Source organism: Myotis yumanensis, unplaced genomic scaffold, assembly GCF_028538775.1.
Source record: "Myotis yumanensis isolate MYYU_CA2020_CCGP unplaced genomic scaffold, mMyoYum1.0.hap1 SCAF_7, whole genome shotgun sequence".
NCBI lineage: Eukaryota > Metazoa > Chordata > Mammalia > Chiroptera > Vespertilionidae > Myotis > Myotis yumanensis.
In genome coordinates this window covers 84,697,157-84,841,335 of record NW_027223758.1, presented here as the reverse complement: position 1 = coordinate 84,841,335, position 144,179 = coordinate 84,697,157, and the positions used below count along the sequence as shown (strand labels likewise).

General features: G+C 44.1%; 3 protein-coding genes across 8 annotated transcripts; 2 read left to right on the top strand and 1 right to left on the bottom strand.

Annotated features, from left to right (window-relative positions):
• Positions 1 to 18,159: 18,159 nt before the first annotated feature.
• Positions 18,160 to 37,012, top strand: MEX3C (mex-3 RNA binding family member C). The gene is made up of 2 exons (XM_070421173.1): positions 18,160 to 18,874; positions 33,998 to 37,012. The coding sequence occupies exons 1-2, from the start codon at positions 18,160 to 18,162 to the stop codon at positions 35,218 to 35,220; spliced, it is 1,938 nt and encodes a 645-aa protein (XP_070277274.1). The 3' UTR covers positions 35,221 to 37,012.
• A 40,231-nt stretch (positions 37,013 to 77,243) lies between these two features.
• On the bottom strand, positions 77,244 to 136,680 carry SMAD4 (SMAD family member 4). Of its 5 annotated transcripts, XM_070421168.1 has the most exons (13): positions 136,286 to 136,680; positions 120,853 to 120,951; positions 108,878 to 109,255; positions 107,423 to 107,597; positions 106,968 to 106,997; positions 104,700 to 104,912; positions 100,505 to 100,624; positions 100,297 to 100,413; positions 98,826 to 98,876; positions 90,326 to 90,509; positions 88,704 to 88,872; positions 85,121 to 85,259; positions 77,244 to 83,638 (listed from the first exon to the last, which is right to left on the bottom strand). In XM_070421168.1, exons 3-13 carry the CDS (start codon positions 109,124 to 109,126, stop codon positions 83,427 to 83,429), a joined length of 1,659 nt encoding a protein of 552 aa, XP_070277269.1. In that variant the 5' UTR covers positions 109,127 to 109,255; positions 120,853 to 120,951; positions 136,286 to 136,680; the 3' UTR covers positions 77,244 to 83,426. The 5 variants fall into 5 exon arrangements, with proteins under 5 accessions (XP_070277269.1, XP_070277267.1, XP_070277268.1 ...); XM_070421166.1 differs by lacking the exon at positions 120,853 to 120,951; XM_070421167.1 differs by lacking the exon at positions 136,286 to 136,680 and having other exon boundaries at positions 120,853 to 121,474.
• Positions 136,633 to 138,183, top strand: LOC139014214 (ubiquitin-fold modifier 1). Of its 2 annotated transcripts, XM_070421171.1 has the most exons (3): positions 136,633 to 136,720; positions 136,816 to 137,013; positions 137,522 to 138,183. In XM_070421171.1, the coding sequence occupies exon 3, from the start codon at positions 137,680 to 137,682 to the stop codon at positions 137,935 to 137,937; it is 258 nt and encodes an 85-aa protein (XP_070277272.1). In that variant the 5' UTR covers positions 136,633 to 136,720; positions 136,816 to 137,013; positions 137,522 to 137,679; the 3' UTR covers positions 137,938 to 138,183. The 2 variants fall into 2 exon arrangements, with proteins under 2 accessions (XP_070277272.1, XP_070277273.1); XM_070421172.1 differs by lacking the exons at positions 136,633 to 136,720; positions 136,816 to 137,013 and adding an exon at positions 137,195 to 137,379.
• The last annotated feature ends 5,996 nt before the right edge of the window (positions 138,184 to 144,179 follow it).

Here is a 144,179-nt window from a genome sequence, read left to right as displayed (position 1 = left end):
CATAATTGTGGGGGGTGAAAAGGTAGACAGGGCATTAAATGACAACCTACAAAACTTGGGCTTTATCTCGTAGGAAATGAAATACTGAAGACTATTGAAGATCAAGTCAATGGAAACAGACCACCTCTCTTCCTAAGTATCAAAGCCATCATAGCTACGGACACACACGCCTGGACCTGGTTTGTGTGTGAAATAATAAGCTTTTTGTTGATCAATGCAGTGTAAAAATGAAAGGTGTAGTGTGTAGAAACTGGAGAGGGTAAAGGGAAACTTAGGCATTGTATTGATAAGGCTAGGTTTGCTATTCAGCTGCTATGTGGAGAACGGATTTAACAAGGATGAAGCTGGAAGAAACCCAGGTAGAAGAAGGCCATTGCAAAACCCCAGGCAAGTGCTCATGAAGGCCTGTCCTAAGGTAATGATGATAAAATGGGGAAGAGGAAATAGGTTTAAGGAATATTTAGGGGAACATCATGAGGACTTGTGGATTATCATTGACTGTCAGGGGTGGTGGGAAGGAAGGAGTCTAGAATAACGCCCAGATTTTTGACCTGAGGGGACAAACTGGTGAGCAAAGTAGGGTTTGCAAAGACTTCATGACTACAGTCTAAAATCATCAGGACTTCCTCTCTGTCCTGCCCCGTCTCTCTTTCCCTCTTCATGCTCTCCTTTTCCACTGGGCTATGCCTGTAGTTAGGGCTCACTCTCTCAGGGCACTCCAGGAGGCAAAGCACATGTCTGCCAGCAGTTCTGGGATCTAAGAAAAAAGAGCTACACCTTCCTTCTGCTACCACTTTGAAAAATTCCAAAAAAGAGGCCCCAAGGAATAAAATAAAATGAATGAGAGATTCTAAGTCCCTTTCATTATAAAAGCATAAAAACCTGAGGCCATCTCCAGTACCTCCAGCGGGCTGGCAATCTAGGCACATAATAGGAGTTCAATAAATATTTGTTAAATCAAAGGATAATTAATGGGCACTTTACATGAGTAAGATCATTTGACATCTAAGATCATTTGAAGCACTTTGGTTGCATACATTTTTGCCCGTTATATAGACTAGAGCAAGGAAGTCCTCCATCCCCACCCCCAACTCATGCTAAAATGTAAGATATTGGCTGAATTTTTTTTTTTTTAGAAGGGCCCATTTCTACAGCCACACTCCACTCCCAATGCCTGGGAGGGCTTCTTCTGGCTATAAGAGTCAATGGTTTGTGCCTCTCATCAAAAATTCCTTCCTACCCACCACCACCACCACCACCAATCACTATCGTCACCATTGAGGTTTTGCCAGCAACTCATCCTCCTCGTTATTCCCCACCACACCCTCAGTTAGGGGAGAAGGCTCAGATCGCAAGCAGGCCACTTTTAAAGGCCACAAAATAAACATCAAACGATCACAGTAAAGGCTGGTTTTTCTTCGTAATTCCATGGAGTGCCTCTGAAGGCAAGGACTGAATGGACACCCTCAACAGTTATAATAATAAACAACAAGGCCAAGCTCAGCTTCCCAATCTTACACAGGGCGTCTCCCATACTGCAGTGCGTGATACTTGCTTGCCTTTCATCTATACCTCAGCATGTTTATTTTGTTTTATTCCATTTTGTTTAACTTTATTTGCTAAGGCTGTGAGTGACATTTATTCAGAGCTACTTTATTATGCGCGATGCTGTAGTAAACACCAAGGGATGTAGAAAAGCAGTCTCGTTTCCCCAGGACAAAGCAATAAGTATTTAATAAATCCAGATCAGACCCCTCCATCACAATCTCTGCAGCCCATTGCCCAGAACCTCGTTCTCATCCCATAGGACCCCACACAGATTCATAAATGGCTATGACCATTCTTTCTCCTACTTCATGGTGGCTTCCAGCCTTTCATCATTTCAAAAGGGATCTTGCTTTCCCTGCTGCTACTGTCGCGCCTCCTGTTATCACCAGGTCGGTGTGGCCTTGGCGATAGCTACACATTTATTTTGTTCCAACTGAGCAGTGGAATCCCACACACACACACACATTGGTGATGTTCTCTATTTTTAGGCCACAAGATAACTCTACCCCTGGCTTCCATTTCATAGAGAACTCTAAATATACAGTTCTTTGTTCCACTTGCTTTTTATCACAACCCTCCTGCCAACGACTCTGGCACAAGTCTATAGAAACTAGCTTAACAGTATAACACCATTAAAATCTCTAGGGCCTGGGCCAACAGACCTTCTGCAGACCTTCAACCCTACCATTCCTGAGCCCCTCTTTCTGCCCAGGCCACTGTCCTTGCACCCAATTCCTGTGCACTCTCTCCCCGCTCGCTCTGTTATTTCCCTCGTGGGTGCTCACTCTATGGGGGCTCCTGGTTTCTCCAATAGCTCAGAAGTCTGGGGCCTGGAGTTGGTGTATTGTGGGCCGAGCCCTTCAAAGGGACCCACACCTTTCTGGATTCTCAGCAAAGAATTTAGACCTGTACCCTGGAGGCTCCCTCCACACAAAGAATGTATGGTTAACTGATTACAACTCAGAGCCATTTTCCTAAGGAAACCATCTTAAAATGAGTAGGTAGGTGCCCCAAAGAACTCACACAAATCCATTTGACTCACCTACCTGACCTGAAGTTCTAAATGTACTCTAGAACCTACCTAACAATCCACCGTGGCTTCTACGGTGTCTATGGGGAAATGAGTTCTGAGTTCCAGCCGTGAGCATACCTCTGCCTCTGCCATCAGCAGGAACAGCCCGCTTGCACCTCTGCGGCCTGCCAACCCCATGGTAGGGAAACGCCCAAGCCTAGGGTTATATATTTAAGAAAGGGGTGCGGGAGGGGGAAGGGTGTGACTCTGGGAGGTGAAACCAGGCTGAAGAGTCAGAGAGGTTGGGGCTGGAAGAGCCCAATTGCCTCTGGGTTTCAGGGCCTTCCAGAGACACCAGCTTCTCCCCTGAGCTTAACCCAGCAGACAGGCTGGTCTACACTATAGCTTTGCTGCTGCCAAGAACAATAGAGTTGAGGGTTGCAGTGAAAGAGGGGGTGGGGATTAAAGAAAAGGTGTTGGTGGGTTTCTATGCGAGGTGAAGTAAGGAGTTAAAAAAAAAAGTTTAAAAAACTAAACCTAGATCAGTACTGTGCTCAGCACTGTGTTTGCTAATGAGGTCAAATCAAATGCAACGCACTCTATCATGGCCTTCGGACAAACACCGCTCACAGAACTCTTTCGTGTTTGTCAGTCCCATTGGACATGGTCCTTCTGTAGACGTGAGAGGATGCTTGACCTTTGACTATGTCCAATCTCTCTCATTTGCATTTTAATTCTTGGCTTGTGCGGAGTCAGAGTAAATTTACTTACAAATAAAAAAATCTAACTGTGACAAAAACAAGTATGAGCCTGTTTTATTTCCTGGGATCTGTTCAGAAAGGTCAAGAAAAAAAAAGTGCTCCCAGGTGGTGGGAGTAGGGAGAAGGTTGAAAATGGTTTATTTTTAATAACCCTTGTTCGGAAGCTCGAAAGTAATGTTTAAATGACAGAAATGTGGCAGTGTTTCTTTGCCTTGCACATTCGATTGGATTTAAATACGGGTTGTTTTCTTTGATCTACATCTTAGATAGGATGATGTCAAATTACTTTCATATGACCATATTTCATAGGTGAAAAGAGAGAAAAGATTACTTAGAAAGTTTACCAGATTCCAGAAAGGAACCAATGGCTATTTTTAAGTGCCAGAATCCTAGTATTTTTAGTAATGAATTAACAGACTAAGTAGTTTCATGATAACTACTTAAATTTGACAATATTTTCTGAGACTATTATGTACTAAACAATGTAGTATGTGGCAATGGGGGTAAACATACAAAAGTACACTGCGTGTGCCATCACTCATGGAGTTTGCAAGTCTGTATTCAATTTACATGTATGAAATAGGGGAGAATTCTGACATGTAACCAACTCCCAAGACAAGTGCTTCTTTTTATCTGAGATTAGTGAAGGGGTGGGAATCAAGGTGAGCTCCAAGAAACGCTTATAGTTTGAAAAGACTGAAAGGTTGCTTTGGATGTTGGAAATTAGCAAGAGCACAAGTAGGTTTAAACTTAGCCCTTTGAAGACACTGAAGAAACCGGCCTGCTCCAAGCTGGGGCGTTGTTTGGGCCAGTTGGGAAGCAATGAAAAGGTCAGGAGAGAACCGATTTGGGGAAGACAATCCTGTCAGTGGTGTGGTGGTTCATAGGAGAAAAATATATCAATGATGAGTTCCCTGCAGTCTCCCAGGAGGGAGGTGGCAGGGTCAGCAGTAGTGTGGTGTCATGAAAATGAAAAGGCATTTCAACAGAAATACAAATATACTGTGCAGCTATTAGACTACATAGGGGATAATTCCTTTTAAATTTTGATCTTGATTCTCTCTCTTGATCCATTCTTTCCTCTCCATCTTTTTTTTTTTAAAATATTTTTATTGATTTCAGAGAGGAAGAGAGAGATAGAAACATCAATGATGAGAGGGAATCATTGATTGGCTGCCTCCAGCATGCCCCCCACTGGGGACCGAGCCTACAACCCAGGCATGTGCCCTTGACCGGAATCAAACCCGGGACCATTCAGTCTGTAGACCGACGCTCCATCCACTGAGCCAAACCAGCTAGGGCTCCTCTCCATCTTTCTTTTTTGTCTTTCTAAAATTTTATTTGGAAATTTTGAAAAATACAAATAATTGTAATAAAGAAGACACAAAAAGGCACCACTCAGGGATGACTTCAGATAACATTTGATGTATTTTTCCCAAACACCATCGATGCATTTAAGAGTGATTATGAAAGAGGATGGATAGGTAGAGTGCAAAGATGAGGCAGCTTGACTTTCCCCCACCACTGCCTTCAAGCTTCATCAGGTCTCCATTCTCGGCCCTTAGCCATGATCCAGGCAGAACCATGGCTTTCCTATCCCATCCAGAGAGTGGACCCACTTCAGGAGCAGTCATTAAAAGTCCAGTTTGATCCAGAGCAAGTCAGTGCTTCTCTCTCCCGTAAGCCCAGGCCTTTCTATAACTTGGGGACTTGGGGAGGAGCAGGTAGCAATGGTCTGGACTTCTATTCTCCCTGCCCCACCCTAATCACTGCAAGGAAAATCCACATACCTTTACCTGAATAGGAAAGTGAGGCCTGTGCCCACTGTTGCCTGCATCTGCCATTCCACTGTGGACCGCTCTAGCATCAGGCACCAAGGTCTAGGCCAGCGGTTCTCAACCTGTGGGTCGCGACCCCTTTGGCGGTCGAACGACCCTTTCACAGGGGTCGCCTAAGATCATCCTGCATATCAGATATTTACATTATGATTCATAACAGTAGCAACATTACAGTTATGAAGTAGCAACGAAAATAATTTTATGGTTGGGTTACAACATGAGGAACTGCATTTATAGGGCCAGAAGGTTGAGAACCACTGGTCTAGGCCAAAAAGCACAGATACCCCTATAAATCCTCTTTACGTAATCCTGTCTGAGAAATGTCTTCAGAGACCGTTCCTGGTGGTAATGGGGATAACTAGGTTCCTTGTCTATTTTTCTTTTTGCCCCACAGTAAATATTGTGGGACAGTGTCTTAAACTCTGCCTTGAAAATGACTGTAAGGATACTTGTTATCAATTATCCTCAGCTTTGGGCTTTGGCCAAAAGTTCAAGGCAATAGAAAAAGTCCCATTTCACATTCTAATGCATATATACATACACACACACACACACACACACACATATAAAATAATAATTGGGACCATATCACCAAGCCAGATAAAAGACATGTCATCAAAGAGAGCAGCTAATCCAAAGGAAAGAGTGGGTTACGCCGCCAGGCGACAAAGCAAAACAAAACAAAACAAAACAAAAAACCAATGTTCATTAGAGGATTTTGCTTCGTACTTTCTTCTACTAATTTGATGCTTTTTTCTTCATCCTGAAATCCGTAAATTTTTCTTCCAGATTTCATTCCCTACATTTGGCTCTGTGTTCACCAAATCCCTCCATCCCTCCCTCCTGAATTCATCACTTCTATAGGCTTGGCCATAGCCCGAGTGGTTAACTCAGGCCCCTGCATCTTTGTGTGTGGTCAAATGAGCTCATTTTCCTGGTTTCCCTCACCCCCAACACACTCATGCTCTCCTTTCTCGATTCATCCTGCACATCATCACAAATTAATATTCCCGAGACACCATACCCATCCCTTTAATGATGTCATTTTCCTCTTCACAAGCCCTTACTGTAGCCTCCGGCACCCACACATTTACTAGAAAGGAGATGACAGCTAATGGGACAAGGAAAATGTTATTTCGTGCAGCCCTCAAAACTCTGCTTGGTTGATATAATCTCTGTTGGATAGAAGGGAAACTGAGGCTTAAAGATATTAAATCACTGGACAACATATTGTTCGTAGGTGGTAGAGCTGGGGTTTGATTTCTGTATGATCTGAGTCGCTGTACACAAGAAGCCAACCTCCCAACAGTAAATAATAGAATCTAAATGGCCTTTTTCGCTTTTCTTCCTCTTATTACCACATATCTAACTTTCACTTTAATCAAACGTATCTGCTCACCTCCAATTCTACCACTACTTCAAGGCCAGCTTCTCTTTTGCCTTGGGGTGTTTCTCACCATTGTACTGCCTTCCCCCTTCTTTTCACCTAGAGTTCGCCTCCCCTACATCTTCACCTCATTTCACTTCCTCCATGAAGTCTTTCCTGATTAACTCACAAAATATTTCCTATCAAAAAACCAAAAATGAGCATCTTATGTTTATTTTTATTGATTTCAGAGAGGCAGGGAGAGGGAGAGAGAGATAGAAACATCAATGATGTGAGAAACATTGATTGGCTGCCTCCTGCATGCCCCCTACTGGGGATTGAGCCAGGCATGTGCCTTTGACAGAAATCAAACCCAGGGCCCTTCAGTCCACAGGCCGACACTCTATCCACTAAGCCAAACCAGCTAGGGCAGGAGACATAATTCTTAAAGAATTTCCCCCTCTTGGCAAAATATGAGTTCAATGTTAAGACTTTCAATTCTTTGAACTTTCCTATTATGATCAGTGATTTTCATGAGTGAAGATAATATCAATTGCAAAATTTGGAGACTGTAGATAAATGCATTGGGAAATTTTCACTAGCATATATATATCTTACCTTCTAATAAACATGCAGAGGGAACTTATTACTATATTCCAACATATAGGAAGTGTTATTGATATGCTTTAATAATTGTTCATAGCATCTAAAGAAACAGGAAATCCATTTTAGAGGGCATTACATTAAACTTTTATCCATTATTGTTCCCTGTCTAGTAGATTTTACAATATTATTTGACATAATAAATAGAAGTTACTAGGAGACAAATGTTTGTGGAGAATGTGGAGAAATCATCTAACGACTGTTTTATTTGGGGAGTTTAGAGCATCTGTTTCAATTGACATTGCTTTGAAAATCGCCTGAAACTTTGGAGATGATAAATGTTTACAATTTGCATCCACACTGTTCCTAACACAATAGCCTGTTAGGTCCCTTGCCATGAATATTAACAGACTGCAGACCATCCACATTATTTATCAAGGGGGAAACAGACATTATTCATGAATTTTAATTGCTCCTGTGGCACCAACAGCCTGAAAATGAAACATAAAATATGTAGCCTGGGGGAAGTTTTGCTGCGCAATGACTTTAGTGCAAACCCGACCACAGGGACCAGTTCCTCTATCACAATCACGCAGGGACCTGAATACAATAATAGTTTCAACCCAGGTCTTCATGGACATTTGGCATAGTTCAAACTGCATTCTATCCGCTGTCAACTCAACAATTCCTACACATGACCCAAAATAAAGAAGTCAGAGATTGGACTGACATGGAAAGTATATTTCACCTTTATCCTTAAGAAGAGTTTTTCCCAATCAACATTCAAATATTCTGCTAAAAACTGGAAGAAGAAATGCTCCCATAATCTTTATACCTAGAGCAAGTAACCCTCCAATATTGCAAAGTGAGCATCAAATTTGCTTCTAAAAGTTCAATTGTTGTAAAATATAACAGTAAGAAAGGTTTTTAATAAAAAATTAATTTTATGAAAAAAAATGTTAAGAGAAAGAATGAAAGTATTAGGAGGTTTGGTTTTTTCCCAGTAGGAGTGAGTCCTTCATATTCCCTCAAGGACCAGTGTCCTGAGGGAGAATATTTAGCAAAGAGATTTACAAATTATGGTCTAAGTAAGAGAAACCAAGCAATAGGGCACCTAAAAATAAATTTTTTATTTTTTTTTACACACATGTATATATATCTTTAATATATTTTGATTGATTTCAGAGAGGAAGGGGAAGGGAGAGAGAGAGATAAGAAATATCAATGATGAGAGAGAATCATTGATCGGATGCCCCACACTGGGGATCGAGCTGGCAACCCAGGCATATGCCCTGACCCGGAATCAAATCATGACCTCCGGGTTCCTAGGTCAACACTCACCCACTGAGCTACACTGGCTGGGGTAGGTCCCTGAAAAATTAAGCTAAGGCTAAGAGGGTTGCAACACTGAAGAAGACTGGCAGTAAGATCTTGAGAAACATCAAATCAGAGAAGAGGCCTTTGGACTGAAGCCACAACAGAGGCCAGAACAAAGATCATGAAACCCTAGCAATATTCACCCCAGACTTGCTCTGCCCACAGCCCTCCTTATTGATGGCATTACCTGGTTGCTCAGGTCGAAACCTTGGAGTCAGTTGGCACTGTCTTCAAAAAATATCCTGACTCTTCGTATCTTGCCAAACACACACACACACACACACACACACACACACACACACACAATATCCAGACGTTACAGCTCCTTATGACCCTGCTCCTATTCGTGCTTCCTACAGTAAAAAAATCTCAATGCCTTTGAAAATATCGCTTCTTTGCTTAAAACCCAGCAATGGGCACTAGCTGGTTTGGCTCAGCGGATAGGGCATCGGCCCCGTCCCCAGGTTCAATTTTGGTTGCAGGCTCAATCCCCGGTGCTGGTCTGGGTGCAGGAGGCAACCAATCGATGTGTCTCCTTCACATTGATGTTTCTCTCTCTCTCTGTCTCTCCTCCTTCCTTCCACTCTCTCTAAACATCAATGGAAAAATATCCTCAGGTGAGGATTAACATAAATAGATAGATAGATAGATAGATAGATAGATAGATAGATAGTCTTGTGGTCTTGCCTTTAAAACAAAACAAAACAACAACAAAAAACAGTAATGAATTTTCATTTCACGCAGAGTAAAACTAAAGTCCTTAAAATGGACTACAAAGCTTTGCAGGAGCAGCTCCCAACTTAGACCTTTGCCCTAGATGTAATGCTCTTTCTGGAACATTCTTCCCCCAAATTTCCACTTGGCTAACTCCTTAACCTCCAATTGTTGCTCAGACATTATCTTCTCAGTTAAGCCTACCCTGACCACCCTATTTAAAACTGTATCATGCCCCAGGCTTCTGCAGTCCATACCCTCACCCACTATCTTTTTTTTAATCTTTATTGCTGAAAGTATTACATATGTTCCCTTTTTTCCCCATTGCCCCCCTCCAGCCCCCCTCCCGCCCCCCCCCCCCCCTCCAGTCCCTTACCACACTGTTGTCTGTGTCCATGGGTTATGCATATCTGAGTACAAGGTCTTTGGTTGATTATCTCCAACCCACCCACCCTCCCCTGCCTTCCCTCCGATATTTTGCACTCTGTTCCACGCTTCCATGTCTCTGGATCCACTCTGTTCATCAGTTTATTGTGTTACTTAGATTCCACATATGAGTGCGATCATGTGATACTTGTTTTTCTCTGACTGACTTACTTCACTTAGCATGATGCTCTCCAGGTCCCTCCATGCTGTCTCAAAGGGTAAGAGATTCTTCTTTCTTACTGCTGCATAGTACTCCATGGTGTAAATGTATCACAGCTTTTTATCCACTCCTCTACTGATGGGCACTTGGGCTGTTTCCAGATCTTCGCTATTGTAAATTGCGCTGCTATGAACACAGGAATGCATACATTCTTTCTGATTAGTGTTTTGGGATTCTTTGGGTGTATTCCTAGAAGTGGGATCACTGGGTCAAATGGCAGTGTCATATTTATCTGAGGAAACTCCATACTGTTTTCCATAATGGCTGTACCAGTCTGCGTTCCCACCAGCAGTGCACAAGGGTTCCCTTTTCTCCACATCCTCGCTAGCACCTGTCATTTGCTGATTTGACCACCCTATTTAAAACTATATCATGCCCCAGGCGTTTTTACTATGTAGCAGTAAAAAAGAAGAATCTCACCGAACCGGTTTGGCTCAGTGGATAGAGCGTCAGCCTGCAGACTGAAGGGTCCCAGGTTCGATTCTGGTCAGGGGCATGTACCTTGGTTGCGGGAACATCCCCAGGGGGGGACGTGCAGGAGGCAGATGATCAATCTCTCTCATCGATGTTTCTAACTCTCTATCCCTCTCCCTTCTTCTCTGTAAAAAATCAATAAAAGATACTTCAAAAAAAAAAAAAGAATCTCATACCCTCCTTATCCTGTCTTGTTTCCTTTTTTTAAATATCACCTCTAACATACTGTATAATTTACTTATATTTGTTTACTTGGTGTGTCCCCTTGATAGAATGAGCAAATACATATGACATGTATCCACCATTACAGTTATATACAGAAGAATTTCACTGCCCTGAAAATCCTCTGTGTTCCACCTATTTATCCCTCCCTCCCCCTTAATCTTAGCACCTGCTGATCATTTTATTGTTTTCTTGCAAACCAGAGACTTTTTAAAAAATATTTTTTATTGATTTCAGAGACGAAGGGAGAGGGAGAGAGAGATTGAAACATCGATGATGAGGGAGAATCATTGATTGGCTGCTGCCTGTATGCCACCACCCCCCCCTCCCCCCCGGGGGATTGAGCCTGCATCCTGGGCATGTGCCCTGACCAGAAATCGAATCGTGACCTCCTGGTTCCTACCTCAATGCTCAACCACTGAGCCATGCCGGCGGGGCGTAAACCAGAGACTTTTAATCAAGCATTTTATGTTAGTTAAGATAGGTTAACTGCTGTGATAAACACAAAAATACATACTTCAACTTGATAATATTTTTTTTCTCTCACATAAAGTCTAAAGCAAGTACTAGTATATCTGATTGGAGGGTACCGCTCCTCCATGTGGTGATTCAGACTCCTTTCGTCTTGTGGCTCTGCCATCTTTAACACGTGGCTTCTATGGTCATCATATGCATCTACGTCACAGGAGGGGAAGGAATGTGGAATGTGTAAGGGGTTTTTAAAGGTCTGGAATTGATGTGCACTTGGTAGAGCTCACAGTCTTATGGCTACTCCTGATTGCAATAGAGGCCAGGAAATGTAGTAGCTGTGTGCTCAGGAAGAAGAGAAAATGGGTTAGTGAACATCTGCCTAGCCAGTCTGTGTCATAGGTCTATGGAGCCCAAAGGGGTGGATGGATAGACTTTAGGGGGTTGATTAAGCATTCAGAAGATCTATTAAAAATGTTGCCTTCATGTGCATTTTTCTGGGGAGAGAGAGAAGGACTAGCCCTAATTGTATTGATTAAGAAAATAGTATGTTGGAAGAAGTCGAATTTAAACTGAGGCTTTAAAATTGGTAAAGATGGGAAGGGTAGGAATTGAGGGTGAAGGCAATGTAGGCAGGAAAACTAACACAAGCAGATGCTCAAAGATGGGAAATTACAATGTGTGTTGGAAAAATGGCCAAAAGCTCAGACAGGCTGGAGAATTGAGTTTATTTGGGAGAATATCTAAGTAGTCAGTCGGTAAGTACATACTGGTCCCTCCTACATGCCAGAGACAATAGCCGGCACTGGCTTTATAAGGATGAAAACAGAGGAAGAGGTACAGATAAACAACAAAGTACAAAGAGTGTTTATAGGGCTCGGCCTGCATGGCTCAATGGTTGAGTGTTGACCTATGAACCGGGAGGTCACAGTTCGATTCCTGGTTGGGGCACATGTCCAGGTCACAGGCTCAATATCCGCAGTGTGGGGCATGCAGGAGGCAGCCAATCAATGATTCTCTCTCACCATTGCTGTTTCTTTCTTTCCCTCTCTCTCTCTCTCTCTCTCGCTCTCCTTTCCTCTCTGAAACCAATAAAAAATATACACATATATTTTTTAAAAGAGTGTTTCTAGGGAAGCAGGCGGAGGAGAGCCATATTCCAAGCCGGGAGGCAGAACAAGAGTATGCAGAATATATGAATGGCTGCTAGAAGGCCTCTATGGCTGAGGCCAAGAGTGCAAGAGGAAGAATGGCATGAAATGAGGCTAAAGAGGTAGACAGGGCCCAGATACAGAAAACCTTACAAGTTTTCTTAAGAAAGTGGGATGTCATCTTAAGGACAACAAAAAGGGTTTTAATCAGGGAAGTGGAAGGAGTAAACTTGAAATAAAACCATTCCAGCTACAGAATGGAAAATAAATTGGAGGAAAGCAAGACTGGATGTAAAAATACTGTTTTGCAACCTATTATAATAGTTCATGGTCTAAATAATAGTGGCCTAGACTATGGTAATGGTGTGAAAGATGCAGAAAGGTAGATTTGAGAGTTGAGAGATAGGATTTGGTCTTTACAGGTTATAGAGGTTAAAGTCAAGAATGTCTACTAGGCTTTTGGTCAAAAGAGCTGAGTAAATAGTGGTGCTAATACTGAGCTGAAAGGAAAATTTTAACTGACATTTCAGTTTGGGAAGCTGACCTTAAATCAAGGTTGAATTTGAATTGCCAGGCGGAGGCATCCATAAAACAGTGGGCCTCAAGGGGAAAGATCAGGAATGACGATATAGATCTGGGATTTGACAAGGTAGCAGAAATCTTGGGAATACTAGTAGATAAGATTTTGAGGTCGAGAGTATGGAGTAAACAGAAAGCAGACCCAAGACAGTCTTGATAAATACACAAAGGGTGATGGAGACGCTGAGTGTGTAAAGGAGAGGGAGGCATGACTGTGGAAGCAGGAAGAAGAGCAGAGGGGAGGCAAAGCAAGGGAGTGCTTCAAAGAGCAGTCAGCAGTGCCGTGGAAAGGGTAAGCTGGTTAAGGGTAAAAAGTGCTCATGGGACTCAGTGACGAGATGAGGGTAATTCCAGTGAAGAGCAGGAGCCCACCAGCACATGGAAGTGTGCAGTTAAGGACAGCAAATGGCTACTGGAGCAGATGATTTGCAGCAGAGAAAAGTGGTGACAGGGTGGATATGTGCTATCAAGGAAGAGCTTGTTAACACAGGAGAGATTTGGGCATGTTTATGTAACAATTGTGAGCACTTGGAAGAATGAGAGCAGAGTGTGGAAAGCCTGGAATTCTAGGTAGAAGACTTTGTTCTTAGGCAACTGGGAGCCATTTCAAGCAGGAGGATGACATGTTAGTTGTCATGCCGTAGGAAGACTTACCTTGGAGCTGGGGACTGCTGATGCCAGGGGGCGGCCTACCCCCAAGGAAACTTGTCCTGCCTTGACATAAAGCAGATGTTTAGTTTGGGGTTCTAGGTGAGGCTGTCAGCCAAATCTTTCACCACACTTTTGTGGCAGCCTTTATGGCTTTGCTTCAAAATTGTTGTCTAATTAGCTCAGTTTCTTACTAGGACAAACATTTGTTAAGCTTCGTTTAGTCTGCAATTGTTCCAACCTTAATATCATCACAATTCGATTTAAAAGGCTAGTTCAGCAGTTAGCTAATAGTTGACAAAATGTAGCCAATTCTGTAGTTTTCTTTTTGTTATTCATCTTTATTGTTGAAAGTATTACAAATGTCCCCATCCCCCTCCCCCCCCCCAATGAACCCCCTCTGGCCCGCCCCCACCCCAGGCTTTCACCACCCCACTGTCTGTGACCATGGGTTGATGCATATATGCATACAAATTCTTTGGTTGATCACCTCCCACCCACCCACCCTCCCCGAACAATTCTGTAGTCTTCTTTTTCTTTTAAGATCCTTTGAGTCTGTAGGCAGACGCTCTAACCACTGAGCCAAACCGGTCAGGACTGTTCTTTTAAGATCCTTAAAGCAACTCTTCTGCCCCAGTATATCAACCTAAGTCATAAACAGCAGCATAGGAATGAGAGAAATCCTATTCAGATGCAAATTAATGTGTTGTGTGGCTGGGGGAGGGTAGAAGGGATGGTCTTGTGTAATGAATTTAAATGAAAGAATCCCTGCCATATATTTAGAGCAAAAGCAAATCTTAAATTTGCTTCATAAACAAGATTTAATACAAGACAGTAAGTACAGACCCAAAGGGAAAGGTGTGTGAGCTTCAATATCTTCTGCCTTGTTCATAAATCACAATATTGATCAAATATAAATTAATGCATGAATGTATACATTTGTATATGGGAACTTATGAAACCTCACTTATTATGTGAGAATGAAGCAGAAAGCAATTTTTATATTATGAACACCCAACCAAAACCATTTAGCATTTTTTAAAAACTTAGCTGAATGGATCTTATCTACATGCATCTATTTTTACATCTCCCCCTCTTAAAGGAAAAATGTATGGTGAACAATCACTCCCACTATAGCTTTTGCTTTGGGTCCTTAGTAGAGAACTTAAGACCAAGGGGGGAGCATTAAATGACAATTCTCATGAAAAGAGATAAAGAAAGGAACTTCTGAGTGTTTCATTTGTAATTCTATTACCCATTTCCTCCCAATGACCAGTACACACCGGGAGGGACCACTGCACCTTTAATTAGACTTTCTCCCTCCATGAGATTTGCTTTGCTAGATCTACCCATCAAATAATGGTGATTATTCACACTGGAATATCAGACAGCAAGAGTGTCTGTATATTCTATAAGTAAATGTCTACACAGGGCAGGGAAAAAGTAGGCTCACAGTTGCATTGTGACATTTTTTTGAGTTAATAAAGCTATTGTAATAATCATCACCTGCATGTCTTTTTCCACACAAACCTCCATAAACCTACTTCTGCCAACCTCAGTACAAGCTATTCGCTGGTATATTGAAAAAGATTAAGCACTTTTCTAAGACGCCATGAAATATTATGTCCTTGGGGCGAAGATATTGCCAAAAAAAGGGTGTAGATGTAGTAAAACCAGTGAAACTGTGCCTAGTCTAATGGGGAAGGTAAGGGGAGAAAATACACTTTTCAGGAGAATTAATAGCACGATTTCTTCTGTAAACCCCAAACTCAACCCCTGAATCAGTGTTCTCAACCCTGACTTAGCTTTCAGAATTTGTGTGGCTTTTTAAAAACATGGGGGGGTGTAGGGTGTTGTAGGGGGTCAATGGGGGAGGGGGGAAAAAGGGGGACATATGTAATACTCTCAACAATAAAGAATTATGAAAAAAACAAAAAACATGTCCAGGTCCCCACTCCACATCTACTAAATCCAAATAATCCACTTCCCTCTCCCTGCGGAGCATTTACCTTTTTGAAAAGCCTTCATCCTGTTGTACAGCCAGGGCTGAAACCACTGCTCCAGAGCCTATTGCTACAGATGAGTTGTTAGAGAAGCAACATACAGGGTTATATGAGGACCTAGAAACCTAGTACCGTGGGGCCTTGACTTACGAGTGTCCCGACTAACGAGTTTTTTGAGATACCAGCTGCGTCTCGGCTGATTTTTTGTTTTGAGTTGACAGAGTAATTTGAGTTAACGAGCTCCTTAACGAGCTTGGTCTCGGAACGAATTAAACTCATAAGTCAAGGCCCCACTCTAATAGGACCGGTTTTAGTGTTAGCTGAAATCCTCTAGGCCAGTGGTCGGCAAACCGCAAACCGCAGCTCGAGAGCCACATGCGACTCTTTGGCCCCTTGAGTGTGGCTCTTTTCCACAAAATACCACATGCGGGCGCGCACGTACAGTGCTATTGAAACTTCATGGCCCATGTGCAGAAGTTGGTTTTCGGAAAGGAGAGAGACGAAACAAGTATACAAGGTGAGTGTGGATGGGAGAGTTGGAAGGGATCAACCTCAGAGAATGCACCTCTATCAGATTGAGGACGTTTTTAGCAAAGGCCAGCTTAGGAGTACCCTAATTAAGTTAATAACAATGTACCTACCCATATAATTTAAGTTTAAAAAATTTGGCTCTCAAAAGAAATTTCAATCGTTGTACTGTTGATATTTGGCTCTGTTGACTAATGAGTTTGCCGACCACTGACCTAGGCCTTGGGAGGAATAAGGTAAATTGTAGGATTAGGACCACGGCCTTAAGGGCACACAAAAACAAGACATAGTTCAGCCTTCCCTCGAACATCCTCGACAATTCAGAAAATGGGTGCTCAATTAAAATTCACTCTTAAGCAACAATTTTTGGGCAGCAAGATACAATCAGTCCAAAGCAGAAAGGGTCCCAAATTACAACTCAAAAATCAGGAGTTGCTAGTAGTTATTCAGTACTTGATGAGACAGCTAGTATGAAGTGAACTGAACAGAAATATGCTGTAAGTGTATGTAAGTGTAAAATACACACAATTTTCAAAGATTTAGCACAAAAAAAACTTTGATAGTAATAATGTCATATTGTTAAAATAATATTCTGAATTGTTGCCCCATTTATTAAAACTGTTCCTTCTTACTGTTTTTAATGATGCCACCAGAAACCTTAAAATTTCACTACGCGACTAGGTTGGTGGCATTACAGCGACAGGACAATGCTAATGATTAACACTAACTTTAGTACCTGATGCTCAAGGGCCGGGGGTGAGTCATAGTCTACAGTGGAGGAAAGTAATGGCTCTAAAAGGCCATTTACAAATAAACCCCTGGCTGCCCGGCTGGGGTGGCTCAGCGGTTTAGCCTCAACCTAAGAACCAGGAGGTCACAGTTTGATTCCCGGTCAGGGCACATGCTGGGGGGGGATGGGATTGCGGGGTCCATCCCCGGTGCGGGGTGTGCAGGAGGCAGCTGATCAATGCCTCTCATCATTGATGTTTCTCTCCCTTCCTCTCTGAAATCAATAAAACCGTGTTGTTGTTGTTTTTGTTGTTTTTTAAAGTATAAATAACCCCCTGGAAAATAGAACCACCGTGTGGGATCACTTGGGCAGTACCCTGGGGAGGGCATCTTGAAGGAGAAAACGATTTCATTTCCTTGAAAAGCCCCAAAGACTATGTAATCCAACGGCTTCACACTGGAGGCCCAGCCAGCCGGGCGCGGGAGGGCCCCGCCCCGAGGGAGCACCCCGGGTCAGCAGGGAAGGCCCAGGGCCACGCGGCTGGGGAAGCCACCCCCGCGGCCCCACAGGAGGACACCTCCCCGGCCTGCCTTGGACTCTCCTGAAGCCCTCGCCCTGCAAGAGGGAGAACTCCTCCTTAACCCGGGGCAACAACGCCCTCCGGCCATATCTCCGGTCCGCCCCAAGGCTGCCCCCCCAGTTCGCAGAAAAAACCGACTCAGGTGGGCAAGAGCGACGCCGCGAAAGGAAGACACCTAGGCGTCCGCTCCCACTGTGCGCGCCTGCGCCAACCCCTACTCCGTCCCCAGCTACAGCCCCGGCCCGCCCCCTCTTCCCCGCCCACCTCGTACGTCACAAAGAGTGACGTGTAACTCGAACAATCACGGTCCCTCTCGTGAGCCAGTAGGAAAAGGAGGGCGGGGTTGGGGGGAGGGGAGAGGACGAACGGCGAAGGCTTAGGGGGCGGGCTCGTCCCGGCCACCCAATCAGAGAGCTCCGGACAGGAGCGGGGCGGGACCCGAGGAGAGGGTGGGTGGGTGGGGGGCTCGGGAAAGAACTTGGAAGGCTGCGGGGAGGCGAGGGCCGACTCCCGGAGATTCCGACGCCCAATCAGAGCGCGCCGGCTTCATTCGGAGAGCGGCGTGGGGCGTCGCCGCCGCCGCCGCGCGCGCCGGGGGCTGGTTCAGGCCATGGAACAAAAGAAAGCCTGAGAGCGAGCCGCTGCCACCTCCGCCAGCCCGCCCCGCCGCCGTCCCCACCCACCCACCCACCTAGTTACCTGCCGCTGCCTCTGCCCCGGCCCCGGCCCCCGCCCCAGCCTCCGTCTCCGGGCGGCCAGGCGCTCCCGAGCCCGGGTCGCCAGCCCTGCCGCCTCCCGGGAGGAAAGGTGTTTGCGCGCTGAGCGGGGCCCGGGCCCTGTCCGCCATGGGGCCCGCCGCCCGCCGCGCCTGACCCGGCCGCCGCCGCCGCCATTGACAGCGCGCCGCCGCGATGCCGAGCGGCAGCTCCGCGGCCCTGGCCCTGGCGGCGGCCCCGGCCCCCCTGCCGCCGCCGCCCCCGCCGCCGCCGCTGCCGCCGCCCGCCAGCGGCCCCGACCTGGAGGGGGACGGGCTCCTGCTGCGGGAGCACCTGGCCGCGCTAGGCCTCGACGACCCCAGCCCCGCGGAGCCCGCCCCGGCGCGGAGGGCCGCGGCGGCTCAGGGCCCGGCCAGGCGGGCGGCGGGGCCGTCTCAGGAGGAGCGGACTCCGCCCGGCCGGCCCGGGGCCCCTGAGACGGCCGAGCTGGAGCTGGAGGAGGACGAGGAGGGGGAGGACGCGGAGCTGGACGGGGACCTGCTGGAGGAGGAGGAGCTGGAGGAGGCGGAGGAGGCGGATCGGCCGTCGCTGCTGCTGCTGTCGCCGCCCGCGGCCGCCGCCTCCCATACCCAGCCGATCCCGGGCGGGTCCCTGGGGTCGGTGCTGCTGCCCGCCGCCGGCTTCGATACCCGGGAGGCGGCCGCGGCGGCGGGGGTGCTGTACGGCGGGGACGATGCCCAGGGCATGATGGCGGCGATGCTGTCCCACGCCTACGGCCCCGGCGGCTGCGGGGCGGCGGCCGGCCTGAACGGGGAGCAGGCGGCCCTGCTGCGGAGGAAGAGCGTCAACACCACCGAGTGCGTCCCGGTGCCCAGCTCCGAGCACGTCGCCGAGATCGTCGGTCGCCAGGGTGAGTGCGGGGAGCGGGGGCTGAGCCGAGCATGGCCCGGGGCGCGGGGGGTAGAGTCCCGAGAAACGGGGTCGGGGCCGAACAGGCGAGCCCGGCGCGTCCGCCCGGTGCCCCGCGAAGGGGTCCGGGAGGAGCCGAGGGTCGGCGGGCGGAGACGGGTCGCCCTTCGGAAGCCCGCGGCGTCCCGCTCGTTTGGCGTGAACAGTCCCCGAGCGGCGCCGAGTTCCCCGAGCCTCCCGCCCGGCGTGTTCCCTGCGCTCGGGCCGTACTCGTGGAACACCGGGCTGGCGAGGCCCCAGCAACCTCGGCGGGTGGTGAAAGGTCGGGTCGATGGTGCCTTGGGTGTCGTGCACGGAAAGCTCCGACCGGCTTGGAAAAGCGCGCAGCTCCCCTTGCAGCAGCGGGTGCAGGGACGGGAAGGGGCAGGCATGGAGGCCTGCGGACAGTCCATGCTGCAGGGAAGGGGGTGTTCGAGCGGTGGGTTTCGCCCCCACCCCGCCACCCCTCCGCCCCTCCGCCCTGCAGAAACTTGGCTTTGGCAGTGCAGCCTCGCTCTCATCTCAGTCCATGGAGTCTATTCCTCCGGTGCGTTTTAAGCCTCGGAGAGGCGCATCGCCTACCGCTCTGCACACTGAAGTGGACACGGGGAAGGAAAACGGACCGGCGAGGCCCTGGAGTTCAGGAACTCGAGGCATCTGTCCCGTTGGGGCACATTCTCTTTCCCACTTGCCAGCGCACCAGCGCGGCGGACTGACTCCTCCCACATTGTGCAGACAAAGGACCGATGTCTCCTGCTCCTGGAGTCGATTTGTGAAGGTGGGGGAAGGGGACGCCCAGTACCTCCGTGTCCGACATGTTCAGGGAAGGGAAGGTCTGGGGCTCTGGTGTAGCTTTTCCCCCCGGGTTCAAGGTTGCCTGCAGCGGCCTTGTGACAGGAAGGGTCTGCCTGGTCGGTGCATGGATCTTGGCTGTTAGGCTGAGAGCATGGTTGGGGTCACATAAGGAGGAGCGATGGCGCTGCTGCCGAAATGATCTCATCCTCCCCAAGTGGTCTGAAGTGCACATACATAGGAGGTCTGTGGAAATGGTGGTTTCAGATAGCAGAGCTGGCTCATGTCTTCCCTCCAGGATGTTAGTCAGAAAACCCATCCGAAATCTGGATGGAGGAGACAGATAGCTTATTTCAGACCCTTGATGATTGGTACTTACAGGCACTGTTCAAAGCTGATGCCTTTCAACTGCGAGTTTATTACTAGAGTTTGATAAGTAACTTTTGCATGCTCTGAGTTTTTGCAATACTTACGACACTAATCCAGGAGGGAACTGTTTCACCTTACATAGGCTAAAATTATAACATCTCGATTTATGGGTCCAGAATGAGTTGGCCATTCAATTAAGCAAATCAAAGAACTGTGCCAGGCAGAGTTTATTTATGGCAGTTGGGAATGTAAGGTTGGTTCGAAGTTGCTGGCCTTGAGAAGCTAACAATCTAATAAACAGTGGAATGTCACTAAACTGATGTGTAGTTAATGGCACTGACTGTAAATGTGTGACAAACAAAAGTCATACATAAGAGAACATCAACCCTGGAAGGCCTAGAGAATGGACAGGGCTTTAACAAATGGACATGGAAGCCTGAAGAGCAGCGTCAGGAGTGGTGTGGAGGAGTAATCGCTAGGTCTGATTGGAAAGTTGCATTGTTTGGGGGTTTTTTGTCTTTGTTTTTTGATGCTTAAGCTCTGTAAAGGGGAGTGGTGAAAAGCTGGGAAGGTGTTAGGCCATACACACTCTTACCCCCTTGCTAGGATGCCACTTCTTAGCACAAGTTGTAACAGTGCTCATGGTGACAGCTTAGGATGTCAAAGGAAAACATTGACATGCTAGTTTTACTAAGGGACAAGATAATGACATCTTTTGCATATTTAGTTTAATACAAACTTTTTTCTTCTCTGTATTAGATCCTTTTAAAGCACTATGAAATGGTCTTTAATTGAACAAACTGTTATCTTTATACAAATCCATTACTTAAAAGTAAACTGAATTCATTTCAAGTTTTTGTTTTGTACCATCTAATAAACTGCAGCAAACAAGAGAAAGCATTTCGTTTTTCTTTTTAGGTCTCTGCTTTACTGGTTAATAAGGATATGTGAATCTGTGTCTTAGGACATGGAGACGAATTGCGAACTATTCCTTATTATTTTCCCAGAATTGACAGTACTGTAAAAAGTATGTCATCATCCTCTATCTTATCTTCAGAGCAAAAAGTCTTGCCCTTTTGCTGTTCTGAACCGTTCAACATTGACCCCTGTGCCACTCCCACCCCCTCAGCAGCACCATAGTAAAACTTGTACTTTCCTGCAGGAGAAGTGGACAACTTCTACATCCTTTTACAGTGATCATTTCCCTTTCTCCAAGTGAATAAACAAGGCAAGTCATTTCATTCATTTGCCTTGAATGAACTAAAGTTTCATCTTGAAGAATTTTCTGTTCCTGCCATTTCATTCATTACCGGAAGTCATAACTTTCTGTTTGACATCTCTTAATTGGGTTTGGAAATAATTATGTTACAGATAAAGACATTTATGACTTCAGCTCCAAAGCAAAGAGCAGGATAAATGGAATTCTGAGTCAGAGAGACTAGCAGCTCATGCAGATGGCCTCTGTCTGGTTCCAGTGTCTTTCAATAAAGCAACCCGCTGCTTTGGCTAGTGATGAAAATTGGCAGAGTTTTGGCCTCATATTTATAATTCCCCAATAGTGTGTGGTTGTTTACAAATGCTAAATTGGCCCCATTTTTTAAACCTTGCATTTCATTTTTAAACCAACAATACTGTAAAATAAAGCCAGGAACTAAAGGGGCTTATTGGTAATCAAAGAACTTTTAGAACATAGAAAGTAAACCTAACAGATTTAAGACTTAACTTTTTACAATGTGGTATTTACAAGACACATTCACAGTGGTTAACAGGTTTAAGTCAACAGACTGTCCTAATTTGCACAATCATTGATATCCAGTTAGACTAAAAAATGAATTAAAGTAGAACAATAGACCCATTCTTAACTATATTATAAATAAATCTTGGTGTTATAAATTCAGTTGGTTTTTAAAAAACTAAACCCAAAATTTTATGTCACTGTTTAAGAAAAGTTTCATTAGTGACTTTAATTGGTGGTATATGTATTTTCTAGCCTCATAGTCTGGAAAAGTCATCTCCAGCTTTTTAAGAGTGAGGGAGAAAATGAAAATTGGAGTTATTTTTTCTGCACTCCAGTGGAGTTTCTTGCACCCTACTTTGGCTATCACTGCGCTAGACCCTTTTGGAATGTTTTTCTTTATTGAGCTGCTCTTGTCTCCAGTTTCATAGGGTTGGGACCAAGCTCTAACACAATTGAAATAAGGTATATGCATGTTTAGTCTTAGTCTTCCTATACAAATACTCCCTCTTCAAGAAGAAATATACATCTCATAAGACGATTGTTCAGTTTAAGGATAATACTAAATAAAGCACAGTGTCTTTTTCTTTTGGGGCGGGGGGCGGGGGGATTGTTAACATACTCATAGAGAAGGCCAAGTGCTTTCCTCATGCCATTTAAACTGAAGTTCTGAAAGGTAACTTGCTCAAGTGGTGGTACTTGGATTTGACCAGTTTGTTTGATGTCAGAGATAAAGGTCTCGCTCCACATTGCTGCCTCAGTACTGCAGCATCCCGCTCCCAAAGATTAATAATATTTTGGATTAATTTCTGCCATAATCACGAGTTGGGATACTATATTTCTAGTATGCATAACTTAAAATATCATCATTATTCAAATTACCTTAATAAAATTTTGGTATCTCTACTACTCAGAAGGCCGAGTTATCATTCTAATATTCTTAGGTCTATGAGTCTAATTAAATTTCATTGTCATTTTATAGTTTAGAAAGTTAATTTGTGTGTATCTACACACTAGCTTTAAAAATAAATATTGAACTTTTTTAGGCTTTCAAATTTAAATTTAGTTGATAATTATATTACCTCAGGGACCCTTGAGAAAGGTTCAGTTATTGTAATTGTTTTGCAAATTGATGGGTGGTCTACTGCCTTTTCTTCCTGACTATTCTGCTAATGAACTATTTTGATTTACTTGGGAGAAAATGGAAAACAAAGTAAATCAAGGGTGTATTTTATATCCCATTACCAACAACCTAAAAATGACCCAGGGAGTCAAGTATTTGAGTACTGTTACTCTGTTGAGAGATTTTTATTTAGATAAATATTCAACAATGTTTATGGGTTGGAATTCTAGGTAGTTCTTCTTACATATTGTTTTCAAAGAAAGGTAGCATGTAGTTATAGGATGGTGCTTAATGTTTTATGAATTTGGTTCTGAATAAATTTGATATTTGTACAAATTAAAGAATTTAATATCTTGCCTTAAAGCTGAATACAAAGTGTTTTAGAATGTATGTTTTAATAGAAAAATGCATGTTGTAAACTACTTCAAATTGCCCTTAACGGTCTCTGCTCAACTGTGGTATTTTGGAAAGAGCCAGAAATCAGAAATTAAAATTCCTAAATTCTGACTATTATGTGCCAATAACTCACTTTATGACCTTGGACAAGTTCATTAAACTCCCTGGGCTTCCGATTCCTCTTCTTCGGCTGGGTGTAATCAAGAAACTCTGAGTGATGCACAAATAAATTGATTCATATCCAACTAAGTGATAAGCACATATTACTTTTGTTAAGTTAAATCTGAAATTAATTTGAACCACCCTGTTTAATCATGTTCACCTTTCCTTGGCTTGCTTCGCAGTTGCACCCATTTTATTCTTTTCATGTGATAGAACTAGAACCATCTGATGTCTCAATGCCTGTCAGCTACATGGCACTTCTGTCCAGATAGGTTTAAATTATGCTGTGGTAACAAAGAACCCCAACTTCTCAATATTAAAACAACAAAGGTTTATTTCTATCCACAAGGGCTCTGATCATTTTAGTCATTCAGGGACACAGGCCAATGAAGCAACCAACATCTCAAGTGTTGGCTGGTCTTCCCCTGGGCCAGAGGGATGAGAGACAGTTAGCATAGCACATGCTGGTCTTTAAATGTCAGACCCAGCAGTAATGATTATCAAAGCAAGCTGTCTGGCCCCATGTAACTTCAGGTGGTCAAGAAAGTTCATTACAGCCCTGGCCTGTTGCTCAGTGGTTAGAGCTTTGCCCTGCAGACCCAAGGATCTCGGGTTCAATTGTGGGTCAGGGCATGTTACCTCAGTTGCAGGTTCCCCAGCAGGTCAGTCTGTCTCTCTCTCTCTCTCTCTCTCTGTCTCTCTGTCTCTCTCTGTCTCTGTCTCTTTCTTTCTCTGCCCCCTTCCTTCTACTCTAGAAATCAATGGAAAAAAACACCTTTGGTGAGGATTAAAAAGTAATATTAAAAGAACATGCATTATAACCATGTGCCCACAGGAGAGAGCCAGAACATTAGTGAACAGCCATAATGACTATCATGAGTATTATTTCTTAATCTATGGGATGGTTACAAGATTTTTTAAAATGTCATTTATGCAGTGGAGGATTTGTGATTTAAAATTAAACTCAAGTTGAAAAAAAAACATAATGGTCATCAGATATTAAATAGGAAAGTTTAAAAACTTTGCAGTTTAAAAACTTCTGTAGGAGACTCTAAATAGATTATGGATAATCAATTTTGGAGCCCCGTTGATGGTTAGGTGATTATAAAGTGATGTTTTTATTAAACTGCATCTTAATGCTTCCCAAATAGTTTTAAATCATAATTTGTGGGCTTTTACCTTTTTTTCCCATGCTACCACTAGGTACCATATAGACATTTGTAAAAATATTGTATTACCAAATGCAACTATAAGAAGGAATTATGCACAGCCTGATGTTGTTTGAATAGCATTCAAGTTCAAGCCTATATTTCATGACTGATTGTGAGAATTTTAAGTTACACACCATAACCAGAGCACTTATTTCATGCCAGTGTTTGGGATTTAAGAACAATTCATGTGGGCATGGTTTTTGCCTTTGTCCAATAAGCAGTTACTACAATTCATTGTATGCAGGGAAGCCTAATTTTACCATAAATAGTTGTATCATGGACTAATAAGACTAGACCTTAAAGTAATAAAATTATTTAATGAAAATTGCAGGTGTAGTTGAAGATAGGCATGAAGTGGTTAGTATTGAGCATGGTTAGAGGAGAGTGAGGAGGGAATAGTTGCAAACAATTAGAAAATTTTCCCCAAAGGTTACCAGTGTAAAGTGTGTGTGCTGTGGACTGACCTTATTACTGACCCCCTTTCTGCACCACTCTCCCCTCCCCTTTGGCTTGTTCCTGCCTTTCCACCTGTACCATTTAGTGACATTGAACTTGGACTTAGAAAAGTTGATGGAGACCGGATTTCACCATTTGTTGTCTATGACCTTGAACAAATCACTTAACATCGACGGAGTTCAGTATTTCCTCTTGTGGAGAAAAACCTGTTCCATCCGCTTGCTTTCCCTGGCCCCTCCTCGCCCCCCACCCCATTTGTGGTGAGGATCAAGTTTGAGAAGGTGTTGTTAGTACAAATTTACTATACAACTTAACATATAAGAAATAGTAAAGTACATATGAAGCATAAGTAAAGTTTATAATTTGTGTTTCTACTGGATTTGTACTCTGAGCAGATACTAGTTGAAACCATCCACGTGAGAGAGAAACATTGATAAGATGCCTCCTATACAGGCCCTGACTGGGGATCCAACCTGTGACCTCTCTGTGTCCAGGACTATGCTCCACCCAACTGAGCCACACAGGCCAGGGCAGGAGATGTATTCCTTAAATGTTTTTAACTTCCTATAGAAAAGTCATTTTATTATTTTTTTTACATTTGCACCTATGCAGCAGTAAAAAAGAAGGCTCTCTTACCCTTTGAGACAGCATGGAGGGACCTGTAGAGTATTACACTAAGTGAAATAAGCCAGTCAGAGAAAGACAAGTATCCCATGATCTCACTCATATGTGGAAACTAATGAACAAAATAAACTGGTGAACAAAATAGATCCAGAGACATAGAAGCAAAGAACAGACTGTCGAACCTCAGGGAAGGCGGACAGTGAGAAAAGAACAGCCAACAAACTTGTATATATATATATATATGCATAACCCATGGACACAGACAATAGGGTGGGGAGACCTGGGGCAAGAGGGGGCACGGGCTACAAGGGGTCAATGGGAGGAAAAGGGGGCTATAATGTAATAATTTCAACAATAAAGATTTTAAGAAATAAATAAGACTGCTTAAAAATAAATAAGTATTTCTGTGTGTCAGACAGTGTATTATCTCATTTGATCCATTCTTATTTCCACTGTACAGATAAGGAAACAGATCAACAGAGATAATAAATAACTTACCAGAGTCTCAACCTAATAAAATTGGAGACTTCAACACTGCTATCTTCCATAAGCGGTAAAACAAGCAGAAATAAAGTCAGGAAGGATATAGAAGACTTTGACAACATCACCAACCAACAGTATAAACAGAGAAAATGACAGATCAATATCTGTACATGAACATGTATAACACCAAATCCTTTTGGTGCCTGAAGCTGATACAAGTCAGAGGGCAGAACTGAATCTTGTCATCTTTGCATCCTTACTCCTGTTTGTTTTATTGAACTGAATTGCTGGATTAGAAATTTATCATTTCATTAATTGTTTTAATTTGCATATTGTGGTATTAGGGTTTCTTCCCTCTTGCTTTACCTCTCACCCTTTGCCTAAGGAGTCAGTCAACCTCAAGTAGTTTGGAACTGCCTTTTTTTTTTTTTTTTTTTTTTTTTTTAAAGGGCAGTGGATGCTAATTGATTTAAGGTGTTAAATGTCTATGAATACTGAAAATAAGCAAAACTGAAATCACATAAATGAAGCTGTTTGAGTTGCTTTCATAGTGATAACTAAAGAGAATGTACAATTCTTTAAAAATTTCAGAAAATTTTGACTAGAAGAGCTATAAGATGCACATTTGAACCCTAGAAAGGAAAGCTATTGTGATTTAGGAATACATTGCATTGCTAATCTAAGTAAGTTATTTAAATATTAGATTAAGTTGTATGCATAAGAAACATTCTTACTGAAATTCACTCTGATATTCATCAGTTTTTGAAGATACAATACTGAAATTGAGTTCCTTGTAAAGTTCAAGGAGTCTGTCTAGACCAGTGGTTCTCAATCTGTGGGTCGCGAACCCTTTGGCGGTTGAACAACCCTTTCACAGGGGTCGCCTGAGACTATCCTGCATATCAGATATTTACATTACGATTCATAACAGTAGCAACATTACAGTTATGAAGTAGCAACGAAAATAATTTTATGGTTGGGACACAACAGGAGGAACTGTATTTAAAGGGCCAGAAGGTTGAGAACCACTGGTCTAGACTCTTCTAGGAGGTAAAGGATCTTATCTCTATATATAAAAAGCCAGCGACAGGAATGCTGGAATGACCCATTGCTATGATGCCCACTGGAGCCAGCAAACCCGCCCAATTGGGGGCCGGGGCTGGCCAGCCAACCTCCCACCGTCTCCTCTTCCCAACAGACCCAGCCCCGATCCACCCCTAATGGGGCTGGGCCGACCGGACCTCACCCGTGCACAAATTTGTGCACTGGGCCTCTAGTCCTATATAACGAAAGGGTGATATGCAAATAGACCAAAGGGCAGAACAACCGAACAACCAATCAAAGTGTGATATGCTAAGGCTGCTCAACTGCTCCCTATGATGTGCACTGACCACCAGGGGGCAGACATGCTCCGACCGGTAGGTTAGCTTGCTGCTGGGGTCGGGCCAATCGCGACTGAGTGAGATGGGCCGGACACGCCCTGGAGCCCTCCTGCAGTCACTGATCGTGCACTGGTGGGGTCCCTCAGCCTGGCCTGCACCTCTTGCAATCTGGGACCCCTTGGAGAGCCAATTTCAGCCCACTTAGGAGGGCACCAGATGCAGGGCTCATGGCTGGCGAGCCTGCTGCAGGCGGCATTGGACTGTGGGTTTCGCCCAATCCCTGCAGGCCACCCAGAGGGACCCCACCCACATATGAATTCATGCACCCGGCCTCTAGTTTTATATAACTGTTCCCCTTCCTGCACCACTCTCCCCTCCCCTTTGGCTTGTTCCTGCCTTTCCCCCTCTAAACTAGAGGCCCATTGCACAAAATTCATGCATGAGTAGGGTCCCTAGGCCTGGCTGGTGATCGGGGCCTGCCTTCCGCTGGCTGCCGGCTGGGGCCTCCCTTTGTTCCGCACTGCCTCATGGTGGTCAGCGCACGTCATAGCAAGTGGTCGAACTCCCAAGGGGACAGTTTGCATATTAGCCTTTTATTATATAGGAGGAGCATTCAATAATATGACTCCCTTCCCCCTTTTTCTACTATTTCACAAAACATGTTTTGCTTAGTGAGAGGATAATGGAGTTAAGACATCTTGGGTTTGAGATCTGACCTTCCAGTTAGGAGATCTTGAGCAATTCACTTAGGCTCTTTTCTGCTCTTCCTAAAGCACTCTGTTATGATTAAATGAGAATGTAAACAGGTGAGTTTGGAAAACTGAAAAGTGTGCTACAAATTTTTATTATTTAAAAGTTAGGCCTATTGACTCATTTACCAATGAAGTACTTTTTAAAAAATATATTTTTATTGATTTCCAAAGAGGAATGGCGAGGGAGAGAGAGCAGAAACATCAGTAATGAGAATCATTGATCAGCTGCCTACTGCACAGTCCCTACTGGGGATCAAGCTCGCAGCCCGGAATCGAACCAGTGACCCTTCAGTGCACAGGGCGATGCTTTATCCACTGAGCCAAGCCAGCTAGGGCACTAATGAAATACTTTAAGTGGGGTAGGTGGTCTAAAAAGCTACCCTTAACTGAGCACCTACTTGAATAATAGGCATTGTAATAACCATTTTTAATATATTATTTTATTTAATTCTTGCAAAACCAAGTAAGACAGTATCTTTAATCATAATTCCTCACCCATTATCCAACCTACCTTTTCTTAGGAAAAGAAGAATAGATGTATGTATGACTGTCGCAAATGCTTTTTAGACTTCAGAACAGAGAGGTTTCTGTATTTCCTAGGAGTAGAGGGACTTGGTAAAATAAATATATAAGCATTAGAAGGGACCTCGAGGTTGAATGGCCTAACACTTGAAACCACTGGTACTGGTGAAGATCTGATTGAACCCAGTCCTGTAGATACTCAGTTTTGTGCTCCTGACATTGTTTCCTTCAAACTGGACCTTGGAAGATTCCTGTGTAGTAGCTGTGGTAATAAGAGTCCTACCTATGGTTATATTATTCTTGAGCTCCTAGAGCCTTTCGCACACACTACCTCATCTTTTCCAAATGGCCATGCTTGTTACTTAGAAGCTGTGAGGGGGTGGGGAGTAGTAGGAGTGTGTTCTGGATTATGTAGGGAAATACCTGAGCAGAGATAGAAGAGGAACAGGCATAAGGCATGTTTCAGAGATGATACAGTCTAGGAGAATGTAGGTTGACTTCTGAGGCCAGCTGAGAAAACCTTAAAGAACTCATGGTTAGGTCAGGCCCGCCCAGATTATCTGGTTAATCTTCCTATTTTTAATGTGACTTGATTTGGACTGTAATTACATTTAAGTTGCAGACCAATTCTTCATCTTTTGTTGTAAGTACATCCTTCCACACGCTTAATGGAATTTAAAAGTGGCCTTAAAGATTTATCTAGTCTAATGGTTTTACACTTTTCTGACCCCCATCCCCCAAGCAAAAGAACATTTTACATTGAAGCCCATTGTACACATATTTCACTGAAACATTTGGAACACATTGAGTTCTTGGTTTTTTGGTTTCGTTTTGCTTTTTGTTTGTTTTTTAATGCTGATTACAACCCATTAAGTTGCTAATGCAAACCCATAGTGGTTTGAGAAACACTGAAGATGCCATCCTTTCAGTTCTTTCAAGTCCTCGCCCAGCCACAGAGGACCCGTCTCCCTCTTAATCGCTGAGGCAGCTGGTAGGAGAGGCTCTCTACCCTGAGAAGCAAGACAGGACCTCTGCTGTTCCAGGGAGTGAGAGGACCAGAATTCTGGCTGCAGCTACAGGGCTTTAAGGTGAAACACAACCCCAGCTACAGTGATAGACAAAGGAGAAGTGGGTTCCTCTTACACCAGGGAGGTAAATTGGAGACTTTTTATTTGGGGAATTTACTTCCAATCAAAATAAAATTAGAACTCTGAAAGCTGATGTGATTCTAGTTCTTAACCTCTACATAGGCTGGTATACAGCTTGTTTGGTATTTTTATCTGTAATTGTAAGAAAATAATTGTTAGTCCTTATGTCTTAAAATTAAAAAGCTTTTTCAGCTTTGAGGATAAGAAATCATTTATACAATTTATAAATGATTGTTGTTTATACAATTTAAAATATAGTAATCTCAGAACGAGGTATACAGCATATATTGATATGCTAAGTCTAATAAAATGTAACATTTTATTTTTATATATTTTTATTGATTTCAGAGAGGAAGGGAGAGAGAGAGAGAGAGATAGAAATATCAATGATGAGAGAGAATCATTGATCGGCTGCCTCCTGCACTCCCCCCACTAAGGATTGAGCCCGCAACCCCGGGCACGTGCCCTTGACCGGAATGGAACCGGGACCCTTCAGTCCACAGGCCAATGCTCTATCCACAGCCAAACTGGAGAAGGCTCATTTAATTACTCTAATTTAATCATACCTTTGAAAAACTAAGCATTTGTATGGCTCAAAGTTTATAAAAATTGGTGTAGAAGGGAAGTTGCCTCCTTCCTGTGCTGTCCCCCAAGTCAACCAGTTTTATGACTGCACAGTATTCCATTATGTGGCTGTCCCAGCCTCTCACTAATACAAACCATAGTGCACGATATAATACAAAGGTCATTTTGCACTTATGCAAGTATTTCCACAGAATCAATTCTACGAGTGGAATTATAGGGGCAAAGGGAGACCTGCAGTTGTAATTTTGATAGATATTGCAAAGTGCCCTTGGGCGGTCTATTCTCTCAGCAGCTAAACCAGGGGTCTTTTTCCCATTTCTTCCTAGCACTGTTTTTGATATTTGACTGTCTTACAGGTGGAAAATGATACCTCAATTCATATGAAAATGGGAATTTTTGTGTTCAGAGCCATTTATGTATTTCCTTCTGTGAGCTGTTTCTTTTACATATTTTTCTGTTGGGTTTTGGTGTTTTCATATGTAGGGTGGAGTATGTGTGTAAGAGAAAAATTAGCCATTTAAAGTATGAGTTGTAAATAATTAATGCTTTAACCTTGTTATGGGTGACTTTTGCCAGGCAACGATTTTTCTTAAAGTGCATATTATCAGTACTTTTATAGCTCTGAGTTTTGTGCTGTTCTGAGACTATATATTCTTTTATGATTTTTTAGTATCTTTGAATTTTCAAGTACAAACTCAATCTAATATACTCAAAAAAAGCTTTTTATCTCCACCTGAAAAATAATAAAATGATTTTTTTCCCTCCTACTTTAGTTTGTGTCACCTACTTAGACGTCTGCCAATTCTAATTATCCCCACCTTTAGAATGTATGTATTCTAGAAATGGTGTGCTGGTTGTTTAGAACTCTAAATATTTCCTGTAGAAACAAGGTTATGATTGATGAGGTTCACTGTAGAGAGAGAAGAAATACTTCTGGTTTTTTGTTGGCAGTAGCTTAAAATGAGCTGGCTCTGCTATCTTCTTCCTGTTATCACTTTCCCCTCATCTGCAAAACGTATGCACATGACCCTTTGGGGCAGTATGAGGCCTATCTTACTCCCCCATCTCAGAAGTAGTCCATGCTCAGAATGTTCACCTTCTGTATTCCTAATGAGCCATATATTAAACACCTATTTATTAGATCTAACCATAGGCCAGATAGTGTCCTGTGTGCCTTTAAGCATATTTTCTTAGTTAATAATATGCCTACTAGGTATTAAACAAAAAGTGTTCTAAGCAGCAACTGATGGTTGATTATAGCCTCCAAAGTATTTATTTAGAAAAGTTTCTTAAGCGTGGAAAGGGGCCAATACTTAGGCTGCTCAATTTACAGCAGCACTCTTTATAATAAATAAAAACTTTCCTGTTTTACAGTAACATATTTAACTCTCCGAGTGTTTTCATGATAGAGACCTAGGACCCAGCAGCGAGAAAGCTGCCGTTGCGGAGTTCTGCAGATGTTGGAAAGAACAGGACCTCCATTTGTGGTTGAGATCTGAAAGTTGCAGGGAGGTTGATTATGTTATAATTGAAGTCAGCAAAATCAACTCCTTTCAGAAGGGTTGGATTAGTAGTATGAGGCCAGAATATGAAAGTCTTGAAAAGCTCAGCAGAAAATGACTAGCTACAAAGCAGTACGCATAAGAAAGGCCCAGTATTGTTCTATAGAAAAACAGCGATCTTTGTTTCAACAAATGTATGGCCACCCATGACATATACTTACAGTCAAACCACTCAGTGCTTTGAGAATGCTTAGGAATGGCACACAAACCTCTTAGAAGGTGAGGCATCGAAAGTAAAATCGGAGTGGCTGGTGGGAGTTCAGCAGTCAGAACTGGGCGGTAAAGAGGCGGACGGCAGCATTCTAGTCATGCAAGCAGGGGTGCATGGACGGGAGTCTAGTGTGGTAGCGCGCACTGCAGAGCTTACGGGGGGAATGGGAAAGAGTGGTAAAGAGATAAAGCTAGAGAGGTACTCAGGTTCCAGGCAATGAGGGGCCTTGTGTGCCATATTTAAGGTAAAGGGGAGCCATTAAAACACTTTATGCAAAGAATGATCATGTGATGCGCTTTATTTAGAGAAAGCATAATTTGACTGAAGTGAACATAGACAGTAGATTGAATTGAAGTGAGGCAAACTGGAGGAAGGAGACCTATTGGGGAAAACTATTGCAGTTATGAAGTTAAAAATGATGTATATAAAGACTGTAGTACATCTTGAATATATTTGGGGGGCAAAAAAAATTAAAAAGGGAAAATTTAAGAAAAAGACTTGCCCAGATTGTGATGAGTATCTTCAACAGCACCTGACTTCTTTATTTGAGGAACTAGGAGTGGCATGATACGTTCATGGGAATAAATCTATTTTCACGTTAAGAAATCTCGGAAAGCTATATGCTGTGGTGGTGTATTTGACATGTTAAGTTACAGTTTGAGGCCCTCTAATCTTACACAGTTGGCACTCGAATGAGTGAATACTCCAAAAAGTTGATTAAAGAATCATGTGTAGTTAGGCATGTTGTCTTAGATGTTTTAACTTAAATATACTTAGGCTTTGGGGCCAAAGCTTTTTGTCTGAGAATGGGTCTGCTAACCAGAATTGTCCCTCTTCAATAAAACCACATCCAATGCCTATGTTCCATACAGTTTCCAATATTTATTTTGAATTTAGCAAGAATTTTATAGTGAGTACAAAGTTATTCTATATTACTTTTTTTTTTACCCTTTTGACTTTTTATGCAAATACAGTGTCTTTTCTATTCATATTTCACTGATTTATGTGAAACTTAGTAAGCTTAAAAATTCAACTGATGGGAGCTAACGGGAGATGACCTACTAGCCATGAGCACTTTGTTATTGTCATCAATTGAGCTTTACAGAGGAAAGAGTCATGTTAAAATGATAATTAAGTGGAAGTGAAAGTGTCATATAGTATAGTTGTGTTAAATTTGAAGTTCGTGGACTAACAAAAAGACAGATTTTCAAGTCAGAGTAGGTTTAACTCTGGCTCTGCCACTTACTAGCTGTGTGAACGTGGACAAGTTATACAATTTTTGTGTGCTTTATTTTCCTTCTCAGTAAAAGGAGTATAATAATTTAGTTCTTACAGTTATTGTGTAGATTAAATGAGACAGTCGATATACATGACTGGTTTTTCTTTGCCACCAGTACCCTGCAGGGTAGTAAACCACTAAAGCTTTGGTAGTTTACTCATGTACAGCTTGCTGGATAGAGTGCTCCAGCTGCCCAGAGCAGATGTTCAGCTCGAAAGGAGCACTCTGTGTTTTGTCTTTATCAGTGTTGTTAAGTAGATGCTGATTCTTATGACATATTTTCTTTCTAACAGGTTGTAAAATTAAAGCACTGAGAGCCAAGACAAACACGTACATCAAGACCCCCGTTCGTGGTGAAGAGCCCATTTTTGTTGTCACGGGACGGAAAGAAGATGTCGCCATGGCCAAAAGAGAAATCCTCTCCGCTGCAGAGCACTTCTCCATGATTCGTGCATCTCGAAACAAAAACGGCCCTGCCCTGGGAGGGTTGTCAAGCCCTAATCTGCCCGGCCAAACCACCGTTCAAGTGAGGGTCCCATATCGTGTGGTAGGATTAGTAGTTGGACCCAAAGGAGCAACTATTAAAAGAATTCAGCAGCAGACCCACACATACATAGTAACTCCGAGCAGAGATAAGGAGCCTGTCTTTGAAGTGACAGGGATGCCTGAAAATGTGGACCGAGCACGAGAAGAAATAGAAATGCATATTGCCATGCGCACAGGAAACTATATTGAGCTCAATGAAGAGAACGATTTCCATTACAATGGTACTGATGTCAGCTTTGAGAGTGGCACTCTTAGCTCTGCGTGGCTCTCCTCCAATCCAGCTCCTCCCAGCCGTGCAAGGATGATCTCCAATTATCGAAACGATAGCTCCAGTTCTCTGGGAAGTGGTTCCACAGATTCCTACTTTGGAAGCAATAGGCTGGCTGACTTCAGTCCGACGAGCCCATTCAGCACAGGGAACTTTTGGTTTGGAGATGCACTACCATCTGTAGGCTCAGAAGATCTCGCAGTTGATTCTCCTGCCTTTGACTCCTTACCAACATCCGCGCAAACTATCTGGACTCCATTTGAACCAGTTAACCCACTCTCCGGCTTCGGGAGTGATCCTTCTGGTAACATGAAGACTCAGCGTAGAGGAAGTCAGCCATCTACTCCTCGTCTGTCTCCTACCTTCCCTGAGAGCATTGAACACCCACTTGCTCGGAGGGTTAGGAGCGACCCACCCAGTACAGGCAACCATGTTGGCCTTCCAATATACATCCCTGCTTTTTCTAATGGTACCAATAGTTACTCCTCTTCCAACGGTGGCTCCACCTCTAGCTCACCTCCAGAATCAAGACGAAAGCACGACTGTGTGATTTGCTTTGAGAATGAAGTTATTGCTGCCCTAGTTCCATGCGGCCACAACCTCTTCTGCATGGAATGTGCCAACAAGATCTGTGAAAAGAGAACGCCATCATGTCCAGTTTGCCAGACAGCTGTTACTCAGGCAATCCAAATTCACTCTTAACTATATATATATACATAAATACTATATCTCTATATGGACTCGTAAAGGCATGGGTATAATGGTACCCCAGTAAACTTCCTAATGAATTCTTATGACTGTTATCAGGCTTTATTGGGATTAGGCTAAAGTTGTTAGTAAACTTATAAAAGGCTGCTATGGTAACACTAAACCTAAGTGGTCTCTTGTCTATTAGTTTGGTTTGAATTATTAATATCCTATAGACCCAGAGACATAGCTTGTATAAGAATTGCTGAAGTTCAACTCGCTTGAGTGAAGATCATCACAGGTTGTGTGAGCCTACAAGAAAAGTATACGTCTAAGATTTCAAAACTGGTCCCAAAGCCTAACCACATTAAGAGTTTATGGAGGGTACTTGGCATTACAGATGATTCAGACACTTCCAGGGCTGCCTTCTTTACACTGCCAGTTTTGACAAAACAGGTTTGTTTTTTATTTTACAGCAACTTATGCCTAATTCTGCAGGATTGCAAGTACCTTTCTAGTGCATTGTGACTTAATTACTGGTAATAATAGGGCTGGTGGCAGTTTACTCAATCACTGGTTATAATTTGGGACAAAAACTGCTACATTGACCTTCATCTCGCCCAGCTGGTATGATCAGTGGATCAGGAACGCAATTGTGGCAATTGTGTGGATTGTGAATTCCTAGCCATTGCCTCCCTCGGTGAATGTGGAAATGGCCACCTGGGTATTCCCATTTCAGGAAGGGTTTTGGGATTCACCTATATTGGCTAATTGAGGATACGAACATTCCATTCATTAGTCTAATCAAGCTATTGATTATTTTTAGACTCTAGATCAAAATGTGAAACATTTTATGTTCAATCCATATTTGTCTTGCACATTATAAATATATTTTTATTTTTTAGTAATTTAGGGAAGGGGGAGGGAGAGAGGGAGAATAATGCCCTTAGTATAATTCACAAAAGCAGCTGTGATGACCTCCAATCAGTTTACTTCATTTCAAAACTATTTCTAATCACAAGGGAAGATTTAAGATACTTTTACATTTCACCTGTGGATGTCTGCAACTTCATCCTCAGTATGTTCCCAAATCTATGCTGGCATTGAAAGGACAAAACATGATACTGGTGGGTTTTTCTACTAATTATTTTTTGATGCGTTATTTTCCCAACGAAAAAAAAAAGCTTTTTTTTTTCTCAGTATAACAAAAATTGAAATCCTATGTGTATTGAATAGTACATAGACAAATTTTATTTTTTATTTTCACTTGAAGAGTTACATTTCGTATAAAAGTTTACAAATAACGGTTTTTATTTTGATTTTTTTCAGTATAAAAAAATTGCCTTGATGGCATATTATGATGTAATGCTAATTGCTTGTAGGATAGTTAAATGTCAGTATTGAAAACCTAATCCTTAGCGCCGTCTTGTAGATATGAACGAATGTTCGCCAAGCATGTATTTTGTATTTTGTTGCATTGTACACTGCAACTAATAAGCCAAGGAATCGACATATATATTAGGTGCGTGTACTGTTTCTAAAACCACAAACTAAGAATGATAAATTATCAATATAGTTTAGTATTTGCTAATTTTACTACTCTTTTGTTATGTATATGTAGGGAAGTTATAGGGATTATAAATTCAATTTGAGTAAAGTTTAAAACCATATATTTTATGATAAAGGGCCTTTAACTTAAGATGGCCAAAGCACTGATATTATATATTTGCTGTAAAGAGAATTATAAGAGTTTTATTTTTCTGATATTAAAAGTTACTTAATAAAGACTTGTTTCCATTAACTTGAATGTATTCTCCTTGGTGTTTTTCATGTAATCATTAGTTTAGACTGGAAGATACTATTTACCAAAATTGAATATTTCCTTTTACAAAGTTCCCCTCTCCAGCTACCTATGTTCTTGGGATTTTTTTAGCGTGTTGTTAGTGTTTAATGTGTCCCTTGTGTTCATATCTAAACTTAGCCTCTAAATGGTGTCACATTATAGTAAAATTAGATTTAGCTAATTTACGGTGTTTTTTTAGTTGCACGTTTATAGTTGACCACAAATCATAACTATCAAGCTTATAAATAAAATAATAAATTACTTTTTAAAATATATATTTGTATTGATTTCAGAGAGGAAGGGAAAGGGAGAGAGGAAATAGAAGCATCAATGAGAGAGAATCATTGATTGGCTGCCTCCTACACACCCCCTACTGGTGATCGAGCAGCAACCCAGGCATGTGCCCTTGACTGGAATCGAACCTGGGGGACCCTCCAGTCCGCAGGCTGACGCTCTATCCACTGAGCCAAACCAGCTAGGGCAATAAATGACTTCTTATATGTTAACTAAAACCCTGAATCCAACTTAGATGATTTAGTTTCTATCCTTTGTTGAGGATTTTTTTCTTTGAGGGAAACAGTTCAGCTGCCTCCTGCACTTGGGGATTGAACCCATAACCGTATTCAGTATGTGCCCTGACCAGAATGGAACCTGCCACTTTTTGGTGTACAAGACGACACTCCAGCTAACTGAGCCACAATGGCCAGGGCAGAGGATTTTTCTTTTTAATCACCAAATATATAAAATGAACTTTTTTCCTAATAGGAAAGTACATGTATGGGGTGGGCAAAAGTAGGTTTACGTTCCGTATGGAAATGGGACAACACATAATACAAGAATAAACTCTTTCATGTACTCGTAACTGTAAGCCTACATTTCCCATCTCTATAGTTAACTTTCATTTGCTAAGGTTTTTCGACTAAAATATTTATTCCATTGATGAAATTGATGATGCTGGCTGAGTAAATTGTTGCCATTTTTTAACAAGCAAGAATAAAGATCTTTCTATTCATTCTATTCATTCTTAATACTTAGAGGTATTTACTACACACCCATAGTAAATCTTTTCATTGTTGGTGTCAGATGGGGCTAGAAGGCTGGAATGCATATTCGAAGGTGGGCAGAATCATTGCCGTAGAATTATTTTGCCAGAATCATCTTGCTAATTTTAGGTTTAGCCTCCACAAATATGGAAGTTAAATTATTTGGGTGTGTTCTGGAATTTACAATTCCAGAATAAATGAATAACTAGTAAATATGAATTTCTTAACTTTTACACACGATAGAGTCAAGATCTTTCAAAACCTTAAAAATAATCTACTTTGAAGGCTTTCTTTGGCACAGAGGAAATTAATGTCAGCCAAGATCAACACTAAGCAAGTTCTAAGTATGGGTCTGCCTTCCTCGTGCCTGAGTGAGTTTTCTTCTGTGGAAGTGTGGAGGGAGAGGCTCCAGGCACCTCGCGGGCCTGTGTTCCCAGGGACGCGAGCAAAGCCCCACACAGGATAATCTGCAATGTGAATAACCGAGAATTAGGCAGATGTACTGAGGACTTGACAATATTCCATCTTATAACCTTGGGGAATAGATGTGACCCTGAAGAAAACATTTGGTTTGGTTAGCAGCTTAATTATGCTATGGAACAATATGTAATTCTTTCTATAAAGGATTTTTTTTTTAAAATATATTTTATTGATTTTTCACAGAGAGGAAGGGAGAGAGATAGAGTTAGAAACATTGATGAGTGAGAACCATCAATCAGCTGCCTCTTGCACATCCCCCACCGGGGATATGCCCGCAACCCAGGTACATGCCCCTGACCGGAATCGAACCCGGGACCTCTCAGTCCGCAGGCCGACGCTCTATCCACTGAGCCAAACCGGTTTCGGCATTCTATAAAGGATTTTAACAAAGGAATTCCCTTGCAAAATAAGTTTTTAGCAAGAGTAAAGGCTAGATAGAATAATTAGGTTTAGGGAACTAGAATAGCTATGTTATTTCACTTCTAATTATTACTAATGAATCTATTAGCACAAAAACACTGGTTCACTCTCTGCTTCTTATTTTCCCCCTCAAATTTCTACTTATTCACAGTCATAGGTGTAAAGTACTAAAGTATGGAAACTAGTCATTGTGCTTTGTTTTTACTTATTTATGTATGTATGTATGTATGTATGTATGTATTTTGTTAATCCTCACCCGAGGATATTTTTTTTTGTTGTTGTTTTTTTAGAGACAGTGGAGAGTGGGGGAGAGAGAGAAACATCAATTGGTGCCTCCCGTATGCCCCCCGACCCAGGGGCCAGGGATTGAGCCTGCAACCGAGGTATGTGCCCTTGATTTGGAGTCGAACCAGAGACTCTTCAATCTGCACAGGCTGACACTCTAACCACTGAGCGAACAGGCTAGAGCTAAGCATTGTACTTTAAAGACAAATCTAAAGCTAGAGATCTAAGGCTTCAAAAAAGATTGAGGGAATACTTGTAGCCTTGGTTTTCACTAATGCTAAATACGTAAATTATCTAGGTTTAAAGCCTTTGAGGTTCACTATTAGGTGACAAAAGAATATAATAATAGAATTAACAAATAGTCATGCCTATTATTGTTAAGAAATTGTTACTGTCAGTGTAAATTTCCTGAAAGGAAGACCAAAACTAGAGAGAAAGGAGAGATGGGCTAGTTAAGTTCTCCCACATTGCTAGCGTCTACAACAAGAACTGGTTGGAAGTACTTTTAAGAATGTGTGTGTGGAGGTAACTGTGGGTGCCTAAAAGCAGCTCTCAGAGCTACTTGAAACAGTTGGTTCTACCTCAGTTAAGGACTTTCCCCCTGTATCCACCTCTTGGTAAAAACCAAGAATGGACTATGAATGGGCTCTTGGTTGTATTTGGATTAAATAGCAATTTTCCTTTGTTACTCTATACGATACAGGATTTGTACTTGGAAACTTTGCACATTTTCTAAGTCATCCAGTGGTATCCCTTAGCATGTTTCTTTTTAATTCTAGAAGTTCCACAGGCTAGACATACCTTAGGTTTGTGTACGGATGGAGGCTCAGAAAAGTGCTCCTGGGCTAGGCCTACAAACTTATTCCCAGCTTTGGATCCTGTTCCCATTCAAGTTCCCTTCGTTTCTGGCTGCAGGAGAGGACATCTAATCCTGTGTTTTGCAGATTGTGTACTTTGAGTCTTACTTTCCTTATCTGTAAAATGGAAATAACCACCTACGAGGAAAGACTACGTGAAATTGAAGTAATGAAGCCCTAGAGATGCCGGAAGTAATTTGCTTTCCTAGGTAGCATCCCTCTTCTGGTTCTTTTTTAAACCCAGCATGAATGACCCTCATAAAAACATTGAGATGCTGCTGAAGAGCAATGTCAAGTAAAAGTCACAAGCCTTTGGGTTTTAGACCATGACCTCTCGTTGGGTGACCCAGTTAGAACAAAGTAACTCAGGTGCATAATTGTATTTAATCTTTACCACAGCCCCAGTGGTGAGGGACTATTCTCTCCATTTTGCAGAAAGGTAAGAAAAAAAAAAAACAGGTATAAGAGCTTAAGTAATAGACTGAAGGTGAAAATAAAATTCCCCAAATCTAAAAGCATGTTCAGAAAGATTTCACAAAATGTCTCATTAGTTGCTTACAACTGAGGTGTGAATATTTTGCATTAAGCCAGCGGTTCTCTAATTCCTGGGCATGCCAGCCAAAAGATTTCAGTAGCACTTCTTAATGCAATAGGGTTTAATTTGTATTTCAAACTACCATGACCAGGAAGAACTTGGGCTAGATTAAGGCACCAATTCTTGTTTAAAAATTGGTTTGTGGCCCTGGCCAGTGTGTTCAGTGGTTAGAGCGTCAGCCCGCACACCAAAGGGTCACCAGTTCGATCCCTGGCCCCAGCCTGCAGGAGGCAACCCATCAATGCATCTCTTACCTCGATGTTTCTCTCCCCCTCCCTCCCACTCTTTCTAAAAATCAGTGGAAAAAATATCCTCAGGTGAGGATTAACAACAATAAAATTTGATTTGTGGACTCGTACTGAGCACTCTAAAATGCTTCACCTAGCAAATGAAATGTCAAAATTGGCCAAAACTTACCAAATCAGGATCTTTACTTAGGTTTTAAATTTCATCTTTGAGGTCATAGCATGAGCAGATACTGGCCTGTCCAGATAACTTCGTTGCTTTTCTGAGGAGTAAGTCTTTCCAGAATCATGGAACTTCCCTTTACTTAGTGCTTCCAATCTCTCAGTGTGCCGTGTGCCTTGGCCTAGAAAATGAAAAACAGGGGACCGACCTCATCTATTTTACTGGTCCACAGTTCAGCCTCCAGCTGCTTTCCCATTCTGACCCTCCAATTTCTACTGCTTTTTCACATCTTCCCCCAAAAAACTGTTAGGACCAGTGCACTGACCTATGAGCCTCACTGTGTTGGGGGTGGGGGTCCCCACACCACCGAGGAGCAATTCTCAGGCATCAGTAGGGTGCAGGTCAATTCCAACACGTGTCAAACAAAAATTGTAACTCCATGGCTGACGGTCTTCTTAAAGCAGTGGTTCTGAACCTTGGCTGCACCTGGGAATCTTTAAAATCCTGATTTCTGGGCCTCATCCTCCGGGAATTCTGTTATGGGGTGGGTCATAACATTAGTAACAAAGAAACAGAATTTCTGGAGGATGAGGCCCAGAAATCAGGATTTTTAAAAGATTCCCAGGTGATTCTAATGCAGCCGTGGGCAAACTACGGCCCGCGGGCCAGATCCGGCCCCTAAAAAAAAAAAAAAAAAAGACCGTACCCTTTTATGTAATGATGTTTACTTTGAATTTATATTAGTTCACACAAACACTCCATCCATGCTTTTGTTCCGGCCCTCCGGTCCAGTTTAAGAACCCATTGTGGCCCTCGAGTCAAAAAGTTTGCCCACCCCTGGTCTAATGTGTAGTCTTGGTTGAGAACTACTGTCTTAAAGGAAAGGGTTTTTGGGCCACTGCTAGGAAAATGAGACCAGGTCCTGGCATGAAGTCTAAACCACCCACCGCAGTGCCAAGTGGAAAAGTCAACATGCCCGCTGTCCTGGAGTTGGCACGTGCTTGCTTGTTTTTATATATTTTTATTGATTTCAGAGGGAGAGAGAGAGAAACATCAATGATGAGAATCACTGAGCAGCTGCCTCTTGCTTGCCCCACAGTGGGGATTGAGCCTGAAGCCAGGGCCTGTGCGCTGACCGGGAATCGAACTGTGACCTGGTTCATAGGTCGATGCTCAACCGAGGAGCCATGCTGGCTGGGCAAACTTCTCAATATTTAAAAATCATATTAAATGTGCTAACGAGTTTTTATACGTCAAGTACGGGGAGAAAGATGTAAGTTCTGCATGAATTGCATTAGCTGTGGACAGAGGGAGTGGGAGAAGGCGAATCCAGGCCAGTAGCTCTGGGAAGGGAACAGGGCCCTTAAGAGAGAAGTCCGCTCCTTGGGATTGGCTGTAGACAGCAGTCCGGAAAAGGTGGATAAACAAGACGCGGGGCTCCCGGCTCCCGAGGCACCTTTCTATCCTCTTACATCGGGGGTCCTCAAACTTTTTAAACAGGGGGCCAGTTCACTGTCCCTCAGACCGTTGGAGGGCTGGACTATAGTTTTAAAAAAAACTATGAACAAATTCCTATGCACACTGCACATATCTTATTTTGAAGTAAGAAAACAAAACGGGAACAAATACAATATTTGTATTTGCATGTGGCCCACGGGCCATAGTTTGAGGACCCCTGTCTTAGATAATCTCGGAAAGAGCCACCTGGAAATTAACTCAGAGTTCCCACATCCACGCGGGGATGTGAGCAGTCACGTCTTGTTAGCTGGCCCGCAGCAGTTATGAACAGGCTAACTGTCTCCCGTTCAAGTCCACTATAATTTCATTGAGAGCATTAATTTTCTCTCGTCACTATCTACCTGGCGACAGCATCAGGTTCCACAGGTTCAGGGTTCAGTCCTCCTGCCCCCTCTGCCACGTCAGATGCCAGCTGCAAGCCCAGGCTCACCTGGCTGTAATTCAGGCTCCCACAACCCCCTCCTTTGGTTTGATGAACTTGCTAGAGTGGCTCACAGAACTCGGGGGGGCATTTTGCTTACTACTAGGCCAGTGGTTTATTACCGAAGGATGTAACAGGGACAGCCACATGTTAGCGATGCATCGGGCCAGCTGTGGGGCGAGGGCACACCGCTCCCCAGCTGTCTCCAGGCACCTCACTCCACATCTGCAGGCATTCACCAGCCGGAAGCTCTCTGAACCCCGACCTCAGTCCATTACAGAGTCATGATTCATTGAATACCTGGCACTGGCAATGGATTCTACCTCCAGCCACCAGCCTTAGCGGAAGTCCAAAAGTCAGCTCCTTAACAAAAAAAGACAGGGCAGGGCAGCTCGGTCACTCTCCACTCGGGAATTCTGGTGCGGGTTCTTCACCCCTGCTCCACCGCATCCTTGCCCTTAAGCAGCTTACATTCTAATGGAGATGCCAGTCAAGACCCCGGAGGCGGAGTCTCCCCCCCCCCCCCCTTCCGCACAAAGCTGTCTCTTACCCTTTCCAGGGACTTAGAGATCTCTGTTGCCTGACCCAGACCACTGTGCCCCGGGGGCTGGCTTACAGCTCCCAGGCCTTCCGTCTGCTGCACTTGCCACCTGGGGCAGACTGTCCACGGGCCTGGCAGCCCCGTCAAGTTTCCTTAGACTCTGTTAGGTGGAAGGCACTGTGCTTGTGGAACAAGGAACTACGCCGCCTGAGCCCATGTTCTGGGTGCCGAGGCCCTGCCTGAGACCTGCCCCTTTCTGGGAAGTCTCCTTTTTCAGCGGTTTTCCCATTTGATCCTGGGTCCGTGAAGGAACCGGTAGTCTTCTGGAGCATCTCCTCCAGGAAGGTGCTGGGGAATGCTGTCTTCCTTTACAAACTTTGAGAGATATCCCAATATCGGTTACTCCCCATTATCAAAAGATGGGGGTGGGGGGGTGGGAAAAGCCTCCCAGGAGTGAGTCCTCACACCTGTATCCAGTATCCCCACTGTGCAGGCCAAAGCCATTTGCGGCCAGGCTGCTGGATTTCATCCCCCCCGGGGCTGATGTTAGCGGCTGCTGGGCCCAGCAAAGCTCCGGGTGGATGAGTCACCCTCTGGCTCAGATCCTGAAGAGTCACTGGCTCACCTACAAAGGGACCGCAACCCCTCCAGACCTTCCCACCTACCCTGAGTGTCAAGAACAAACACAGCCTTGAGCCAGAGCTGCTTAACGTCACCTGAGCATTCCTCACTCCTCACCCGCTAGTCTTTTTGGGAAGCCGTGATGCTGGTGATGCTGGACCTGCCCCTTGAGGTCCTGGCACAGTGGGTGCCCCTGGGCCAGGCCAGGCTTCGAGGCCAGGAGGAGCCGGGGAGGTGTTAACTCTCAAAGCCAGGCTTGGGGACTAAGCTGCACACCTGAGGCTTCTTCCCAGCCGAGTTTCATCTGGGTCCATGAACAGTTTGCATTTCCTGAGCAACGTCGAATGTGATGGTGAGCTATGTTACATGACTGCAGGCCCCGCAGGCCCCGCATACCCTCCCGGACGGGGCTCCGCACCTGTCACGGGCCTCTGGTGTGATGGCCCGTCTGAGGCCTGGATCCAGATCCTTAAAAACCCTTCACGCTCCCAGTCTGTGAAGCTTTGTCAGCAGGAAATCCTCCAGCTGCACAGCAGCCGACTTTCCCTGGGTGTCTGGGAACGTTTTTCCCGTTTGACTGGCGCCTGGATTTCCCTAGAGTCTGGCTCTTCAGGGGCCTCCGAGGCTGCCTTTGCGTCTAAACATGTGAAAGAGGAACGAAACGCTCTGTGCTTTCGTAACAGTCTGTGGTGTCCAGGAAAGAGGCGCAGAGGGAGGCACCTGCCGGGGGACACTGAGGCGCGGGGCAGGGAGAGGGCTCCCTCCGCCCGAGCCCTCAGACTTAGGGGCTCTGCTGTGCTCACTTTCTTGTTACTCCTTCATTCCGGAAACAGTGTCTGATGGTGTCAGGTCTGACCCGTCCTGTGAGACAGTGCAGTCCCCAGCCTGCAGATGAGGAGGTTGCCGGAAGTGGCAACCAGGAGGCTCTGATGCCAGGACAAGGCCTGGGGTGGCTGAGCGCCGGCCACCTGGTTGGAACCACCTCCCACAGTGCCAGCCTCTGAGTTAGCAGGTTAAATGAACGCTCTCCGAATTCACAGCGTTTATGGCCCGAGGGAAAGCAAAGTCCCCTGGGTGTGAAATATTTCATTCGTAAGAACTACCTGTCTGTCCTAGGTGTTCACAGTAATCACTCTGGACCTCGGCGTATCTGTTCTCCAGTTCTGCCCGAGCCCATGCGGGCACTGTTCCCGGGGTTACACACGTCCTGCTGTCTGCACGGCCAGCCTGGGCCTAGGCAGATAGGGAGCAGTGAGGGGCTTCTCTTAGGGTGGCCCTGACCTCACATCTCTGCCTCCACTCCCACCATCCCCGCAACACACCCCGGAGGCCTCACAAGGGACATGGGCCTGCAGAGGCGCCTGTCTGACTGACATCAGTATGAATCTGAGAAAAGGCATTGTTGAGTTGGGGTGCAGGCTGGCGGAAGTGAAGCCACGCGGGGGAGGAGGGGGTGGCTGTGTAGGGGTGGCCGATGCAGGGCCTCTAGCTAGAGTGTAGCCTGGGGTCCCCAGGCCATTTAGAAAGGGGAGGGGACGAGGAGAGGAGGGATAAGGGCGAGATAAGATAAAGGTGACCTCAGGCCAGCAGAACAAATCCTTGACTGGAAGATCCGAGAAAGGAAGCAGCGGGCTGTGGGAGTTCTGGTAAGGACAGGGCCCCGCCTGGGCCCACCTGCAGCCCTTTCTGCCAGGGACAGCTGGAGCTGGCCAGACAGAGGGACGGGCCCTGGGGTGGCCGCTGGAAACGCAGCCAGATGAGTGCTCAGGTCCTGCTTCCAATCCCTGCTGCCCCCAGGCCTCCTTGCCACTCAGCCACTGGTCACTGTTCCCTCCCACCAACATTGGTCAGCGGGGCCCTGGGCCCCAGCATTCAGCCTGAGGACACAGACACCAGAAAAAGGCCCTCCTGCAGCTAGCTGGGTCCTCCTTCCCTCTCAGTTCTCCCCTGGGGCCTAGGAAGCAGGCCTTCAGGACATTCTTCTAATGCTCACTGAATTCCCTCCTTCTGGGCAGCTTTGTGAGCCCTTGGCATAAATGAGAAAAGCAGCAGGCCAGGTTTAAAATCCACACAACTGGCCAATTTGCACGGCCAATGGGGCTGGCTATTATAAACAAAAAAGTCCAGGTGATGCAATTTGTTGCAACTGTCTTTGGTGTGAGCTGGTTCGGCTTTGCATTTTTATTTTTGTTAATGTCCCCTGAGGATATTTTTCTACTGATTTTTTAGAAAGAGTGGGAAGAAGGGAAGTAGGGAGGAAGGGAGTGAGGGAGAAAGAGAGAGAGAGAGAAGACTGGGAATCAAACCCATGGCCCTTTGGTGTGCAGGCGGGTGCTCTGACTGCTGAGCCACACCGGCCAGGGCTGGCTTTGCGTTTTTAGGAGCGCTCATGTTCGCCAGCGAACCGTTAGTGGCATGGGAATAGACACATCAAGCGAAAGCCCTCTGGGACCTGCTCTGGGACCACTGCAGGGCGTGGCTGCATGTGACTGCAATGTGCCTTGATGTCCAAATAAAATGAGGCTGTCATCCATCCATGGCCTCGGCCCCTCCGGTGGCTGTGCCATGGGATGCTGTTGACGTCAGCTGTTCTGGGAGCCCGTAGGCAGGCTGTCACAAAAGGAAGCCACTTCTCGGGGTTGTTCTTCAAAGGCACGGATGTCAGCTCCTAGAAATGGCTGCACAGGCCAGCCTTCTGACTGCAAATATATAATTCACTGAGGGTTTTGAGAGGCCAACATCATGAATACAGAGCATTTGTTTACAAAGGAAGCTTTTTGTCACTGTATTCGTCACTACACCTGCTAGGACAAGGAGAGGACCTCGAGCTGTCCTGGGACCAGGGTGCTGTCTGGGCCACCTCCCAGTTTTACCAGTAGTCAGCCTGGGAGCAGCTCAGGTTTGTGCCTCTGACAGATACACCACTCTGGGTGACTGGGGGTTGAGGAAAATGTCACTTGTACAAATGCCAAGGATCTAGCATAGTCTCCTTGTCGAACCAAAGATCTTGCCTCGGGCCACCTTTGTGTTCCTTGCCTTTAAAGGAAGAAACCGTCCTTACCAGGATCCTCTTCCAGTAGAATTGGCCCATCTTTGCATTTGAGATCCTTTAGGCCTTTTTTTTTTAAATGTGGTTTTATTGGTTTCGGAGAGAGGAAGGGGAGAGGGAGAGAGAGAGAGAAACATCAATGATGAGAGAGAATCATTAATCGGCTGGCTGCATGCCCTGACCGGGAATCAACCCGGTGACCTCCTGGTTCATGGGTTGATACTCAACCACTGAGCCACACTGAACTGGGCGACCCGTTAGGCCTTAAAACATTTCACAGCTACTGTCTTCCTGTATGAAGTCGAGGGCAGATCTTGGACGGGTAAGAAAAGCACTCTATGATTTTGAGCAAAAAAAAAAAAAAAAAAAAAAAAGGTTCTTTGCTCAAAATCACATAACTATTAGCTAGTGGTAGTTGAAATTAGAAACTCCAGTCTTCTATTTTGCATTCTGCTGCCTCGTTGTTGCCCGGCCCTGAGTTTCTCCACACACACCCCTGCCCATGGAAAGTTTGGCCAGAAGCCGTCTGCCATACATCGATGCCTAAATTCCACCATTAGAGCTTCATCTCTTTTGCTTAAGACATGAGTGAATTAAAGTGCAAATGCTCCTAGACCTAGAAGAAAGGTGTCTTTGAGTCAGGGACCAGCAAACGTTTTCTGCAAAAGGCCAGAGAACATCTTAGGTTTTGCCGGGCCCTCGATCTCTGTCGCTAATACGCACTCTGAGTTGTGGCACAAAAGTAGCCGCAGATACTTAACAAATGAACAGACCGCTATGCGTGGGTACTGACCTTTCCATGGCATGTGATTCTCACAGGTCACAAAACATTATGCTTCTTTCGAGAGGACTTTCACACCATGTAAGAGTGTGAAAACCATTCTTGGTTCATGTTGTACAAAACAGAGGGCCAGACCCTTGCTGTGGGGTGTCCGTGGTCAGCGGCTGAGCTTTGGAGGTAAGGGCTTTGAAGGAAGGATTGGGTGTGGAAACTGAGTGAGCAGGAGACCACCAGGCAGGGAGAACGAGGATGCAGACAGGTCGCTGCCGCCTGCAGTGTGGCCACTGCTGTCACCGTGGGTCCCCCAGGCCTGCCCAGAAGGGGGGCTGCCCACCGGGCTGTTTGTGCAGCCACCGCCTCTGGGCTCGGCTCGAGCTGTTCAGACCTCACCCCGCTGAGGCTGTAACGCTGGCTCCCCCGGCTGAGGGTGAGCAGGTGCTCCCCAGCCTGGCTCCCAGCTGCACCCATATCCTTTTGCTCTCCCACAGCCAGCGGTGAGGATCCTTGCCTCACCAGAGTGAGGCTGGAAGGTCCGTTGGCTCCATGTTGCTGTTCCCTGTAAGGGGTTTTGTCAATGCTTCCTTGTTTTTAAAATATGAGAGCCGTCAGAGGAGGAGGTCGCCGCCCCGTCGACTGCCACCATGACCGGCCACATGGTGGACCCTGGGTGTGAGGTGCTGTGAACTGAAAGCACTTCCTCTATCTCATTTATTCCTGAGCAGCGTGAATAGGGAGATGTAATTGTGACCACTTCACAGATGGGAAAACTGAGGCCCAGAGCACTGAACTGGCTTTCCCAAGGCACAGCAAGGGAGCTTTGCATCTAGTCTGTCTCCAAAGGCCAAACTGTGAAGCCTTCGGTGCAGCAGGAAGACTCTTGGGGATAGGAATACAGAGAAGAAAAGGCCTCTGTAGGGGCCAAGCAGGCCGGCGCCCACCCAGAGCGAAGTGAGGAGGGGCTGGGTCAGCCCCTCCAGCCGCAGCCTCCCTCTGCCTCACGTGGGCCCGTAGGCCTGGCAGCAGCTCTGGTTCTTCTGCTACTTTGCCCGGAGGTTGGGGGGAGAGGAAGAGGGAAATGGGCTTCAATCCACTGGTGGTGCCAGCTGCCTGACCCCTTTCCTCCCAGCAGCTCTGTCCCCAGCGTCGCGTGCCCCCCGCCCCCCCCAGCCTTCTGCATGAATAGCCCTCCTGGCTTTTATCTCTGTTTTTACGTATTTATCAGTTTCTTGTCTGACATGCAGTCAGCACTCAATATTTATTTGCATGGATGAGTGAAGGAGTTCATTCTCTTACCTTCAGATGCCCCAGGAACGCCTGGCTATGATTCTCCAAGTTCAACTTTCCATGGAGGAACCCACAGGCGTTTTGGAGCTTCCTGACATGGGACCAGCGTACAATGAGGGGACAAGGGAGCCCGTGATGGGCACTTTGCACACATTCCTTCATGCTCACAACCATGCACGGCCGGCTCCCTCACCAACCCATTTTACAGAACAAGGAACTGAGGCTCAGTGGTGGGACGAGGATTGGACCCAGGTCTCCCAGACTCCGCAGCCTGTCTCCACAGTTCCCACCAGCCCTTCCTGGGCTCTTAGTCATGGCGGTAAAGGAGGCCCCATAACTAACCCTAAAGACAAAGCTTGAGCCACATGCGAAGGTGTGCTGAGAGAGGAGGGAGCCCAGGGCCCAGGCTGCCTCACCCAGCCAGCCCCGGCCCAGGCTGTGCTGGGGCCTGGCAGGGCCTGAGCAGGCTTGTTCCCTCCCGCGGGCTGCGAGCCTGGGGCTGGGATTCTAGTATTTGTCACTGGGAGCCAAAGGAGGCAGGTGCAGAGCTGACACACAGCTGCCTTCCCTCAGAAGCAGGCGTGGGCACAGGGTGTGTCTGGGGCCCAGTAGAAGGAACTGACTGAAATCCCACTGCAACTCCATCCCTCCATGTGTCACAACTCCTGGCTTTCACGTGTCCCCTAAATGATGCGTCTGAGGAAGACTGGATGTGACTGTGGTGGGAGGAGCTGCAGGCAGAGGGGCCCGTCCTGTGCCGGCCGAGACCTCTGTGTTAGGCCTTTGCCCCCAGATGTGAGAGCCGCATCCCTGCCCTGGGTGACGGCGTGCAGGGCCCCGAGGAGCGGAGTGTGACCCACTCCCCACTGCTCACTGCTTCCCTCTCGCAGCCTCCAACCGGCCCAGGTCCTCCTCCTCCAGGACGCAGGCGCCTCCAGGCTCAGTACCCACCACCTCCCTGAGCCCAGCACCCAGGAGCCGCAGCTGCCAAGACCTGCCTTCTTAGAAGGCGGCAAGGCAACAAGGCACAGACGCTGTCTTTCCTGTGATACACGATTTCCCGTTGCACGTATGTTGTGGAAGATTTGAGGTCACAAGCTAGTGAACGGCCCAGGGATCCATCAGGTCTCTGCCATCCCGGCCTGAGGGTCCCCAGCCCTGTGTCGGGGGTTGGGGGGGCGGCTGGGGGTTGGGAGGCCAGCAGGGGGACCACAGCCCCTGCCCCATCCCACCCTGCCCCATCCCTTAGCACTGTTTCCAGTACCTCCTTTTCCAGAGGTGGTTGCAAAGCCAGGCCCAAGAGCAAGGAATCATTGCTGAGGGCGACTTCCAGGCAGGTGGCTGGCAGGGAGGGGGTGTCACTGGCCTCAGGGGATCCTGTCTTCACAGAGAGGAAGGCCGAGACCCCAGAGCAGGGCTCGCTCCCCACAGCCTGCTTCCCCTGTGCCCTGGTCACACCTGTCGCCCAGCAGGCTGGTCCCCGGCCCGGCAGCGGCAGCATCACCCGGGGACCTGTTAGCAGTGCCCGTTCTCACGCCCCATCCGGGCCTCCTGAAGCTGAACCTGTGTTTACACACACACACACACACACACACACACGCACACATGCACACACACGCACACATGCACACACACACGCACGCACACATACACACGCATACACACATGCACACACATGCACACGCACGCACACACACACATGCACACACACGCACACATGCACATACGCACACACATGCACACACACACGCACACATACACACACGCCCCGGGACCCTGCGGCACTGAAACCACACGCCAGTCAGCCGTCCACCCCGACCGGGCTGTTCCCACAGCCACACACGTTCCGATTGTTTATCTTATTTCATAAATGCTATCTGTGCGCCAGGATCTGCTTATGTACAATGCAAAACATGCAAACAAGCAAGATTTAAAGGGATGAGGTGAGCGGTGCTTCTAAATGCCTAGTTCCCCTCTGTGGGGGGCGCCGTTCTCGGGTGGCTGTATTTTACGTCGTCTTCTGGTTAATTTCAACTTTGCCCAGCCTGTCAGGTGTTTAAAGCACCAACTGTTGTTTCACCTCGTAGCCTGGCTGACAGCGAGCCCACACCAGGCAGGGGGAGGACCCTTGGGCCTATCTCTCCCCCCTCCCCCCCAGGTCCACATTAGCGCCACCTCCAGCCCAGGGTTCCTTCTCACCAGGCTTTAAAGCCACTTGTTCTTTTCGTGACAGCTCGTTTATGTACATAAAGACATGATCCCCTTCAGTGGCACAGCCAGCTGCAGTGAGCCACCCCCCCCCCCCCCCAGTCCCCACGACACCCGGGTGCCCGAGTGCGTCAGCATTCAACAGTAATGATGTGTGGCTTTCTCTCTCATGTTGGAAGTAAAACATTGAATAGATGGACTATTATTTCTTTCCTCGACCCCGTGGATCATTTTCCACACCCTCTGGGATGTGTGCGCCTCTTAGGAGACCCCCTGCCCCGCGCTGAACCCAGCAAACCCTCCCCCCTCTCTCCCTGGAGGCCCCTAAAGAGACGCTGTCCGTCAAGGATCTGCCAGCAGCCCCCCAGCCCATCAGAGGAAGACAGCGCGGGTCTCAGGGCCCAGCCTGCCCTTCCCTCTGTGCCCAGCCGCCTGAGTCTCGGTCACCACCCAAGAGGCTGGGCCGGGGAGCCTGGGTCTCACGGAGGCCGGTCTGGCAGGACCCGCCGCTGGACAGCGCCAGGCTGGCCACCGCAGCCCTGGCCGAGCCGCCTGTCCTGCCGGCGTGTCCCTGGGCGGCCTGGGCCGGGCTTTCCCCGGGCAGCGGAAAGGGGGAGGCAGGGAGAGCTGCTGCTCACAGCTTCACTGTGGCCTTTCTGAAATCTCATTTCCTGCCACAATTCCGAGAGGCAGGTGTTTCTGTTTTTAAATGTCTGCAGTTGCTATTCCGGTCGTGTGAGTCGCTCTGTTTCCAAGGCCCGAACTATTTTTTCTCTGGTGGAGGCACAGTGGCAGCCAGGCCGCCCCGCCACGATCCGATCCGATCCGCGGGGTGGCTGGGCCCCCCCTGCACCAGCCCAGCCCAGCCCAGGGACCTGGGGACGCCCACCCGACAGCTGGGGCCGGGAGCGGGGAGCATTCTCCTGGGCAGCTCAGCAGCCCCCTGTGTTTGGGTTGCTTTGCACAAAAAACATGCAAAAAAATCTTCAAAGATTTTTTGGCACAAGTGCCCCTGGCCCCACACAGGAAAGCAGAACAGAGCAAGGCTGGGCCCTGCACCTGAGGGACGACCTGGGCCCAGCGGCCACGGGAGGAGCTGGAGGTGGACTCGGGGCAAGAGAAGCAGCCAGAGAGCCACTCACGTGACAGCCAGACCCTCCAAGCCAGGACTCTCTCTCTTTTTTTTAAAGCAAATCCTTTATTTTTTTTTTTTTGTTTATTTGTTAATCCTCACCCGAGGATATTTTTCTATTGGTTTTTTAGAGAGAGTGGAAGGGAGAGGGAGAGACAGAGAGAAACATCGATGGGTTGGTTGTCTCCTGCACGCACCCCCACCAGAGCCGGGAACCTGCAACCGAGGTACATGCCCTTGACCGCAATCGAACCTGGGACCCTGCGGGCCGACACTCTGTCCACTGAGCGAGACCGAGGAGCCCTGGCCACACTCCGGAGGGAAACTACCCTCGGCGAGCATCCTAATCTCCGTTTAAACAAAAGTCCTGAAAGTGTAAGATCACTTTGTAACGGTTCCTAGAGATTTGGGGGCTGCCAGTAAACAGGATTAATTATTAAGGGAATGGAGAAGCTTTCATCCCTAAACATCATGGCGCCCACACACCAGAAGGCTTTCGGGTTCCCCAGGAGAGGAAAGACGGGAGAGAAGCTGTCATCGCCCTCGAGGGCCATGGCACTGAGAGCACTGGTCCCCGCGTGCGGGTTCACAAAAATACCGTGGCAGGTGCGCTGGAGTGAGTGGGATTAAAACAATCCCTGTGTGGCCCTCGGCTGGGGGCTCAGCTGGTTGGAGTGTCCTCCCAGGCACCGAAAGGTTTCGGGTTCAATCCTGGGTCAGGGCCTGACAGGAGGCCACTTATCTCCGACTCTCTCTCTCTCTCTCTCTCTCTCTCTCAAATTAATTAACATGTCCTTGCTTGGAGTAAAAACTGAATAAATAAATCACTGTTTAAAGAAAAACCAAACTTATGCAATATGTCAATTAGAGCTCTGTTTGAAAAAATCATATTAAATGTGCTAACCTGAGTTCCAAGAGTTTTGTAGGGACTTTTTGCATTTCATTTGAACACTGGTTTCGGTTGGGGAGTTATGTTACTGTTCTTAAGCATACAGAGTGTAAGTAATTTTGTGTTCATCCTTATTTAAATAATATGATAAGCAAAATAATTTAAGTCAACCTTGGGGGTAGCATACAGCTTTTGGTTTCCTTTCTGAAAATCATCCCTTTGGTGTTGGAGTCGGCTATCAAGAAGTTTCTAGAATGGGGGCTTCTGCCAGACGGATGAGGGAACCGTCCTTCAGGGTTCAGGGCCAGCAAAGAGAGGGCTGGGGAGGGAGGTTTCCATCACCGGACACCAGCGAGGAGGTGAGTTCAGATGTCACGTGGGCCTGGAATCTGTTCTAGCATTCTGTGGTCAATAAGTAAAAAGTGAATTGCAGCCCTAGCTGGTTTGGCTCAGTGGATAGAGCGACTGCCTGCAGACTGAAGGGTCCCAGGTTCGATTCTGGTCAAGGGCACATGCCTGGGTTACAGGCTAGATCCCCAGTAGGGGGTGTGCAGGAGGCAGCCGATCAATGATTCTCTCTCATCATTGATGTTTCTCTCCTTCTCCTTTCCTCTCTGAAATCAATATAAATATATATATATATTTTATTTTTTTTAAGTGAATTTGATGTATGTGCTGTTGCCTAACGAACCAGATACAGTCCGCCTTGAACATGGGCAGTCCCCTGGGAGCAGCTGCGGGCAGATGATGTCATCACACAGGAGGGAAGCGGGCACCTCGCCTGCTCCCGCCTCCTCTCCGGGCACTGAAGCTCTGAGCACTCGCTGGCCTCCCCCAGGTGGGCTGGGTCACCTCCCTCACTGGTGGGTTAGGTCTGGGTTGTCGTGGCTGGGAAGACAGGGCCGCAGCTGGTTTGGGTTGTACCTCAGACTTCCCGAGAGCCCCACAGTCACAGGAGCAAACAAAAACCACAGCCTGCAAGCGGGTTAGAGTTGGAAACTGTGAGCTCATACGAGTCATGAACAAGCCTGTGATGTGGCGAGGTGTCCCCGCTCTCTGCAGGCCCAGGAGTAGGTCATCAACAGTCCTCCCGGGGCTCCCAGCAGAGCCAGGAACTTGGGTGTCAGGTCCCCCGGAACAGAAACCCCAGAGATCTGGGCTGTCTGCCTTCTGAGACAGGAGCCTGCTAAAACATTCTTATCGGGAAGGGGATGTTTGGTAAAGAAAGATAAAAGAAGGGTGCTTAACAGGCCCAGACACAAATGGAGCAAAGGGAATACTGGGAACTCAAATCCCAAAGCCAGACACCTCAGGAGCAGGTGGGGTAACCAGGGAGGGTGGGGGTGTTTCCAGGGAGGACTGAGCTTCTTACCCTCACCTCCCTTGAGAAGGTTTGACACGCCCCCCCCCCCCCCGCCCCCACACCCCCGGGAGGGGATTTGTTTGCTAGTACAGAGTACTACAGACTGGGGGGCTTAACCAACAGGAATTTATTTCCTCACAGTCCTAGAGGCGAGAAGTCCAAGATCAAGGTAGCTTGCTTCTCCTGAGGCCTCTCTCCTTGGCTTGCAGGTGGCCATCTTCTTGTGCCTTCATACAGCCTTGTCTCTGGTCTCTCTTTCCTCTTATCAGGATACCAGTCCTGCTAGATTAGGGACCCCCCATGACCTCATTTAACCTTAATGACTTCTTTAAAGACCCTATCTTCAAATGTCACATTCTGATGGGGTGTTTAGGCATTAGGACTTCAACATAGGAACTGTGGGGAAACACAATTCAGTCCATCACACCAAGAAAATAGCATTGTGGGCGGTGTGCAAGTTCCAGACCCGAGCTGTGTCCTTGGCGGTAAAGGTCATGCCGAGTCCCCACCTGCAGTGGCAGCTTCATTCATGCTCACACAAAGGCGATGCAGTAACTCCAGGAGGGGCCTATCCCTCACCTTCCTTTTTTCAGCCTCAGGCAAGGATGGGCTGGCTCTGACTGTTGGCCCAGCCTCCCGTCCTTGGACTACAGGCTGTTGAACCAGCACGGAGCACTTGTTGTATTCCTCACTGTGAAGGTGGAACAAAGAGGCTATTTTCATATTGACCGTGGGGCTAAGCAGGCCCCAGCGGCACTGGGCTCTGGGCACTGATCCAGTATCTGCTCGGGACATCACAGGTCACCTCAGGTGCCCTTTTGGATTATGTTTACGCAGACAGCTAAGCAATATGTGCAGCTCCCGGGACTGGCTGCCTCGCACTCCCGCCCCCGGCACGTCACATGCCTGGCCTGTGAGTCAGCTCTCCCAGACACGGAGAGGCTGAGAGGCTGAGGCTTTCGCCTCTGTTAGCACCAGCACCTGCCTCCATTCCTGCTCAGTGGGTCTTCACCTAATAGAGCAGACGTAATAGTACAAGACCTCCACTTCCGTTTGTGACAGAATACGTAAATTAGGCCCATTGTTTTACCGAGGACAATTGGAAAATTGCACCAAATATAAAAATGATTGAAGGCATCAGAGAGCTAACATAAGAGTAAAGAATTACTGGACCAAGATCTGACGGAGAGCAGAAACGCAGGGGGATGGGCAGGTGTCCAGAGCCTGGATGCATTTGCTGATCACCCAGAGCAGAGATGAGAGGCTGAACACGCTTGTGAAAGCTTCACTGGCTGCCGGGCAAGGCCACACGGCAACAGCACAGACATTGGAAGTGGAGTAAATAGAATTAAAGTTTTTCTAAGGTGCTCATCTTATCTAAGAAGAGGTAAGAGTACTCATTTCTTTTAGAATTTGATAACTCAAAAAGGTATTGTAATATCCATGTTTGGCCACTAAAAATATATGTTTTAAGATATAGATACAGTTGCCAAACTAAGAAAGGAAAAGATGAAACAATTTAAAAAGGCAAGAAAGAAAAGAAAAGGAAACAGACTAATTGGGACAAAAAGAGAGCAAAAAATAACATTTAAGCCCAAGTAATTATATTAAATATAAATGGACTAAATGCTCCAATTAAAAGATAAAGATTGTCTTTATCTGGTAATAAATAAACCCAATTATAAACTGCTTACAGGAAGCACACCTAAAATAAAAAGATACAGAAAGGTTAAAAGTTACAGTATGGAAAAAAGGCACAACAATCATAAACCTAAAAAAAGTGGGGTAGCCATATTAATATTAGAAAAAACAGATTTAAAAGCAAGAAGCATGATTAGAGGTAAAGAGGTATTTCATGATAATAAAATGTTTGACCAGAAAGATCTAGCAAATCTAAATTTGTATGTGCATAATAAAATAGCCTCAACAATGTAGGAAGCCGAATATTGACAACCAAAAGAAAAATTAGGCAAATCCCAGTTAGGAGACAGTAACACATTTCTTCCAGAAACTTGGGAGGAACCAACAAAAAGTCTGGCAGGAATTGAAAGAGCACAGCACTTAACGACAGAAACTGACCCACAGTGACCAATACCATGACATTTTCTAGTAAAACACTGAACTCTAAATATAAAAAAGGAGAAAAATCCTTTGAACAAAAAGACCAAGTAATTTATAAGGAAAATAAAATTCCATTACCAAAAACCATCTTTTTTAAAAATATATATATATTTTATTGAGAGGAAGAGAGAGGGATAGAGAGGAAGGGAGAGGGATAGAGAGTTAGAAATATTCATGAGAGAGAAACATCCATCAGCTGCCTCCTGCACACCCCCTACTGGGGATGTGGCCGCAACCCAGGTACATGCCCTTGAGCGGAATCGAACCTGGGACCCTTCAGTCCACAGGCCGACGCTCTAGCCACTGAGCCAAACTGGTCAGGGCGAAAAAACCATCTTGACAGCAACATTTTATGACACAAGATACTCAGAAAGGAAATCTTATATAATAAAAGGGTAATATGCAAATAGACTGACTGGTGAAACGACCAGTTGCTATGACACGCACTGACCACCAGGGGCAGACGCTCAATGCAGGAGCTGCCCACTGGTGGTAAATGTGCTCCCACAGGGGAAGCACCGCTCAGCCAGAACTGGGCTGATGGCCGGCGAGCACAGCAGCCCACCTCCATGGCTTAGGCCCGACATCCTCCAAGGGCTTCTGGACTTCGAAAGGGCGAAGCCCGGGCTGAGGGACCACGCCCCCCTCCCAAGAGCACGAATGTCATGCACCAGGACTCTAGTACAAATATAAGAGCCTCGCCAAACTGACTTTAGAATATGAATATTACCGACAACATGCAAAAATTCAGGGAATATTGATTCTATAGCCCTGGCTTAGGAAACTAGTAGAGGATAAAGTTTACACAGCCCAAATGATGAGTGTGTGTGTGTGTGTGTGTGTGTGTGTGTATAATCGTGCACCATTTTCCACTAAAAGAAGTCAGGGCTTCAAGGAGAAATGTCTGGGACAAGAATGGTACAAGATGAAGTATCTTGTCACAGGGGATGGAAAAGAAGCTATCAATGACACAGGAGCTTATGCAGCAGTAAAAAAAAAAAAAAACACAGAATCTCTTACCCTTTGAGATAGCATGGAGGGACCTGTAGAGCATCATGTTAAGTGAAATAAGCCAGTCAGAGAAAGACAAGTATCACATGATCTCACTCATATGTGGAATCTAAGTAACAAAATAAACTGATGAACAGAGTGGATCCAGAGACATGGAAGCATGGAACAGAGTGTGAATCTCAGAGGGAAGGCGGAGGAGGGTGGGTGGGTGGGAGGTAATCAACCAAAGACCTTGAATGCAGATATGCATAACCCATGGACACAGACAACAGGGTGGTGAAGGCCTGGGGTTGGGGGAGTGTGGGGGCTGCAAGGGGTCAATGGCGGGGAAAGGGGACATATGTAATACTTTCAACAATATTAAAAAAAACAACAACAACACGAAATCTTTTTAAAATTACCAAAAAAAAGAAAAAGACACAGGGGCCAAGCAGAACTCCACTGGCCGAACAGGACAGCTTGAGTAGCAAGGACAATTACTGAAATGGATGAAACACACCAACCAGAGTCTGTTCTCGAGCATAAGTAACACATACACAGGGTGGGCAAAAGTAGGTTCACCGTTGTGAGTGCACAAGACACACAGCTTATTCTTGTATTATTTATTCTTGTATCATTTATTCTTGTATCATATTTTCCCATATGAACAACTGTAAACCTACTTTTGCCCATTCCTGCATATTTTTTTCTTTTCTTTTTTTTATCCCCTCACAAGAAACAAGAGAGCTCCGCTGGCGTGGCTCAGTGGTTGAGCGTGGACCTATGAACCAGGCAGTCACGGTCTCCCCACCCAGGCCTTCCTCAGCCTTTGGCAGGGAGGATGCAATGGACTGTGTCCATGTGCTGGACCTAACTGTCCAATGACAACTCAAGTTTCATGAACCCTAACTGTCCAATGACAACTCAAGTTTCATGAACCCTAACTGTCCAATGACAACTCAAGTTTCATGAACCCTAATTGTCCAATGACCACTCAAGTTTCATGAGCCCTCACTGGCCATCCTGCCCGGCAGGGTCGCCCTACTGAACCCTGGACGGGGGAAGCCTGCGCCTCCAAACTTCCTGGCATGGCCGATGGGTCCACCACAGCATGGCCTTCACTTCCCAGGTGAGCGACCTGTGGGCCTTGTTTCCTCATCAGCAGGGAGGCTGGGGGAATGGAGGGAAGGAGGTGAGACAAGAAATCCCGAAGACACACAGGGTGGTGGTTCTAAAATCCAGTCAGCTTGGCACCTTTTCTCTTCCCATTTTTTTTTTAATTGGAAAATTCGATTTTTACTGTATGGTTTGAGCCCTGGCTGAGCTGCCAATAATGGGTCTGGCCACCGTCAGCGTCTGCTTCCCACTCTGTAAGGCAGCGGTTCTCAACCTGTGGGTCGCGACCCCTTTGGCAGTCGAACGACCCTTTCACAGGAGTCGCCTAAGACCATCCTGCATATCAGATATTTACATTACGATTCATAACAGTAGCAACATTACAGTTATGAAGTAGCAACGAAAATAATTTTCTGGTTGGGTCACCACATGAGGAACTGTATTTAAAGGGCCAGAAGGTTGAGAACCACTGCTGTAATGGGTCCAGCACGCCTGCTGCTGGGTTAGGGCGAGAGCAGCAACACGTGTAAGGACAGCACTCGGTGAACTCAGAAGCGTCCCACATGACCAGTCCCTTTCCTCAGACGGCCCGCGCGGAGGTCCACTGAGGGAAGGACTCGCTAAACAAGTAAAGGGCATGGGCACCTGCGCAGAGGGAAAGTTTGGGCCTGAAAACTACTCTCTCGCGTTTCAAAAGAAACATTCGACGATCTCATCACAAATTATTATTCTTTTTTATTTCAGAGAGGAAGGGAGAGGGAGACAGATAGAAACATCAATGATGAGAGAGAATCACTGATCGGCTGCCTCCTGCATGGCCCCCACTGAGGATCCAGCCGCAACCCAGGCAGGTGCCCTTGACCGGAATGGAAGCAGGGACCCCTCGGTCCGCAGGCTGACGCTCTATTCACTGAGCCAAACCGGCCAGGGCACAACTTATTCTCCATCAGTCATTCCCCCAGGTCACCCGGAACCCCTGCGGCCAAGGGCTGCACTTCAGCGCGAACTGGAAGGTCGCAGAGCCCAGTGGCGGTAGGAGTGGGGGCTGCTGGGCCTTCCCGGGACTCAGCGGGCGCCCTGCCCAGGCCTCCACGCGTGTTTGGACTGGTGTCCTTCATGAGCCTGGGTGGCTGGGAGCCGGATCTCAGTGTTGCTGGGCTGAGTCTGTGACAGCCCGCGGGCCCTGCCTTGGGCAGTCACTCAACAGCCACCTCTGCCAGCCTGGGCTCTGGTCTCGTGGCGGGGAAGGGGGGGGGCGCGTGGACTGACACTCCTCCCCTCTGGGCCGGGTGAGGGTTACACAGTTCACACTCAGGGTGAACAATGTCTCCCAAGAGTCTTGGCTAATTCTCGCAGCTAAAAAGCCAAAGCTCTAGCTAAGGGAAAGGCATGTCTCAGCTGACGGAGGAGCTTTGGGGCCAGGGTGGGCTGCACACCAACGAGCAGCGGCCGGGCCTGGGAAAGGGCCGCCAGACGCCCCTGGCCCAGGCCTCGCTCCAGGGGTGCGGTCATCCAGCCACTCAGCGAAGCGCCCGGGTCTGTGGCCCCAAACAGAGGGGCCTCTGGCACACACGTGCTGTTCGCTGTGTACACCGTTAAATGCTAACCCAGCCCCACAGCCCGCCCCTCCCTGCCCCTCCCCCCCCTCCCCCCGCAGCTGCCTGCAGGAGGTGGCCCCAGGCCCAGCCGCGGGCACAGCCGCCCAGCCCCGGGCACGCTCCGCTCCGGGTTCTGCTTGCTCAGGACCCAGGACGCACCCAGCGCGCAGTGGGCCTGGCGGGGCTCGGTGACCTGGGGCGTGGGCCACACTCGAGAGTGTGGGTGCCAGGCCCAGTCAGGGCACACACCCAGGCTGAGGCGGGACGGGAGGCCACCAGCCCATGTCTCTCTCACATCAATGTCTCCCCCCACATCCCATCCCCCCTTCCACCGTCTCTAAAAATCGATGGGAAAAATATCCCCGGGTGAGGATTAACCAGGAAAAAAGAAAGCGTGCTCTCCCCCAGGCCCGCGGCTGCTGCATGCCAGGAGCCTGCCTTTGAAAGGGGCTGTGGGTGTCTCCTCTGCTCCCTGCCCAGTTCCCCTCCTCTGGGTGGGGGTGCGGGACAGGGGACGGCCCCCTGGCTCACAGGCTGCGGGGCTGGGCAGCTACAGGTCCCCTGGGGGCGCTCATCTCACCGCATCGGAAGTCTTGCCGACTCAGCTGTCCCCGAGCTGATGGACGGGCGTGGAAATGGGTCAGAGAGCAGAGCACGCTGGGTGCACTGGAGAGCCACCCTCACTGTGAGGACGTTTATTCCGTGGGAAGAATTCCGTGGGAGGGAGGACGGGCACAGCCTTCTTGCACCGGGACCGGCGGGTTCTCATTCCTGCTTAGGGGGCCCGGCCTCTCACCGGGACGTGGGGCCATTGTCACCTCTGGCCTTGGCTGCGCCGTCCGCTGTGGGAGCCGCTAGCCACGTGGCTCCTGAGCCGCGAGATGTGCCTCCGGTGTGACATGCACAGGGTCCCAGTCATCTCAAGTATCTCAATCGTTTTTACAGCGATGACCTATTGAACTGATATTTGTATGTATTGCTTTAAATCAAATGTACTAATAAAATTAATTTTACCTATTTCTTTATAACTTCTTAAGCGACGTCTAATGTTTCTGTTGGACGGTACAGCCTGAGAGAATCCGCTAAAACCACAAGTGAACTGTTGCATTTTAATACATGTTACCAACTCCCTCCCACCAACCCCAAAAGCTGGCTCTAGAGCCATGAAGGTTTGACCTGGAGGCGGGTCTAGCTGGACCCCTCAGTTTGCAGATGATGGAACAGGCTCAGCGTGGGGTCCCTGCCGGCACAGAAGCTGTTGCAAGTTGCTCCCGTGAACCAGTGCACAAGGTGGGGGCCAAGTTTCCAAAAAGCCCCTCGAAGACGTAGGCCCCAGAAGGAGGTGTTGCAGTGCCTGCAGCTGCGTGCCGGCTGGGAGTGAGGAGGGCCAGTCCCGGACCTATCCCCGGGGACAGGGCTGGGCGCGGGCCCTCGGCAGCGCGTGGCCCGGAGGAGGCCTGGGTGTGAGGTCCACCCGCTGGCAGCCTCAGGCCTAACCCTGGCCCTCGGCTCTGTTTTGATTGGCCCGCAACGTTGTACAGTTTTCTGAATCATTTGCCAAAGTTTCAACATTGGGAAACGGCCATCAAAATACGGGTTCCAACTTCTGAAAAATTCAATCTGGCCCCACAGGGCTGGTTTTCCCGCCTGGCAACAGCCCGCTGCCCCTGTGCCTGTTGCTCAGGCCCCGGTTCCCACAGCCCTGGCCTTGCCCGTCTCCCTCACAGGGGCCAGGCCGGTGGAGGGCTGTAACCCGCTGATCCTGGAGGTCAGAGGAAAGGGAAGTGGTTGTCCCACACTCGTCTCTATCAAAAGGCGAAGAAATGAAAGCGGAGCCAGGAGAGCTTCGGCTTCAGGGAGAAACACGTTTTACCAGCTGCCCCGCGCGTGGCATCACCTCCCGACCCACCGCGGGCACCTGAGCGTGCTGTCTGATCTAACTTGTTTCTTTTGCATCCCATGACGAAAGGGGAAGGTGGCCATTTTAAACCCTTTTCCACAGGGAAACTGAGGCACTGAGAGGCCTCCGTCCACTAACACAGGGAGCTGGCTCTGCCGTGGGGACCCCGAGGCCAGGGTGTCCTGGGGCAGGGGTTCTCCCCGCTCTCTAACATTCCAGGGCCGCCGGGATTTGTGGGCCAGGCCTGCAGGGCCTCCCGCCCCAAGGCAGACATGCATCTCAGGGGGCAGAGTTTGATGGGGTCATGGGGAGGCCCCGTGGCTTCTCTCAGGCTCAGGAAGGAGACAGACTGAGCCGCCCTGAGGGCAGGAAACCGCCAGGAGGGCCTCACACTGGGATGCTCAGCCTGACACTTCTGCCATGTTGCCAGCTGTTGGTCCATCCTGTCCCCGAGGGCACCCCACCCCCCACAACCCCCGCCCCCTCCAGGGCCTGGAGCCCAGACTTGTCTCCCAGGATGTGCGGAGCTTCCAGAAGTGCGGCCCAGACCAGGCCTGCCTGTTGGGGTTGGCGCCCTGCCTGGGACGGGGCAGCCCCTGGAGCCAGGGCCCCCTCAGCTCCCCCACTGAAGGCTGGGGCGCTCTTCGTTGCCCCGGAGAGAGACCTGCGGGGTGCTTCTTGCAGCCAAATGAGCCCGCAGGAGAGGGCAGGCCGCCCCGGGGGGAGGGGAGGAGAGAGAATGGGACTCTCCTTATAAATAAGGCTTCATGTTGCTGAACGCTGGTCCACTGGAGCACGGGTGCGGGCAAGGGAGTGAGCAACATGTGCACGGCGGGGGGGGGGGGGGGGGGGGGGGACGCCCAGCAGCTGGCGGAAGCTCCACATCTGTCCCCGAAACTGATGACCCCACATGGGCGCAGATGCTTGTCCAGACCTCCGCCATCGGGCTTTGGTACCGGGCGGGCGGCTCCAGGAGGCGGGGACCCCGTGTGCCCCCTGCACCCCCTTCCCAGGACGACCTCCCTCGGGAGCTGCGGGAGGAGCGGCGGGAGGAGGAGCCTCGAGGGGCAGACACGCCCGCCGCCTTCGCGCGACGATGGCGACCCCTGGTGGTCATCGCAGGAAGCGGAACGCCCGCACCGGCGCCTCCCCGCTTCTCTCCCGATTCCCTGGCCTCCCCGGACCCCTCCCCGCCACCGGCCGCGCCCCGCCCTCGGCTGGGCCTGCTGAGACCTGTCCCCTCCCAGCTCGCCCAGCGCCGCGCCCCGGCTCCTCCTGGGGACAGACCCGCCCGGCCCCGGCCAGCTAAGTGCCCCGACTGCCCGCCCTCTGCCTCCCTCCCCGCAGGCGGCCTGTGCCCTGGCTGCTGCTGTGGCCCCGCAAACACCCCTCCGCCAGCCCCTTCCCGGCCCCCGCGGGCAGTTCTGCGGAGTCAGAGGCCCTGGGGAAGGCGAGCCGCCAGGCAAAGGGCTTCCTCGCCCTGCACCCGAGCTCCCGCCGCTGCTGCCCAAAGCTCCTGGCAGCCAGGCCGAGACCAGGTCACAGGCTCCCCACACAGCCGCGCAGGGGTGGGGATGCGGGGGAGCGTGCAGGGGTGAGGGGCGGAGGTCACCAGCGCCCCATGAGGACGCAAAAACAGCCCCTTCCCTGAGCTGGATTGGCAGCCAGGCCCGTGCATGTCAAAGGTCAGGGCAGCCCCCAAACCTCGGGTTCCCGTGAAGGATCTGAAGGTGATGAAGGTGAGGACAGCCAACCTTCATTAGCCCCTTCCTGTACGCCGGGCACATTGTTACCCACTTCACATACACCTTCCTCAGTTTATCCTCCCATCAACCCTAAGATGCTCAGTGTGCCGGCCAGTGTTTCAGATACAGAAACTGAAGCTTAAAGCAGCGGCAGAAGCTGTGGAAGGAGCCCCGAGGAGAAACTCCAGGTCTGAGGCTGCCGCCAGGTTCTGTCACTACCAGCCTAGGTAGGAGGTCACCTGAGATCTCCCCACAGAGATTGCTGGCGTTTTCCCCCTCAGGGGGGGTTTCAGGTGACTCCCCTCCTGCCCGAGTGGTCCTGTTTGTGGTCCTCACTGCTCAGACTCGCTCTCACCCGCCCCGTGAGCCCCTCAGCTGTCCTCTTTCCAGACTGAGGCTCCCGTTCCCAAAGCCTTTGTTCCCTCCAGAACCTCCGACATGCCTGCCTGGAACTGACCTCTTAGAGAACCCAGCCGGCCAGGCCTGGCGTCAGCACCTGCCAGGCCTCCTGCACCGCCACCGTCTCCCGGTGCAGAGAGCGGAGCCCCCGGCACACAGCCCAGGGTACACATTCCATTGTTACCAGGAAGAGGACAAGACCTGCATTCCTGTCTTCTTGAAATAAAGATTTCAATCAGGAGATAAAGTGTAGCGAGGTAAGTAAGAGCTTAGTGGGAGCAGCAGAAATATACTTAGGACAGGGAAACAAGGAAGGGCACAGAAGAAGCAACAGGAGAGCCCAGGCTGGGCTGCTTTGCTCACTGAGAAGTCAGAGGAAAGGGGGCCTTGGAGACAGGTCAGGGGTGAGCCCGGGAGGAGCTGCCGCTGCCCATTGCTCCCCTGGTTGCAAGTCTCATGAGGTCCCTTAGAGAAAAGAAGGGAAAAGCGCGTGGAGTTGGCTTTCACCCCTGGGGGAGAGCTTGCCCTGGGTCCTTCATCCTGAGTGTATTTATCCCTCTCTTGCAGGTGGGAATCTTAGGGGAGGTCTCAGGGGAGGGTCTCAACAGAATATTCATCAGCTTCCCAGGTGTGCTCTTTCAGGGTCCTGGTCTCCACTGATTGGTCAGCACCCGGCACGGGGTCATTGATCAAAGACCCTCAGCTGGTCAGCACCAGGGCACGGGGTCACTAGTCAATGACCCTCAGCTGGTCAGCACCAGGGCACAGGGTCACTAGCCAATGACCCTCAGCTGGTCAACACCAGGGCACGGGGTCACTAGCCAATGACCCTCAGCTGGTCCTTAGGCCGCCAAGGAGTCAGTTGTCTGGTTTTGCTGCTTTTCTGGGCCTGGAGCTGAAACACAACTGAGGCCTCGATGTTATCTTTAGAGAGGAAAGGTCGGGGGCGTGGAAACACAGGACCAGCTCCATGCTAGGGGAGGAGAGGCCACCCTGGGGCGAAGTCCTTGTTTTCCCAGTCTTGCCCCTTGCTAGGCACCTGGGGCTTCTGCCCTGGTGAGTTTCTGTACCCGGCCCATCGTCCTTGCTTGGCTCATGTCTGTCTGACTGCCTGTAACACCGTATTAAAAGAATGAATGAATAAATGTATACATTTCCTAAAGCGGCTGTAACAAAGCACCACAAATAAGGCGACTAAATCAGCAGAAACATTCCCTCAGTTCTGGAGGCCAGAAGTCTAAAAGCGAGGTGCCTACAGGCCACGCTCCCTCAGAATCCTGCAGGGAGGAACTTTCCTGGTCCCTCCAGCGTCTGCTGGTCGCTGGGGATCTTAGCGTCCTTGGCCTGTAGATGCATCACTTCCATCTCTGCCCCGCCCTTCGCCCCTCCCCGTCTTCACAGAACCCTTTCCCCGCGTGTCAGCCTGTGTCTCTCCTCTTCTCATTCGGACACCAGTCACATTGTGTGAGGGCCTCCCTAGCGCCCTCATTCACTCGAGTACACCTGCAGAGACCCTACTTCCGAGGAAGGTCACATTCACAGGAACCAGGGGTTGGGGTTCACCATATCTTTTTTGAAGGACACAATTCAACCCATAACAACTGCCAAGGGCAACTTGCTTGTGGTCTGATTTCCATTTACAACGAAGGCTCTCAGGGTTTGCTTTGTCCCTGCAAACAAAAAGGCTACAGTTTTTAGGGGTGGTGCTGCCTTACACCCTGCAAGGAGGCACTTGTTTCACCCCTGATTCCTCTTCCTTTCTATGAGACCATCGGTGCTGCCTTTGTGGTCATGGAAATGACTGTGTGGACTCCCAGTTTCAGTGCCCGTGTTTCTCTCCCTTCTGGGCAATGACAAGAAGCATTCTAATGTCTAAAGAGGTTAAACTGACCTCACATTCTTACTGAAGTTCGCAGTCCTCTGTGTGGTCCTTAAGCCTCGTTACAGTCCAGCCCCAGCTCTCCTTTCCTGCTTTTACATACTTGTCTGGCTCTTAGCAGAACAAGCAAGACAGGTGGCTAGGCTTTAAAGACAGACTTCTTTGCAAATATTTTCCACAAGTGACTACCCAGATTTCATGTTTCATTAAACATGAAAACCTTCCTTAAAATAGAAAAGGAGGCAATAGATTATATCATAGCATGCTTATGGCTCTAGTCAAATAACCTGGATTTTTAAAAATATGTCATTCTAAAACTCCTCGCACTCCTATTCCTCATTCACAGTAAAATGGGCCTAAAGTCAATTGCTGGAAGCTACCCATTGTCGACACCCGTGGTCGGCAAACTGCGGCTCGAGAGCCACATGCGGCTCTTTGGCCCCTTGAGTGTGGCTCTTCCTAAGCCTTAGGAGTACCCTAATTAAGTTAATAACAATGTACCTACCTATATAGTTTAAGTTTAAAAAATTTGGCTCTCAAAAGAAATTTGAATCATTGTACTGTTGATATTTGGCTCGGTTGACTAATGAGTTTGCCGACCACTGGTCCACACTATCATGAAAGTGCAGCAGGGAACACAGAAGGCTGATGGACCTTGGGCTTGAGCAAGGGCTAAAAGCTATGCATCGATTGTTCTGTTGAGACAATGGTGGTTCAAGGAAATCCCCTCACCTGATAATCTTTTACTGTTTACCAAACTTTACCTTTGATATGCTTGTTGCTTTGCTAAAGGGAAAATGTGTATTCTAGTAAATAAAAGCGATTGGGTCTGGAGATTCGGAGAGCTTCGTCACTAGAGTGAAGCCTCCGCCTGGCTTCCCCCATGCCTTCTAAATTTATATTTCTTATCTAGTGTATCTGTTTATGCACAGCCCCTTCTCCAGATCCTGAATCCTTGCTACAAAAGGTTGTGGCAGTCAATAATTTCTATAAAGTAATGATATCTTTTTAAAATCTGCCAATAATACTTAAATCACCAAACGTTTACAGATTGCAATGAGGTCTTTAACAAAAGGAGCTGTTAGTACTCAAGAGTACAAATATGTTGGTATAGAAACACTTTGAAAACAAAAGCCATGTAGCTCGGATCAAAATCTATATTTGAATCACAGCAATAAGCTAACCCATTGGTTTCTAGGGTGGTCTTAAGAACACCTTCTGAGCAAGGAAGCTGAAGACTTGTTCATCTAAGCCAGTGGTTCTCAACCTTCTGGCTCTTTAAATACAGTTCCTCAGGTTGTGACCCAACCATAAAATTATTTTCGTTGCTACTTCATAACTGTGATGTTGCTACTGTTATGAATCGTCATGTAAATATCTGATATGCAGGATGGTCTTAGGGGACCCCTGTGAAAGGGTCGTTCGACCGCCAAAGGGGTCACGACCCACAGGTTGAGAACCGCTGACTAAGCCAAAATAAGAATAACTAGCATGCATAATAAGTGTTTCTCAAGCTTGGAACACACCTTAGAATCTTATTATGCTTAGAAAGGCCCTCCAAGCAGACGGTAAAAGCGTCTGAAAGACAATCCTTGATTTTATGCCACACTATGTATTCTGTAGACAACCTCTTTACATTGGAGACAACCAGGCCTATTTTTGCTACAGAAAATAAAACTTCAAAACACCAACTCTACGCTTGCTACCTCATGTCCCCGGGGAAGTCCCGGTAGAGCGAGGGAAACCAAAGCTGCAGTACTGGCTGCCGCCTGCCATTTCCTAGAAGGTGTCTCGCCACTGAGGTTGGACTCAAAAGTGCAAAAGGAAAAACTTAAAAATCAAACCTAGAATTCAACTTTGTATGTTGAGATTCGGTTTTATTTATGCTACTAGCTAAGTAAAAAGCATACATGTTGTGTCTGTGGTACAGTCAATACATTTGCAACTTTTCTACTTAAATTCTCCCGTGGTCGGCAAACTACGGCTCGAGAGCCACATGCGGCTCTTTGGCCCCTTGAGTGTGGCTCTTCCTAAGCCTTAGGAGTACCCTAATTAAGTTAATAACAATGTACCTACCTATATAGTTTAAGTTTAAAAAATTTGGCTCTCAAAAGAAATTTGAATCATTGTACTGTTGATATTTGGCTCTGTTGACTAATGAGTTTGCCGACCACTGGTCTATACAAAGTCTCTGCCAATTGATCTGGCCAGCACCCTGATAGGCCTCCATTGCCGACCAGGCTGAGGAACCCCATCCATGCACAAATTCGTGCACTGGGTCTCTAGTTTAGTTAATAATACTGTGATGTTTAACTTGATTGATTACTAGAATTAGTGGGGTGATCATATTGTAAGGTATAAAAATGTCCAGTCACTATATTGTACACCTGAAACTAATATAACCAAGATAAGGTTGTATACCAGCTGTACATAAATAAAAAATAAATTTTAAGACCATTTTTTTCATATTTTGAATAACAAACATCTGCAATACAAGTGGAATGCTTACTGATTCTGAATTTTCAAGATGTCCTTTATTCTTTTTTCCTAGTGGAACACACATGATCTACACTGAGAAATATAACTGACTAAAAGACAATATGTGTACTCAACTTTTAATATACCTATACAATCAATACCTTGCCCTCTCAATGGCTTCTGTCCTGTGGACATTGGAGAGTTGACCTAAGCAAAAGCGATCTCCTCCAGAAGGGTCCACGTATCCGTCAACAGTAACAATAGGGCAGCTTGACGGAACCTTAAATGTCTCTCCCACTTGAACATCCATTTCAAAGTAAGCGATGGAACACCAATACTCAGGAGCTAGAGGAGACAAATGGGAGCAAACGTCACTCCAGAAGGCAAAGCTTTTCCTAAAATAAAGGCTGAAGGGACAGAAGAGGAATCTGAAAAGCACCCAAAAGAGTTTGATAAAATGGCGATGCTTTAAATATCTAGGCTTTTCCTGTCTTCTATTTTTCAGCTCAGTGCCTAGCATTCTGGAAACTCTAGTCGTTTTCAAAATCTGGAATTTGGTTCTTACCTCAAAAGACCCAGTCAACTGAGAATTCAAAGAACAAAAGTAATCAGGACAGAAAGTAAATTATTTTACCATGGTATTTCATTTCACTGCACATATTTTTTTAATTTTTAAAATTGATTTTGAGAGAGAGAGAGAGAGGCACTAATTTGTTGCTCCTCTTATATTTATACATTCATTGGTTGATTCTTGCATGAGCCCTGACAGGGGATCGAACCTGCAACCTTGGCAAATCAGGACCATCATCTAACCACTAAAGCAGACTAAACTTTTCTTTTTTTAAACACACTGACTTTAAGACATATTCCAGGGAATATTATCGAAAACATCAGTCCATAGCATATTTTTCTAGTTCCCTAATTGAGTATAAGGACCCAAACTAGTCAGCCACTCATTCAGACCAGAGTCAAGGTTAATTACACTCTAACTAGACAGCTGCCATGAGTGGGAATTCTCAATTGTCTCTTGGCTGAAAGGTCATTTGTTGTATCTCTTAGTGAAGTCAAGCCATGTTAACTCCTACGATTTTAACGCTGAAGATGGATTTAGTGTATTCATTTGAACAACCACAAATGATTTAAAATAATTGTGCATGATTAGAGGAAAAAGGAGGCACTACTTGGTTGGGTTTGTAAAGGTTTCTGCTGATTAACCAATTACTTATATGCACATCAATGTGCTATTTATGAACACTGATTGGACTAGAACCGTGGTCGGCAAACCGTGGCTCTTTGGCCCCTTGAGTGTGGCTCTTCCACAAAATACCACGTGCGGGTACGCATGTACAGTGAGATTGAAACTTCGTGGCCCATGCGCAGAAGTCGGTATTTTGGGGAAGAGCCGGTATTTTGTGGAAGAGCCACACTCAAGGGGCCAAAGAGCTGCGTGTGGCTCGAGAGCCGTGGTTTGCCGAGCTGCAGTTTGCCGACCACTGGACTAGAACTTGAAGCAATAAAACTTTTAACAATCTGAAAGGATAGAAAAATAGATCTTTTTAACTCCCTCTCAAAAAAATCTTAAAATGAAGTATAACTGATGCTTAAAATACATTTTTTAAAAACCTTGTATTCTATGTATCTAATTGATTTTTAAAATGTTGTCAAGGAAGAAAATACTTTCTAATGAAGAATTAATAAAACAGACCATGAAGATACAAAAATTAAAATTTCAAATGTTTTTTCAAACAGATCAAATCAACTAATCATGAATACATTCCTTTAAATATTTTTTATTATCATTACAACATGAAAACTAGTGACATAAGGTGCCTTATTAAAAATCCCATTTTGAAATATTTATGAAGTTATTCCTTAGAGTAAAATTCTTCAGTAAAGACATCATATTCTGCTATGAACCAGAAGCTTCACCAAACACCTGGCAGGGATGCTGCGTGAAGCTAAACTAGTGGTTATCAAAGCCAACATACCAAGCACCCATGCTCTGGCAGCTAAAACCAGTAACAGCCCTTAAAAGAGGTCTTTACACAATGAGTCCAAAAAGTAAATTTCGTTACAATGCCCTGAAGTCATGAATGTTTACAACGATGATTAAAAAAATGAGGTGCAAATACATGCCTTCCTAGTTCACACTGAAGAACACTATCAAGAAGGAAAGTTCCATCGTGAGCAACGTTTTTCATGAGAGTCAATTCAGGGTGGGGAAAAGGAGTTGTAAAATCTTCTTGTTTAAATAAAAAAACAAACTGTTATCATGGACTGCAATATCTGTACTTGCACTTAAATTTATTCTATTATTTTCTAGTCACCAAGGGTTTTTTGTTTGTTTCCCTAATATTTCAGACACCATACAACAAGGATGGTTACATGAAGCTACACTCTGAAAAGCTGACCTGCTGGGCTAGGAAGAAGAGATGTACCACAAACCAGGAATGAAAAATGACCATCCATCATGAAGAGGGCATGAGGCCTCAGGAAGCAGGAGGAAGGTGGTTACTGTCTGTGAGGACAGAGAGGGCCAGAGGTCATCTAAATGGGTTCCAGGGAACTGGGCAGTGCTGGGATACAGCACACCATGTGAGAACTTTCCTATCCCACTCCAAATCTGCTAACCAGATGAGAGGGAATATTCTTACTTTTAAAACAGGGGCAGGTCCTAAGAATTCATTACGTTCATTAGGCCTTTCTAGATCTCTCTTTGCTCTTTTGCTCCAAGAACCAAATGCCATGTAAGTGACAAGCCTGCAGCTTCACAAAGTTACCATCCCCACAGGCTGAAGTCACTCGGTCAGAGAGCACTTTCTTAATGCCCCAACGCCTTTCAAAGGCAGTGGCGCTGCTCTCTGCCCACTGTGCTGACCGCTGATATTTTGTTTCTTGTTCCCAAAGCAGTGAAGTTGGGTGCTCATCACTGGCCAGAGAAAAGGTTGTAAAAGGCTGAGTTAACAACATGAAACTTTTTTTACAATCTAAGAACTTAGCTAAATATGCTTTGTAATGGGGACACATAAAGCACAGTTTTGTCAAACAAATGCTGTTCAATTATAATGGAAAGTCTACATCTCCAAGGCATTACCTTTAATTTCTGAAATCAAGTCATTCAAGAAAATATTTTTTAAAAATATATTTTATTGACTTTTTACAGAGAGGAAGGGAGAGGGACAGAGTTAGAAACATCCATGAGAGAGAAACATCGATCAGCTGCCTCCTGCACACCCCCCACTGGGGATGTGCCTGCAACCAAGGTACATGCCCTTGACCGGAATCAAACCTGGGACCCTTGAGTCCGCAGGCCGACATTCTATCCACTGAGCCAAACTGGTTAGGGCAAGAAAATATCTTTAAATTTGGTTAACTTTTTTAGAAGTTAGAAATTTGGATAAAGCACCTAAGAGATTCATTATGAATTATTCTTTATATTATTTAGATCTGAATGAGATGCCCTGTGAGAATCTTCTATGACACATAAAAGTCCTCTTGCCCTGGCCGGTGTGGCTCAGTTGGCGTGTCATCCTGTACACTGAGAGGTCCGGGGGTCAGGGCACATGCCCAGGTTTTGGGTTCAATCCTTAGTCTCTCTAGGTGTGTACAGAAGGAAACTGATCTAAATTTTTCTCTCACATGGATGTTTCTCTCTCTCTCTCTCTCTATCTATCTACAATCAATAAACATATCCTTGCATGAGGCTTAAAAAGAAATGCTGAGTGGAGTAGATATTAAATGGTGAGGAGAAGGACAATATGACTGGAAGCCTTCTCAATAGGGAGATCAGGTGCTCTCCCCCCGTGGTGCAGCCCAGGCCTTTCCCTACCCTCTCTCCCTGCCTCACCCCCACCCCAGCCAGAACCCAACTACCCAGGTTGCTGAACCCAGGTTTGGTCTGACCCACCGGCCTGACACCTGGTGCTGTTCCCACCGCCTACAGCATATTTGGTGCCACGTGACTTGCCTGCTGGCAGATTCCAAGGCACATGCACAGTCGACCTGGCCCAGGAAGACGCCATCACTCCTTGTATTTCAGCCCCAGCCCCAGATAAGGAAAAAAGCAGCCAACGCTGACAGCAGGACCAGCTGCTGCACTGAATACTGACCCCCTGCCCTGGTGCCTGCCTATCAATCATTGGAGACCACAACCCTGAAAGGATACACCTGAAGAGCTGCGTGTATCCTATTAAGATCTTTCCCTGGGACCGCCCCACAATCTCTGCCTTCAAACGCTTTCTCTGTTGTATTACTTCTATAGTTAAAAAGTTATATTCAAACTATGAACTGAGAAAGTCTATTTAGCTATTTACTCTTTTCGGCATAATTTAATCTGTTTCTAAATTCCAATCAGCCAGAGATTCCTGAATCTATCTTCTAAGACAGACACAGCGAGTTATTTTTCTTTCCGGCATCTACTTCAGATCTTCCCATTTCCAGACACGCGTTCCTTCCAGGGCGATGGCAGCGCCCTCCCTTCCCACCAGGGGGCGCTGTAAGCGTGCTCTTTCCCAGCCTTGATCACCAGTAAGAGAAAACTTCACCTCCCAGAAGCCACGTCCTTTAGTTTCTACAGCAATTTTTCTAACGCTCTGGTCCCATTGCAGCGTATCCCAAAAATCAATGTTCCTGGTGTCACCCCTACACGTGGCCACTTATTCACCACGAAATTTCCTGCTATTTTGGTGAAGCAGTTTATGGGTAGCCTGGTGAGGGACTGGGGTGGTGGCGCCGCCAATTCCCCCCCCTGAGCCTTTATGCCCCTTCCCATGAGACACTTCCCTTGCTAACTTGAATGTTCAGGCACCTGGGTCCCAGGGAGACTTCAATCTCTGTGCCTCGCTTTCCTGTCTTAAATCAGTGATGACCTTCCCTTTAAAGCTTTTGAGAGGATTAATGAGTAACTGGAGGTAACATGCCTAGAACAGTGCCTGACCCACAGCGGGCGCTCCCTAAATGTTAGTTGTCCTCCTCCTGCCTCCTGGGCCTGGCTCTGGAGCGCCCTCTTTGCCTGGAGCTCGTCCTGCTGGGAGGGAGTCCCCACCCGTCAGTAAAGCTGGGCTCTTAGGGGTGGCGGTGGGGGAACGCCTTCGCCCGGATGCTCGGAGAGCCACGCCGCTGGCATCCGGGAGGCTCCTGGCGCCTCTGAGCCCACTTGGGCCCCCAGAGGGGAAGGGGCTCAGGAGCCTGCAGACCTCCCGGGTGGCCAGTGCTCAGGAGCGGGCACCTTCCTGATTCTGGGCAAGCGCGGGCCCGGCTTAGCGCCACCGCAAGACCCAGGCTCCTGTGGACTAAGATGACCGTTGTCATAGCTACCTCCCAGGAGTCCTTGCAACAAGGAATTAAAGATCCTTAACGTGTCGAACTCTCGGTGTCAGGAGCAGGGGTGTTAGTCTGGCTCCGGCCTCAGGTGGCAGCAGGTGGCCAGCCCACGGGTCTGTGGGCGGCGGCCAGCACACTCTGCGCAGACCTCCGCCATCAGGCTTTGGTACTGGGCGAGCGGCTCCAGGAGGCGGGGACCCCGTGTGCCCCCCTGCACCCCCTTCCCAGGACGACCTCCCTCGGGAGCTGCGGGAGGAGCGGCGGGAGGAGGAGCCTCGAGGGGCAGACACGCCCGCCGCCTTCGCGCGACGATGGCGACCCCTGGTGGTCATCGCAGGAAGCGGAACGCCAGCACCGGCGCCTCCCCGCTTCTCTCCCGATTCCCTGGCCTCCCCGGACCCCTCCCCGCCTCCGGCCGCGCCCCGCCCTCGGCTGGGCCTGCTGAGACCTGTCCCCTCCCAGCTCGCCCAGCGCTGCGCTCCGGCTCCTCCTGGGGACAGACCCGCCCGGCCCCGGCCAGCTAAGTGCCCCGACTGCCCGCCCTCTGCCTCCCTCCCCGCAGGCGGCCTGTGCCCTGGCTGCTGCTGTGGCCCCGCAAACACCCCTCCGCCAGCCCCTTCCCGGCCCCCGCGGGCAGTTCTGCGGAGTCAGAGGCCCTGGGGAAGGCGAGCCTCCAGGCAAAGGGCTTCCTCGCCCTGCACCCGAGCTCCCGCCGCTGCTGCCCAAAGCTCCTGGCAGCCAGGCCGAGACCAGGTCACAGGCTCCCCACACAGCCGCGCAGGGGTGGGGATGCGGGGGAGCGTGCAGGGGTGAGGGGCGGAGGTCACCAGCGCCCCATGAGGACGCAAAAACAGCCCCTTCCCTGAGCTGGATTGGCAGCCAGGCCCGTGCATGTCAAAGGTCAGGGCAGCCCCCAAACCTCGGGTTCCCGTGAAGGATCTGAAGGTGATGAAGGTGAGGACAGCCAACCTTCATTAGCCCCTTCCTGTACGCCGGGCACATTGTTACCCACTTCACATACACCTTCCTCAGTTTATCCTCCCATCAACCCTAAGATGCTCAGTGTGCCGGCCAGTGTTTCAGATACAGAAACTGAAGCTTAAAGCAGCGGCAGAAGCTGTGGAAGGAGCCCCGAGGAGAAACTCCAGGTCTGAGGCTGCCGCCAGGTGCTGTCACTACCAGCCTAGGTAGGAGGTCACCGGATATTGTCTGTCTTCACAGAACCCTTCCCCGTGTTCTAGTTCTGAAGACTGGGGAGTGTTTGTTCTTATTACTCTCCACAGCGTATAGATTAGGTTCGTTCATTTTTATTTATCAAATATTACATGGTTCTCTTTTACTTTACTTAAAGTTTGACTGCCGAGAACTCTAGCAAATGGGGATGTTTATAAAATGATAAGGAATCTTGGGCAGCACAGGAGAGCTGGACACCCCGGTGCAGCGGTGCTCCCTGGGCTCCTACTGCCGGGCCGACTGCTGTCTACATTCGAGGCCCACCAGGCTACTCGGATTTCAGCTGATGATGCCAGCTGTCACCGTCCCTACTCAAAGCCCCGAGGGCCATCAGCTGGCTGCCTGCGGAGAGGCGTGGCCACCTGACCTAGTTCAAATCCCTTTCCCCGTGCTACGTTTCTCTTTGAGGAATGCCTTTGCCTGGCTCACTTCTCTAGGTTGTTACTGGCAACTCACTAAGGTGTCGTATCCCTCTCCACCCCCTTCACCTTCTGGTCCCAAGAATCCTGTCATTCACGCTGAAGAGACGTCTGTGGGTGACAACTCTGAGGTGAGCCTGTCACAGGAGCAGCGAGGCAGAGGCCGCCTCCAGGAGGGTCGTGACATAGTGGAGCTGAAAGGCTAGCTGATGTGCCCGCGATGACAGGAATGTCAGCGTTCTGAAACAAAGCTGGGCTAAAATGAGAGCTACAGAGAAAAATGAGCACATTAGCCCTACCCGGTTTGGCACAGTGGATAGAGCATTCGCCTGTGGACTGAAGGGTCCCAGGTTCGGTTCTAGTCAAGGGCACATGCCCGGGTTGTGGACTGGATCCCCAGTGGGGAGTGTGCAGGAGGTAACCAATCGATGATTCTTTCTCATCACTGATGTTTCTGTTGCTCTCTCGCTCCCCCTTCCTCTTTGAAATCAATAAAAATATATTTTTAAAAAATGTAAAAAGAAAAATGAGCAAATTAAAATATAAGGCAATGAATTTCAGGAGAAAAGCAAAAAACATAAAAAGAAGTTAAACAAAAAAAAGTACACCAAGTGGCTCAGCTTGAATTGTGAATCAGGTTATAATTTAATCCCAGTGGTAAGAATTGATGGGGTAGTGATGATGTGAGACAGCTAAACCCTCATTTTTTTAGAGTAGCAAGTCAATGGCTCTCTACTTTTTCCCCCAAAAAATCAAGAAATGCCAACATGATTATGCTATTTAGAAAAATGAAGATAAACCCAGAAAAAAGGAGCTAAGAAACAGGAATGGGATTAGGGAGGCATGAGGTAAGAAACCTGTCATTCAAGTCTTGGCACCCACATCTCCTCCAACCACCAGGACCCACTCCCTTTTAGAAATGAGAAAAGAATGGGGACTGTTCCCCATGGTCATAGTTTGAAATGCCGTATTTCCCATTTCAGTGGTCAGAGAGCAATGAAGGAAATATTGCCCTCAAATTCGAGAATTCTCAGTGATGAGGCACTCTTTCCAGATCTAAGACATCCACAAGCTTAAGAAAAAGAATGAGCACATAATGATTTAATTGGCTTTCTCTTTTAATCAAAAACATACTTTGTTACAGAGTTCTCAGGAAAGGTTCAACTATTTGTTAGCCACAGACTTCACCCAGGGAAAAAGTATACAGAAAGCCACAGAGAACGCCGGGCACTTCAGCTGGCCGGTTTCCCCAAAGCAGCAGCTCAGCGTGGCTCCTCTCTGAGCTTTAGCGTAGCTGCTCTCCTCTGAGTTCAGGGGAGGAGGCAGAGCCGGGAAAGCCACGACCAAATCTGTTCCAACCCCCAGCTGCTTCCTCCAAATGGTTCTGCAGCCCACCAAGTTTTCATCAACAAGCATTCACACTTTTCCCTTAAATCACATGTCTGAGGCATTGGCCAGAACCCAACACCTGCCGACTCCATGTTTAGCCTTTTAACCAATTCAAACCCATGAGTCCTTCTGTCAGTGACTAGCAGCCATAGCAACAGCAGCTGGTTCCATCCCTTCCTGCCCAGCTACCACAGAGCTGGCCTCTACCAGGACTCCCCAACCCCCACCCCTGACCCAGCCCTAATGAAGGCTCTCAGGTCCCTGTAAGCACCCAGTTCGTTAGTTACACTCATCCACGATGGGCTGGAAGAGAACTCTGAAAGAAGTGCTCCAGCCAAAAGTCTTCTCATCAAAATGGACTAAAAAGAGCCAAGAATAAAGTGAATAATCATCCACTGTTTCATTGAGTTGTACAAACCATTTTAATTGATGCAGTTCAAAGGCATGTCCCTGTTCTAAGTATAGAAGAGTTAAAAAAAACCAAAGACCCAAAGTAATGACCTCTACTATCATTAGGCATTTACAGTAAGTTTTCAATCCATTTCAGTTAAACCAAAAAATTACCAGCACAGCCCTTAAGGAGATGCTGTCACACACATACCAACCCAAAAGTTAGAATGTCATGACTCAAAAAAAGCCTTACTAAGCCTTCAACAGAGATGATGGGAAAATAAAATGAAGGCTTTTCCCCCCTATTTTTTTTTAAAGTATTTATGGCAGCCCCCAAGGTAGTGCTAGGCCTTTGGTTGAATTTAAGTCTCAGGGACGTATTATGTAACTTTTTGTCCATGGAGAATAGTAGTAAAATCGCAAGCCTAGTCTCACTCAAATAATGTAGAAATAAGTAAAAAAGCCCCTCAAACAGCAGAGCAAAGGGGAGGAAGAAATCGAACACTGCTGCAAGGTAGGCAAGGCCACTGACACTTCAGAGCTGGAAGAAAGCATCTAGTCCAACTCCCTCATTTTACAGATGAGGCAACTGAGGCCCAAAGAAGGTAAATGACTTGCCCAAGGTCATACATCAAATTGGTGGCAGAGCACAATGGGAGAGCCAGGAGTCATTCGTCTCAGGCTGAACAAGAGCACTGGCTCAGAGACCTACCGAGGAAGCATCTTAAACTGAAAACTATCCACATCCATAAGAGAAATGATTGTCTTCACCAGACTTATCTCCTCAGTCCTTCCTAGTTAAAAAAAAAAAAAGTTCATTCATTCACTCAAGTCTGATGGTAAAATCCCTGAAAACATCAGCAATTACTTTAGCTACTCCTTGGGGCAGGATATCAAACCCTCAAATCTCATAAAGGCACCTTTAGGTCAAAAATATCTGTGGAGGAGGAAGGCCAGAGCATAGGGCTCAAAAGGAGACACCAAAACAAAACAAAAATGATACTCTCATTTTCCAAGCTTTGTTTTTGTTGTGTTGTGTTGTGTTGTGTTTTGTTGTGTTTTGTTTTGTTGGTGTCCTCTAGGCAAGGGTATTGCCTCTGGCTACTGATACCTAATTTCGTAACCCTGTAACCCCAATTTTTATGTGAGCAGCATTCAAGTGGAAGCAATGAAACCTTTTAAAAATCTTGCAAAGGGGGAAAATAGGAATATGACTCACTTCTCTCTGCCTCAACAACCTGAAACTGAGCAAGAATCAAGAAGCACTCGAAGCAGTCAAACGCCAAAGCACTGAAGGCCTTTCAATCGTGTACAGGAAGTTTCTCGGGTCCTGTCCCAGTTTGCCCTTGTAGTCAAAGAAAGTGTTAATAAGTGTGGTTATCTGGCTTCCTTGCCCAAGCAGCTGGGGGGAAAAAAATGAATCAGAAAGGGAAGAAGAGGTACTAAGGGGAGGTACACTAACAATGCACAGCAAGTGTCACTGTCAGAGAGGGAGAAGATGGGGGAGAGGGGGAGGGGTAAAAACGAAGCATTCAAAACCACAGCAAGTCTGCAACCACTTAGTAAAGGCAAACAGCCCTGTCTACGACCCCGATAAGTTGAGGAAGAGAGCTAGGCACAAAAAGAAACATATCCAGTATGTTCTCTGACATCCATATTAAATAACTCCATCAAAGAAATGGCTGAAATAAAAACGTTTTACTGCTTAAATAAGGCAAGTCTGGATTATGCAAAAAATTCCATTTCACAACCATACAAGATAAACCACCTAGTAACACTGGGACAAGCGCTGGGGACAAGGCTGGGCTCCAGGATGCTGCTCTGAATAAGGCCACTAACTTTTTACATCCTTCCTGACATATCTGAAGAGAAATTACTTAGCTGTCAGAAGAAAAGAAAAAAAAAAAAAGGGAAAGGCTTGCACAAAAGATACTTCTAGCCCATTTCTATAATCTTGCAAAGGAGGATTTGGGCGATTATTTACAGTGAGCCACCTGCAAGATGATGCGTTCTGCCTCTAGAAGGAAAAAGAATGCATTTCTTCATTCTATTATCTGCTAGTCTTTGTCAAGCCCTGTAACTGACTTTACAGGCAATTGCTTTCAGATGCTCATTCACCTCCGTGACCTAAATTTACCCTTTTCCCAACTTGCTGTCCTTAAATAAAATGCCAGTAAGTGTCTCAATGATAAAGGGAGCAAACTATAAAAACTATGAACAAAAAGGATTCTTGCCCTACTCAGAATAAAATTGCTTCTTCCAAAAGACTCTCAAAACAGATTGAAACTAACCTGATTTTGCATAATAGCTAATGAGTAACAACTATTAACCAGTCACCACCAAACCAGCAACAGAAATATTTCACCTTCTATTCTTTAACCTCCAGATAGTGAAGGAGCAGCTTGGGAAAATGTACAACTTCCCTTCTCCAGATGGGCACAATAAAGAAGATAACTGCAATACACTTTTAAAATAAGACATTTATCATCTGCAAGACAGGACATTATATTTTGTCTTCAAAATTTCTATTACAAATACCTCCCTTTATGCCGCACCCTTCCCCACAAAAAAATGGATTTTAAAAGCTACTAGGTATTCAGTTTACTCTGATGTTTCAAGTATGATTGTCCTTAAGCCAGACCACCCAACCTGTAAACCTACAATGTTTCCAGGAGGAATGGAACGGGCAACCTATTTAGTGGTTGGGTCAATAAAAAGGAGCCATGCTTCTGGAAAAACAAGGTTATATGGCAGTGATTTCTTGTCATTATCTTTGTATACCAGGCGTAGCATATTTTACAAAGGAGACAGACTATATCTCACAAAAGAATCTACTCCCTGGAAAATAAAGGCAACACCATAAAGGATTCCCTTTGAGTATGAAAGGCACTGACCAATGTGGAACGGGCCTCACACTGGATGATAAAGGTACGTACTTGGTTCACCTCTAACTCAGCCTTCACTGAAATTCAACATTTTGAAAGTCGTTGACATATGAAATAGCTGAGAACACTCATTCAGAACCATATCCTTATAATAATCAGATTCTTAGAACTGCAGAAACTATTGTACCCTTAAATTGTAAACCTAGTGATTCCTTTATCTTACTCATTAAAGATGACTACATTTAAGAAATGGAAATACCATTTAACAACTAAGCTCTCGGGAAAAACTGATCATAACATACTAGATGTTTTCTCAAAAGCATGTGATTGCATCTGGGTACAAATATAAAGCAATTAATAACTGCAAATACTTTTATGTACTTGTATGGCTCTTAGCAGAAAGCAACCAAGACAGGTGGCTAGGCCTGAAGACAAACTTCCTTGCAAATATTTTCCACAAATGATTACCCAGATTTCATGTTTCATTAAACATGAAAACCTTCCTTAAAATAGAAAAGGAGGCAATAGATTATATCATAGCATGCTTATGGCTCTAGTCAAATAATCTGGATTTTTTAAAATATGCCGTTCTAAAACTCCTCTCACTCCTCCTACTCCTCATTCACAGTAAAATGGGATAAATAATTTCTATGAAACAATGATACCTTTTTTATAAATCTGCCAATAATACTTAAATCATCAAACTTTCACAGGTTGTAATGGGGTCTTTAACAAAAGGAGCTGTTAGTACTCAAGAGTACAAGTATGTTGGTAGAGAAATACTTTGAAAACAAAAGCCATGTAACTCAGATCAAAATCTATATTTGAATCACAGCAATAAGCTAACCCATTGGTTTCTAGGGTGGTCTTAAGAACACCTTCTGAGCAAGGAAGCTGAAGACTTGTTCATCTAAGCCGATAAAAGGATAACAGCATGCATAATAAGGGTTTCTCAGGCTTGGAACACACCTTAGAATCTTATTATGCTTAGAAAGGCCCTCCAAGCAGACGGTAAAAGCGTCTGAAAGACAATCCTTGATTTTATGCCACACTATGTATTCTGTAGACAACCTCTTTATCTTGGAGACAACCAGGCCTACTTTTGCTACAGAAAATAAAACTTCAAAACACCAACTCTACGCTTGCTACCTCATGTCCCCGGGGAAGTCCCGGTAGAGCGAGGGAAACCAAAGCTGCAGTACTGGCTGCCGCCTGCCATTTCCTAGAAGGTGTCTCGCCACTGAGGTTGGACTCAAAAGTGCAAAAGGAAAAACTTAAAAATCAAACCTAGAATTCAACTTTGTATGTTGAGATTCGGTTTTATTTATGCTACTAGCTAAGTAAAAAGCATACATGTTGTGTCTGTGGTACAGTCAATACATTTGCAACTTTTCTACTTAAAATCTCTATACAAAGTCACCGCCAATTGATATGATCATTGATGGCAAAGGGCTTAGAAAAACCAAAAGGTATAAAAAGTCTGCAGTCTTGCCCCAAGATACAAAAACTGAATTTTAAACAATGTCATAACATACATGATTTAAAGAGTATATGAAAAAGAAGTCACATCAAATCAAGTACAAAAATATCCAAACTGCCTATTATGAGCTGTAATGTTTCCATTAGTCCGCACAGGATCTGACATAGAACTTAGCAGTTTCCAAAATGCGCATCATTTACTCTAAGCACTGCCACCTTTGCAGAATGGGGAGCTGGAGGAGTGACACTGCTTTTAGTGTTTTTAAAAATACAAAACCTTTCCCTATGAATTAATGAAGGAAAGAAATGGCTCTTCTAGGCTTCTTGGTAACCAGCCCTGTGCCTGGAAATATAGACTACATCTACTGCTTAACAGGGAAAAGTTATACTACTCGAGAAATCGTTATCCAACTGGGATAACTATTGAACTTGTAAATGGTATTTCTTTGTCTGATAATTTTAAGGAATTCTCAGTATTCACAGAGATTAGTGTTTTGCCTTGATGAAAAGAAAATGAAGTCGCAAGACAATCTGAATTGAAATCATCTTCACTAGTTTAACTTGCAGAAAATATATTTTGGATAAAAGATTATAATACATTACTGTCTTATTTTTTAAACACAGAGTAAAGTTGCTCTTGGTAACATTAACTCACCCACATGGCACAATATTTTGGAGTAAAGTCTGCTCAACAATAACAGCGTGCACACAAAATAACATAGGTGAATTAACTTTGAGAACGTCTCTGCCTTTAAAATTAGCAATATTGAGTTTACTCTTTAGAATAGCACATATACCAATGTTCTGCATAGAAAAATGTCTAAGACATTTTAAAGGGCTAAATTTTCCAGGATTGAAATGATTCCTTCATACATAACTGGTGCAGTAAATTTAATAAGAATGTGTTTTTCCTGACCTTCAAGTTCTGAGCCATGCCTGAAAAGTTCTAAATGGGAGGGGTGGGGGGAGTTTTAATCCAGTTTCTGTCTGCTAGGAGCAAGGCAGCAAAACATGTGTTCAACCCTTTATGAAAAGATAAAGCAGAACGAAAGTGATATATATCTTCAGATTATAAACAGGATTGTATGTTACAGTCCACCATCCTGACAATGAATGTTAAGGGCTCCAACAGTAAAGATTTCAGTCTAGAGGTTGTGGGTCGGCAATAGGCATGGTGTGAAGTACTTCATCTAGGAGCTGAAGGGCCCGGTGTAAGTGAATCTCAATCCAGCAAGGGGTCTCCTTGATGCTCTGTCTTGGGTAATCCGGTCCCCAGCCTTTCACAAAGCTCATCCTGAGGATGCATAAGCGACGAAGGTCATCAACCCCGATCCCAGCAGCAGCTGACAAACCTAACAGAAAAGATTGGAAAGACATCAGGAGGACAGGCTGATCTCTTCCATTCTCCCTACATCTTACATTAATGACGTGACAGCTCTCTTTAATTCACTCTCCCCAGCATATAATTCTCTGTCCAAGTGCCAAGAAGTACAAATCTAAACTTTATCAACAGGGGCCGAAAACTTTTGGTTAAGACAATTTGCATTCCACCTGGGTCATCTGCCTACCACCAATTATAAAGTAAATTACTGCAATCTACCCACACCCCACCAATTTTTCTCTTTAGAAATGGAGGTGAAGGGATAAGAAGCAACTTGACTTTAAGGGATAGTGCCATGTCCACAGGATGGGTCATGCAAACTTCCTGTCTATCTAAACAGCCCGGTTCAGAGTAAGACATGACTAATAATGAAACAGTTAAGAGTCTTGGTTCCATTAAAGCTTCTTGGAAGACCCCGACGATGTCTCTCCATTGCACAATGTAACAGAGAATACGCAGCCACTCTATTAGGGCAGGAGATGAGAATGAGAACTTTACTATCTCTGGATTCTGCAGTAAAAGCATGTTTATAACATCAAAACTGGCAAATTAATGGTTAGATGCCTAAATTTAAAAAAAAATCAAATTCTGTAAATGAATATGCCTTATCTATCTCTAAATTGTAAACTCCTGAACATCAGTCATAATAGAGACTCTGCAGCTAATTTTCCAGTCAGAACATACAATCATAGAGTCAATCTGCATTCATCAGTATTACATGAACCTAGTGGAGGAATCTGCGTGTACTGTAGAGAAACCTGCAGGGACACTGCAGTTTTCTTCGCCAGTGTGATTTGCTTACCACACTGAAGAGGTTAAGAACAGGGGTTGAATGAATCACTAGTTATGCCTTCAGACGTGGAAGATGGGTGCCACGTGTTTCCATCATAAAAGTCTATAGTCAGGAGTTTAACTCTGCAGTAAAAAATTCCCCATCAGTGTGAAACCTGGCACACAGTTCAATTTTACCCTAAAATTAAAAAAAAGTCTACAAGTTATCAAAACACCACCCTCACTTAGTTTTCTCTCCATGCTTAGCATAGTTAAAAACACACACACACACACAAAAAAAAACCAGGAGGTGCCTAATTCTGAAATTGAAAATGCTTTCCTTCTAGAATGAAGCCAAGCATGTCAGTGATAACAACCCACCCTGGTTGGTGAGGCAGGAATTAAAGGCATCAACAGAAAAGGGGGAGGTGACCAATAATATAATAAAAAAACCCTTTTCTTCCTTATCCCATACTCCCTTTTGACACAAAAGGAATAAAAAAAGGTTCCTAAACAAAGGACAAATATTAAAAGAACAGTTTTCTATAAATTCAAAAACATTATCCCAGTAATGAAAACTTTAATTTCTATTATTGTTTAAAGGAACTAATCAAATAAGTGAATCAATATAAAATGCCAGCTATTACACTTAAAAAACCACACAAACCAAAAGCATACTTACTGATAGCTGGAGCTATGCCACCTACTGATCCCGGGCCAGGGATGTTTCCTGCCACGGCTGCTGCCTGGGCAGCTGCTGCAGCTTGTGCAGTGGCCGCCTGCTGCTGCATCTGACGATGACACTGCCGTAAATCAAAGACCTTTAAAAAAAAGTGCAGGTTTAATGTTATGAGTCCACCAGAAAAGATTCCATACATCAAAAATCACTGCACAACTCATTGAAAACTTACAGCTTCATTTACCTCTCTTAAACTTAAAAATGTAAGTTTTTATGTACACTGTAATATAGGAAAGCTGGCCAAGTGACACACTTCACCATCAGGACAGCGGTGGTTGCTACATGCCTCTGAATCTTTGATCTAATTCAGCGTTGGTCAGCATTACTGTCCCTGTGAAAAACAACTCCTTTGTGTAAAATAAAGTTAAGAAATCACCCCCACCCTTTCAAAACAAATTGCTATGAGTTTTCTTTAGGCTGAATTGATGATTGTGGTTAGTTATACAGCCAACTTCTTTTCTTTATCATTCTAGTCATTTGGAGGAGTGTGACAGACGGCATGGTCACCATATTTTTTAAAATCTGCATTTTTAAAAAATGCATACTTTACTACATAAGAGCAAAATAACTTCTGTCTGGTAGATAGTATATATTCAACACTGTCATATTCCGTTCATTCATGTCAAATGACAAATAATCCAAAGACTTCCAGTCAGGATGGAGGAGTAAGGTATTCATGTCCACCTTCTCTCTCTGCTCCATTTACATGCAAAAGACAGAAAAACTATTAAAAGTTGATAAGCTCGCCTGGCTGGTGTGGCCCAGTGGTTGTCAACTATGAACCTGGAGGTCACAGTATGACAGGGCACATGTCCGGGTTCTGCGCTCAATCCCCAGTGTGGGGCAGGGGAGTGAAGGAGGCAGCTGATCAATGACTCTGTCATTGTGGATGTTTCTATCTCTCCCTCTCCCTTCCTCTCTGAAATAAATAAAAATATATTTATAAAAATTGATATCCTCCAAGCCAGTCATATAATTCCTGTGGATATACCAGCAGGTGGCAATAGCCAAAATAATCCTGAAAAAGAACAAAGCTAGAGAATTCACACTTCCCAATTTCAAAACTTGCTGCAAAGCTACAGTAATCAAAGCAGAATAGTACTGTCATAAGGATACATACACAGATCAATGAAATACAATTGATAGCCTAGAAATAAGCCTTTACATTTAAGGTCAACTTAATTTCAACAGGGGTATCAAGATAATTTGATAAGGGAATCAGTCTTTTGGACAAATGGTTGCTGAAACAATGGAATATTCTCATGCAGAAGAACGAAGCTGGATCAACATCCTTAAACTATGCACAAAAATTCACTAAAAATGTATAATAGGCCTAAATTTAGAGCCAGAACTATAAAACCCTTAGGACAACCCACAGGAGTAATACATTTTCAGGACCTTGGAGTAGTCAATGGTTTCTTAGATATGACACCAAAAACACACTCATTCAAAGAATAGGTAAACTCAAAGATATCAAAATGAACAACTTTTGTGTGGGTTGCAAATCATATCAAGAAAATGAAAGACAAGCTAAAGAACAAAAGAAAATATTTTCAAATTATATATCTGACAAGGGACTGATACCCAGAATATATAAAGAACTCTTACAACTCAATAATAAAAAGTCAACCTAATTTTTAAAAATGGACAAAAGCCGAAACCGGTTTGGCTCAGTGGATAGAGCGTCGGCCTGCGCACTGAGGGGTCCCGGGTTCGATTCCGGTCAAGGGCATGTACCTGGGTTGTGGGCACATCCCCAGTGGGAGATGTGCAGGAGGCAGCTGATCGATATTTCTCACTCATCGATGTTTCTAACTCTCTATCTCTCTCCCTTCCTCTCTGTAAAAAATCAATAAAATATATTTTAAAAAAAAAAAAATGGACAAAAGATCTAAATAGACATTTCTCCAAACAAGATAGACAAATGACCAATAAGCACATGAAGAGATATTCAACATTATTAGCTATTAGGGAAGTGCAAATCAAAATCACCAATGAGATACCACTTCACATCCACTAGGAAGGCTAAATAAAAAGATAACAACAAGTGCTGAAGAGCATATAGAGAACCGAAACCCTCACATATATATTGCTGGCGGAAATGTAAAACGGCATTGCCACTTTTAAAAACAGTCTGCAGTCCCTCAAAAAGTTAAGCATAGAGTTACCTATGATCCTGCAATTCCACTCCTACTTATATATCCAAGAAAATGAAAACACACATCTACCTAAAAACTCCAATATGAATGTTCACAGCAGCATTATTCCTAGTAGCCAAAAAATGGAAATAACCCATAGTCCACCAATGATGATGGATAAATCCACAGTGGACAGCAGGGCTAAAGACAGCAGGTACTTGGGGTCCTAGGACCACAAACAGTAGGTGCAGAGGACGGAAATTCAGCTTCTTCGAATAAAATGCAAAGAGACAATAGCCAGGCTCTCTGAGGTCTATAAATGGGCATCTGCCCATGAATCAAGTGCTGGTGAAATACCTTACAGCTAATTCAGAAATGCACTTAGGCATAAAGTCTTGCCCAGGGCAGAGGTAAGCATCAGAACGACCTCTGTCACAGGGCTTAGGCCCTGAGTAGACCCAGGGGACTGGAACTCAGCTTCCTCAAGGGACACAATTCCTCTACCTTCTAAATATAAAAGCAGGCTCTGACATGTGGATCCCCGAGTGCCAGGCTAAGGCAGAATTGCTCCAAAGGGAGAAACCATGACAGGAAGTAAAAACCAAAAATAAGCCCTGGCCAGCGTGGCTCAGCTGGATGAGCGTCATCCTGTGTCCTGGAGGGGCATGGGTTCGATTCCTGGGTAGGTAACTGTGGAAGGCAGCTGATTTCTGTTTCTCTCTCACATGCTTCTTTCACTCTCCCTTCCTCTCTCTCTAAAATCAATTAAAACATTTATATATATATATATACACACACATATATATTATATATATATACACACATATATATATTATATATATATATATTTAGGCTAATTACAACAATATTTCTCTTTCAAACTGTTTTTTATCAAAAGAAATTGAGTTGAATATGTAATAATTAATAAAAAATACCTTAGGCTTAATTTGAAAAATGATAGAGTAAATAACTGGTTTAATTCCAAAGTAACTAACTTTAAAAAAATCTACGGTTGAATTTTTCATTTCTCAGGTTCTTAATTCAAAAACCAATTAATATCAGAATTTCCTTTCATAAAATCCTAAAGATTGGCTAAGATGGGATTCCAAAATCTTACATATTTTCAACTAAAGAATATGCTTGGTAGTTTCACGCAAATGTTTTCAAAAGCCTGTGTGTTAGTCTAAAACATTTAACAAATTTGCTACTAAAATAATAGGGCATGAATGTAATCACAAAACGAGATAACCAGCCGTGTCAATAAATGCCCCCAAGGAAATGTGTTTTAAAAACAAACATAATTTCTGAGATTTAATACATAAAAGGACATTTTTCTTCTCCTCCCTTCTCCATCTCAATTCTTATATTTACGGAGAACTTCCACTAACCTTTATATACGCACTTGGGTAAATCTTATGAACAGCATCTCCAGGTGCTCGCCCAGCTTCTCTGTCTAAGTAGTAACTCTGTACAAAGACTGCATGGTCACTGAGGCACCTGACCCAAACATCACCTTCACCTTTACATTCCAATTGTACACCTTTGCCTATGTGCAACCTGAGGGAGAAAAAGGAAATTATATTTTATTTTGGTAAGTATTAAAAAATACATATTAGAATACCCAATATTGAAAAATTAAAAAGAATTAAAAAGGACTTTATGTAACACCACAACCAAAAGATCGCCATTGTTAATTTTTTGTATATTTCCTTCCTTTTTAAATATCTTATTCATATATAAAAATGATGGGCATATATATAATGCTTAGTATGTATCAGAAATATTTAACATAAATTCTCACTGAACTCTCCCAATTTCATGACCTAAATATTAGTATTTTATAAATGACTGTCCAAACTGATAGCCACTAGCTACTTACTGTAAGTGACTATTTAATTTAAAAATAATTTGAAAATTAAGCTAATCTCATGACTACATTTTAAGTGCTCAAAGTTACACATGGCTAGTGGCTACAGTACTGGACAACACAGATACAAACCATTCCCTTCATCACAGACGTTTCTATTAGACAGCACTGGCTTAGGGACCAGGTGATTTACCAAAGACACACAGCTAGAGATAGAGCCAAGATTATGTATTTACACACACACATTTTCTTAGAGTTGAGATTACAAAGTACCTAACACTGTGTATGTTTTCCTATAATATTTCATCTTAAGCATTTACATTTGATAATATAAACATTTTATTAACATCTTAATGACTACATAAAAATAAAAGTTTATCAAATGTACTCAACCACTTCCCTTTTATTGTTTCCCAACATTATAAATAACACTTGCAGACCCATGTCTTCATTGTATATTATTTCCTTTCAATATATGTGTAGAAAACATGGTCTTGTTACTATTCAAAACAGGAATGTCACAAACAACACTATCTTAAAGAAGATGTGGCACGATGGAATATTACACAGCCACAAAAAAGAATAAAACCTTTCCATTTCTGACAACATGGGTATTATGCTAAGTAAAATAAGTCAGGCAAAAAAGACAAATATCATATGATTTCACTTATATGTGGAATTGAAAAACAAAACAAAATAAAAACAGATTCTTAGAAACAGAAACCAATAGGATGGTTACCAGAAAGGAGGGGGTAGGGGGCTGGGTGAAAAGAGGAATGGGAATTTAGTTAATAATATTGTGATGTTTAACATGATTGATTACTAGAATTAGTGGGGTGATCATATTGTAAGGTATAAAAATGTCAAGTCACTATATTGTACACTTGAAACTAATATAACCAAGATAAGGTTGTATACCAACTGTACATAAATTTAAAAAATAAATTTTTTAAAAGATCACTTTTTTCATATTTTAAATAACAAACATCTACAATACAAGTGGAATGCTTACTGATTCTGAATTTCCAAGATGACCTTTATTCTTTTTTCCTAGTGGAACACACATGATCTACACTGAGAAATATAACTGACTAAAAGACAATATAGTATACTCAACTTTTAATATACCTATACAATCAATACCTTGCCCTCTCAATGGCTTCTGTCCTGTGGACATTGGAGAGTTGACCCAAGCAAAAGCGATCGCCTCCAGAAGGGTCCACGTATCCGTCAACAGTAACAATAGGGCAGCTTGACGGAACCTTAAATGTCTCTCCTACTTGAACATCCATTTCAAAGTAAGCGATGGAACACCAATACTCAGGAGCTAGAGGAGACAAATGGGGGCAAACGTCACTCCAGAAGGCAAAGCTTTTCCTAAAATAAAGGCTGAAGGGACAGAAGAGGAATCTGAAAAGCACCCAAAAGAATTTGATAAAATGGCGATGCTTTAAATATCTAGGCTTTTCCTGTCTTCTATTTTTCAGCTCAGTGCCTAGCATTCTTGAAACTCTAGTCGTTTTCAAAATCTGAAATTTGGTTCTTACCTCAAAAGACCCAGTCAACTGAGAATTCAAAGAACAAAAATAATCAGGACACAAAGTAATTATTTTACCATGGTATTTCATTTCACTGCACATATTTTCTTTCCTTTTTTAATTTTTAAAAATTGATTTAGAAAGAGGAAGAGAGAGAGAGAAAGAGAGAGAGAGAGAGAGAGAGAGAGAGAGGCACTAATTTGTTGTTCCTCTTATATTTATGCATTCATTGGTTGATTCTTGCATGTGCCCTGACAGGGGATCAAACCTGCAGCCATGGTGTATCTGAACAATGATCTAACCACTAAGACAGACTAAACTTTTCTTTTTTTTTCTTTTTTAATATATTTTATTGATTTTTTTACAGAGGAAGGGAGAGGGATACAGAGTTAGAAACATCGATGAGCGAGAAACATCGATCAGCCGCCTACTGCACACACCCCACTGGGGATGTGCCCGAAACCAAGGTACATGCCCTTGACTGGAATCGAACATGGGACCCTTCAGTCCGAAGGCCGACGCTCTATCCACTGAGCAAAACCGGTCAGGGCTAAACTTTTCTTTTTTTTAAACACACTGACTTAAAGACATATTCCAGGGAATATTATCGAAAACATCAATCCATAGCATATTTTTCTAGTTCCCTAACTGAGTGTAAGGACCCAAGCTAGTCAGCCATTTAGACCAGAGTCAAGGTTAATTACACTCTAACTAGACAGCTGCTATGAGCGGGAATTCTCAATTGTCTCTTGGCTGAAAGGTCATTTGTTGTATCTCTTAGTGTATTCAATTCATGTTAACTACTACGTATTTAACCCTGAAGAGGGATTTAGTGCAGCGGTTCTCAACCTGTGGGTCGCGACCCCTTTGGCGGTCAAACGACCCTTTCACAGGGGTCGCATAAGACCATCCTGCGTATCAGATATTTACATTATGATTCATAACAGTAGCAACATTACAGTAATGAAGTAGCAACGAAAATAATTTTATGGTTGGGTCACAACATGAGGAACTGTATTTAAAGGGCCAGAAGGTTGAGAACCACTGATTTAGTGTATTCATTTGAACAACAACAAATGATTTAAAATAATTGTGAATGATTAGAGGAAAAAGGAGGCACTACTTGGTTGGGTTTGTAAAGTTTTCTGCTGATTAACCAATTATTTATATGCACATCAATGTGCTATTTATGAACACTGATTGGACTAGAACTTGAAGCAATAAAACTTTTAACAATCTGAAAGGATAGAAAAATAGATATTTTTAACCCCCTCTCAAAAAAATCTTAAAATGAAGTATAACTGATGCTTAAAATACATTTTTTAAAAACCTTGTATTCTGCCCTAACCGGTTTGGTTCAGTGGATAGAGGGTCAGCTTGCAGACTCAAGGGTCCCAGGTTCGATTGCAGTCAATGGCATGTACCTTGGTTGCGGGCACATCACCAGTAGGGAGTGTGCAGGAGGCAGCATATCAATATTTCTCTCTCATCGATGTTTCTAACTCTCCCTCTCCCTTCCTCTCTGTAAAAAATCAACAAAATATATTTAAAAAAAATAAAAATCATCATTAAAAACCTTGTATTCTATGTATCTAATTGATTTTTAAAATGTTGTCAAGGAAGAAAATACTTTCCAATGAAGAATTAATAAAACAGACCATGAAGATACAAAAATTAAAATTTCAAATGTTTTTTCAAACAGATCAAATCAACTAATCATGAATACATTCCTTTAAATATTTTTATTATCATTACAACATGAAAACTAGTGACATAAAGTGCCTTATTAAAAATCCCATTTTGAAATATTTATGAAGTTATTCCTTAGAGTAAAATTCTTCAGTAAAGACATCATATTCTGCTATGAACCAGAAGCTTCACCAAACACCTGGCAGGGATGCTGTGTGAAGCTAAACTAGAGGTTATCAAAGCCAACATACCAAGCACCCATGCTCTGGCAGCTAAAACCAGTAACAGCCCTTAAAAGAGGTCTTTACACAATGAGTCCAAAAAGTAAATTTCATTACAAACAATGCCCTGAAGTCATGAATGTTTACAACGATGATTAAAAAAATGAGGTGCAAATACATGCCTTCCTAGTTCACACTGAAGAACACTATCCAGAAGGAAAGTTCCATCGTGAGCAACGTTTTTCATGAGAGTCAATTCAGGGTGGGGAAAAGGAGTTGTAAAATCTTCTTGTTTAAATAAAAAAACATACTGTTATCATGGACTGCAATATCTGTACTTGCACTTAAACTTACTTTATTATTTTCTAGTCACCAAGCGTTTTTTGTTTGTTTCCCTAATATTTCAGACACCATACAACAAGGATGGTTACATGAAGCTACACTCTGAAAAGCTGACCTGCTGGGCTAGGAAGAAGAGATGTACCACAAACCAGGAATGAAAAATGACCATCCATCATGAAGAGGGCATGAGGCCTCAGGAAGCAGGAGGAAGGTGGTTACTGTCTGTGAGGACAGAGAGGGCCAGAGGTCATCTAAATGGGTTCCAGGGAACTGGGCAGTGCTGGGATACAGCACACCATGTGAGAACTTTCCTATCCCACTCCAAATCTGCTAACCAGATGAGAGGGAACATTCTTACTTTTAAAACAGGGGCAGGTCCTAAGAATTCATTACGTTCATTAGGCCTTTCTAGATCTCTCTTTGCTCTTTTGCTCCAAGAACCAAATGCCATGTAAGTGACAAGCCTGCAGCTTCACAAAGTTACCATCCCCACAGGCTGAAGTCACTCGGTCAGAGAGCACTTCTTAATGCCCCAACGCCTTTCAAAGGCAGTGGCGCTGCTCTCTGCCCACTGTGCTGACCGCTGATATTTTGTTTCTTGTTCCCAAAGTAGTGAAGTTGGGTGCTCATCACTGGCCAGAGAAAAGGTTGTAAAAGGCTGAGTTAACAACATGAACTTTTTTTTACAATCTAAGAACTTAGCTAAATATGCTTTGTAATGGGGACACATAAAGCACAGTTTTGTCAAACAAATGCTGTTCAATTATAATGGAAAGTCTACATCTCCAAGGCATTATCTTTAATTTCTGAAATCAAGTCATTCAAGAAAATATTTTTCAATTTGGTTAACTTTTTTAGAAGGTAGAAATTTGGATAAAGCACCTAAGAGATTCATTATGAAATATTCTTTATTCTATTTAGATCTGAATGAGATGCCCTGTGAGAATCTTTTATGACACATAAAAGTCCTCTTGCCCTGGCCAGTGTGGCTCAGTTGGCGTGTCATCCTGTACACTGAGAGGTCCGGGGGTCAGGGCACATGCCCAGGTTTTGGGTTCAATCCTTAGTCTCTCTAGGTGTGTACAGAAGGAAACTGATCTAAATTTTTCTCTCACATTGATGTTTCTCTCTCTATCTATCTATCTATCTATCTACAATCAATAAACATATCCTTGCATGAGGCTTAAAAAGAAAAAGAAAAAAAATTTTAAAAAATTTCTATAAATAACACCAGAAGAGACAGAAAAAAAAAAAGAAATGCTGAGTGGAGTAGATATTAAATGGTGAGGAGAAGGGCAATATGACTGGAAGCCTTCTCAATAGGGAGATCAGGTGCTCTCCCCCCGTGGTGCAGCCCAGGCCTTTCCCTACCCTCTCTCCCTGCCTCACCCCCACCCCAGCCAGAACCCAACTACCCAGGTTGCTGAACCCAGGTTTGGTCTGACCCACCGGCCTGACACCTGGTGCTGTTCCCACCGCCTACAGCATATTTGGTGCCACGTGACTTGCCTGCTGGCAGATTCCAAGGCACATGCACAGTCGACCTGGCCCAGGAAGACGCCATCACTCCTTGTATTTCAGCCCCAGCCCCAGATAAGGAAAAAAGCAGCCAACGCTGACAGCAGGACCAGCTGCTGCACTGAATACTGACCCCCTGCCCTGGTGCCTGCCTATCAATCATTGGAGACCACAACCCTGAAAGGATACACCTGAAGAGCTGCGTGTATCCTATTAAGATCTTTCCCTGGGACCTCCCCACAATCTCTGCCTTCAAACGCTTAAGATAGAGGACCCAGTGCGCGCTCCCTCCCCTCTCTCCCTCCCCACCCGAGTACATTACCATCAGCTTCCTCACTCCCCAGCTCCAAGGGCCCTTCCTTTACCTCTGGAACTTGTTGCCTAAGCCCATTTCTTCTAGATATTACTTCTACCTCTGTAATTTGCCCAATAAATGTTCTCTTACCAAAATAAAAATAATAAAAAAAATAGGGAAATCAGTTAGAATATTCTGTTAACAGTACAAGAGGAAAATAAATGTTGTGAGGTAAAACTGCTCTAGGGCCCATTAGTATTCACAGCCAAAGCATTCACAGCCTTCTGGGTTCCAACCAGCTGACTCCATTAAAGGTGTGTGGGCAGAGCTGGTCCCCTCCTGCAACCACTTGGACAAGAGACCTTTCAGGATCATCCTCACCACTGAGTCCCTTCCTATTTACTCTTAAAGACAGAGGCCTTCCTGCCAATGCAGAACGACAGATGCATGGCTCAGAACTAGTTAATGCTGTTCCCTCACCACCAGAAGCTCTTAGGCCTCAACATCGGTTCTAGCCTGAGAAGAATGAAGTAAAGCTATCATGAGGACAAAAGTGATTGCAGGATATAAAATTGAGTTCACAGAACTAGCTAAATGCCACCACTCCCAACCCCACACACCGTTCCATCTAGGGTAGGTCTTTCTTCAGAGCCCTGATTACCCTCATTCCTGTAGGTCACCTTCCACTAAGCCTTTTGAAGACTGACACCACACCCCATCCCATGACCCCCAAATTGCTAGAGGTCACTATTGACTCTCAAGGATGCTGCCTCGAAACCAGCAAAAATTCTCATTCTTAAGATACTAGGTATTCCCTTCTGATCACAATATATTTATTCACAAACAAAATTAAGATTCTGATCAATGACTTCAATTCTATAATTTCAAATACAAATAAAACCAAACTACTAAACCAGACTGTTTAGGGATGCAGTCATCACTTTCAAAGAGTAAAAAAAAAAAATAATCCTATACAATAAAAGCCTAATATACTAAGTGTCCAGTTAGTCATTCAACCAATCAAAGCATACTATGCTAATGATATGCTAAGGCTACTCAACTGCTCGCTATGATGTGCACTGACCACCAGGGGGCAGATGCTCCAACTGGTAAGTTAGCTTGCTGCTGGGGTCGGGCGGATCGAGACTGAGCAAGACAGGCTGGACAAGCCCTGGAGCCCTCCCGCGGTCCCTCCCCAGCTGACCAACCTCCTGCATCCCTCCCTGGCCCCAATCGTGCACCGGTGGGGTCCCTCGGCCTGGCCTACGCTCTCTCGCAATCCAGGCTGAGGGGGCTCCCCCCACCCCCCGTCGAGTGCACGAATTTTGTGCACCAGGCCTCTAGTAATATTTATAAAAAGCAGGATCATGGTTACTGCTGGGGTAGGGGAGAAAAGTTTTTGACAAACAAAATGCCTGAGGTAGGAAGGTTTTTGTGGGTGCTGCAATATTTTAGTTTTCAATCTGGGTGGTGGTTATATAGGTATTGGCTTTAATGTTATTCATTAGATTATACATGTTTTATATATTTTTCTATTTATTATATTTCCCAATAAAAATCTATAATAATAAAAGGGTAATATACTAATTAGACCGGACATCCTTCCAGATGACCTTCCAGATGAAACTGTGGTGGCGGGCCGAGGCAGAGGCAGCCAAGGCAGCGGTAGCTGCCTCTGCGGTAGGGGCAGAGCCCCTTGCACAAATTCATGCATCAGGCCTCTAGTGTTTATATAAAGGTAAGACCCCCTGACCCATAAAAATGTTTAAAATAACAAACATATACAAAATCTACTACAGTTAATAACTTAACTAAGTAATACATATGTTTAAAAAAATGTTTCTGAACATTTTTTGAATCAGAATTTTTCTCCAAATCAAAATAAATATTATTTGCATCCTAAATCAGCACAAAGTTTATTAAACTATCACACTGCTGGTGAGCATGGTAAAAGTGCTTCTCATACTCTAATGTTTAAATCAATTTGGCCTTCTGATCCAGAAATTCTTCAAATCTCTTAAAATGAAGAGTTATAAGCATCAAGATCTTACCCTCAATGTTTTGTTTAACAGCCAGATGAATAAATGGAACCAACATAAATAATAAATAATAAAACATTGTTTAAGAAAATTATACAGATCTATTTGAGAAAGTATATGTTATCCTTTAAATTAATCATTATGGTAACTATAGTAATATTTTTTTAAAATCTTTTTTAGAAATATGTACTAAAGTATCCTATATAAAAAGATTAACCCTCACACCCTCACAAGATGGCTGCCTATGACCAGGCCAGTAGGGGGGTTAGTGAGGGATGACCATACGACTGAACAGAGCAGGCTGCGTGGGGCGACCAGGTGGGCAGGGGGGGAGGAGGGCCGTGAGGGGCGACCAGGCCAGCATGGGGGCAGTTGGGGGTGACCAGGCTGGCGGGGGGGGGGGCGTGGGCAGTTAGGAGCAACCAGGCTGGCAGAGGGGGGCAGTTGGGGGCAACCAGGCCAGCAGGGGGGGCAGTTAGGGGTGACCAGGCAGGCAGGTGAGCAGTTTGGAGCCAGCGGTCCAGGATTGTGACAGGGATGTTCGACATCCCCCGATGGGTCTCGGACTGGAGAGGGTGCAGGCTGGGCTGAGGGGACCCCACCCCCACCCCGGTGCACGAATTTCGTGCACCACGCCTCTAGTTCACATATAAAATGACCATACCCCCGCCAGCGTGGCTCAGTGGTTGAACACTGACCTATGAACTAGGAAGTCATGGTTCAATTCCAGGTCGGGGCACATGCCCGGGTTGCGGGCTCAATCCCCAGTAGAGGGTGTGCAGGAGGCAGCTGATGGATGATTCTCTCTCATCACTGACATTTCTATATCTCTCTCCCTCTTCCTTCCTCTCTGAAATCAATAAAAATCTATAATAAATAAATAAATAAATAAGATGGCTATATAGGATTTTCTTCAGAATAATAGATAAGGGTATGAATGAGAAGTGGGGGGGCGGGGGGGGTATGAATGAAGCAAGATTGGCCATTAATTGTTAATAGCTAAAACTGAGGGATGAGTACAATGAGGGAGGGATCTCCCATATTATTCTGGTATTTGTTTTATGTTTGAAATTCTTTATAATAAAACATTTTTAAAATTAGGGTGAAAATTAAGGGGATGAGTTAAAATGATATACTTTGCATCTTTTTATGAAAGAAAAACAGTTATGAAGGGATAGAGGAAAGAAAAATCAAAATCCTATGTTTATGTTAAGAAGCCTTCAGTATTTTATTTCTAAACTTTGTTTTATTACTTCTATAATTTAAGAAGTTATATTCAAACTATGAACTGAGAAAATCTACTTAGCTATGCTCTCTTTTGAGCATAATTTAATCCGTTTCTACATTTCAATTAGCCAGAGATTCCTAAATCTTCTAAGACAGATACAGTGACTTATTTTTCTTTTCAGGATCTACTTCAGATCCTTCCCTAGCTTTTTAAAAAATTTTTATTATTATTTTTAATCAGAGAGGAAGGGAGAGGGAGATAGAAACATCAATGATGAGAAAATTATTGATTGGTTTCCTCCTGCATGCCCCCCACTGGGGATTGAGTCCACAACCTGGGCATGTGCCCTTGACCGAAATCAAACCTGGGACCTTTCAGTCCATAGGCTGATGCTCTATCCACTGAGCCAAACCAGCCAGGGCTTCCGTAGCTTTTTAAGTGACAATTTTACATTGTGTTCTATTTGAAACCCACTTTTTCTGCTGCATATTTATGTATTCAATGCTAAAACCAGCATTTTGGTATTTTACATTTTAGCTGAAGACAGCTCTTATCTTTTCTTTCAGAGACAGTTAAAAATATATATATAGACAATTTGTGTGTGACTATAATGGTTACTCGTAAACTATTAACTAATGCTATGAGAACTGTACTTATCTAAACCTTAAATAACTCTGTATTACATTAAAACCCGCATATGTGTGTTTGTGTGTTTTTTTCTATTACCATAAAGAAAATCTAATTATAGGGAATCAATTTTAAAATACACTTACCAGGATGATTGGAAATGGGAGGCTGGAATGCAAGCTCATTGTGAACTGGCCCTAAAGAAAAGATAATAGAAATCCCAATTTTATTTATTAAAAGTTCACTAATATTAAAATTTTTGATATACCGTATTTAAATATAACTAGCATACCTTAAGAGCTTTTTGGATCAAGTTTCTGCAATGTCTAAGAACTTAAAAGCTTAATTTAGATTACTTCATAATTATAATAAGCAAATACTCTTGAATTACTTTTATAGATATTTAATAGCTAACATTTAGTGGTATATGCACTAGTGCTGTTAAGCAATTTACAATAGTTGTACATGCAAAACTTAATGTAAATTATAAATTATTCATGTAACATGTAATACAATATAATTTATAATGTAATATGTAATAATAACTCAAATTGTTAGGTCCATTCTAAAAACAAGTGTTTATGGCTTATTAAATTAAGGCTATTTCCATAATGGAACAGTAGCTAACATAATTGAGAGATTATTATGTGTTAAGACATTGTGCTAAACATCTCACATGAATTATTACATTTATTTCTTATAACATGGGGTTAGATACTACTAATTACTACTGTTAACCTTAAGGCTTAGAGAGATTAAATAACTTGCCAATGGTCACACAGCCAGTTAAGGGTCCAAATTCAGCACCCTTAACCACTATGCTGGCTCAGCAGACATTAAAAATTATATTCTCTTAAGATATCAAAAAATAACATAACTGAAAAAAAAACAGGATATAACAATATACGCAATATGATCTCCTCCTCCCCCCAAATTTATATATACCCATTTATATGACTGGAAGGAAAACATGACAAAGTATTACAAGTGGTATCTCTGGGTAGCAGGATTCTTATTTATACACTTCTATTTTTTTTTTTAAGTTTTCTTTGGGACTATTAACCTTATATAAGAGGGAAAAAGATTTAATATATATGGAAGATTTATACTATTGATTTTACTAAGCCAAAAGAACAAAGTTCCTATTCTGCCTGAAACTACAAGCTATGGTTAATCAGTAGGGTGTCCCTCCCAATCATGCCTGCAGATGCAATGATGGGTTCGACATCAGAGTGTCTATGGTATGCTAAATACTACAGTGAGGGAAACCTTGAGATCTTGACACTCAAAGGGTTTCAATCAACATGGGGTGAATATACAGATACACATGAGATCTAAGAACATGCACAAAGCAAACAAACAAATGAATGGAAATCAATGTGGTGTTAATGAAACATTAGCAATGGAAAAATAAATGTATTTAGTAAACATTACTCTTCTAAAACAAAGGTATGATAACACAGTAATAAAAAATGTTTACCAAAAATACTGAAAAACTCTAATCATTTAATAAAACTAAATTGTAAAATGAACAAAAGATGTAAAAACATTTTTTAAATGGAGAAAAAATGAAATCCTCAAAAAGAAAAGGCCCTTACAACAAAAACAAGAGCTTACAGTAATGTCCGGGATGGGGCGGCATAGGCGGGTGGTGCTGAAGATGGCCGTTTTGGTGGTGAGGCAAATTAGGTGTGTATGGTGCAGTCCTACTTCCAGTCCAGGTGGTAGTGCTGTCTAAAAATTAAGGCCCACATGGATTAATTTGTTTTTATAAAGTCTGCCTACTTCTCAACTACTTAAAATATTTTAAAAAGCATGTACATACTATGATGGTAAGTAGCTGGCTGACCAGTAAATCCATTCTGCTGCTGTCCTGGCTGAGGCCCTGAAGCTATCTGCAACAATCCTTCACTATGGCTGCCTGCCAGTATACTGGCAGGCTGACCTAGAGGAACAAGAAGACATTAAGATGGCACATTTATAGATGCAATCCTATGGTTTTATACAGTAACTGAAGGACCAAATTACATGATAGTCACAACTATAAAAATGAGCAAAAAATGAACTCATTCATGGCCTATCAAATAAAAAATCCTAAAGTCCTCTACAAAGGCAAATCTTAACTTGAAGAAGTTCAAAATCATTCTATCTTAAGTAATGGCTAGCTAATTTTAGTGGCCTATTTCTTCACAATATTCTTCAAATGCCAGAAAAATCTGGCATATGTCTAGGCTACCACACTAACTTCTTCAGAAGCATATCAGCTCACCCCAGCCACTCCATTCAGCTCTGAACCTTTTTGATTAGAACTCCAAAAGTCCAGGCTTAAGTAAGTGTTGAAGACTGGAAAGTTCATTATTATCAGCTCTGATACTGGTAATAATAGAATGCTAGGGTTTGATAAAAGAAAAGCAGATCAGGCAAATATTTTAAATGAAATGTGATGAATAAGGTGAGAAAATTAAAAAAAAAATTTTTCAAGCTCCACTGTTTGTTATAGTATGATTGCTAGTCTTAAAAAAAACTATCAGACTATCAATCTTCTTTGAAATTTTTTCATGTACTTTTAAAAATCAAGAATCATCTCTTTCCAAGAACATTAGCACACTCCTGAAATTACAGGAAACTAGTTGCCTTCTCTGTATGTAACAAAGAAGACTAAGCTTCCTCTGACTTCTATCCAATTAAAAGCCATTCTATGATGGCTTACTGGCCTACATTTGTAAGGCCCTTTTTTTTTTTTTTTTTTTAGTGGGGAAAAAAACTTGATTTCTTCAAGCAAGCATTAAGTCAACTCTCTGTCTCATTTGTAAAGCACTGAAATTTTGTAATTATTACTTGTCTAATCTTCAAAGGACTCAGCCCATTTAAAATGAAGTCACTTTAGCAGGCATCAACAAAGGCCCACAATTTCAACCTCCAGATACTATCAAGAGGTTAGTATCTGTGCTCTAGCACTAATCTATGCTGTAATGTACATTCTTTATTTCTCCATCACTGCCCATTCTCTTTGTCAACTATGTTCCCAAACTGGTAAATAAAGAGTAGATAGCCTGGCCGGTGTGGCTCAGTGGCTGAATGTCAACCTATAAACCGGGAGGTCATGATTCAATTCCCAGTCAGGGCATATGCCTAGGTTGCGGGCTCAATCCCACTGTGGGGCATACAGGAGGCAACCAATCAATGGTTCTCTCTCATCACTGATGTTTCTACCTCTCCCTCTCCCTTCTTCTCTGAAATCATTAAAAACAAACAAATATATATATATAAAAAGGCTAAGTGACCAGCTGACTGGCCGGCCAGCCGACCAGCTGACCAGCCAGTAGGTATGACGCGCACTGACCACCAGGGGACAGACACTCAACACAGGAGCTGCCGAGCAACAGAAACTTTATAGATTGCCCTCTCACACTCCAGGACCCCTCAGGGGATGTCGGACTGCTGATTTCAGCCTGATCCCTGCAGGCCAGGCTGAGGGACCCCACCTGCCGGAGGGACCCTGCTCACTCCACTAATGCCCTTCAAGCCCCGACACTGCCCCAGGTGCTGCTAGCCAGGGAGGGACCACGGGAGGTTGGCTCCAGGGTGTGTCCAGGCCATCTCGCCCAGTCCTGCCCCACTGGCCACCTTCTAATTAATTTCTTTTGAATGTGCACGAATTCATGCACCGGGCCTCTAGTGTGTGTGTGTGTGTGTGTGTGTGTGTGTGTGTGTGTGTGTATCCTGTCTAATAATAGACAAACATGGTAATTGACCGTACCTTCGCTACGCCTCCCATAGGCTAATCAGCGTGGTATGCAAATTAACCGCCAACAAAGATGGCTAATTTGCATACTGCAGGCAGGGTGGGTCAGCGCCATCCCACCTGCCCCGCTGCCATCCAGGCCTGCTATTTGCCACCCGGGGCGGTGGGGTGGGACAGAGCCATCCCGCCTGTCTGCCGCCATCCAGGCCTGCTATCTGCAACCCGGGCGGTGGGCGTCCCGTGTGAGACCCGACCCGAGGCGGCCAGGTGGTGCAGCAGCGATCGGCCGGCCCGCCTGGTCGCCATCCGGGCATCCCGTGTGCGACCCAACCTGGGGCAGCCGGGCGGGGCAGCAGCGATCCGCCGGCCCACCTGGGCGTCCCGTGTGCGACCCGACCCAGGGTGGCTGGGCAGGGCAGCAGGGATAGGCCGGCCCACCCAGCCACCGTCCGGGTGTCCCACGTGCGACCCAACCCAGGGTGGCCGGGTTGGGCAGCAGTGATCGCCTGGCCCGCCCAGGCATCCCATGTGCAACCCGACCCGGGGTGGCTGGGCGGGGCAGCAGCAATCCGCCAGACTGCCCGGCCGCCGTCCGGGTGTCCCGTATGCGACCCGACCCAGGGCAGCGGGGCGGGACAGCGTGGCTCCTCTGTCACCCCAGCTTCTTCATCACAGCTCCCTTGGGGGCCTAAGCCTTTAGTCGGACATCCCCGGAGGGCTCCCTGGCTGCCTGAAGGGTGTCTGACTGCAAGCTTAGGCCTGATCCCCTGGGGAGTGGGCCTAAGTCGACAGGTGGCCATCCCCCAAGGGGTCATGGACTGCAAATGGGTGCAGGCCAGGCTGAGGGACCGCCCCCCCCCCCCCCGCAGTGCACAAATTTTTGTGCACCGGGCCTCTAGTATATATATAAGAAAAAAAACACCAAGTGGTTATATCCTCATGTTTTCACATAAACACTATATCTAAGTAGTCATCTCATGTAGCAAATCCAAAAGATACTGCTTTTAAGATATGAAATGAATTAAAGAGGGGGAAAGTTGGTATGCTTTACTCAAAAACTCAATTATATAAATCAGTTCTCCATTTATTCCAAAGATCAAATTTATATATTGAATCTGATCTGATATTAAAGTAAACAGAATAATGCTCCCTTTGGTAGGGACCAACAAAGTATCAGTCCAAATCTATTAACATCTAGTGCTGATGTGGACTTAGATACAATCTCCTTAGCAACCAGGTGCAAATAACATATACATGCCAACAACCTGCTCTGTGATTAATTTTACAAAACTATTCCAAGCAGCAAATTGTCCAGTCATTTGTGACTGTAAAAATAAATAACAGCAGTAACAAAACCAAGTGATTATTGCCTTGATCAGGCCCCAAGAAAAGTTGAACCTAATAGCCCTGTGCCAGAGAAGGTGGCACCTCTATTATGGGAAAAACCTTTTTGAAATAGACTTCTTACTTGAAAAACCACAGTGTTAGCTTATGTAGAATTTAGCTTTATTTCAAAATTGACTAAAATACTTAACATTTATCTTGAGGAATATTAGTCTGTCAAGATCCCTTCTTCTAAGTTTGCACAATAGGAGACTGAGATGACTATTATAAAGCAATAGTCTGCCAGATAAATCAAAAGAAGAACACTGATTAAAGGAAAGCTCGCAATTCCATTACCATAGATTTTTATAAACATGTTGGTTTAAAACAACTTGTTAACTACTTAACCATTTCTCTAAAAAGTATCTGAAAGCTCAAGAAGCTTCTTACTTCTGCATATAACAGTAGATAAAGTACAAATTAGACCACTAATTTAAATCAATATTATAATCAGTCATTACTTAACTTGACTGATACATCAACATAAAAATATTTAAATAAACTACAAACCATATTTTCCCAACAACCTATTTAATACTTATTTACCAATGAAAGATACCACAGTACAGCCCAGCCGGTATGGTTCAGTGGTTGAGCAATGACCTATGAACCAGGAGGTCATGGTTTGGTTCCTGGTAAAGGCACATGCCCATTGCGGGCCTGATCCTCAGTAGGGGGTGTGCAGAAGGCAGCCCATCAATGATTCTCTCTCATCACTGATGTTTCTCACTCTCTCCCTCCCCCTTCCTCTCTCTGAAATTAATAAAGACATATTTTAAAATAGATACCATAGTACTTTTAATTATTACTTACTTGGAGTTTCCCTCCAAGTGTAAATATTCAATGGTTAAGGAAATTCAACTTGCTGACTACATCTGATTCTACAACTCACTTGTGGAAGCCACAGGAATGTTGGGAAAGTTGGTGGTGCTGGTAGCATTAGACTCAGATGGAGCTAGCAGAGCTGGGGCGCTGTATGTCTCCGTCGATGCACGATTACTTGGTGGATGCTGGATGGTTTGAATTGAATGCCCTTCAGTGGATAATGACGGCTGTCCCTCAAAGTCATGTACATATTCATCCTTCACCAACATACTTGGTGGAGCTATATAGAAAATAAAGCATATTTTAAAATCTTATAAGCTTCTATTCTTAGAAAAAAATCTTATAATAATACCTAAAATAATAGCGTAAATAATTCAGAGTTTTTTATAATATTTGAAAAGCATACTACTTTATCAGCAAAAGCTATTTATTTAGAGGTAGTGGCATCAGATATATTTTATCAATCAACTTGACTGACCCCTTGAAATTTGAAGCTAGACTATATTCCAACAATGGTTTTGAAGAGATACTCTTTAGTTAACTTAGAAATAATAATCACCTTAAATATATAACATGAGGCAGACAAAAGCCAATGGCTGGGGAAACTATTTATCCAGATGAGGCCAAATTGAGATTGAGCACTGAGCTATATCTTTTTGCTAATTTCACACATGGTAGAAGTATGAGTCAGATCTGATAGCTATCCAATTCCAGGATCTAGAATTATTATGTAACATAGTCTTTGAAAGTAAAGTATACTGAATATCCCTAAAGGTTTAGGACCAGACGGAAAAATCCTAAATGCTAAGTCAAACTGAAATTCCCTTCTAGAAATCCAACCCAAACAATGGTACTCAATAACAGCAGTATTTTAGGATAGGGAAGGAGTGTGAAGAGTCTTCAAAACTGGAACCCCTCATAAACACCCCCCAAGAGATTCTAATGAAGCTATCACTACAGTTTCCCAACCCCTAACACCCCTTGAGCTAAATGCTTTAATTCTCCAAAAAACATGGATGGAGAATGGTGACGATGGGAAGTGACATGGTATCAATATCTATGGAGACAGGGCTTTAACCAATCTGGGTCCCTTCCCAGACCATCACAACAGCTTCTATTATCAACCAATTGTTTGAAGAAACCTAATAACCATTAGCAAGTACCAAGGGCACTATTAGTAACAGTATTCTTCTGTTACTAATGGCACAAAAGAAAAGTGGAGAATAAAAACAAGTGGACTTGCATGGTCTTCCTAAATTTTGTTTAAGGTCAGAAGATATTTCTGACCCACCTCTAAGATTCTGCAACAGAAGAGGTACTGAGCCACTAACTTGCCCCCAGAACAATGGCACATCTTTTTAAGGTGACAGTGGCTCTTCATCAGAGTTTCTCTGCAAATTAATTAGTTCTTAGAATTTTGAGTTGATTAACATGTTCTAAATAACAAAGCTAATGTTTTAACAGATCTCTGTTCTCACATATTACACTAAAAAAACACACAAAGAACACACACACCCATTTGTTGCATTTCCCCACCTCAAAACACCTTCTCCTTTTAAAAATAGGACTAGATCATCTGTGATCAGCATATACTTTAAAGCAGCGGTTCTCAACCTGTGGGTCACGACCCCTTTGGTGGTCGAACACCCTTTCACAGGGGTCGCCTAAGATCATCCTGCATATCAGATATTTATGTTACGATTCATAATAGTAGCAACATTACAGTTATGAAGTAGCAATGAAAATAATTTTATGGTTGGGTTACAACATGAGGAACTGTATTTAAAGGGCCAGAAGGTTGAGAACCACTGCTTTAAAGTGTCCTTGCTTAATTTACTCAAAATGTAACAAGACTGAAAAAAATATTAATATATGTAGTTTTAAATCATTCTTAAATTTACCTATCATTCATAAAAATAAGTTAGGCTGAAATGAAGAAAAATTAGAATACTGGTATTTTTTAATATTATACAAGATTCCAAATTACCAAACATTACAGGTATTTATACCCATTTAAACCCACTTCTGTTAGATTTTCTTCCAAAATAACCAGTTTTAACCGATTCAAAAATATTCTTCCTTTGTATGTTTTATGATCCCCCTATTATATTTTTAGACTACTTTAATTCATAAACAGCATTTCAAATAAAAGCACCAACAGCTTATTTAAATCCAGTTTTAAATGCTGACGCATGCAACCCCCAAAACCTACATTTCCAAAGGGGCAAGACTTTTTCTTGTAAATGAACCAGTATACACATTTCTAAGTAAATGAAAAATAGAGGAGACTGAATAAAAAAAAAGCAGAGAAAGATACAAGAAACAGGTTACTTACCATTACTCTGCAATGTTAATCCTGAGAGATCTTCATTTTTAAAAGGGGGAAAGAAAATGAAACATGAATCATTACCATGAAAATATTTTCCATTATACTTTAAACTATTAAATGTAAATATAAGCCAAAGTCAAAACTTCATGAACCATTTCAATTCAAGAATAAATGCTATCATGATACATGAAATATTCAACTCTATCATGCTTTCCATCTTATTTTCCAAAACAATATTCTAAATGGGCAAAATACCAACTATTTCGTTTTAGCAATCAAAATACAAGTGTGTTCCAAAGTTGAAATTTAAATATTTATATTTCATTAAAAATGTCTGATTCTTTAACTTTAGTTGGAAGTCCTGGGCCACCTCCAAATTTATAATTTAACTTAGAAAAATTAAAACACTATTGAGATGTTTTCCCTTTGTGCTTCTAAGGAAAAAAGCAAAGTTTACTTACCAATTCCAGGTGATACAACTCGTTCATAGTGATATGGATTCACACAGACACTATCACACTTTAAGTCAAATGCATACTGACAATATTTAACATGTTTTAGTTCATTTTTGTGAAGATCAGGCCACCTCCAGAGACGGGCATAGATCACATGAGGAAATCCTTTACGGCCAGCCACCTAGGAAAAAGAAACAACCATTTTTGAGCATCAGTTATTCATCGTACATTATACAAGGCACTTTATACGTGTTCTCATTTAATCCTTACAATCCTATAAAGTCAGTATTTTAATCTCCATTTCATAAAAGAGAAAACTAGCCCTGACCGGTTTGGCTCAGTGGATAGAGATCAGCCTGCGGACTGAAGGGTCCCAGGTTCGATTCCGGTCAAGGGTATGTACCTTGGTAGGGGGCACATCCCCAGTAGGGAGTGTGCAGGAAGCAGCTGAATCGATGTTTCTCTCTCATCGATGTTAAAAAAAAAAAAGAGAGAAAACTAAAGCTCAAAATAACTTACTTGGCTATGGTCACAAAGCAGTGAGCTTAGGTATGATTTCAAAGCCTGTGCTAGGTTTTTAAAATGCAAAAAAACTATGGCTTTGTTGTGGAAATTATGCCTAAAATCTAGAAATAAAAATGTTAATGCCGAAACCGGTTTGGCTCAGTGGATAGAGTGTCGGCCTGCGGACTGAAAGGTCCCAGGTTCGATTCCGGTCAAGGGCATGTACCTGGGTTGCGGGCACATCCCCAGTGGGGGGTGTGCAGGAGGCAGCTGATTGATGTTTCTCTCTCATTGATGTTTCTGACTCTCTATCTCTCTCCCTTCCTCTCTGTAAAAAATCAATAAAATATGTTTTTTTAAAAAAAAGTTAAATCTAATGACATGTTTCTTTAAAAATATTAAGGACTGGAGATATATTATGTAGTTCTACATGAAAAAATATGACCAGTTAAAACAAAAGGTAAAGAAAATTTGTCAAATATAAGCTTTTTAACTTAAGTTTTAAAGATATCCTTGAATTCTTCTAGATTTTTTTAATATAAAAGTACCAAACATACATTATCAGATTTCTAAATTATTTTAAGAAAAAGAACAAGTATAACTCGGGTTTCAAAAATGTGCATATAATACCAAAAAGGAAAAAAACATAAAATAGCAACAAGAATGAATACCAAAATGCTAAAGGTATGGGTTTTCTTCTGCCTTTTATTTTTATGTTCCAAATTTTCTACATTTAACTTTTTAGTCAGAATATTAAACAATTTTTAAAATATGTCTTTATTATATGGAATACATATTCTTCCATATATTCCCATAGTGGGTATTGGTACAGGATGTGTAATATCTAAAGAGATGGGGAAAGAATTAAAGTATCCCAAAGTAACTGAAAGGAAACAAGAATTTCTTTTTTAATCTGCCACTACAGAAGATATATGAAAGCTCAAGTACAAGACTAACCTGAAGCCTTCCATCCAATGTTCTCTGTATGGTAACACATTTACTAGGATGAGCTCCATTTGTAGTAATGGCTGTTATTAACGAATCCAATTCATCTTTTTTCTCCTTCAGCTTCTTTACCAAACTTTCAATTGCTCTTTTTGCAAATGTTTCACTCTCTCCACCTTGTCTATGGCACATCAAACTATGTACAATGCTCAGACAGGCATCATTACTTGTTGGTGTATTTGTAATAGACATATTGTCCATTTGTTAAAGTTATTTCTTTTAAATCAAGTATATCTCCAATTTCCAGAGCAATTTTGATATTTTGGAGGCAGTGAAAAACACTGGCTAATGTCACAAGGCAAATTGTTAAACATGAGTATTCAGGATAACCTTAAAAAAAGAAAAGAAAAGAAAAAGATATTAGAACACAGTTTACAAAGTAGATTCAATTACTTGGGGAAGATGGAATTGCTCCAATTAAGTCAAAGATTCAATGCACATAATTAAAATTTGGTTCTCAGCCCTAGCTGGTTTGGCTCAGGGGATAGAGGGTCGGCCTGTGGGCTGAAGGGTCCCGGGTTCAATTCTGGTCAAGGGTACATGCCTATGCAGGCTCAATCCCCAGGAGGGGGCATGCAGGAGGCAGCCGATCAATGATTCTCTCTCGTCATTGATGTTTCTATCTCTCTCTCCCCCTCCCTTCCTCTCTGAAATCAATAAAGATTTTTTTTAAAATTGATGCTTAGATTTTTAAATGTCTTAATTAAAATATTGCTGTTTTTGACATTCCAAAAATATTAAAGTTAAGCCTTCTCACTATTATAGAGACATACTCAATCAAGCCTTATTGACTGTATTAGTCACCATAAAGCAGTGGTTCTCAACCGTCTGGCCCTTTAAATACAGATCCTCATGTTGTGACCCAACCATAAAATTATTTTCGTTGCTACTTCATAACTGTAATGGTGCTACTGTTATGAATCGTAATGTAAATATCTGATATGCAGGATGATCTTAGGCGACCCCTGTGAAAGGGTCGTTCGACCGCCAAAGGGGTCACGACCCACAGGTTGAGAACCGCTGCAAAGTAAAATCTTAGGACTTTTAAAAAAGGAAATACTTAGGAAGGTCAGCACTTAAAATATTCTTGATAGATACACCAGTTAAACCTAATAGTCTATCACTAACACACATGAAAAATTCACTGTCACCTAATACAAATGCCGTTTTTATCAGTGTACAACACCCATCTTTGTTCAAAGAGACTACTGACAACAATAAAAAGATAAAAAAACTTTTAAATGGGCAAAGGATTCTAAAACTCATTTCTACAAAGCATGGCCATAAAGTACATGAAAAATGCTCAATCATTAATCATTAGGGAAATGCAAATCAAAACCACAAGGAGATACCACTTCACACCCACTAGGTTGGATAAATCAAAAGGATATACAGAGAAAGACAAATACCATATAATTTGTCTTTCACTACAGAATCTAATGAACAAAATAAATAAACAAAATAGAAACAGACTAACAGATATGGAAAACAGATTGACAAGCTATCAGAGGGGAGAGGCTAGGACTAGGTGAAAAAGGTGACGGGATTAAAAAAAAAATTTCATGGACACAGACAACAGTGATTACCAGAGGGAAAGTGGAATGAGGGGAAGTAAAAGAGGGTAAAGGGGGCGGTAAATGGTGATGAAAGGACACTTGACTTCGGGTGGTGAACACATAATACAATATACAGATACTGTGTTATAGAACTGTACACTTGGATACTTGAATCCTATACTTTTATTAACCAATGTTACCCCAATAAATTCACTAAAAAATTTTTTTAATGATATATAGATACAGACAATAGGGTAGTGAAGGCCTTGGGCAAGGGGCAAGGGTGGGCCAGAAGGGATCAATGGGGAGAAAAGGGGGACATAAACCTTTCAACAATAAAGATTTTAAAAGAATAATTTAAAAAATAACTTGGGCTAGAAAAGATATTTTTTAAAAAGGATATACAATAAGTACTGGCAACGGAGTGGAGAAAATCAAACTCTCATAAATTGCTATTAGGATTGCAAAATGGTGCAGCCACTTTTGGAAAGCTGTCTGACAATTCCTCAAAATGTTAAACAAAGAATTACCCTATGACCCAGCAATTCCACCCAAGACTACTGAAAACCTATGTCCACACAAAAACCTGTACATAAATGTTCATAGCAACAGCATTCATAATATCCAAAAAGTAAATACAACCCAAATGTCCATCAACTGATAAATGTATAAATGAGTATATCCATACAATTTAATATTATCCTATATAATAAAAGCCCAGCGACTGAAACAGCAGAATGACCAGAACAACCAGAAACCAGAACAACCACAGCCCCTTGCCCCGGGCGGCCCCGTCCCCCAGCGGGGACCCCCACCCAGATTGGGGGCGTGGCCATCCTGCAAACCACCCCCTGCCCCTCGCCCCCCAGCAGGGACCCTCACCCCAATCCAGGGCCCCCATCAGGGTAGGCCGGCCAGTCCCCACCTGTGCACCAGGACTCTATCCTATATAATAAAAAGGGTAATATACAAATTGACCCTAATGGCAGAACAACCAGAATGACCGCTCAACCAGTGACTATGAGGCACACTGACCACCTCAGTCCCTTTCCCTGGCCGGCAGGCTCCGATCACCCAATGGCGAACAGGGAACCAGGGTGGGTGACGGGGGACGTGGGTGGTGCCAGGCCAAGGCCCCCACCCCACCAGTTGCCCCACACACAGAGGACAACCCGCGGCAGGGGCAGGGCTAGCGATCAGGCAGGAACGGCCAACCTCTTGGTCCCTTCCCCTAGCCGTCAGGCTCCTAACTCCTGATGGCAAACAGGGAACCGGGGTGGGTGGTGGCAGGGGACAGGGCCAGTGAGTGAGCGGAATGGCTGACCTCTTGGTTCCCCCCACCCCCCCCAGGCCGCAGGCTCCAATCACCTGATAGCAAACAGGGAACCAGGAGTGGGTGGCAGCGGGGTGTGGGGCTGGCTGCAGGTAGCCGGGGAAGACAGCCCTGATCGCAGGCCAGGCCTAGGGACCGTACCCACGCACGAGTTTTGTGCGCCAGGTCTCTAGTTCAGTCATAAAAAGGAATTAAGTACTGGTACATGCTACAACATGGATGAACCTGGAAAACATGCTAAGTGAAAGAAGCCAGTCACAAATGGTTACATATTATATAACCCAATTTATATGAACTATCCAGAATAGGCAAATCCATAAAACAAAAAGTAGAATAGTGGTTGCCAGAGGCTAGGGCAGGGGTGGACAAACGTTTTGACTCGAGGGTCACAATGGGTTCTTAAACTGGACCGGAGGGCCGGAACAAAAGCATGGATGGAGTGTTTGTGTGAACTAATATAAATTCAAAGTAAACATCATTACATAAAAGGGTATGGTCTTTTTTTTTTTTTAGTTTTATTCATTTCAAACGGGCCGGATCCGGCCCGCGGGACGTAGTTGGCCCACGGCTGGGCTAGGGGGAAGAGGGACGAGGAGTGACTGCTAATGGGTATGAAGTATCTTTTGGGGGTAATGATAATGTTCTAAAATTGATAGCGGTGATGCACAACTCTTATCATTCTAGTGAAAACCACTGACATGTATACTTTAAGAGGGTGAATTTTATAGTTTGTGAATTACATCTCAATAAAGTTATTTAAAAAGAGAGAGAGAGACCACTGAGCCCTGACCAGGTGGTTCAGTTGGTTGGAGCATCGTCCCGTACACCAAAAGGTTGCGGGTTCAATTCCCAGTCAGGGCACATACCTAGGTTGCAAGTTCAATCCTGGCTGGGGAGCATAAGAGAGGCAACCCATCAATGTTTTCTTTCTCACACTGATGTTTCTCTCTATTTGTCTTTTTCTTTCTCCCTCTCCCTCTCTCCCTTCCCCGCCTCTCCCTCCCTCCTTCCCAATGTTCCTTCCTCTCTCTCTAAAAATCAATAAAAACATATTCTTGGCCCAGCTAGTGTGGCTCAATTGGTTGAGCATCATCCCATGCACCAGGAGGTCACTGGTTCAATTCCCAGTCAAGGTACATGTGCAAGTTGTGGGCTTAATCACCAGTAGGGGGTGTGCAGGGGGCAGCTGATCAATGTTTCTCTCTCTTTTTAAAAACAACACTGAATTCCTCAAAAATTTTTACCTGTGAAAGCAACAGGGTAAATTATTTTCTTCTTTTTCAACTGTTTTTTAATTGATTTATTAAGAGAGAGAGAGGAAGAGAGAAACATCAATGAGAAACATGATCAGCTGCCTCCTGCACACCCCCTACTGGAGATCAAACCCATAACACAGGCATGGGATATGCATGGGACGATGCTCAACCAACTTACCCACACAGGCCAGGGCAATTATTTTCAAAACAAACACACATATATATATGGCTAATATGTAAAGTGTACCCTCAGGAGTTCAACTGAGAGACTGGGAGTTCGATCACTCGCTATGATGTGCGCTGACCACCAGGGGGCGGCACGGAACAAAGGAAGGCCCCAATCGGCCCTGATCGTCAGCCAGGCCTAAGGACCCTACCTATGCACAATTTTCGTGCACCAGGCCTTTAGTAGAAAATAAATATTAATGAAGAATCTATACTTATATGTACAAAACTAAAGTAACTTATCTGACTTCAAGTTCGAACATGGAATACGAAAAAGCCATCAGTCTAAGATTAAATGACATAAAGCTGGAGTGTAGCTACACTTAGAATGCTGAGTTGTTTTTCTTTATTGGTTGATGTTGATGCATTCCATGCTTATTTCGCTTTTATTTTCCTTTGCTCTTTACTTGAATCTTTAAAAATCCACCCCCAACACCAAATAAATAAAACTAACTCATCAGTCCATACCAAAACCTGTTCCTCTTCTGATGACCTTTATTTCTAAAGCATTAATTCCATTCAATTACCAATGCTGGAAAACCTTGATAAATCATCTTTGACCTCCCTCTTTCATTACCCCCACATTCTCTCACAAAGTTACATAATTCTTTACCTTAGTCATTTCTATCAATCTCCTTTCTTTTTTATTTTTTTATTTAAAAAAAAGATTTCAAATATGTGACATGCCATAAACCTTAATATTTCAAGTAAAACGATCTTATAAATATAATAATGTTACATCCAATAAACATTAATATCTCAAGAAAAATTATTTTAAATGTTACATGAAATAAACACCAATTATTCAGGAAAAATGATCTTACATATATTACATGCAATATACATTAATATTTCAAGAGTAAACGGATTTTTAAGTATATTACCAAATATCACAAAAGTTGTAGGAAATATTTAAAAATCTGCAAATAACAGGATTACTTCTATTATATTCTAGTATATTTTTCCCCCTCTGGCTCTATTTTTGTTCATCAGTTTGTTGTTTATTATATTCCACAAATGAGTGAGATCCTATGATATTTATCTTTCTCCGACTGGGTTATTTCACTTAGCATGATGCTTTTAAAGTCTATTTTGCTGGATATGAGTATTGCTATGCCAGCTTTTTTTTTTTCTTTTCCATTTGCTTGGAAAATTTTTTCCCAACTCTTCACTTTCATCCTGTGTGTGTCTTTTTTTTTGAGGTGGGTCTCTTGTAGACAGCATATAGTTGGGTCATGTTTTTGTATCCATCCAGCTACCCTACACCTTTTGATTGGAGCATTTAGTCCATTTACATTTAGGGTTATTATTGAGAGGTACTTATTTATAGCCATTTTAATTCTGTATGGCCAGGTTTCTCTCTCTGTTTCTTCTCAGCAATCCCTTACAGCAATCCCTTTAGCATTTCTTATAATGCAGGCTTAGTGGTAATGAACTCTTTTTGCGCGGGGGGGGGGGGGGGGGGGGGGGGGGGGCCTGGGAAGCTCTTTATTTGACTGTCTATTTTGAATGATAGTCTTGCTGGATATAGTAATCTTGATCTCAGATCCTTTACCTTTACCTTGAGTACTTCATGCCATTCCCTTCTGGCCTGCAGAGTTTCTGGTCAGAAATCAGGTGTCAGCCTTATGTGAACTCCTTTGCAGGTAAGTTTTCTTTTCTTTTGCTGCCTTTAAGATTCTCTCTGTCTTTAATTTTTGGCATTTTAATTATGATGTGTCTGGGCGTGGGCCTGTTTGAGTTCTTCTTGTTTGGGGTTCTCTGCCTCGTGAACTTGTGTGACTTTTTCCTTTACCAGGTTAGGGAAGTTTCCTACCATTATTTCTTCAAACACCTTCTCTATTCCTTTCTCCCTTTCTGCCTCCTCTGGCACACCTGCTATTCTAATATTGTTACGTTTCACATTGTCCCACAGCTCCCTTAATGCTCAGGAGCCCAGGTATAGGGCACAGTTAGGTTCAGGGCCTCAGGTCTGGTAGACTTAAGCTGTCCTCCTGTTTTTTTATTGTTTTTCTTTTTGGTTCTCTAATTGAGTGATATTTTCAACTCTGTCTTCTAATTGACTGATTCGATCCTCAGCTTCCCCTAATCTGCTGTGTATTCCTTCCAATGTGTTCCTTATTTGTTATGTCATTCTTTATCTGACTGTTCTTTTTTCATAGTTCTATATCTTTTTTCGTACTGTTGAGCATTTTTAACATCATTACTCTGAACTCTGTTTCAGATAAATTTCTTATCTCTGCTTCATTTATCTCTTCTTCTTAAGAATTCTCTAGTTCTTTCATTTGGGGGTTGTTTCTTTGTTTCCTCATTTTGGTTGTCTGTTTGGGTTTGTGACTATGTATTAGGTAGATCCTCTATGCCTCTCAATCTCTAGTGCAGGACAGTGTTAAAAGCTGTTTCTGACTAATTGGATCAGGCAAAGACTCAAAGCCTCCGGAGACCACCTCTGTCTACAGACTAATAGGATTCTGACTTGAATTGCCCCTGGGGAATTGTCCTCAGGTGTGGTGAGAGTTTTTTTCAACAGGGTGGGGTAGTTGCTTCTGCCTGGAGGCTAATAATCTCTTAAGTGGCCTCAGGGCAAAGTGTTTTCCAATAGGGTGTGTCAACTGTCTTCCCCCCAGCCGAAACAGATGTCTATGTGGGAAAGATGTCCTCTGCTGTGTGAGGGAATAACTCAGCCCAGGAAACTTGGGGGTCTGCCTTCTAAGCTTTATCCCAAGTCCCGTCCTGGGTTCTGCTCTCACAGCTCCAGTCCACTTCAACTTCCCTCTGCCAAAGCACAAGGTGGGTGGCTCCACAGGGAATTTTTGTGCATTGGCCCTTTAAGAGGGTGCCCAAACTTTCAGCTGCCACTCCCTGGCAGACAGCACCCACTGCTTTTTACAGCCAAATGTTATGTGGGTACCCTCCCAGTTAGGTGCTCTCTGCCTGGGAGCCCAGCTTCGGGATTAGATCTCAGAGTTCTCAGGGGCAACCCTCCACAGCTGAGATATCTCTCTGGGACTTCAGCTGCTGTCTGTGGGTGCCCAGCCAGCCCTTTCTCGCCTCCGCCCCTCCTACCAGTCTCTATGCCTTCTCCACCTCCAGTCCTTGGGTATCAGGGTTCTCTCTTGCTAGTTTTCCATTGATTATTCAGGAATCCTTTCCATATTTCAGTTGTCATTCCCAATCTCCTCCTTTCTATTCTCCCTGGCACTGTTGCAGTTTGGGGCATCCTTAGAATTTATATCAATCACTTGGTATTTAACATGTGTTCCCCCTTATTGTTATCTGTTTTACACAACTGCCTGTCTCCTCAGCTAACGATAAGCCCCATGCAGAGAAAAGGCAGTTTTTCTTATATCTTTGGATACTTAGCACATTCAATAGATACACATTTGAAGGTTCACTTTCCAGATAACCAAAATTTACCTACATGGGGGGATGGAGGCATTGGAGTCAGAGATCTGCATTAGAATCCTAGCCCAGCTGGCATGGCTCAGTGGTTAAGCTTCGATCTATGAACCTGGAAGTCACGGTTCAATTCCCAGTCAGGACACATGCCTGGGTTGCAGGCTCAATCCCCAATAGGGGGCGTGCAAGAGGCAGCTGATCAATTATTCTCTTTCATCATTGATGTTTCTCCCTCTTTCTCTCCCTCCCTCCCTCTCTCTCTCCCTCCCCCCTTCTTCTCTGAAATTAATAGAAATATATTTTTAAAAAGGAAATAATAAAAAAGAATCCTAGCCCACACACTTAAGTAGTTGGAGAAATTAAGTTAATTTGTCTTAAACTCTGAATCTGGATTAAAAGGAGAGTGTATAGAGCTCAAGCGAGAAAGTCTATACCATAAAGTGATACGGTTCAATAAAAAACAGCTATTATCTAAATACCAAAATGTTTATTTTAATTGTTTAAATTTTTTGTTTCCCTAAAACACATTATGCATTTTTATGCACTTTCTCCTATTAAAACTTGTCAAAATTTAGGAGGGCAGGGGCTGAAGTAGACCATCCAAGGACTTACAACTCAAATATAGGAGCCAGGCAAATTTTATAAATGAATAAAATGTGCCAGGTGTAAAGATATATGGAGAGGAGTACAAGTGCATGCTCATCAAAATGGGTAGCCACTATGCATTTCCAGTGGAAGTGACATTTCAGAATGCTAGTCCATGCTGGTAGATCTTCAATGTCCAATTGTATGTGAAATCTCATTTTTAAGTTATTTCCCAATATTTATTTGTGGGGGAAATGGAGGGAAAAGAGGAAAAGCAAGAAACCACTGTGTATGCCAAATAAAATACACCTTCAAACTCAAATCTGGCCCAAGAGTGCCACAGTTTAAAATCTCTGAATGCCACCTCATAACAATTTTAGTTTCTAGACTGAAAGCTCTAGGGGCAGGAACTGTATACACCTTATTCATTATTATAAACCCAATTCCTAGGACACTTAAGTGCCCCTTATTATCAGATCAATGCATTTCTGTATGTGCTTTCAGATTCTTTCTCATGCTTTTCTTCAGTGTAAAACATTCCATCCCATTTTATCCACTTGGTAAGTCCTAGCCATCCTTCAAGTGCCCTTTAAATATCTCAGTTTTTCAAGGACCATACCCTAACACACTATCTCTTCTCCTCCCAATCCTAGAGGAGAATTACTTCCCTGGTCTGTTTACTGTATGTCCCCTATGTATTACTTGATCTCTACAGCAAATTTAAAATATACCCCAATTAAAACACATAGTATTATAGTTAGTTGATTATGTATTTTGTCTCACACTCTGTTACCACAAATCTAGAAGTTCAAGAAAGCAGCAACACTTTCTCATCTTAAAAATTCCCAGTACCATGCAGTTTTGACATATACCGGGTAAAAGTTTGTGGGTTGACTATAGCTTTTTGATCTGTGGCATTTCCTTGCAATAATTTTGTTGTTGAACTCATTTTCTGGTATTACATTTCAAAAGATTTGTACCAATTTATAATGTAATGAAAGTGTTTGAGTATAACTATTTCACCATAATCTCACCATCAGATGTTATCATTTCTAAAATCTAAGTTATCTTTGGGCCTAATGGTAGCTCAAATAACTGTTTTAATTGCACATATCTTTGAAAACTAATGAAAATATCTTTGCTTTCTTAAACAGAGCTTTTTCATGTGTTTGTCTTTGTTGTATTCCTATGACCACAAGCGTCTAAAACATTATTAAAAAGTTCTTTGTATAAAAAATAGTATCAGCAGGGGTGTGCAGATGTTTTCCTATATTAAATAGCTCTACATTGTAATTTTTTAAAGAGTGATATGTAATGAGAGTGGACAAGGGCACTAGTTGGTATAAATAAAATTGTATGTTCTAATTAAAGCTCTAGCAGCATGACTGAAGCAAGTTAACATCTCCTCCAAGTCTCTCATCTATAAAAGGGGAAAAATACATGCTTTGCTAACTTTACAGACTTGCTATGCTAATCGAATGCAACAATGTACATAAAAGCAATCTGAAACCACAAATTGGCCAATCCAACACTGTATCTACCTACAATGTGCAAATTACCACAGATACAAAACAAGCAACACATAATGAAAAAGTTCTCAACTCTATCAGACCAACATCTCATTTTGTAACAAATAATTTATATCACCATTAGCATTCTTGAAACAATTTTAACCTATTTGACATATTTTAAAAATTTTAACAATGCCATAATTGTTAAAGGAGAAGATTAATATATAATAAAGTATGTATTTTAACAAAAATGCTCCAGCATATCAATAAATTTAGATAATATAATAAAAATGATAGATGCTTGCACTTATATGTAGAATCATCATAAATATGATGACTACAGGTGTTTTGTTTTGGCAACTCAAATAGCCAATGTTGACATGGCTTTTCCAAAATGGTGAACTCCTGATAAAGCGCCAAACAAAACAACTTCATTAAGAAACCAAATTAAGAGCCTGGCCAGCGTGACTTGGTGGTTGAGCATCAACCCAGGAGGCAGGAGGTTGTGGTTCGATTCCTGGTCAAGGCACATGCCCAGGTTGCAGGCTTGATCCCCAGTAGGGGGCATGCAGGAGGCAGCCAGTAAATGATTCTCTTAACATTGATGCTTCTATCTCTCTCTCCTTCTCCCTTCCTCTCTGAAATATACATACATATTTTTTTTCTTTTTTTAAAGAAAGAAACCAAATTAATAGAAACTTGATTTCTGAAAAATTGAGTACATATTAAGATGGAGTTTGATTCTAGGTTAATTATATGTTTCCTCCTACACGAATTTCTGGGACATTTGAAAGTGTTGTAGGATCCAACATAATTCTTCAAAATCCTTCACATTGCAAGATGGCATCCCTAGCCCCCACCCACCAAAGCTCCTCCCACTAATATCCACATCCCTTAAGGAGTAGTACTTACTCCACTGATAATCACGGATACAGAAGATCCAAATATATTACCCTAGTAACAGATGCCAAAAGAGGTAGATGTTAAAGTGAATTGGGACTGTAAATGAGAAAGCATGGAAAGTCCACGGGTAAACTAAATCTTACCATGATGTATCAGTCAGGCTAGGCTACACTATGTTGCAGTGACAACCAACCCCCAAAATATCAATAGCTTAAATCACAGGTGTATTTTCTGCATAAACTGGGAGCACTGCTCATTGTTCTCTCTCAGGGATTAGGCTAACAAAGACTCTATCTCTACATATGTCCTTAAATGGCAGGGGAAGAGATAGGATAATTCATGCACTGTCTTTCAAAGGTCGACCATCCCTTCTGCTCACATTTGACCGGCCAAAGTCATACGGCCATGTCAATGATTCTCAACCAGAGCAACTTTGTCCCCCAGGGTCATTTGGCAATATCTAGAGACATTTTTGATGTTCACAACTGGAACGGGGAAGTGAGAAGCAGAACGCTACTGGCATCTAGCAGGTAAAAGCCAGGGCTGCTGCCAAACATCCTACAATGCACAGGACAGCCACCTACAACAAAAATTTATCCAGCCCCAAATGTCAACTTTGCCAAGGTTGAGAAGCCCTGAACCATGCCTAGTTTCAAGGTTGGAGTGGGAGACAGAGAAGTGCAAGACAGAAGAGAGCCATCAGATTGATTATTAGTGGAACAGTACCAATGACTACCACATGTGAATTAGAATTTGCCAAGCTAAAAGGACATCATAGGGAAAAGCAAAGGGATAAGAATACAGATTTTTTGTCTAGAGTATGTCCATGATAGGAAAGAGGGGGAGAAATAAAAACATTAGATATCCATTAGAAAGAAAATTATAGTAAGAAGATGGAGAATAGCTTTAGAAAGTGAAACAGAAAACTAGTTAGGAGACAGTAATCAGAAGAGTAATAGGGCCTAGACCAGAGGTATGGGCAAGGAAAACAAATGAAGTGTTTCTAAGTAGAACAGACTAGGTATTTTAATCACCTAAGTATAAGGGATGAAAAGAAGGGACAGTCAAAAGATGACCATTGCCCGGCTGGTGTAGCTCAGTGGTTGAGCATCAACCTATGCAACAAGTCACCAGTTCAATTCCCCGTCAGGGCACATACCCGGGTTGTGGGCTCGATCCCCAGTGGGGGTGTGCAGGAGGCAGCCGATGGATGATTCTCTCTCATCACTGATGTTTCTCTTTCTCTTTCCTTTCTTCTCTGAAATCAATAAAAACATTTTTTTAAAAGATGACCCATCATCTAGACAGATTAATTGAAAGATGACAGAATAAGATTTAAGAGGTTAAGTATGCTAAATTTTAAAGAGCTCAATAGAGAAGCCTATCTGAAAGTCTCTAACACACAGGTATTAGACAAAATAGAACTGTAATAGAACAAATAATCCCATGGTGACAGTGGTAATGGGAGGTAGAAAGTCACTAGAAGGGACAAAGTTTGGTTCTTTTATCTATCTACCTATAGTGTATTTTGTCTCTAGCCTTGTTTCAATCATAATGTGCCACCTGATGTTGACCATATGGATCTAACAGCAACTCCAAGCTAATTAAGTTACTCTCTAAAAATAAAAAGGCTAATTGCTGGCCTGAAGGGCTCTCATGGAGTTCATAAACTTTAATTAATTAATGTTGGTATGTTTTTATTTCTCAGATGTCTACTTTTGAATTATCAGCTGTATTATATATGGAACAAACATACAAGTATATTTTCTATAAGTTATAGGTATTTTATTAATGATCAATAAACAATTAATACAGAAATATTTGAGAAAAGTGCTTAAGTTAACAAGAAAAAACACTAGGAAGAAATTCTAATCATAGGCTTAAAAGCAAGAAAAAAGAATCTGCATGTTTAGTTCAACAGCCTGTAGCACAAGCTAAAGACTAGATTCTAAACAGAGGAACATTCAAGAGTTGAGGGTCATCATTGCCCTAACCCGTTTGGCCCAATGGATAGAGTCTCGGCCTGCGGACTCAAGGGTCCCAGGTTCGATTCTGGTCAAGGGCATGTACCTTGGTTGCGGGCACATACCCAGTGGGGAGTGTGCAGGAGGCAGCTGATCGATGTTTCTCTCTCATCAATGTTTCTAACTCTCTATCCCTCTCCCTTCCTCTCTGTAAAAAAAACAATAAAATATATTTTTTTTTAAAAAAGAGTTGAAGGTCATCAAAAGAAAACCTTCCAAAAGCACAAAGGATTATAGACATAGGTATTAGTGATTTTAAAACCTGGGATGGGAATAATACAATCAGAATGCTTTTGTGATAACTTTTAAGATGAACTATAAGAAACAAATTTAGAAGTGTGCTTGTTTACCCATAGGTCTTCGATTTAAATATCATACTGCAACACTGGTGATTTCCGGAGGGAAAGGGGCTGGAGAGAGGTAGAAGAGGGTAAAGGGGCAATAAATGGTGTTGGAAGGAGACCTGACTTTGGGTGGTGTACACACAATACAATATACAGATGACACACTATAAAATAGTACACCTGAAACCTATATAATTTTATTAACCAATGTCACCCCTAACAAATTCAATGAAAATTAAAATAAACAAACATCATATTGGTATACCAGCTTCACTTTAAATGATCTTATTTAAAAATTAACATTTTTCTGTACTCTCATCTGCTTCTACATTCACTCTCATCTGCTTCTACATTCAATCTGTTATGCCATGTTGTTTTGGTTAAAGTATATGAAGAAAATGTGCCTCACATAGATAACTAATTGGAAATGAGGAGTATTTTAATGGCCTTTTAAGATAATGGATATTCAATTTTTATTCAACACCAAGTGCAACAAATGGCAATTCTTAATGTTAATTGCAACGTGAAATCTGAATCCACATCAATGAATTTCTTGGCTCTGCTATATAAAAATCCATTGGTCTATAATGTATTTTGAATGGACCTCCTTACTTTTGCATGATTTTGTAACATCATGCATTGGTCATCTGGGAAAATATTAGTTTAATGAGTTATACGGATCTTCCAAATGTTGAAAGATTTTATTTTATGTATTTTAATCACATACCTTAATAGCACCACCAATTTGTTCACTCATTTTCTTTCTTTCCTTTTTTTAAGGTGGGCAGAGGAGAAGTTTTTTTAATGTGTTTTTATTGATTTTAGAGAGAGGAAGGGAGAGAGAGATAGAAATATCAATGAGAAACATCAACATTGACTGGCTGCCCTCTGCTGGGGATCCAGCCCAAAACCCAGGTAATGTCCCCTGACCAGGAATCGAACCTGTAACTTTGGTGCATGGGTCAACTCTCAACCACTGAGGCACACTGGCCAGGCTCTTCATTCATTTTCAAAAAATACCTGTGAAATATCAAATCTGTGTAACTATGGTTTATTTATCAGTCATTCTTTTTTTTTTTTTTTTTTTTTTTATTTTCCTCTTAAAGTATTACAAAGGGTATTACATAAGTATCCTTTTTCCCCCCCCCGCCCTTGACAAACCACTACCCTCCCTTACCCCCCAGTGTCTTATGTCCATTAGTTATGCTTATATGCATGCATACAAGTCCTTCGGTTGATCTCTTACTCCCCTCCCTCCTGCCCCCCAACTCTCTCTGGCCTTCCCACTGCAGTTTGACAATCAGTTTGAGGCAGCTCTGCCTCTGTATCTATTATTGTTCAAAAGTTTGTAATGGTCTTTATTATCCATGAATGAGTGAGATCATGTGGTATTTTTCCTTCATTGACTGGCTTGTTTCACTTAGCATAATGCTCTCCAGTTCCATCCATGATGTTGCAAATGGTAGGAGTTCCTTCTTTTTAACAGCAGCATAGTATTCCATCGTGTAGATGTACCACAGTTTTCTAATCCATTCATCTACTGATGGGCACTTAGGCTGTTTCCAGATCTTAGCTATGGTGAATTGTGCTGCTATGAACATCTGGGTGCATATATCCTTTCTGATAGGTGTTTCTGGTTTCTTGGGATATATTCCTAGTAGTGGGATCACAGGGTCAAATGGGAGTTCCATTTCCAATTTTTTGAGGAACCTCCATACTGCCTTCCATAGTGGCTGCACCAGTCTGCATTCCCACCAGCAGTGCACAAGTGTTCCTTTTTCTCCACATCCTCTCCAGCACTTGTCGTTTGTTGATTTGTTGATGATGGCCATTCTGACAGGTGTGAGATGGTACCTCATTGTTGTTTTGATTTGCATCTCTCGGATGATTAGTGACTTTGAGCATGTTTTCATATGTCTCTTGGCTTTCTGAATGTCCTCTTTTGAAAGGTGTCTATTTAGATCCTTTGCCCATTTTTTGATTGGATTGTTTATCTTCTTTTTGTTAAGTTGTATGAGTTCCCTATAAATTTTGGAGATTAAGCCCTTATCCGATATGACGTTGGCAAATATGTTTTCCCACGAGGTGGGTTTTCTTGTTGTTTTGTTGATGGTTTCTTTTGCTGTGCAGAAGCTTTTTATTTTGATGTAGTCCCATTTGTTCAGTTTCTCTTTAGTTTCAACTGCCCTAGGAGCTGTATCAGTGAAGAAATTGTTTTGGCATATGTCTGAGATTTTGTTGCCTTTGTATTCTTCTAGAATTTTTATGGTTTCCTGTCGTACATTTAAGTCCTTTATCCATTTTGAGTTTATTCTTGTGTATGGTGTAAGTTGGTGGTCTAGTTTCATTTTCTTGCATATGTCTGTCCAATTTTCCCAACACCATTTATTGAAGAGACTATCTTGGCTCCATTGTATGTTCATGCCTCCTTTGTCAAAAATTAATTGAGCATATTGGTTCGGGCTAATTTCTGGACTCTCTATTCTATTCCACTGATCTATATGTCTGTTCTTGTGCCAGTACCAGGCAGTTTTGAGAACAGTGGCTTTGTAATACAGCTTGATATCTGGCATTGAGATCCCACCTACTTTGTTCTTTCTCAGGATCGTTGCAGCTATTCGGGGTCTTTTTTTATTCCAGATGAATTTTTGGAGAGTTCGTTCTAGATCTTTGAAGAAGGCCATTGGTATTTTAATGGGAAGTGCGTTGAATGTATAGATTGCTTTGGGTAGTATGGACATTTTAATGATGTTGATTCTACCAATCCAAGAACATGGTATGTTCTTCCATCTGTTTATGTCTTCCTCTATCTCTTTTTTCAACGTCCTGTAGTTTTCTGAGTAGAGGTCTTTAACCTCTTTAGTTAAGTTTATTCCTAGGTATCTTAATTTTTTTGGTGCGATGGTAAATGGGATTGTTTTTCTGATCTCCCTTTCTGAAAGTTCACTGTTGGTGTATAGAAATGCCTCAGATTTCTTGGGGTTAATTTTGTATCCTGCTACATTGCCAAATTCATGTATTAAGTCTAGTAGCTTTTTGATGGAGTCTCTAGGGTTTTGTATGTATAATATCATGTCATCTGCAAATAAGGACAGTTTTACTTCCTCTTTTCCAATTTGGATGCCTTTTATTCCTTCTTCTTGCCTAATTGCAATGGCTAATACTTCCAGTACTATGTTGAACAGGAGTGGTGAGAGTGGGCATCCCTGTCTTGTTCCTGTTCTTAGGGGAAATGGTGTTAGTTTTTGTCCATTGAGTATGATGTTGGCAGTGGGCCTGTCATATATGGCTTTTATTATGTTGAGGTATGATCCTTCTATTCCCACCTTTCTGAGAGTTTTTATCAAAAATGGGTGTTGGATTTTGTCGAATGCTTTTTCTGCATCAATTGATATGACCATGTGGTTTTTTTCTTTCAATTTGTTTATGTGATGTATCACATTTATTGATTTACGGATGTTGTACCATCCTTGCATCTCTGGGATGAATCCTACTTGGTCATGGTGTATGATCCTTCTGATGTACTGCTGGATCCGATTTGCTAAGATTTTGTTGAGGATTTTGGCATCTATGTTCATGAGGGATATTGGCCTGTAATTCTCTTTCATTGTGATGTCTTTACCTGGTTTTGGTATTAGGGTGATGCTGGCTTCTTGGAATGAGCTTGGAAGCGTTCCTTCCTCTTGAATTTTTTGTAGTAGTCTGAGGAGGGTAGGTTTTAGTTCTTCCTTGAATGTTTGGTAGAACTCCCCTGTGAAGCCGTCTGGCCCTGGGCTTTTGTTTGCTGGAAGCTTTCTGATGACTGCTTCAATTTCTTCCATAGTTATTGGCCTATTGAGGTTTTTAGATTCTTCCTGATTGAGTTTTGGAATGTTGTATTTTTCTAGGAATTTGTCCATTTCCTCCAGGTTGTCCAGTTTGTTGGAGTAGAGTTGCTCGTAGTATTGTTTAACAATCATTTGTATTTCTGTGGGGTCTGTTGTTATTTCGCCTCTATCATTTCTGATTTGGTTTATTTGGGACCTCTCTCTTTGCTTCTTGGTGAGCCTGGCTAGGGGTTTGTCAATCTTGTTTATCCTTTCAAAGAACCAGCTCTTGGTTTCATTGATTTTCTGTATTGTTTTTTTGGTCTCTATTTCATTGATTTCTGCTCTAATCTTTATTATCTCCTTCCTTCTGCTCACTCTGGGGTTTTCTTGTTGCTCTCTTTCTAATTCTTTGAGTTGTAGAGTTAGATGATTGACTACCATTTTTTCTTGTTTTTTGAGATAGGCCTGTAGAGCTATAAACTTCCCTCTCAGGACTGCTTTCATTGTGTCCCAGAGGTTTTGGATTGTTGTGTTTTCATTGTCATTAGTGTCCAGGATGTTTTTAATTTCTTCTTTGATGTCATCGGTAACCCAATCAATATTTAATAACATGCTATTCAGCTTCCAAGTGTTTGAGTATTTTGGGTTGTTTTTATTGTAGTTTATTTCTAACATTATGCCATCGTGGTCTGTGAAGAAGCTTTTTATGATTTCAATCTTCTTGAATTTGTGGAGACTTTGCTTGTGACCCAATATGTGGTCTATTTTTGAATATGTCCCATGAGCACCTGAGAGGAATGTATATTCCGCAGCTGTGGGGTGAAGTGTTCTGAAGATGTCAATTAAGTCCATCTGATCTAGTGAGTCATTTAGGATTGCTGTTTCTTTGCTGAGTTTTTGTCTAGCGGATTTATCCAGTGATGTCAGTGGTGTATTAAAGTCCCCTACTATGATTGTATTGTTGTCGATCTCTCCCCTGATATCTTCCAGAAGTTTTCTTATGTATGTGGGTGCTCCTGCATTGGGTGCATATATGTTTACCAGGGTTATATCTTCTTGTTGTATTGATCCCTTTAGTATTATGAAGTGGCCTTCCTTATCTCTGGTTATGGCCTTCACTTTGAGATGTATTTTGTCAGATATAAGTATTGCTACCCCAGCTTTCTTTTCCTTTCCATTTGCGTGAAAGATATTTTTCCATCCCTTCACTTTCAGTCTGTGTGAGTCCCTTCTAATGAGGTGAGTCTCTTGTAGACAGCAGATGTATGGGTCATGTTTTTTTATCCATTCAGCCACTCGATGTCTTTTGGTTGGAGCATTTAGTCCATTTACATTTAAAGTTATTATTGAAAGGTACTTGTTTGTAGCCATTTCTTTTTTTGTGTGTGTGTGTGGCTGTTTTCTTTCTGAGCTTGATATTTCTTCTTTTTACACCAGTCCCTTTAGCATTTCTTGCATGGCTGGCTTGGTGGTGATAAACTCCCTTAGCCCTTTTTTGTCTGTGAAGCTTCTTATTTCCCCTTCAATTTTGAATGATAGCCTTGCTGGATAGAGTATTCTTGGATTCAGTCCTTTGCTTTGCATCACTTTGTAGATTTCCGTCCATTCTTTTCTGGCCTGATGTGTTTCTGTTGAGAAATCATTTGATAATCTAATGGGAGATCCCTTGTATGTTACTTTCCGTCTCTCTCTTGCAGCCTGTAAGATTCTCTCTTTATCCTGAACATTTGCCATGGTAATTATGATGTGTCTTGGTGTGGGTCTTTTCGGGTTCACCTTGTTTGGGACTCTCTGGGCTTGTGTGACTTTTTTCTTCCCCACCTCAGGGAAGTTTTCTGATATTATTTCTTCGAATAGGTTTTCTAATCCATGTTCATCTTTCTGTTGTTCTGGCACCCCTATTATTCGTATGTTGTTTCGTTTCATGTTGTCCCAAAGCTCCCTTAGGCTCTCCTCCTGTCTTTTAATTTTTTTCTCCATTTGCCGTACAGTTTGAGTGTGTTTTGCTTCCTTGTCTTCTAATTCACTAATTCGGTCCTCCGCTTCTCCCAGTCTACTGTTGATACTTTCAATGGAGTTTTTTATTGAAGCTATGTCACTCTTCATTTCTTCTTGGGACTTACTTAAGTTGTTGATTTTTTCATCTGTTTCTTCTAGCTTCTTGCATAAGTAGTTGAGTTTTTCATCTGTTTCTTCTTGCTTCTTGAACATGTGGTGCATGTACTCTAGGAACCTTATTCTGAATTCTTTTTCCGTCATGTTGCATATCTCTGTCTCACTTAGCTGCTTTTCTGGCGAGTCCTCCTTTTCTTTCCTTTGGGGGTTTCTTTGCCTACCCATGTTTGATCTCGCTGACATATGTAGATGTTGAGGTGTTCAGTGGCTGCTCCCTGGGTGGCAGGGGCTCCTTGGGTTGTGGTTGCTGCTCAGACGGTTGCGGTAGCAGCTGCTTTCCAGTTGGCAGCAGCTCCTCTGGTGGGTGTTGTTCACAGCTGTGTTGGCTCTTCTGGCTGGTGGGGGGAGGCTTCACATACAGTTGCTGTTCCACAGACAGAGGGTGTGGTGATCAGGAGGCTGTGGTGATCAGGAGGCTGCGGTGATCAGGGGGCTGCTGTTGCTTGGATCTGCGGTCTGGGAAACGCTCCTCTTACCAGCACTGCATGGTCTGGGAAACGCTCCTCTCTTATGGGCACTGCATGGTCTGATCAGTTCCTCAGGATGCCCCCTTTAGTCTCAGTTCTCCGCAATCACAAAATCCAAATCTCAAATCTCCTGGCGCCAGCAAACCCGCGGAACTCCTTACCCTGGTCAGGGTCTGTGTCTGTCCCAAGAGACGCGGCTGTCTGCCATGCGGTCTCCCTCCGACCCTCTGGGCTCAGGTCTGGCAAACTTTCCTGCCCAGATCCCTGGTTTTTAACCTTTCCAGGGGGGGTCTGCCCTTCCAGGCTGCAAGCCGTCTCACCAGCTGAGTAAATTTGCCAATTCGGGGTGGGTGTTATTAGTTTCAGCTGCTTACTCCGTTTGCTCCGGGACAAGACCTGGGACGCGTCTGCCTATATCGCCGCCATCTTGCTTCCTCCTATCAGTCATTCTTTTACGTAAAAATAAAAGTAGTATCCCATTAAAAAGCACCTAGTTTAGCCCTGGCCGGTGTGGCTCAGTTGGATGGGATCCTCCCGTACACTAAAAGGCTGCTGGTTCGATTCCTGGTCAGGGCACATGCCCAGGTTTTGGACTTGATCCCCGGTGAGGCATGTGCAAGAGGAAGCCTATCAATGTTTTGCTTTCACAGTGATGTTCCTCTCTCTGTTTCTATTTTTTTTTTTAACCCAGCTAGTTTAGCTTGCACCTCAATCACACAAGTGCTTTTCCCAGAGATGAACCTTGTACTTCAAAAGGCAGAAGTACTTTATGCTCGCTTTTATTTAATCATGCTGAGTATTAAAAAGATATGCACTCCAGGGGACAGATTTTAAATATTAAAACTTTTACTGCTTCACCAAGGATACTCCTAAGTAAAACTAGCATTTTTTCTAATGCTTAACGTGTGTGTTTGGCTGTGAAGAACACAATAAGGATTCATACAGTTTGCTGCCCCTAAGGTGCCCGCAGTTTACCCACCACTGCTTCTTCACCAGCAGTGAAAATGCCCACATGGTAAAAAGACAAGTTAACATCTGTTTTATTATGAAAATAATTTTGACTTCATGAATGTCCTAACAGAAAAGGGTCATGGGGACCGCCTCCATCTGGAGTCTATGGACCACACTCTGGGAAACATTGTTTTAAAATATTGGAAACTAAAGTATATTTTAATAACTGATAACTGAAAAATACAGTTCATAAAACCTTTTAAATGAAGAAGACTATCAAGTCATCTAGATTATTCTTTCAAAAAGGGCTGTATCAGAATATCCTGCAGGTTAGCCTAGCCCTATTAAATATATCTATACTAATAAAAGGGTAATATGCTCATTAGACCGGGTCAACCGGCCATCTTCCAGACGTCTGACTTCCTTCTGGTCAAAACCATGGTGGTGGGGCCGAGGCAGAGGCAGTTAGGGGTGAGATCAGGCTGGCAGGGGTTTAGGGGTGATCAGGCCAGCAGAGGAGGGCAGTTGGGGGCGAGATCAGGCCTGCAGGGGAGGGCAGTTGGGGGCAACCAGGCCTGCAGGGGAGGGCAGCTGGGGGAAACCAGGCCTGCAGGGGAGTGTTGTTGGGGGCAACCAGGCCTGCAGGGGAGGGCCGTTGGGGGCATTAGGCAGGTAGGCAGGGAGTGGTTAGGAGCCAGTGGTCCTTATTGCCGGAAGTCAGACATCCCCCAAGGGGGTCCCAGATTGGAGAGGGTGCAGGCCAGGCTGAGGGACCCCCCCCTTGCATGAATTTCGTACACTGGGCCTCTAGTACTAGTACAAAGAGTGGAGCCCTACCTTCAAAAAGCACTCTAGGGCCAAACCGGTTTGGCTCAGTGGATAGAGCATCGGCTTTCGGACTGAAAGGTCCCAGGTTCAATTCCGGTCAAGGGCATGTACCTTGGTTGCAGGCACATCCCCAGTAGGAGGTGTGCAGGAGGCAGCTGGTCGATGTTTCTCTCTCATCAATGTTTCTAACTCTCTATCCCTCTCCCTTCCTCTCTGTAAAATATCAATAAAAAATATTTTTTAAAAAAAGCACTCTAGGAGTCTGAGGTGTCAGTTTTATAAGGCACTAATCTAGTATACACTAATCTACACATTTCACTTTACAATTTACCAAGAAAGACAGTGAAACAAAATACAATATCATGAATATATGCAACTGATTAAAAGACTAATTACATAGATGTTATGTCACTTTACTATTAGCCAGCTGCATATCCATATACATAAGATTCTTCCTTCAATTGGTTTATCTTACCCCATTGTGTATTACTTCCAGTCATCCTTTCACCAGATGATTCAATTACAATGACTGGTCATCTACTGATATCAAATGCTTGAATACCACCAGTGAATAAATAGCGTTAACTCAGTTTTCCATTTAGAAATATATTTTGACTTGAAAAAGACCTGAAGTGCATATACACTCATCCACACTAAGATACAGAAGTCATACCTTACTACAAAGACAAATATTCAGTAGCAGTCCTTTTATTGAAATCATAAATAAGATTTGCATTCTAAATATGCAAATTGGGGGTGATGAATTTTAAGTAAATTGTTCCAGTGCACTAATGATTGTAAAATAAAGTCTGTACTGTATTAAAACAAATGAAGCAATAAGATAAGCATACTAAAATATCCAAAGCCTTTAAAACCAAGAGGTATTTTGTTTGTTATACAGATTCCCATGCCCCCTCTACTCTATTCCCAATTCTGAATCCGTGTGTGTTGAAATGAAGTGTGGTGAGGGGAAAAATAATATTTTGTTTTATTTTTTTAAATAGCTCTTTCAGAGACAGAGATGCAACTGGTCTTAGATGGGTGCTTCGGGAGATACAGATGGAGAACTGAAGCTACCTGCACAAATGATCTCTCCCCCTTCCTCCTCCCTTCCACTATCTCTAGAACTACCAACTAGTTGGGCTTGTTGGGCAACTTTCTCACAGTATTCAAGTTAAAGCCTGACAGCAAAAGCTAGATCAATGCAACCTGCATCTCAGGAACCATTCAAGTGACTATTTGGTGTCTAGAAAATTTTATGGTTTCCAAACAGATTACCCCTATAAAGACCAAGTTCCTTTGGGAGTTTAAATGCTAATTTTGGCACCTAAACAGTCTCTAAAAGGAGCCAAGTAAGCATTTTAGAGTGCTTTAAAAGATAAACTTCCTAGTTAGGATAGTGATGATATACCAATCTCTCATCACGGGAAATACAGCATCCTAAAACTTGCTACCAGACAGTTCAAACGAATTGAACAATGAACAGTAGAAAATAGGGGAGAGAAGGAGAGATGAAGGAACAGACTTGAAAACAAAATATATGAGGTAGTATCTTCACGGGACCCATTAAGTTAGATGTGAGATGATTACATTGTGCATATGTATATCAATGTATTAGACTGTAAAGCTGACACAAGTGAAAGTTAAAAAAATAAAGTTTTCGAGGACCCTGCCCTGGCCAGGTAGCTCAGCTGGTTAGAATGTCGCCCCATTTGCCAAAGTTTTAGGTTCGATCTCCCGTCAGGTGTCACATACAAGAAGCAACCAATGAATGCATCAGTAGAATAACAAACTGATCTCTCTCTCTCTCTCTCTCTCTCTCTCTCTCTCAGCAATCAATAAACAAAAATGTTTTTTTAAAAGTTAGAGGACCCTAATAGCTCAACCACTTCAGAACTCTCACCTGGCTATACCCCAAGCCAACTGAATCACAATTTCTGGGAATGGGATCCAGCCATCAAGGTTTGTAAAGCTCCCCAAGGGATTTCAAAGTGCAGCCAAGATTGAGAACCACTGTCCTAAACATTGGGAGCTGAAGAAAAACATTTAAAAAATGAACCCCAGCTCTGTCCAGTTTGCCACAGACTGAAAGGTCCCAGGTTCAATTCTTGGTTGCAGGGTCCCCAGCCCCTGTAGGAGCATGTGCAGAAGGCAACCAATCGATTTGTCTCTCTCATGTCAATGTTTCTCTCTCCCAGCTTCCTCCTCCCTTCCACTATCTCTAGAAATCAATATGAAAAAAATATCCTCTGATAAGGATTTAAAAAAAAAAGATGAACCCCACACAGTTATAAATTTTCCAGACTGCAAAGAATTCTCATTTAAAATGTAAACAATAAAATATAGATCTTGAGTTTAACGACATTTACAATTATCACCAAAATTGAAATTAAGATGCAATAATAGATACTCATTACAATTGGCCTCTGGTAGCTTTCTACCGTATCTTTCCTATGATGTGATTTGCCATAGCAAATAGTCAAGACTTAAATTGGCCCAGCCAGTGTGGCTCAGCGGTTGAATGTCCACCCAGGAACCAAGAGGTCAGCAGTTCAATTCTGGGTCAGTGAGCAGGCCCAGGTTGCGGGCTTGGATCCCCAGTAGGGAGCATGCAGGAGGCAGCTGACCCATGATGTTCCTCTCTATCTCTATCCTTCTCTAAAAATCAATAGAAACATTTTTTAAAAAGACTTAAAATTGTAAGATTCTGATCATTTATTATTCTAGTTTTACTAGTAAGCACTACTCTCATGTTTATCCACTCTCATGGTTAAAATAAATTTTCCTGGATGCCAATTACATCATGTAATAGTGTCAAAGTGACACAACCCAAAATACCTTGTTCCCGAGAACCAGAAATTCAGCCACATTTCTCATCACCAAAATTACACATTTTAGAACAAGAAAAAAAATCCAAAAATTCTAAATCTGATCCATTATCAAGCATATGTCTTGGCATATTATGATGTAAACAGTATCATACTGAAAGTCACTCAAATGAATATCTAGACAAATTTTTCAACTGTTTGAATTTCTCTTTTTAAAACAATTGAATCCTTACCACTGTTGAGCAAAAAGCCCCAAATTTAATAATTTAACAAAATTGAATGTGTTATGCTAACCTAGCTCCTTTCATTTAGTGTAGAAAATAATAAAATCACTGAAACTAATTAGCTTTATACATGATTAACCATTATCTGAGAGTCACCATTAATCAGCACTTAAGCAAAAAAAAAAAACAAAACAAAACAACACACACACAGAAAACGAAACTCTGCTTAACTACACAATCTTCTAGGAAAAAAAAAAAGGAAATCCAACATGTACAATGAGCACTGAAATGGCTAACATAAGATGTTTAAAAAACCATTCACTTTAAAATCACTGAATAAGCTCAGCCAGTGTGGCCCAGTGGTTGAGAACCGCTCTATGAACCAGGAGGTCACGTTTTGATTCCGGGTCAGGGCTCATGTCAGGGTTACCAGCTCGATCCCCAGCAGGGGGTGTGCAGGATGAGTCTCATCATTGATGTTTCTATCTCTCACTCTCTCTCCCTCCCTGTCCCTTTTTCTGTCTCTCTCTAAAAGAAATAAAAAATTTAATAAATATACATTTTAAATATAATGAACAGAGCAGATCCTATAGGGTTAACAGCCCTAGTAGAAGCCTCAGCAATTCACAGCTCAATTAGAATGGTGTCTAATGATGTTACTATAACACCAGCTCACTCAGAAAAAAACAGCTTCCAAACCAGAGGGCTGGAGTGTGACTGCACAGCATAAATTAGTTTTATACTTGCTCTTTAATTGGGGGCGGGGGGGGGGGGGGGGGGGGGGGGCGTGGAATCTGAAGGAAAATGCAGAATAAAGAGATATGGCTAAACTAAAATGTAGTTTAGGAAAGTGAAGTATAGGTTTTTACAAAGATCTGCTGCCTCCTAGTATAAGCAGAGTTCCTTCAAGCAGCAGAGACATTTGATCAATGATCCATATAAAAATTATTCTGAAAAATTTCAAAGTGACTTTCTCAGCAGGAATTTTCATTAAACCTGAAACCATTTAAAGTATTTTTTTTTCTAAGTTCAAAATTTAAGATGAAGGCATTTCGCTGAACAGGGAAGTTTCTACTTAGGCACTCCCACTTCAAACATCAAAGAAGATGCAACCTTTCCCAAAAACCTGGAAAGCTAAGAAAAGGCCACTTCTATTAATAGACTCACAAAATGGTATATCAATTTTGCCTAGAAAGCTTTTAGTTTTAACTCCAACAACTTAAACCTACATAATCTATCACCACTGTTAGACCTAAAGATATTCCAAATCTTAAATGCTTGGCCAGCCTGCATTACATTTGTTCTGTAATAAACCCAATTTTAAAAAAAACAAAAATTGTGACATTATCAAAGAAACGTTAATAAGAAATCAGATTTTTAAATGTTAATTATATCAATCATTTAGAACTTGAAATGTCACGTACTAGCTTTCCAAAAGAGAAAATTAAATCCTTAGCAGAAAAGTTACACGCTAGAATTTCGTATGCTGTATTTCAACTGAAATATATTTAGACTCTGTTCAACATGAAAAAGGCAATTTATAAAATCTACAATAAAAATTATTCAAATACAATGTTCCGAATCACATTACTTTACAAAAATAGGTACTTTTGAAAGTATTTATTTTCTATTAAGGTACCCGAATAATCAAACTGCTACGGAGACTAAAAGGATGCTAATTCTGCCAAAAGTCAAAGGTTGTTAAATAAAAATTAGTCAAGATTACATGCCTTTTTTAGAAAGTCAATTCAAATGTAAATGATTCCACATTATCTTATTCTTATTACTCCTAAATAACCGGCAGTTTCCCCTTAAAGTATAATGCAAAAACTAAAAGCATTAAGAACGAAATTCAGCCCGGCCGGCATGGCTCAGTGGTTGAGCGGCAACCTGGAACCAGGAGGTCCCACAGTTCGATTCCCCGTCAGCGCACACGCCCGGGTGGCGGGCTCGGTCCCCGCTGGGAGCCGTGCAGGAGGCAGCCAGCCGATGGATGATTCTCTCCTATCGTTGATGTTTCTATCTCTCTCTCCCTCTCCCTTCCTCTCTGAAATCAATAAATACATTTTTTTTTTAAAAAGAAACTGAATTCAAGTATAAATGAATAAGAAACAAATACATTCACTTTTAAAAATCACTAGGATTCTCAGGGGTGAAAACAGCCATCAATCCTCCAGGGGCCTTTCCAAACCTCTCCATACGCGCAAAGAAACCTCTCAAGTTACCGAAATACGCCCATTTCTCTGAACATCGAGGTTGGGGTAAGTGATGGAGCCCTCTACCCTCCACCCATTGCACAGCCAGTGCGCGGAGCCCCAGCGATGAGGTGAACGATGCCTTTTCTTTCTTGTTCTCCTGGATGAGGGGCTGGGCGGGAGCGGGGGGCTCGGTCCTGCAGCCATCGCCCGCCACACTCACACACACAGTGAGCGAGCACACCCCGGCCAGGACATGAGCTGGCACGGCGCACCGGGGAGAGAAAGGAGGGGACGGAGAGAAGACCAGCTGCTGGAGCAGAGAAAGGAAGACACACCACGTCTGACTCGCGTTCAGGCAGCTCGGGCAACGCTACACTCCAGCCGGCCCCCCGCGCTCGGCCGGGCGCGCAGGGAAACTCCTCCACACAACAAAGAGGAGCGGCCGCGGCCGGGACGCCGTCTCCGAGTTTCACTTGGTTCCGCGACCCACTGCGAAGGGAGCTGGGACCGGAGGGCCGACGCCGGGCCCGAGGGACGCGAGGCACCGCGGCCCGGCCGGCCCGACCCCCCCCGAAGGGCGCCCTGGCCCGGCCGGACCAGCGGCCGCGCTCGCCCCCCGCGCGGACCTCCGGCCTCCCGCGCGCTCCCCGCCGCCGCCGCCGGGAGCCCGCCCCGGGCGGGGAAGCCGCGGGAGGGGTGCGCGGGCTCGGCCGGGGGAAGAGGGGAGGGGACATGGCGCGCTACCTGGACTCCGGCGATGGCGAGGGCGGTCCGCTCTCCCGCCGGAGCTAGTCCGCGAGGGCGCCGGGCCCGTCGCTCCCCCCGGCGGCCCGGAGCCCTCCTCGGCCCCCGCCCCGAGGCGTCCGGGCCAGGCCGCCCCTCCTCGGCGCCGCGCCGCTGCCCGCGCGAGCCGGGCCGCCTCGAGCTCCCGGGCCGCCCCGCCGCGGGGGCCTCTCTCGCGGGGCGCCCGGCTCCCCTCACCCGCTCGCGTCCCCTGAGCGGCCCGCGGAGCCGAGGGCAGGGCGGGAAGGGCCTCCGGAGGAGAGCGGGCGGGCGCGAACGCGGGCTCCGCCACCCGAGCCGCTCCGTTACCGCAGCGGCGACGACGACCAGGGCCGAGGTGCCGCTGCCAACTTGTCGGGAAGACACTGAGCATGCGCGCGCGGAGACCACATCCGGGTAATTTCAGGGTTTGGCCCTTTCCCCCCTCAGCTTTCCTTTCTCCCCGCTGCCCCCGCCTCCTGCCCGCAGTGACGGGAGGGCGCTCTGCGCAGGCGCCCGCGGAGGAGGAGAGCCAGCCCGCCCGCGGCCAGCCGGACTCGCGGCCTGGGACCCGGCCCTGCAGGGAGGCGCTGCCCCTCAGAGGTGGGCGAGAAAGGCCGCCTGGAGGGAGCGATCGCCAGAGAAATTGGCATTTCTTCGCAGAAAGGTACCCAAGAAGCGCGGGAGAGCGCGGCGCGTAGGGGCGTCCAGTAAGTGTTTCTAAAGAGCGGCCGGTCGGGCCTTGTTTGGGGGGACCTCCGGGGGCACAGAAATGAGACTGCAGCTGCCAGCAGCTCTCTTCGGGGAGAAGCTCACGATGCCGGCCCCTTCCTGCCCCCCCCCCCCCGCCCCCCCGCCCCGATCACCAGGTTCAGAGGCGCTGACGTTCGCGGGACTCTCCCATATGGGGCCACATGACATAAACGGGGTGAAAGAAACGCACTCGATAGTCAGGGAACGCACGTGTGAGAGCCTGGCCGGTGTCTCTAAAAGTCAGAGGTTCTTGTCGGGAGAGATTTAGGCGGATCGTCAGGGTTGGAAGGAACCTCTGAGGACCAAGCACACCTGTTAACCAGGTACCCGTCGGGTAGGGGAAGGCCTAAATTGTTTTACCTCATACTTCTTGTACTTAACATTTTTACAAGAAGCGCGCGTTTCTTTTACATTTAAAAAGTTTCAGAAAATACATGCTATTTTTTTTTCTTTTTCACCAACCAGGAAATACTTCTGTGGGGCTTCCACCGAGACCAATTAGAAAGCTCTAAAGGCCTGGTTTAGAGCCTGAAGCCATCTGTTGCTGAGCGTGGAGGAGGCCTTGCCTCAGCGGAAGTGGGACTGCCCCGAGCGTCGGCGTCTCCGCCCAGCCCGGCTCCACCATGTCCAAGGTTTCCTTTAAGATCACCCTGACGTCCGACCCGCGGCTGCCCTACAAAGTACTCAGTGTTCCTGAAAGTACACCGTTCACCGCAGTCTTGAAGTTCGCCGCGGAAGAGTTTAAAGTTCCTGCCGCCACGAGTGCCATTATCACCAATGATGGAATAGGAATAAATCCCGCACAGACTGCCGGAAATGTCTTCCTAAAGCACGGTTCGGAACTGCGAATCATTCCTAGAGACCGTGTTGGAAGCTGTTAATGTCCTCTGCTTAAAGATAAATACACCTTTCAAAGTCAATATTGGTATTGCCCAGCCCGTGTGGCTCAGCTGGTTGAGGACCGGACCATGCACCAAGAGGTCGACAGCTTAAATCCCAGTCAGGGCACATGCCCCGGTGTCGGGGGTGATCCCCAATGGATGTTCCTCCCTCGTCAATGTTTCTCTCTCTCCTTCTTTCTCTCCCTCTATCTCTAAAATCAATAAAAACATATTTCAATAAGTAAATATTGATATTGCTGTTGAAGAACTGAAATTAGGCATTTAATCAACCAAAAAACTTGTATGCATATATGCATAACCCATGGACACAGACAATAGGGTGGTGAAGGCCTGGGGGGAGGGGAGTTAGAAGGAGCTAATCGGGGTAAAGGGGGACATATGTAATACTTTTAACAGTAAAGATTTAATTTAAAAAAACAAAAAAGAGCCCAGCACAAAGGGAAAAAAAACACACAAAAAACTTTGAAAATGCCAATAGTTGATGTGATAATGAAGGATGACTCTCTTTCCTTTGTTACTCCCTCTCTTCGTGTGGAGAGAGAATGCTTATGCATTGAGGGTACCATTTTTATGGAAGATCTTAGTCTTTCATTGCTACCTCACAGCATGCACAGCTAGTTCATTTAGGGTAAATGAATTATCCAACTGTGTTTATTACTGAAGGATGCTTCTGAGAATTCCTTCTGAGAACATGTGGAAGATTAAATTTATTGAATCTATTTGTCTTTAAAATTTTAAAAAGATTGAATCATACATAGCAGGTTACTTGACAGGATCTGACTTGCAGACTCAAAAGTAGTTGAATTCTTAATTATATAGTGCTTATGATAAAGGATATAGACATATCCATGAATACTTAACTAATTTTTTACATTTAGATATTTTTTTAAGTTTCAAGCTTCATGTGTTCATATAAACTTTAATATCAGAGGGCCAAAAATTAAATTTTCTTATCTAGTTCCCATGTGTAAAATTTATATCCCTCACCAAATAGTTTTAACTATGTTCTTGCAGAATCCAATACTTGTAATTGGAAAAAGTAGAAGCATCCATTGCTGAAAAATAATAAAGTCATCTATTAAGTCATACAGCCCTGAAACTCTCTAGTCCCCCTCCTGCCTTTCACACGGTGCCCACCCCTTAGCCCCATGCTGTTCTTGCCATCATAGCCTGAGCGCCTCCGGTTTCTACCAGAAAGCCTCTAAAACTGTCCTCTTCACCAGTGTCCCCCTTACCCCTGGGGGTGTGAAGACTTTCCAAGACTAGTTTTAAGGGAATTCATTTCCAGATCTTCCTCTGATATCTGTACTATTTTCTGAAATTTCTCAGCTTCAGAAAGCACCTGAAGACATAGCAGCCCCTTTTAAAACTGTCTTTCTCCTACCTTAGAAAAAAGTCAAAAGCCTCACGCATTACCTTGACCCAACAGGTAAAGACCTCCAGGGTAGTTCACAGGGACAGTTCAGGAGCTGGTGTCTGTGCTGAGAAAGTAAGCTACCCGAATAAAAGGGCCATAAATTCGCTTGTAAGTCTCACTTCTTTGTTATCAACAAAATTAATAATAGATCAACATGGGATTCTTAGACAATACACCTCGGTTGGGGTTAAAATAATCGAATAACATTGCTATAACTAAACTTCCATTCCCATCTGTACTAGTTAACCTTGTTGTATTGGTTAACCTTGTTGTATTAGTTAACCTTGCTGTATAGCACAGCAGCTTAAAACAACACCAATGTATCGGCTCACAGTGTCTGTGGGTCCGGAGTCCACACATGGCTTTCCTGGGTCCCCTGCAAGACCACATTGTGATGCTCGGCTGGGAAAGGATCCGTTTCCCAGTTCACTGGTTGCTGGCGGCATTCAGTTCCCTGCAGGCTGCAGGACCCAAGGGCCTTAGTCCCTAGCTGCCTGTGGGCTCCCCCAGTTCTGGGACATGTGACCCTCTCCATGGGGAAGCTTACAATATGGCAGCTGGCGTCTTCAAACCTAGCAAGGGGGACAGTTTTGGTGTAAGACATTGGTTACAACCTTATGTAACGTCATCACATACACGTGATCACATATATCCTGACACCTTTGCCATTACCTGATTGGCCAGAAGCAAATCCCAAGTCCCATCCCCATTCAAGGAAAACTATACAAGGGCATGAACACCAGGAGGTGAGGATCAGAGGGGCCACATGAGAGTCTATCCACCACACCTATTTATTTATGCAAATGACAATTCCTATAAGCTTAACCTCAGAACTTTTCTTCAGGTTCCCTTCACCTTCTTGCTAAAGGAAACCTGACTTACCCCTGGGACACTGCTTCCCCTTCTCCCTCTCAAGTAGTAGCAACTGTATTTTCAACCATAAGCACCTTAGCCTGTGCCTGGAGGTGAGGTAGGTGTCCTTGCTCCTCAACATGCTTCCAGACCACCCCCTCTCTCCTCTCTATTAACCTGCAGCTTTAAATCTTGTTACCCAGTACTCCTCATCTTATTCTCATTCCCCTTCAATTTTTCACCATGTGGTCCTGTCAGTCACTCCAATGCCATTTCTGTCTCAACTCTCGGTGGTTATAACATACTATACTAAGATGGTTTTCTCATTACCTTGACCTCTCGGTACCTTGACTTCTCCTCCAAGAATCTTGTCCTACCCTAACTCAGCCACTTGCTCCCATAATTATAATCACAGGAACCTTATCAAACTCTGCAACTTCTTCATACTCACAATTTCAAACATATCACACTCTGAACACCACTTCATTTTTCCTCATTTCCTTATAGCACTCTAACTCCAACAATTCTTCAATCCACACATCCACTTTCTCCCATTCTTACCACAGCCAATTATTACCATCATTTCCGGGCACACACTCTCAACCCCCAGACTCGCCTCCCGCCTTTTCCTGCTTGCTGGGCAAAACCACAGTCCTGGATTCAAGCCAGCTCTCCACCTACTCCGTGCCAGTACCCATGCACCTGAATGTGGCTACAGAAAAACAGTCACACTGACTAGTTTCACTTTCATTTCATCAGTGGGAACTTCAAGCGGGCCCTTAGCGCCGCCCATGAATCCTACTTGCCTCCACCATTCTTCTGGATTTCATACTTTTTCTGTCCTCTAACCTACACCTCTTTCCCTCAATCATCATTCTCAGTTAATGAGCTTGCTTTCTATTTCATGGAGAAAATTAAAGCAATGAGATGAAAACTTCCACAGTTTTCCCACCATCTCATCTACCCATAGTCACAAACCAGCATCTAGAACCTCTTCTTCACCTTTCCCTCCAGTTCAGGGTGAGTTTTCCAAGCTCCTCGCTAAAGCCAGTCCCTCGGCCAAGGCAATAGATCCCAATCTTGCCTTGCCTAATCAAGATCATCACCTTCACTCTGTCAATACCCTCTCTTCTATGTTATCCATGTTCCCCTCTCTTCTGGGGTCACCCCCATAAGCTTACAGTAGCTGTTATTTCTCCAGCCTTACAAAATCTGCACTTCCACTGTCAGCTACTGCCCCATTTCTCTGCTTCCTTTGCAACAAAGCTTCTAAAATTTTCTGTACTTTCTGTCTCTACTTCTCCCATTCTGTAGCAGCAGAATACATGCCATATGATACATTTATATCAAGTTTATAAACATGCCAAATACAGTAAGACTACATACACATATAATCAAATCATAACAACACACAAGGTTACATGTGGCATATTTTAGGCTTTTGAGGGAGAGGTTCTCCCATCGTCTCTTAAACTCATTCCATCATAGATCTTCCCTGGCCGGGGAGTGGGGTCAGTTGTTGGGAGCGTCATCCCATTCACCAATAGCTTTCAGGTTCAAGTCCTGGTCAGGGTACATACCTAAGTTGTGGATTCAGTCCCCGATAGGGGCGCATATGGGAGGCAACATATCGATGTTTCTCTCTCGCATCGATATTTCTCTGTTCTTCTCTTTCTCTCTCTGTGTCTCTCTCTCCTCCTCTCCTCTCTAAAAATCAATAAACATATCCTCTGATGAGGATTAAAAAATATATGCTTTAATTTTAATAGTTTATCAAAATTTGTAATATTTTATGTTGTTTAAAGCAATTAAGTATTCAAAATTGCATCAATAATAAAATAATGATGAGTTTAAAAATTTTTATTTTTGTAGGGAAATATGATAGGCTGATCAATAAAACTTTCCAGCCTAAAGTCTTATATTAAAATGTTCAGGGGCAAGATAAGGGGAAAAAAGAATGAGGTAAAATTTCTTTTAAAGAAAAGCTTGTTCATGTATTTTTTAAAAAACAGATGATAGATGCATTATGATATTTAGATTCCCTTGGATACACTTAGAAAATGATGTAAGAATCTTATTTTAAAATGCCAATACTTGTAATGTGCCAGAAATAACAAGCTTTGCCATTATCTAAAACTATGATGGAACGCTTTAGATCTGACCTTTGAAGGTACAAGAAGAAACGGTTTCTCCCATTTCTTTGAGGAGTGAGCGAGAAGAATTTGGGAAGACCAGTCCCAACGCACTCCACGGAGCTGAGCCACCCCTCTCCCGAGACTTCAGGGGGAACATCTCAATTCCTACATCCGCCTCTGTCTGGGCGGGTATCGCCTGGAAAGCTTCCTTTCCCTTTTGCTTTTATGGATGGCTCCGCCTCCTGCAATAGGAAGCTCCCCCAGAGTGAGGAGAACACAGAGCTTTCACCTTTTCATCCCCGAGGTGGAGAGAGCGCGCTCACCTCCAGCATGGCCCCCCAGGAAGTACTGTAACAGAATAAATAATATATGACATGGAAACATCCTAGCAGTCGACAGCTCCAGGCCCGGGTAAGCATCCTGACATTGTAGAGTTAACCCCATGTGTTTAAAAACAAGTCAAGTTGCCCTTAAAAACCACTTAGCATCGATCCACCTGAATGTTATCCGCGTTTCCCCACTCCTAAAAGTGCCGCAGTAAACCGTCACCTCCTGTGGCTGCCGGCGTCGGAAGTCATGCCTGAGGGCGACTGGTGTGCATTTGACTAGCCAGTGATTTGTTCTCTGGGTTTCAGAGGAGGCCAAGGACTTGATGAGGAAGAGAGAAGATGGGTGGAGCCCGTGCTCCATTTCGTTTCGTTATTTATTTTCTAAAACGCTGTAAGAGCTGCTATTCGTGCCAGATCCAGCGCGGGCCGGACCGCAGGGCAGCTGTGGACAGAATCCCAAGGGGGGAAAGGGGTGGAGCCGGCAGGAAGGAATTAGGTGGGTGGAAGGGAAATCATAGCCCACCTCTGTCTGGGGTCAGTCCTCTGTTCGCAAAGGCGGGGAGGCAGCTGAAGGTGAGGGCGGGGCAGCCCAGCACCCTGAGTCAGCTCTAACCGTGCCATGAGCATTTCCTCAACACTTACCAGGTGCCAAGTACTACGGGTCTCTGGGTTAAATCTGCCGTAGCACATGAGGAGTGAAGGGGACCTGTGAACCAACAATTCCGAGGATGTGGGAATGGGATACTGGAAGAGGAAAGAGAGGGAGCAGCCCCATTTGGCCTGAGGGAATTGAGGAGGCTTCACAGGAAAGAAGCAGTTGAGCTGGATCCTGAGGGAGAGCAGGAGTTTGCCAGTAGAAAAGGACTCAGTGGGGACTTTCAAGGCACAGAAAACAGCCTAAAGATACGAGAGTGGTTGGCTTATTTGTGGGATATGTAAAATATCTATACTAATAAAAGGATGATATGCTAATTAGACCGGACCAGGCTGGCAGGGGAGAGCAGTTAGGGGCGACCAGGCAGGCAGGCAGAGTGGTTAGGGGCGATCAGGCAGGCAGGCAGGTGAGTGGTTAGGAGCCAGTGGTCCCGGATTGCGAGAGGGATGTCCCACTGCTGACAGTCGGACATCCCCTGAGGAATCCCGGAATGGAGAGGGTGCAGGCTGGGCTGAGGGATCCAACCCCCCCACCCCCATGCACAAATTTCATGCACTGGGCCTCTAATAAAGAAATAATTATAAAATCCAATATGTAGCCATAGATATATTTGCCATATACAAAATAAAACATAAAATACCACCCATACGAGATTACACATCACAGCATTGTTTACCATAACAGACTATCAGAAGCAAGTGTTTACCAAAAGGAGATTGGATAAATAAATTATGGCCCATCCACACAATGGAACACTAGGTAACTATACAATAGGGTGAAACTTTTTGCTGTAACCATATGGCTAGTTCTCAAAGGTTTACTGCAGAACAATG

Coding starts and splice junctions, on each gene's coding strand:
- MEX3C (XM_070421173.1), top strand. CDS start 18,160: ATGCCGAGCGGCAGCTCCGCGGCCCTGGCCCTGGCGGCGGCCCCGGCC. Junction 18,875..33,997: donor CGAGATCGTCGGTCGCCAGG/GTGAGTGCGGGG, acceptor TCTTTCTAACAG/GTTGTAAAATTAAAGCACTG.
- LOC139014214 (XM_070421171.1), top strand. CDS start 137,680: ATGTCCAAGGTTTCCTTTAAGATCACCCTGACGTCCGACCCGCGGCTG.
- SMAD4 (XM_070421168.1), bottom strand. CDS start 109,126: ATGGACAATATGTCTATTACAAATACACCAACAAGTAATGATGCCTGT. Junction 106,998..107,422: donor AGTTGTATCACCTGGAATTG/GTAAGTAAACTT, acceptor TTAAAAATGAAG/ATCTCTCAGGATTAACATTG. Junction 100,625..104,699: donor CATTCCTGTGGCTTCCACAA/GTGAGTTGTAGA, acceptor TTGTTCCTCTAG/GTCAGCCTGCCAGTATACTG.